The sequence below is a fragment of the Squalius cephalus genome (genome assembly GCF_949319135.1).
Source record: "Squalius cephalus genome assembly, chromosome: 13".
In the NCBI taxonomy this organism is placed as follows: domain Eukaryota; kingdom Metazoa; phylum Chordata; class Actinopteri; order Cypriniformes; family Leuciscidae; genus Squalius; species Squalius cephalus.
Genome location: NC_137134.1, coordinates 22,485,027 through 22,629,205, shown reverse-complemented (window position 1 = coordinate 22,629,205; position 144,179 = coordinate 22,485,027). Strand labels below are relative to the sequence as shown.

The following is a 144,179-nucleotide window of genomic DNA, read 5'->3' as shown; positions in this document are numbered from 1 at the left end:
CTGGAGTCAGTCGCTCTTTAGACACCAACAATGGTGAGGCATATTGTAGATAAAAGCCCTATTCAGATGGGATTAGTTTTATATGGAGAGGTGGGGTAAAGTAATTATTACCAGAGTTTCTTAGTGATATTAGTACCGTCCGAATGTGCCATCTCATCTCAGTAATTATTACAGACGATGTCCATAAAGATTATGGCAATTTTTACCTTCAGTAAAAAGGACAAGAAAAATTACCTCAGGTAATGCTAATAGACCAGCTGTAAATATGTACGTAAATATTTCCGTAGTTTTTCGCGTATGGAGGCTCTTGAAGAAGCATTCAGTTGCGTTCTGTGGCAAAACTCAAGTGATTTCCGCATATACCATTCAGATCAAAAAGAAGGTCGAAAGCACTTGTTAGAGGCACAAAACTTCTTTTAGCTGTAGGTAAGTGCCTATTACCAATAGAATCCAATCAGAATTTAATTAATTTAATTAATAAATTGTTCGACCGGACCTAAATGTTATATATATATATATATATATATATATACATATATATGCGTGTGTGTCAGATAATCTAATGTATACGTTCCCATTAATGAATAATGGGGTGATTGTCTTTGTCTTTTAATTGAGTTGAATTTCTGTAATGTGTGGCTGAGTAGGGGAAAAAATCAAGATAATAAAAATTCTGAACAAACAGTAAAATGTGGATGTTTTTTATCTTTAAAATAAAATAATTTATTAAATTATCAAAAGATATCATTTTTCTTAGTCTTTCCTAAGTCCCATAACATTGTTTGGATGCAATGACACATGTTAGGCTGAAAAAGTGTACGTTGATTGACATAACAAAGGCCAAGCTTATGATAGACGCACATTTAAGCTCCAGGGAAGAGCAAATCCTCGCCTACTCTTGGTCAACACCCAAATTCTGTTATTTTGTCACAAATAACAAGTACAACTGCATTCCACTAAATCAGATATATTTTCATTTTAACAGAATTATGAAGTTTTTAAAATATAATTCTTGGAGTGGGCTGACTTTGTCACTCTCTGCACGTACTGATGAGCAAGACACGTTCTCTAGACTTAAAATGCCCATCATACTCATGCATATTTCAGCTTGTAGGTGTCTGTACATAAATAGGAAAGTATTGATTGTTACTATTTTGCAAAAGTAACTTCGATTCTATAGTGAAAATTTACCAAGAATTAAGCTACTGTACTCCTTGCCTGGAAAATACATTAAAGTGGTTAGGACTAAAGGAATATTTGGTACAGTTGGTCCTGTGAAATGAAAATGCACTTAAATGAATTGTAAAGAAAATTCTAAATCATGATGAGCTTGACTATGACCTCTGCTCCACAATTTATGTTGACGCAAATGTTTTCTGTCTTAAGAAACCATTTAAAGTGTTTGGGACACTCCCTGTATAATACAGTTTTGGGGCTCTTAATACAATCCAATAATTGTTTTATTTCAGTGGATTAGCAAAACAATCTGTAAATTATCTGGTTGTGCAAGGTTTTGGATTAACAGATGAGTTAGTTACCTCCCTTTGGGCACTAAGGCTCAACCCCTGGTTGACCCACCTGCACAGGTGAATATAAAGTTAAGGTTCAACAGCTTCCAGACACCAAATTTCAGTCCAGGAGCATCCTAAACATCTCTACACTGAGACAACATGGACCCAAGAGCCTCCCTCTCTATTCTGCTGATTCTCTTTGGCATCTCCCAGATGTCTCCTGTCAGGGTAAGACTTTGTCTAGTCTCTCAATGCACTCAGATGATGAACTTTCCTAACAAGAGTAATATTTAACTTTTCTTTTTTTCATAATCAGAAGCCTGACCATCACAATGGGTTCTCACCCATACCTGGAAATGTGGACATCACAACAAAGATTTTGGAGTCCAACAATGGTCAGGCATCTTGTAGATTCCTGTTAAGCCAACAATGGGTTTCATAAAATAGGGAAATATATCTAAAATGGGGTTGAATTTACACATTCTGAGAAATTTCATAAAAACATTTTTTATTTAAATACAGCATCATCTGAACACCTGATTGAAGGAGATATGGTGTTTCCCAAAACCAAAAATGCTCTCTACTGCTACAGTAACAACTGTTTCTGGAAGAAAAACTCTAGCAACCTAGTGGAGGTCCCTTACATAGTGAGCAGTGAATACTGTAAGTGAATCATCTTCATTAATTTAGCATATGTATGTGTGTAAATCGTATTTAAAAACCTGTGGTACTTTTTCTTTGCAGCCTCTAGTGACATCTCAGTTATTCAGAAAGCCATGTCCACCTTTCACAACAAAACCTGCATCCGCTTTGTGCGCAGATCATCTCAAACCGACTACATCAGTATTGAGAACAAAGATGGGTGAGGATACTCATACAATACAAATGAAAACATTTAACTGGCCTTAGCAGAAACTCTCTTACAATGAGTAAGATTTTTAACACAGATTGATAATATAAAATTCTCTTTTTCTCTTAGTTGCTACTCTTATCTTGGTAGAATTGGTGGCAAACAGGTGGTCTCCCTCAAAAGAACTGGTTGTGTGTATCATGGCATCGTACAACATGAGCTCAATCATGCTCTGGGCTTCTATCACGAGCAAACCAGGAGCGATCGTGACAAGTATGTCAGAATCAACTGGGAGTACATCCCTACCGATAAGGCCTCCAACTTCCAAATACAGAACACTAACAACCAAAACACCACATATGACTACGGCTCCATCATGCACTATGGAAAAACGGCCTTCACTAACCAGACCGGGAAGGAAACCATCACTCCCATTCCTAATGCGATGGTGGAAATCGGACAGAGGCAGGATATGTCTAACAACGACATCCTGAGGATCAACAAGCTATACGGATGTGTTGTTTGATCATTTAATATGGTTTATCCATACACAGATGAATAATGTAATGAGGTGATGGTCTTTGTCTTTTGATGGTTTTAAATTGTCAAAATGTTTGATCTTATGTGGGAAAATAAAGCTAATTACGAGGTGATATTTTGTCTTGTGGTGGAGTTCAATTTCTGAAATGTGTGATTGTGTCAGAAAAAATCAAATTAATCTAACTGATCAAAATTTAGTTTTTAAATGTATTATTTCATAAATGAATTTCCTTCCACTTACATGATCTTTGCATGAGCCCTGGTGCTGGTTACCATGGAAACAAAGAGCTCTCCTTTAACAGATGGGATGTCATCATAATACACAGCTTCTCCTGTAGCCTGTTGAAGGGCGGCCTGGTGTACATTGGGGCGTCCCACTGGGTCACTAGAAGACTGAGTCTCTGGTACAAGCTGTAATTTAATTGTAATATAATGAGAAAGTTTTTGTTATCAGACAGACTTGATATGACAACTCAAGCTTGACTCGGGTCTGCTCACCTGAAAAGAGTGGTTTCCTTGTGGTACCTCATTTTTGAAGGGTTTTAGAGCACTGAGATACTCCAATGGCAAATCATTCGCAGAAACCTCCTTTAGGGAAAAAATGACCATGAATTAAGTAAATTGTCCCACTTTTAACGTAATAATTAGCATCATCATACCCTTTGTTGGAGTTCCAGCAGGACTTGCATGTAAAACTTGAAAAAGAAGCTGAGTACTAGAGCCTTGCGATACTCCTCCCGTCCACCAGGGGCAGTAGGGGGCACAGAGATTTCTTCTTCTAAGAGCTGTGTTCCCTCTACCAGAAGTTTCTCATCCCATTTTCTGCCAAACAAAAAACAATGTTTATTGACTGGAATGTATACAATGCAGCTAAGATGTCAGATTTTGCAAAGTTGGCTTTTCTTTTCAGCCAATGTATTTGTCAATACCGTGGATAGTCTGTTCTTACATATACAAGATTTACGGATACAAATTATGTAGGCCTTGCGATAGCTGTACCTTCCCATCAGCTCTTTACAGGTATGTCTGGCTTTTACCAGAGTGGGCCCCACACCTCCATAAAAAATATCCAGATGCTCCACCACATTTGAGTCATGACTGAACGATACCCTCATGCCAGCATTCACTATGGAGAAGGCGAACTCTCTGCGCTGTGCCTGGCGAAATGTTGAAACAAACTCCCACTGAAAAATACAGGGATTAGTATTTAGCTTTTCAAAATGGCAAGTGAATTCGTAGCATATTTGTGGTTTAAAAAAAATGAGAATAGATGGAAAAGCAAAGACTAATAGTCTTTTAGGGCCAAGTCTATTTGTTGAAACTTGACATAGTTTTGTAATATTAAGTAGGCTTAGCTTCCTCCATTTTGAAGTATATACCGGTGTCGAGTGGGAAATATCAATAGCCAGCAGAATCTCATCTGGTCGTAGAGCTGTTTTACCAAAATCTGTGAAAAACTCCTCACTTAGACAAATCTCTCGAGTACCATCTATATTTAAGAACAAAGGAAGAAAAATGTAATTCTTATTTAAAAAAAAAAAAATACATAGTTACTTTCCATGTTTAATATATTGGCAACTGAGAAATAATTCAAAAAGCCAGTTATACAAAATTATGTAAATGCCACATTTACAAATAAAGTCCAAATACACTGACATTACCTTTGGAAACGATGCGTAACGTACACTCCGCTGCTGCGAGAATGCTGCTCAGGTCATATTTGGGGTTGGCGCTCAGGATATTTCCACCGATGGTCTTGAAATTCCAACATAAACAAAACTGTAACATGTAGAAAACTGTTCTTCCTAATTCCACATGGTGATTTGTTTTTGTTACTCACAGCCATGTTGCGTATTTGTTGGCCGGCCAAGCACTGTAGAGTCTGAACAAGGGCCTGGTAAACCCTGCTCTTTTCTGGGCCGAGTTCCTCAATTCCACGCAGGAGGACGTCCTTCAAAACAGACAAACTGCATCCTGCCCCTACAGTTATGCCTAAGTAAAAAAAAGTGTTGTTGAATTTGCTTTGGTCTTTAATATTCACTAAATAACCATTGTTTGAATGTGATTTACTATTGTTTTGCCATTTGATAGCACGAAGTTCTGGAATGCTTCCACCATAGATCACCAAAGGATTGATGGTTCCCTTCAGATTCATCTTTGGCCCTGTGAGAGAACAAAATCAGATGGACGGATAGATAGATAGATAGATAGATAGATAGATAGATAGATAGATAGATAGATAGATAGATAGATAGATAGATAGATACAGTGCTATGCATAAGTTTAGACACCCATGCTAAAGTTGACTAAAAAGAGGAATAAAAAATCATCTTTTGGTAATTGAACTTAGTGCCTTAATTAAAAAAAATTGGAAAAATCCAACCTTTAAGGACACCAATTTTCTTTGTGAATGAATAATGTATCGTAAATAAATAAATGTTCTTCCTTAAAATACAGGGTGCATGAGGCTGGACACCCCTATGTTAAATTCCCATAGAGGCAGGCAGATTTTTATTTTTAAAGGCCAGTTACTTCATGGATCCAGGATACTATGCATCCTGATAAAGTTCCCTTGGCCTCTGGAATTAAAATAGCCCCACATCATCACATAGCCTTCACCATACTTAGAGATTGGCATGGAGTACTTTCCATAAGATCATCTCTCAATGCAAATCAAACCAGCTATTAGGCTAACTGAAATAAAACCATGGCAATCTCTAGGTATGGTGAAGGCTATGTGATGATGTGGGGCTATTTTAATTCCAAAGGCCAAGGGAATTTTATCAGGATGCATAGTATCCTGAATCCATGAAGTAACTGGCCTTTAAAAATAAAAATCTGCCTGCTTCTATGGGAATTTAACATAGGGGTGTCCAGACTTATGCACCCTGTATTTTAAGGAAGAACATTTATTTATTTACAACACATTATTCATTCACAAAGAAAATTGGTGTCCTTAAAGGTTGTATTTTTCCTAATTTTTTTAATTAAGGCATTAAGTTCAATTTCCAAAAGATGATTTTTTATTCCTCTTTTTAGTCAACTTTAGCATGGGTGTCTAAACTTATGCATAGCACTGTAGATTGAACTTCCTCTTTAAACCAACCTATGGTTGTGTTCCCAACCAACAGAAGTGCGTTGGGGTATTCAGTTTTCAATCTAATTAAATCTTTCAGATCTGCTGGGGAAATCCACCTGACCTTTTCGCCCTGAAAACAAAGTTGTTCCGCTTTTTTCTTTCCCATAATCTGATAGAAAGAAGGGATATAACAAAAATTAGTGGCCTGAAATATCCATGTTCTTATTAGCTACCACAAGAACACAAACGGCTTGCTTACCAGTAACTCTGGGGGAAAGATCAGATCCTGAGTTGGGTCGAGGGGTAAGACATCATCCATGCTGAAAAGATTTCCAGATATCTACCAAAAATACCAGTAGTAGAGGAGTTACTATAATTTTGTGTACTACTCTGCTAAAAAAGTAAAGGGTATTCTGTTGTGCTGTTCCACTAATAAAAAGTCACATTTGCAATTGTAAGAATTTCTGTTTCTCATATTGTCTTACATCAGATTCATTGTTGTGGGAATTGCTGCTTTCCATGCAACATTTTCCATTTCCGTCACCATTTTGGCAACATATTGGAGTCTGGAAACATATGGATCACATTATGAACACATGTTAGTTTCCTTCAGTCAAAGTCAATAGTTTTACAAATTGTTACATGTACTGATTGTCACTTCTTTTTTGAAATTTTTATGTTGTATTAAAAGCCATTACATCACAAAATGTTTTGAATCCATCAATTATCGGTCGATATCCAGTGCAACGACACAGATTCCCTTAGAAGAGAGAAAACGCAATGTTAAATGTGTTTAAATTCTTAGTTTTCAAAATTGTGAGTATACGTATTTTTGTTACCTCCCAGTGCCTCTCGAATGTCCTCCATGTTGGGATGCGGGTTGTTTCTAAGTAATGTGTACATGGACATCACCATCCCAGGAGTACAGAACCCACACTGAGACCCATGAGCCTTTGCTATACGCTCCTGAACATAAAACCCCAATGTCTACATGGTTTGTTCTGGACAACCTATTCAAAGAACCTACTTTGAAAGCTGATATGTAGTTTGTCTTTTAGGTAGAATCAGGTACCTGAACAGGATGTAGTTTAGTCTTAGTACTTCCAATGCCCTCGACGGTCACCACCGCCGCACCGTACAGAGCACAAATCGGCTGCAGACACGCGTTTACTGACCAGTGTCTGAAGAACGGATTAAGGATTATGAAACTATTTATGAAATTACGAAACTAAGGATTATGAATTTTTCATTTAAAAACCACTTTATGGTGTAAATCAAGTTTTACGTTCTTTCTAATTGAAACATTGATTTAGTCGAAAGCTGCTAACAAACATTCATTTCGTTTGTTTGTTTGTTTCATATAAAGGTTTTATACTGCTAGTTTTGATATATGAGTAAAAGATACAGCACAGTGTCCTGGACAGAGTCATATCTGGACAGCATCACAGTACAGGCTCCACATCCCCCTCCACCACAGCCATACTTTGTGCCCGTCAGACCCACTGGACACAAAAACATCAAAACAAGCAAATGCAGCCTTGGTGAGTAATCTTTAATAAATATCCTTGGCTAAGTATCTACACCGTTATTTGGAGAATGTTTGTCATATGGCAATTACCATACCTTTCCGTCGCAGGTAAGCCAATAACATCTCTTCTGGATCAGCATTCTTCTCTACTATCTTTACATAAAAATAACAAAAAACATGTAACGACTCAAATATCTTCAATTGATAACTATAAGCCAAACACAGTTTGGTATGTGCCATGTCATGTGACAGGATTTGATTTCTTGGACTATCACACACACCAATGAATTAATATCACCACCAATCTTATTTTACTTGTTTTGAGTTGAATTCTGAGAGAAATGTGGAAACTGGAAACATTAGAATATAGATGAACAACAATCATAGTTATAGTTAGAACAGGGATGGGCAACTTCGGTCCTGGAGGGCCACTGTCCTACAGAGTTTAGCTCCAACCCTGAAAAAATCACCGGCCTGTAACCTTCTAGTAATCCTGATGACCAGCTTGTTCAGGTGTGTTTGATTAGGGTTGGAGCTAAACTCTGTAGGACATTGGCCCTCCAGGACCGAAGCTGCCCATCCCTGAGTTAGAAAGTGTATGTGTGTGAGAAGGGCAAACACATGATGGACTGACTGTGTGTAGCGTAGAAAATCATTTTCATGGCATCATACATAAAGATAAAAGATTTAAAGATTTCTTTTTAGGCTGCTGGCTGACTGTCATGTGCCACGATTCAGGCATACACGTTTAGTCACGCCATTTAGTGCTGGTTATATGTTCAAGCTTGGTTATGTACTTTGAATATGAGAAGACTAAACATAAAATGTATATTCATGAATATTCATCACAGTATAAGTAATAATAATACCAGCATCACAGCTTTCCTTCTTTTGTGATAGTACTTGCACAGCTTGTGACAGCAACTTGAAATTGAAAACACTTTTATTTATGAACTAACACAATATATAAGCCATATATTACATATTAACAATAGTATGAGCCAAAAACTATTAAGAAAATGAAACGTCCACCACATTTTTGCACAAGTTAAATGCCTGTGCCTTACATTTTCAGATCTGCAAACATTTAAAATAACTATCTGTAATTGAATCATACCTTCTTTCCATTAACATAGAAGACAAGCTCACTGTTCACAGATAGAGATGACATGATGAGTTGAGAAGGATCGCAGTGCTCTGTCTCCGGAGATGCTCCTGGTTTACTGACCATCAGTTGAATGAGCGACTGACTGACTGACATCACATGTTAAAGGCTTTGCCCTGCCTTTCATGGTTAAATTCAGGAATGCGTGAAGAAGACGTGCATGCAGGTTTTTCCTCCATTTTTATATCTTTATTTATTGCTTTGGAAATTCTTTGATTCGTTCAAAAAGAAGAAACACTATTAGAGAACAAAAACGATTAGATGCAAAGAGTTCACAAAAAAAATTCACATTTCAGAAATACGACGCCATTAGAAAGTAAAGACCATCATCACATCACACTATCTATACAGACACATGAACTGTTTTAAGTAATGTTTATCAGCCTCATCTTCAGTATCCATAAAGCTATTGATCCTCAGGATGTTGATATTGGACAGTCTGTCCGATTTCCACAGTCTCATCAGGAATGAGTGATGTAAAAAAAAAGAAAAACTTGCATCACAATAGGTGTAATTGTGATTGTCAAAACATTTGGTAACTTTAGTGACAACCTGTTACAATGTTTACATGGTACAATTACTGGTAGGCTACTGTTTCTTTGTATTATTGCTTAACACAATTTTCACGATTCAATTCAATTCTTGGGATTTGATTTCAATCTTGATAAAAAAAAAATTCTCATTTGGATAAATATTAGGTAGGCTACAGTAGATAGCCTACATGTTAATTTTTCTCAAGAAAAAATATATCTCACATAATGCTGTAAACATACAGAGAGCCCTATCAGCTGGTATTATTAAAGGTTAAAAATAACAAATTAAATATAATGCGGTTTTCATTATAATAACAATTATTTAATGACAAGTAAAAATATAATAAATATGTAATATAGTGCACATATTTAGCAAAACAGGCAACTCCTCTCTTTAGCTATTTTTTTCTAGTCAACTAACCTGCTATGGTCATTAAATTGCTTTCCTGAGGTAAATGTAACGTTCTATGCGTTTTATTGACCTCTTTCTGTGGTTGAAAAACACTGATTGATCAATATTTTTTATGAGGCATATTATATACCTTTTGGTAAGTTGTAACTTAGGCTACTGTATCTTTAAATAAAAAGTAACAGATTATCGGTTTACTTGAACTGAGGCGCTATAACGATCTGTCACGTCACATTTACAAGCGCCAAAACGGTATTTATTGTCTGAATTTCGCAATAAAATGGACAGAACCTGAGAGCTGAGAGCGGAGTGTTTTGGTTGTTGGTGTTTTGTTTCTGGAAGTTGTAGGCCATATCAGGAGAGATGTTCTCAAAGTTGATTCTGACATACTGGTCACGATCGCTCCTGGTTTGCTCGTGGTAAAAGCCCAGGGCATGATTGAGCTCATGTTGTACGATGCCATTGTAAATACAGCCGTCCCTTTTGAGGGAGACCACCTGTTTGCCACCAGTTCTACCTAGAGCAGAGAAGCACCTGAGAGGAGAGAGGAAATAAATGGGTTAAATATTGATCTGTTAAATGTTTCTTATAGTATGATTGTTCTAACCCATCTTTGTTGCCAATAACAATGTAGGCCTAGTCGGTCTGAGATGATCTGTCCACAGAGCAGATGCAGGTTTTGGCTGATCTATTGTGGCCTTATTGTTAGACTTGTAACCCGAATGTTGTGGGTTCGATTCTCAATACTTGCAGGAAACAACTGAGGAACCAATGAGCAAGGCACCTAACCCCAATCACTCCCTGGGCGCTGCAGCCGCAGTGAATGGCTGCCCACTGCTCTGGGTGTGTGTGTCCAGTCCACCACGGTTTACAGTGTGTGTGTTCACTACTCCTAATGTGTGTGCACTAACTTCGATGGGTTAAATGCAGAAGACAAATTCTGAGTATGGTTTGACATACTTGGCCTTCACATCACTTCACTTCACTTACTCGGATAATTATCAACGGAATAAATGGACATGAAACTCTTTTTTGATTTAGGTATATAATACACTATGTAGCCTACTATATCAAAGTATATGTGTGAAAATCTTTTATATTTATCTTAAAATATAAATGTCAAGAAAATTACAATAATACAAAAATATGCAAATCAAAGCTTAGCGTGCTGACCCAATTGAACTGAATGCTTTTTATGGTTTACCCTTAGCGATAAAGAAAAAAATAATCACACCCCCTCATTACAATGGTATGACCCGCATTGGGCTTACAAATCACTGTCAGCTGGGAGGGGGTATGTTTTTATGAACTTTCACATATATAGTAAGGCGAGTATATCTTTTACTCTACGAACATTTTTATGATATTTAAGTTTTATAAGTTACAAAACAATAGTTGTAAACGCCTAACTAGCATTATTTTATCAATAAACACCTCTCTAACCCCCCGCACTCCCGTGTAACGGACGGGTCCATTGTTTCCCCCCTCGTTCTTCTTCTGCGCAGGCGCATCAGGCTCTTGCCATCAGGGAGGGTTTTGTGTGTTGAGTTTGGACCTGCTATTGTCTTGCTTTGTTCTTTGGTTCAAAAAGCCGTTTTTTATCTGAATTCATTTCGGTAAGCCCACCATGTATTTTATATACGTATAATAAGCGTATACAGTTTAAACTTGAGGTGTTGTATATCCGTGTTTTAAAAGGATGGACATTTTTTGGGGTAACGTTTATGATCAGCTGTTTAGACCATGATGGCGGAGCTCGCGACATGATATCAATTTAACATAAACGATAATACCTTTAATAGTTCCCGTTGTTTAATGTTAATTCAGTCAAATATTGGCATTGCGCTCGTTTGGGTCTGAAATACTTGTAAATAGTGATTATAAGTGGCTCTTAAAAAATGTTTTGAGTGGTTAGGCCTCATTTTAGCCGGTTAGCTTTAGCGCGTGCCCGGCGCGTGAGTTGCAGTTCAGACCCCAAAAAATAATAATACATAAACGCTATTTAATACATTTATGCAGCAACATATGCAAGTAGTAATTAAACAAGTTTTGGATTTTATCTGAGCAATAATAAACCCTGTATAATTTGCCCACGAGACAACGTGATTGATGCCAAACTTAATAGTTACACGTTGGATTAATTACTACAGGTTTCACTGGAACTAATTAAACCAGTTTATTATTAAAGGTTTAAATCGCTTAAAGTATTAAGGGTATTGTTAAGCGTATTTTCTATTGGAATTTTATTTTTGGCTTTGGAAATGTCCTGCCACATCTACATGCGGTTTCTTTGTGCTTTTCAATGAAATGTTATTAAATTATGTTATTCTTTTCATAGGTGTCTTTTATGAATAATCAAAAGCAGCAAAAGCCAACGCTTACCGGCCAGCGTTTTAAAACTAGGAAAAGAGGTAAGTAGCCTAACATCAGGGCTTCTCAAACTGGGGTCCAGGGGGCTGTGATGGAGTACTAAGCAGTCCGTAGAAAAATTCAGAGAAAAACGGTGTGTACATTTTTCTAACAAGATACTAACAAGATATTTTAATGAGATTTAACTAACTAATTACTGTTCAGTAAAATAAATAATTTTATTAAAGGTATTTAGTAGGGTCTGTTCACATGACGCCGCTTTCAACTGAACATAAGCCGTTCACTTACATGACAGTTTTTAATTGGCTTGAATTTAAAATTTCATGATGCGGGTTCCTGCTTATGAGGATGATCATATTTGGGGCTTTGTGGTATCTAAAGACTTTTTTTTGCACTTTGTACTTCTAGGAACTTAGTTATAGGAACTAGCCACCAGGGTGGTTCCCTGAGAACTAAATATTCCCCTTTGGCCATTTTCCTGGTTGCATTCGCACCGCCAGTAGGAACTCTGAAGTTGTGCTTGTTAATTTTATTTTGATGGTGAGGTAGACATTTATTTTGATGGCTTATTTTGAGCCTGAGCACACATCACTCCCATTCTCCATTTTAGCAATCCTGTCTAAAACATTATTCGATGAAACATAGAAAGATAACATAGTTATACAAACAAAACAGAAACACAGTTATACAAAGAAAATAGACTATAGGTTATATGAAAAAGTATTAGTGTTTGCCGCGTGGTTGAACAGAAATATATTAGGCCTATGTTTCACTTGGTCCCCTTAAAGTTGCGTTGGATTTTCTCCTTATCGTAAAGGTCGAGAGGTCCATCTATTAAGTTTGTAGAGTTCGTTCATGGAGTAAAGATAGACTATAATCTGTGTGTTTACACGATTTTTTTTTCAAAAATGGTTGGTACTGGTGTTTCGTGTGTGTTCAGCCAATCAGCGTACACTTATGCCGCTGGTAGTTCCTATTGTGCAGGGTTAGATCCTACTCTGAAGTAGGAGCTATGGGTGGGACAAAATATCGATAGGGCAGTATACCGTTGTCCTTCTCCGTCTGATACAAGAATCAATATGCTGGCACCAAATATCGATATTTTAATTAATAAAATAACTCTCTAAATAGATTTCTTCATGGCTCCTCAATGTGGCTCTTAACCAATTAATTAGGGAATGTGAACATTGTTAAATGGCCTAAGAAAAAGATTTTTAACAGAATGGTGAACAACAGTGTGAGTAAAATAAGTCCAAAGTCTGGAAAACCTGCACTTAACCTTTTCACAGGCATTTTGTTTTCATAGACCGATATCGTGATGTATCATTAAAGGATTGTCTAGCAATAGATTATCGCAGAATTGCTGTATCGTGATATTATCAGTATTGTGAGCCATGTCTCGTGAGGTACCCTGTAATTCCCACCCCTAGTAGGAGCTAATTTTGTTCCCCCAAAAGGCATTCCTATAGCTAAAATCATTCCCAGTTCCTGCGGTGTGAATGCGCCAAAAGGTCGGTACTTCCGCCATTAGTTCTAGGAACTATGAAAAGGTTCCTCTGGTGCGAAAGCCCCTCAAGAGATTGAAAACCCTTAGCCTCAGGAACTTCCTTGTAAAAAAAAAGTGCCGCCCATTTTAAAACACTCATTTCCCCACAGATGAAAAGGAGAGATTTGACCCTACTCAGTTTCAAGAAAGTATTGTTCAAGGCTTGAACCAAACTGGCACTGATTTGGAAGCGGTTGCAAAGTTCCTTGATGCCTCTGGCGCCAAGCTCGATTACCGCCGGTATGCTGAGACACTCTTCGACATCCTGGTGGCTGGAGGAATGCTGGGTAAGCAACTGTTTATGGCTATTTCAGTGGGCTGGAATTGAAATAAACCATCTTAATTCAATCTTGTATTTGTATATATTAATTTTTTTTCAGCCCCAGGAGGGACTCTGTCTGATGACTTGACCCGTACTGAGTTCTGCCTCTTCACGGCAAGTGAAGACCTGGAGACCATGCAGGCGTACGCTCAGGTATTTACCATATAAACTGCTTGACTGGCAAATAGTCTCACGTTTCAGAGTTTGTTCTGATTTAGTGTCACTGTGATGGATATAAATTGTACTTTTCGGCTTCCTCTTTACATGTTTCAACACATTCACCTTGTGCTATAGGTTTTTAACAAGCTGATCAGGCGTTACAAGTACCTGGAGAAAGGGTTTGAAGAGGAGATCAAGAAGGTAAGCAAAATTGTTGAAATAAGGATTATCACGTATTTGTTAGTCAAACAAAGACCGCATCATTATTCATCTGGAAAGTCCCATAATGTCTTTTTTTGTTTTGTCTTTTTTTTTTTTTTTTTCACAGCTGCTGCTGTTTTTAAAAGGGTTCACCGAGTCAGAGAGGAATAAATTGGCCATGCTTGCCGGAATCCTGCTGGCCAATGGCAATATATCAGCCTCCATCCTGAGCAGCCTCTTTAATGAGAACTTGGTCAAGGAAGGTAACGACAGACTTGTTTAACAGCAGTACTTTCTGAGTGAAGAATATGTAAACTAACTCATCGTCTGGATTTTATTGTAGGGGTGTCTGCCGCCTTCGCTGTGAAACTCTTCAAGTCCTGGATCAACGAAAAAGACATCAACTCAGTTGCTGCTAGCCTGCGTAAAGTTGGCATGGACAACAGGCTAATGGTAAATATCGTACTGCAGACTCAACTCAGGGAAAATCTGATATATAAATAATTGGAGTTATATAATATATATAAAAGCAACAGCGTTTCTTTTGGATTTTCACATTGAAAAACACAAATATAGTTATTGTTTAGTTTAATTTGTTAGTTAGGCCTTAATTGCATTCGGTTTTCTGTAATTGATATCTGGCAACAGCACATTGTTTTTCTGCTCGGGCGAGCAATTCCTAGTAGATGAAGGGCTCATAAGCTTTGTTGCACCTCAAATACCAAGGAAATTGATAATTGTTAATATTCAGAAGCAAATTTACCATACTCATTCTCTCATATGGCTGGGGTATTGCAGAGCGCAGTTTGAGGTGTGCGCCGCTGTTTTGGAGTCTTTGGTAATTTACACATAGAAGCATGGATTGACAGAAGGGGGATAATTACGTTGTCACAGATTTAATATGTATTTGTTATAAATAAAATATTGTTAAAGTTGGTATATTTTAAGAGAATATCTGATGCCCGTGGCAAAGTTTTGGACCTGAACTCTCTTAAGTGGACCTGTGAAGACCTAGTTTTTTTTCTTACCTATCATCCTCTTGCCCAAAACAGGAGCTGTTCCCTGCCAACAAGCGTAGCTGCGAACACTTCTCAAAATATTTCACCGATGCCGGGCTGAAGGAGCTCTCGGACTTTGCTCGCAACCAGCAGTCCATTGGAGCGCGCAAAGAGCTTCAGAAAGAACTGCAAGAGCTGATGTCCCGCGGCGAGACCCTCAAAGACGTGAGTTTGTCTTGTCAACAGCTGTGCTACTTTCCCACTTTCAATTTAAAGATTTAAAAATTCTTAAATAGGCATCCAAATATTACGATTTATTTAAAATATTAAAGATTTTGATTAACGTTATCATCCATATTTTGGCTATGCAGGTTTATTGTTGCCGTAATCAGCTAATGTGTTTTTGTTCCCCAGATCATTGCCTACGTTCGTGAGGAGATGAAGAAAACGAGCATCTCTGAGCAGACAATGATCGGTATCGTGTGGACCAGTGTCATGAGCGCCGTCGAGTGGAATAAAAAGGAGGAGCTCGTCACAGAGCAAGCCATCAAACACTTGAAGGTATCTACATCGCTCATGGAAGCGGCATTACTTCCTTTTATTGAATTTTACCAGTAGTAATATTTTCTGCTAACTTGTTTTGCAGCAATACAGCCCACTGCTGAAGGCCTTCACCTCCCAAGGCCTGTCTGAGCTCACCCTCCTGCTGAAGATCCAGGAGTACTGCTACGACAATATCCACTTCATGAAGGCCTTCCAGAAGATCGTGGTGCTTCTTTACAAAGGTGTGTCTTCTGTACTTGATCCTTTCAAAACTATGCACTTAAGCCAAAGGCTTGCGACACTATGGAAATTTTGTACAAAAATGTTACTTGGCTAGTGGAATACAGAGGTTATATCTGTTTTTTGAAGCTTTTTTTCTTGTTTTGACTGCCTGTAGCTGATGTTTTGAGCGAGGAGGTTATTCTGAAGTGGTATGCAGAAGCCCATGTGGCCAAAGGAAAGAGTGTCTTCCTGGAGCAGATGAAGAAGTTTGTAGAATGGCTGAAAAATGCTGAGGAGGGTAAGCAGTTTTTTTTTTTTTTTTTTTTTTTTTTTTTCTGTTTTAAATGGCTCATGATATTAATTTTTTGCCTGTTGTCTTTATTACCAGAATCTGAATCGGAGGAAGAGGAGGCAGACTAAAACACAATGTCAGCAGAATGTTTTGTTACAGAAGTGCTCGTCTTTCTAATTTTATTTCTTTTTGGCTTTTTTTTTTTTTTTTGATTCTACCTCCTGTTTTTCAAACCATAACATTTAGATGTCATTTAAGGGCTTTATAACAAATGGTTAATTTTAACAGTTTTTTCTAATATAAAGGTTTACACTTAAAATAGCACAAAAGTTGTGGTCAACCTTTGTAATTATTTACTCACTCAAGGAACTTTTAAGTGTCAATACACTTTGGACATCTTAAATTATTGTTAAAATGATTCCTTTATGAATTGACATTCCATTGATTTTGATCAGGCTGCCTTGTTTGCTTTTAAGACGCCCTTTTCTATATGGTATTGATGCCTTCATGCCCCGTCATGATCAGTGTCCACAAAGGGAAGAACAGTCAGCTTGTCTCATTGTGATGTTATTGCCAAAGGGTTAAGTCCTTCTCCCATAACATCCATCAGCGTTCTGTTCCCTGCCTATGAAACTGTACAGCGCTGAAAACAAATTGCTGATCACCCCGTAAAGACCCTTAAATGACTCCCAACCACTTCTATGATGTATCTCCATCTTATTTGTCACCAGTTTCTTTAAACTGAATAACTAATTGACTTTTTTTAAGAAATAAAGACCTAGAAGTATATGCTTTGTGTGTGGTTCATGCCTATTCTTAACATGCTGGTTTTTGAATAATTGCAAAATCAGATTTAAGTCCACCATTTTAAAGGGGTGTGCAATATGTCTTTCACCAGAGGGCACCGCAAAACCCAGGAAGAACCACATTCAGAACATGTTTTTCAAAAAATAATTTATTGGTTTTGAAAGTCACAAGAACAGACTTTTCTTGTACAAAAATATTTGATCATTAAATAGCAGCTTGTTTGATGTTTGGCATGTGCAAAGGACCACTTTTTGAAGACAATTCAAGTATTAGAATGACAGGCTAGTTTTTAAACTGTTTTAGAAGTAGGCCATATTGATATAATGCACTTTGACCTTTATTTTGGTGGGGGAAAATACAATTACAAATGACTTACAAAAGCCATGTCACAGTATTTCCAGTATAGTATGTGATACTTTCATAGCACTTTTTTTTTTTTTTTGGTTGTACATCTTTAGTAAAAGGAAAAAAAAACTCATTTTCACAAAGTGAATGCAAGAAAAAAGTCATGCACAGTCTCCAAAAATACAGGAAAACCTTACAAGTGGAAGTTTTGATTTGTGCAAGAAACACGGGTAAACATTTTGGATTAGAAATGGTGATTCTCTACATCTTGATGCTTTTACAAAAGAAAAACTCACCCTTAAATATTAAAATAGCAGGTGCAGATTCTGGAAATAAACTAAATTGTAATCACAGTAAATGTTAGGCTCAAATTTGTGATTCCTCTTCTATTAATGTAAACTATACAACAAAAGTTTCAGCACATGTGAGAATTCAGTGGTGTACTTGTCTAGCGCATGCTACAAGCCAGAAGCTTGTTGACCTTTCCCCCAAACCAGGGGAAGGCAAGTTCGGTCCTAGAGAGCCGTTGTCCTTCAGATTTTAGCTCCAACCCTAATCAAACACACCTGAACAAGCTAATCAATGTCTTCAGGATTACTAAGGCTACAGGCAAGTGAGGGTTTTTTTTTCAGGGTTGGAGCTAAACTGCAGGACAGCAGCTTTCTAGACCCAAACTTGCCTACCCCTGCCCCAAAACCATTGTTAAATTAAACTGCCCCTTAAGTCTTGCACACTTCGACAAGCAAAAGAGCTGCAGTTAACAATAGCCAATGAGAATTGAGGAACCAGAGGAATTAGCTACTCATGTCTCATAAATATTTTGGTTCCATTTGGTGCAAATGAATTCTCATATAGCTATTTGCATGTTTGTAGGAGATACAATTGTGGAGAATGTTTGTGTATTTGATAAGGGCCTCATTAATAAAATGTTGTGTAGAAACTGTCCTTCATTTGATCTTCCTATCATTTCTCCAATGTGCGTACATGTGATTCAGAGAACTATCCTCTCTTCCAGATGTGAAATAAATAAATCGATAAATCGCAAATGATCTTGAAATTAGTGATCTTGAGTTAGATTTCCAAATACCTGCAGTGCTCCAACTCCGAAGAACAAGTCTGTATGTCTGCTTAGACCCTGACGTGGCACTAAGCAATTTTCAAAGTTAAAGACTTTTAATAAACTAATAATGAACATTGGCATGGATTTTAGCATACACACTCTAAGATCAAATATTTGCATACGCACATTTTATAAATGAGGCATCAAGTGCACACTATTACATTGACAACAGTCTTGATTTGAAATGCAATCTTGTAGCATGCCCAAAGTCCTGTTTGCACCTGGTATTAAGATGCGTTATGGTCGATCGGATCACAAATTGTTTTATTAACAAAGTTCGGGAGATGCACGTTCAGATAATTAACCTGATTAACACGAGAGGGGCGCATTCAGCCAATCAACCCAAATAACGCTAAGAGGTATATATACAGCAGACTTATCTCTGCTCGTTGACAGTTTATCAGCATCCCTCCACCGCCCCATCTCCTCACTTCTAGTCGTAACTATTCTTATCACAACCGGGTGGGGGGTACTCTGGGTTCGGGCCACAATTCAGAGCTCGGAGCCCTCCCCCCAGAGAGCACGCCAAATACGCATAACCCATACTAAATTATATGTAAGTGTGAACTCATGAAGTGGATGACGCTAAATACAGGTGTAAATGGTATTTAGCACTTCACACTTCAGAGGTAGTCGAAAACGCATTCGACCGGATTGCTTTCATAGTATAGATGCTCATGTTGTCGATTCCGTTCGAACAGCCACAAAAAACCTCCTGCTCTCCGCCTACTGACCTAATTCATAAACATTATGGTAAGCACGCTAGCCAGACAGGATTTAAACTTTGTAGGCTGAAGACCCAAGCTTGGTTTGAAGACAAAAAACAAACCCAGCACAATGTTCTCTCACCATTCCTGATTTCTAACATACACTCATAGCGTTCGATGTGGTCTTGTGGCTGTCAGTGCAGAAACGAAAGCTGATGCTCTCCGTGTGTTTTTCCGGCGTCTCCGGCGCGTTCAAGCTTATTTTGTCCATTAGATCGAAAGATCTGAAAAAGCCAATACATTTACCCGCCCATGGACCTTACGATCGAAGAAAGCAGGACAGAAGTGGTTGAAAGGGGACAAAAAAGAGGTGTAAACAGGTACGTGTCTCCCTCGTCTACATGTGATAACATTGACCAAGACCAGGTGACCATAATACCAGGTGTAAACAGGGCCCAACATGTATATGCTTGTGATTTGGACTTGTGGTAACATGGCCTTCTCTCACGCAATGTCAATGGAATCCACAAGACCGAATTTGGTGTTATATGATTTATAAGCACAAGCTTCTCTTTTGTGTTTGCAGTGTGACCTTGTTGTACCCATTTCCCTGAGCATGCACTGGTGCGCGCTTCTACATGACTAGTCTATGCGGCGTTATGTCTAGTCAAGTCTATGCGGCGTTACGTCACCAAACTGTGGACTCAAAGAAAGACAGCAAGGACTGCGGGTAGCATTTGAGACAAGACTATATCATATTTGGGGTCAGGGTCATGACCCAAGGCTCGTGTTAGGGATCATGTACCTTGTTCCCAAGACATGGAAGATTATGTTCTCATTATGAAATACTTCCACCTTTAGAATTCAGTCATGCCACTTGAACTTTCTAATAAATATTTAGAATGCTTTGCCCAACCCAAGTTCTCGTGCTGAGGTTAGATTCTTATGTGCAGTCTCCTGAGAGCCATGTTGGGATTGGGGTCCCAGCTTAGATGTGGAGACAAGAGGGAGGGGATGAGATTTTGCCTGCCGTTGTACTGACAGCGACTACTGCAAACCGCAAGGTTTCAGTTACCATCATGTGACGTGCAAGAGGCAGACACAAGACTGTTTTTTAAGGCAAGGGATGGTGTAGCTTACTATATCTGATACTGAAATAGCCTCCCACCAGGTGCAACATTACATATATTCTCCGGTTACATTAACCAATACACAGTTGATAAGGTGGCCACACATGCAGAAGCAACACATTTATAGGAAATGCAGAAAAAGTGCAGATTCTTCAAGAATCTTTTAAAGAAGATCTCTCTTCTTGTCGCTCATTTTGTCTGTCCTCAGAGATAAAAAAAAAAAAAAAAACATACAGCAGAAAGTCTTGTCTCTGTGCAAGGCGATGTCTCTATACATGTAAACATTCAGAAGTTGAGAGCTTGTATATAGCAGCAGTCAGTCAGAGAACTTCTGCTGTCACGCAGTTGTTTGCTTTTCCCCGTCTCTAAGCTGCAGAAGTAGATGATAATTGAAAGGTGTTAGAATTCACACATGCACAATTTTTATCATATCAGTTTACAATTCTGTGTGAAATACACAGGCATGCGTTATTGCTGTTAAACAGCTAAAAGGACAATTCGAGGAAAGGTAGTTGCATTACTACTGGCAGGTAACATGAAATCCAATAAAGTTTGGTATGCAAATATATTCCCAAATACGCCACAATTTCTGGACATTTTCAGGCAAGCCCAACCTTTAAAGACTCAACAGGTAGAAGTTGATAGTTTCGCCACCTTCAAGGACTCACCATTTTCCTTTGGTTACTCAGGCAAAAGGTGCAGATGGGTCGTACTGGTGGGGTTTTGAGGTTGGTGTTGCTTTGTAAGATGTTTTGATATTTTAGACACGGTTGCCCGTCCCTGCAGTCCTCCCCTAGCAGAAGCACGTTGGCCAGGTGTGAAATGTAGCTTGATGCCAATCGCAGAGTCTCGATTTTCGACAACTTCCTGTCGGCCGGCTCCGTGGGGATGAGGGTCCGTAGAGCCGTGAAGGCGGTGTTGACGCTGTGTGTACGGTCTCGCTCCCGAGCATTAGCTGCCTGCCGTTGTTTACTGACCCCTGAGAGTCTACGGCCTCCTCTGTGTCTCCCCGCCTCCCTGTGGCCCCGTGTTGGGCTCCCCGTGGATTTCTCCGAACTGTCGCTGCCGCTGTCGAGCTCATCAGGGTCGGAGGGTAAGCTCTGGGTATCGTGTGCAGGATGTTCATGAGTTAGCCCTCGTTCGCCTGCAGTGGACTTCATGGCGTGCAGAGACAGACTGGTTGTTGTGGGTAGTCCATGGCATAGATGCTGGCTGCCCATGGTGCTTTAAGCTGAGTGAAAATAGCAGCCGGGGGGCAGCTGCGTCTGATCCGGTGTCCAGAGATCTTCCGTGGCCCCGTGGCACTTCAGCATGCCATTTCTTGAATGACTGATCCCTTTCTGGATTTGTCCGCTACCATGTGGCTGTGGAAAAGGATGGACAGGTGGAGCTGAGGGGCACCTGTCATGGCCCAAAGAAGGAGGACGTTTGAAGATATATAAATAAATGCACACACTAACACACATACAGGGATTTGGGTGTTTGTTACTCCTTTGGGCTGTAATATTTGGGTACCGGGTCCTCTGGGTGATCTTGATGATTTGCTGTACTTTCTCTGAGAAGACCCACCTCTGTTTTTGTCCCTTCATTCTAGTCCATTCATCTCTCGCTCCTGATATTGTTTGCTTAAAATATCATGTTCTCTATGGCTTAAACATGTATTTGCATGCTATATAATATGTATGCAATAGCTAAGCAACCTTGTTGTTTGACCCAGTGCTAAATTTAGCCCAGAAAAGTTTACAGACAGAGACTGTTGTCGTTGCCTGTAAAATTCGTATCACATGGGCTATGGGTCACTTCAGGTCCAAAAGGAGAGACACAGTTGGGACTTTACTGCACATAGGGGGCAGTGTTTCAAATCTGACAGAATGTTATTCAAAAAACCTGTTTGGCATGCTAACAATGAGAAAGACTGTGAAGAAAGTTATTGGAGAGCTTTTTACTTAAATCAAGTTTTGTGTTACTATCAATGTAGCTGCAATCATTTGCTTACTTGTAGGTGTAATGAACATTGGTGTTCTGAAAGTTTACAAAAAAAAAAAACCTACTTTGCCAGAAGTTTTGACTTCCACACCAACAACACCACAGGAAACATTTAAGTGATATTGAAACCATTTAACTAAGGGGCTGTTTACACAACTTTTCAACTAAAAACTGAAAACTCTTTATGCGCTTTGGCCGTTCATTTACATGACAACTGCGTTTTGGGGGATTGAAAACGCAAACTTTTGAAAACAGTGCAAGTTTTTGAAAATGATACCGTTATCATCTCTGTGTAAACTGCAAAAACGTGAATTTGTGAAAACGGTGACATCATGCACATGCGTATTACGTCATGTGTTCAGTTTATAGGGGCGTAGTGTTTTTTACAAAGTGACATCGCCAACTACTGGCCTGCCATGCATAATGCAGCGTGTTTAGTAGGGCTGCACAATTAATCGCAATGAAACCGCATGTGATTTGGCAAAGGCTGCGATTATTTTATGCGCAGCTTGTCAATGCAGTGCGGCTGATCGGTAGTAAATGCTGCTCCACCTGAACGCCAGAGGATGTCTCACACAGACACGCCAAATATGCCCCACCGCATAAGAACAACAACACACATCATTCCAGGAAATCCCTATTTCTAGAAGGATGCTCAACTGTCATTATGAAGTGAGTTGGGAGTAAAAGCATGTTATTAAATGTCTTTTGTTGGACAAGAGGTTCATAAATGCTTCTCATGTTTGGAAAGATGTTTGACACGTGTTGCTTTTTTCAAATGCCTGTGATAAGTGACTAAAACTCAGTGCTTTCAGATAGAGCAGCGTTTACCGAGCCGTACATCAATGACAAGCAGGGCATAACAAATAATCACAGCCTTTGTGATAAGCCAAATCGGTTTAAGTGCGATTAATCGTGCAGCCCTAGTGTTTAGTCGTTTTCGCAGATCCGTGTGAACTTCTTTTTTACTCGTTGTCTGTACACGAAAAATGCAAAGGAAAAACTTTTCCATTATAGTACAGACCCTTTCCAAAAAATTAGAATATCATGGAAAAATTCCATTCAAAACGTTAAACTTCCATAGATTATAGATTCAGGGCCCATAACTTAAAGGATTTCAAGTATTTAGTTGTTTATTTGTACATAATTTGGGCTTCCAGCTAATAAAACCCATGAAAACAGGATTTAAATTTTTTTGAATATTACAGTAATTACACAGTTATACCATGGTCATTGAACCAGGTTTTGGTTCTTTTGGCAGTGTGGGCAGGTGCAAATCCTGCTGGAAAATGAAGTCAGCATCTCCATAAAGCTTGTCTGCTGAAGGAAGCATGAAGTGCTCTGAAAATGTCCTGGTAGACGACTGCGTTGAGTGGACAGCACAGTGGACCAACACCAGCCGATGACATGGCTCCCCAAACCAACACAGACTGTGGAAACTTCACACTGGACTTCAAGCATCTTGGATTGTGTGCCTCTCCATTCTTCCTCCAGACTCTGGGACCTTGGTTTCCAAATGAAATGCAAAATTTGCTCTCATCAGAAAAGAGGACTTTGGTCCACTGTGCTTTATTAAATCCAGAGTCAACGCAGCCGTCTACCAGGACATTTTCAGAGCACTTCATGCTTCCTTCATTTTCCAGCAGGATTTGCACCTGCCCACACTGCCAAAAGAACCAAAACCTGGTTCAATGACCATGGTATCACTGTGTAATTACTGTGTGATTTCATGTAATATTCAAATTTTTTGAAATCCTGTTTCCGTGGGTTTTATGAGCTGGAAGCCCAAATTATGTACAAATAAACAACTAAATACTTGAAATTGTTTAAGTTGTGGGCCCTGAATCTATAATCTATGGAAGTTTAACGTTTTGAATGGAATTATGGAAATAAATAAACTTTTCCATGATATTCTAATTTTTTGGAAAGGGTCTGTACATCAGTGTCGCATAAATGTACCCTAAAAGTCTTTTAACCAGTAGCTGCAGTTAGTGTTAGCTTGTAGCTCACAGAATTAGCACTGTATAAGTGTGCTCTCTCTTGTATGCTGTCATCCTATTTCTCTTTAATGCCCTGTCTGACTGAACAGCCCAGGTGTGTCCATGTCTCTTGCAAGCGCATACTGTGTTCCATCTAAAAATATCAGTTAGAGTTCACCATATAATGCATTGCTGCTTTTTTGTATGCTAGTTTAGGCAGTGTTTTAATTTTTGGTTTATCTATTAAGTTTAGTTACACTCTGTTATGAAAAACATTTACTTGATCATTTTTTATCTTTAGTCATATTCTATGGTTTAGTTCAGTTGTTCCTGTCCTGCAGAGTTTAGCTCCAATTTGCCTCAACACACCTGCCTGGAAGTTTCTGACATGCCCAGTAAGACTATAATTAGCTGGTTCAGGTGTGTTTAATTGGGGTTGGAGCTGAACTCTGCAGGACAGTGACCCTCAAGGAGCAGGATTAGACACCCCTGATTTAGTTAGACTCAGTAGTAGGTGAGTAGACTCATATTTTCATGTAACCACCACTAGATGTCAATAGCACACCACTAGAGATTGTCATTCCACCTTTTAAAGGCAAGAAGCACAAACAGTGTGTACATGTTAATGTTTGAAAATTGACAAGAATATAAGTGAACTAATGGGGCATGAAAACAAAAATAAAATCTAGTGTGCTGTTGCCATATCAGAGATTTGAAGTTCTAATGTGGAAATTGTTTTATGAGCAGTCAAATCATAATGTATCGAACTTGTCGGGCCTTCATTTATATCTAAATTCCCAATGATTTCCCTTTAGCCTTTTGGTAAGTTTGTCCAAATTAGTTAACTGATAAATCTTTTCTCTTATCCATTCACATGACACCTCTTTACTAATTTGTTTAACCCTCTAAGCTCTTCTTGCAGAGCTAACATGCTAACGCAATGCGCGTGCTGCATCCTCAATGAGCCGCCCGTGGCCCAAACATACGCTCCAACTGGTTTGTTGTTTATCCTGACAGCATCGCCTCTAATCTTTAAGAGTGCCTGCTGGGATGCAAAACAAAGATACGCCATTGTAATCCTCTGAGAGTTTGCTTGGCACTTAAATTTGCAGGTGAAAGCTCCTGGTAAGTTGCAGAAACCAGGCATTGGCTTATAGCAGAGGTTTCCTGGATACCCGCCTTCGTGGAAGCAAGTGGAGCATGAAACAATTCATAGTTTTATTGAACAGTTTTGCAGCTCCAAGTTTACATAGACAATATGACATAGTTTACACTCCGGTTCCAGTTGAGCGAAGGTGAGTGCCAATTAGCATTTTAAAGGCCTAACTTCCTGTGGAGCAAGATTATAAAGCTCTGTGCACACATTTTTTTAAGCACCTGTTTTTAAACTCTGTTGGAAAGAGTGTGATTAGATTGCAAAATTAGAACTCTTTCAAAGCCCCAACAAAAACTGCACAGTCTCTGGCATCTCTCTCTCTATAGTTTTGGAGTGATTTTAAATAAAGGTCACCGTACAAAGGATGCCCCGTCCACCTACATAAATTCACACACTTTAACTAATCTATTTTGAAACCATGCCATAAAACATAATCCAAGTGCTAAGGGCAATTGCAAATCATATCTGTGAGATGCTGGTCTACTGCACAGAAGCACCAAGAGACCATTAGCATCTAGTTATGCAGTACATTTTCATGCCCTCGTCGTGCAGTATGCATATTAAATAAGATAGTCTATATTAGATAAAATGCTAAAATCACATTTACACTTTAAAATTTTTAAACCATATTACTTCCCAATTAAGTGAAAAATTGGGTGAATTTTAAATAATTTTACTACTGTGGTTTGAGTTGGTTGACATTTTTGCTGTTTGTGCTAATTGTGCTATGCTAACGTATACAATGTTTAAGCTTTTTCTTATACCCCAATAACCCCTTCCATCATGTTAGTCTTTTGTAAAATCCAGGTCCTTAAAGTTGATATGTAACGGATTAGATCATATCTTCCATATTGTGATGTACATCTGAGTGAAATGTATCATCGAAAAAGAAAAAAATGTGGGACGGGACAATGAAGGTGGAACTGAATTCGAGCTTGCAGTTGAATGTAAGAAAGGGGCATGGTTTAAGCAGACTAAATAATTGGAAAAGTCCGGCATACGTCACCAGCAGTGTTGACAGGTCCACGGTTTTCCCGTGAAATTAGGCTACTTTTACACTGTTGCCGCTGTGGGTAGTTTTTGAAATTTGCAGGTTGTTGCGAGATTTTCACAGGGGAAACCCACTGGAATGTAATTGAGCTCATTTTGATTAGCAATTGGGAGGGTTTTGTTGTGGAAACCTGGCACCCCTGGTCACCAGAGAGAATTCTGGAATTTCACTGGAAGATTGAGTTATGACATTTTGATAAAAAAAATGTGGGTAAAATGTGGGGAAACTTATGCATAGATGAATCATTCACAAGATTACAATTAGAAAACAGAATAAACATCAGACAATATTAACAAAGGATTTAGTGAACTCTGTGATGTTTTATGGTTTTAATTTTGATTGAATCACTCTAAAGTTATAGAGTTCACAACTATGTAACAGAAACAACCCATTAAACCCAACAAAAGACAGAGAGAGAGTGGAAGAGACAGAGTGAGAGACCATATAATAAGGTAAAGAAACATATGAAAGTCCAGCCCAGATGAGAGACACACTTCATGCTTTTATTTCTTCTGCTCGGCAGGAGAACCTTATGAGGGTCACTCTAGTGCCCTTGCTGACCATTAAAGGCAACTAATTGGAGCCCAGGGACAGACAGCTCTGAGAGCAGCAGAAGAAAAGTGTTCCCAGAGAAGATCTCTTCAAGGGAAAAAAGTAAATACTACTGTAGTTTTGGACCACACTCCAGCACCTTCTTACTACTCAAGAGAAAGAAGGAAAAAGGAAGGGGGGAAAGTCTGAGGTGATGGGTTTCTGGATGATATTTGGTTTATTCTTGAGTCATCATGCAAGAGATTTGATCTGGCCAGAAAACTGCTTTTCTTTCTTCTCAGCTTTTCCCTTTTCCTCCTCTAATCTCTCTGCGTGCTGGTCTTCAGAGACTGCATGCTATGGCATTTCAGTTTTAGCCCATTTGGAGACATAAATTTGTACCTAAATGTTACTAATCGGATTCTATAGACTAGCATAGTCACATTTAGCCAGCTAATTAATGCAACAGGAATAATTTACAGTTATTATTGCAAAATATACCCAGACATGGTGATAAAGACCTTGACATAAAGCAGGCGGCTCTTTTGTCACCCTGAATGTTTTTATTTTTGCATTAATGAGCGGCGTACCGTAGGTTGCTTGCTACAGTACATGAATACTTGCCAAATAAATACATCACATAACTAATTGAACTTGTTAGATAAGCTAATCAAACATAATTTACATGAATTCATTTAGCACTCTTTTATCCTAAGTGACTTGAGGAAAACATTGATACAATAACTTGTTTAGATTAGCTTAATGCTTATGCTTATCTGCAATCTAAGATAACATTTAGCTATGAGGTAACATGTCTTCATCCATTTAAGTTCTTTGTCATTTCTTACAATTTTCTTGTTCTTCCAAGCAATGTTGAGGCCGCTTTTACTGCAATCTGTAACCACTTTAAGTCAGAATGTTTGCTACTGCTAATCCGTCAAGTCCATAGAAAACAATTTATTGGTACTCAGTAAAATATCTCACCTCATGGTTCATGTCATGTTCAAACAATAGATCAATAATCCTTCAATATGACCTCTAGACTAGTAAAGTGTGATTGAGAGAGCATATAGCATACATTGGACAATCCCCAAGGTTTAATTATAACACATGGCGTGAGAATCACAGCTTGACAAAAAGATGTTAGAAGGCTGTCATCATCCTCACCATAGTTAACACATCTCAACATGCTAAATAACAACACTGAAGGAGGTAAGAACACAAATATATGGCTTAATCTTCCTCTGTGGACCCATGTGCTTAAAGAGACCTTAAAACACATATTATTAAAGAAATAATGAGAGGTAGTGCGTACTGCAATACGAAGTGAAGCTGATTACCTAAAACCCTCTTGACTAATGTTAAATAACTGTAGCCTCTCGTGTCAAATTTACATTAATAAATGGCTGCAATGGGGGAATTATAAAAGACACCAGTGTTTAATCATTTATAATAATAGCAATATTCTATAGTATATTCTAGTATATTAGCCTAACTATTTACTATTCATTTTCTAAGTAGCCATAGCATAAACAAGAGAACTATGGCTGCTTTTAAAACATATGTGTACTGAGATTATTATTACGTACATGAATTATGCACATGACTGATTAATCGCAAATTAGATGCATTACCCAGAGGATATTTACACGATTGAAGACTTCATAGCTATAAATTTCTTTCTCAAGGTCACATTATAATTAGACATTTCCAAGATCTAAAGGACAGACTGAGAGCAATCTGTTGAACGTTAACTGGAAGAGAATTAAATAAATGCCTTTTTTATTAGGTTAAGAAGACTCCATAAAAAAGTTAATTTAGCCCATGGAGCTCAAATGTAGGCCACTTCAAAATCAAAAGAAAAACAATAACTTTTCATTATATTTCCATTACTGTTATACTTTATATTTTTGGGGGCAAATGACTCAAACATTGTTTTGGTCCAACTTAAACTAACAAGACAATTCTTCCCGCGTCTTCATCTGTGTTGATATGTTTGTGAGACAAACATATGCTGAATAAAAAGACATCGACAGAGACTATTTTTCTCCACGGTTTAGCTCCAAAACCACTAAGATTCAGAGCAAAAGAACAGACTTTGTGCATATGTTTGCTTGCCTTGGCAGACATTCAAATGAACTTTTAACGCACGCGCGCTTCACTCACTGTCTATCTATGGAAGTGTCTGCCGCCGTTTGTCAGTAATTGACTGGCCTTGATGGAGTCTAAAGTATTACGATTAAAATCCAGGTTTCCGTTTTCCCCATAATCCTCGTGTTCCTATTCCCACCCTGTAGAAGTTCACACCACCTGTGGCGATAAGTCTGACAGTGAGATGATGAAATTCTTTGTCATGCCGTCTTAACGGGAGGTACGAGACAGGGAGGAACGCCTCTCTGGGGAAACACACACACTCAGTCAAACACACATGGGCAGACACATTTGTAAGGTGCTTAAAGTTGTGTACTTGTTGCATTATCTCAACGTGCAAGGATTTTTTAATGTCTTTAATTGAAGAGTTATCTGAAAATCCCCTATGACTTTCCGTAATACTTCGCAAAAGTCGAAAGCCCTGTGCAGGACGACAGGCAGATCTTAAAGGGACCATGACCAAAAATGAAAGTTCTGTCATCATTTAGCTACTCTAACAGACCTTAGTCAGGTTGGAGGCCAAAATGAATTTTGCGTGGCTTAAAACGAGTAGTCTTTACAATGGCATGTGCTGTATTTTTTGGTCATCAGGTAATTTTCACAACTTTCAAAACAGTTTTGTGGCGTTTTTGTCTACTGATAGCACACGGACATATCAGAGATGTCTATTTGATGTCTGCATTTACATCTGCAAGATGAGCATTTTTGTTCATCTGCAATACATCTCCTCTCAGATGTCATATAGGCATCTAGAAGATGTTTGTAAGATGTTTATGGTTTAGAATGTATGTAAAACTGCTCTTTCTTAGATGTTTATCAGATGTATTACACAGCAGATGTTTTCCAGATCTTTAACAGACATCTCACAGACGTATCTGTGCTATCGCTATCCATGCAATTACAATGAATGGGGTCTGAGGCAAAAAAAAAAACAACAACAACTGGAATACTAGGAAATATTATTACGATTTAAAATAGCTGTTTTCTATTTTAAAATATAATATGTGATGACAAAGCTACGGAGCTCCTACAGGGACATGGTGGTGGGGAAAAAAATGAGATGGGAGTAAAAAAAAATATGTCAATGCTTTTGCGTTCCCATGAGACGTTCCCTTTGCGTTCATTTGCAAAACCTTTGAGTTCCCTCGCAAAAACTTTGGAGTTCCTTCACAAAGAGTAACTTAAAAGTTTCTCTGGAGAACGCAAAACTTCTGCGAGAGAATGAAAAAAGCTTTGACGTATATTTTTTCCTCCCATTTAATTTTTTTTTTTTTCACCATATGTCCCTTTAGGGTCTCCGTAAAACAAAGCTACATTTTCAGCATCATTACTCCAATCTTCAGTGTCACATGACCCTTCAGAAATCATCCTAAAATGCTGTTTGCTGCTAAAGAAACATTACTTATGTTGAAAACAGTTGTTTTGCTTAAAGGATAATTCCGGTATTTAGCACTTTGAGTCTCTTTTCTGGTTTGTTTTGGATGAACTAGAGTGGTGGACACAGAAATAAATCAACTTTTTGACTCGTTTAGAATCGCCTTTGACCGCTTCAGAGTGGCTGTCTACGGGCATGCACAAACATGTCCTTAAAACAACCCTTAAGGGCCCTACACACCGGGACGAATATCGGCGGGCGTTATTCGCCAGCGTTTTTCAACACGTTTTTTGTGTTAACACCCAAGCGATTTTCGCTGACGATGAGCCGAGTGAACATGCAAATTCATTCCCTGACATTAGATGGCGCTTAATGTAAAACAGAAACCACTCCATAACAATTCTCTTTTATCAAGATTTTTGTAGTCGCTGTCGCGTTTGTCATATAGTTCTTTATGTTCCGACACCAACGAGACCAGCAGCTCTACAATCATCTTGCCTTCCATCTTCCTCGTCTTATTTCTTCCCGGCAGTGTAGACGCTACTTGGTGTATATCTTCTTCGCCGTTACGTATGTGTGCTCGGCAAGACCGTTTTGTGTTTGAGCGCCCCCAAGTTGTGTTTTACTGTAACTTCAGAAGCTCCAGACACGTGAACAAAAGCGCCAATCTCATTGGTCGGATAGTTTTTTGACGCGGCGCGTCAAACCAAAAAAACGAACCCGAGGCGTTTTTTAAAAAATGACGCTTTTACGCGTGACGTTTTTCGCGCCGGTGTGCACACTCACATTGGCGCCCTTTGTTTAGTCACGAGGCGTTAAACGTCGGCGAATATCGCGCGTGAAATTCGTCCCGGTGTGAACAGGACTTTAACGTTCGTTTTCAAAACTGTGCAACTCACCGAGTGGTTAGTGATGTTCGTTGATGTTCCAAAACAAGTACAGTAGTGAAATACAGTTTCTGTCGTGTTTTATTTGGCATTTTGTAAAATCCCATTGATTTCTGTTGGAGGACTCATTGCTCGTTGATATTACTGTGCTAACACTTCAGACTCAAATATCGAGCGGAAGTTTATACGCGCTTGTGAGGTATCTGAAAAAATAGTTCCACTATAGCAAATAATACATTGCGCCAATATATTTGTTTTTAATCATCAATGAACACCACTAACCACTCGGTGAGTTGCACAGTTTTGAAAACGAACGTTAAGGGTTGTTTTAAGGACATGTTTGTGCATGCCCGTAGCCAGCCACTCTGAAGCGGTCAAAGGCGATTCTAAACGAGTCAAAAAGTCGAGACAGGACCCAAGTTCATCCAAAACAAACCAGAAAAGAGACTCAAAGTGCTAAATACCGGAATTATCCTTTAATATTTTTCCGGATTCTTTGATTAATCAAAAGAACAGCATTTATATGTATTTTGTAACATTCTAAATGAGCAATTTAATGCATCCTTGCTATAATAAACATTGTCTTTCCAAAAATACACCCAACTTTTGAATGGTAGTCTGTGCTTTATATAGTTATTCATACTCAATAAATCAAACACTAATCGGCCTCATTGCAACCCTTTCAAACCACAGTTTGAAAGCGTTAAACAACAGCGAGTTGTTTAATGTTTACCGTCCTTTTCTCTCTTTTTGCGCACCTCAGGTAATCGTATACGAACAGCTGGATTATTAGCTATGCATGAGAGGAACTATCTGCGACTGACTCATTAATGGCCGCCATCAATGGCCGTTAATTAGTTTAGATGCTTGTTTGTGTTGTCACCGAGATGTCTGTTTGTATTTGCGGTAAAACTGCAGCCACTGCACGCTCCGCCAGGCGTGACACAAACAGCATGTTTACGTGTTTTTTTTAACATTCCAGTCACATTAAAGGGGACGTCCTCAGAGAAATAGAGTGCAACTGAGTTTCAGGCCACGTAGTCGGAGGAAGGATGGCAGAGGATGCTAAATTGTCTGTGCCTTGGCTTGAATAACAAGAGAGATTGTTTTTCTGTCAAACATAACTTTAAACTGCAATGCATTAAAAAAGACCGTCAGAAATCAAAGGTCATTTAGAGGTGAAGCGTGTCATTTCTGCATCACTAAACGGAATGGCATAAATGTGAGTGGATGTTAGAAAGAAGTCAAAAGAGCCAAAAAATGTTTCGTGAAATACACTCATTTATTTCAGGAATCATTTTCACAAATATAGTAACGTTTGAAAAGCGTGAAAAAACATTATATTATACCTTATACATAAATTAATATTTTCAGATATGATATTTACAAATTGAAAAACGATATTGTAACCCTGTCAGGTTAATAAGTAGTAAAGTATGGGCCCAGTGTCCTCAGTGCAGCAATGACACCTCATGTCAATTCCCTTATCCTCTCTGGACAGGAAGCTGTAAAATAATTAGAAACTCTTAAAAATAAAGGTTATTTATTGGCATATGGTTCCATGAAAAGCTTTAAACATCCATGGAGCCTTTCCATTGCACAAAAGTTTCTTTATAATTTAATTTAATTTATTAAATGACCAAAAATGGTTCACGAAAACTGCCTTTTGGAAACTTTATTATTAAGAGTGTATATATATATATATATATATATATATATATATATATATATATATATATATATATATATATATATATATATATATATATATATATATATTTCTAAAGAAAAAAAAAGTATTTATTTATTTATAATTACCTTTCTAGAGCAAAGAGTTCCCATGTAGCCACTTCTACAAGCACACACATTTGGTCGGACACATCGGCTTCCATACAAACACCTCTGTTCACAGATTGCTGTAAAAAAGTTATATTTTAAGTCGTATATACATTTTTGATGGTTGATTCAGAACATTACATTGCAAATGTAAGTCACATTGTCCATTTTTACGGTTAGTACATGGAAAATGATGGAATATACACATTTGATGGCAGAAATGAAAAACATACAAATGATACCGGAAAGAAAAAACTATATTGAATATGTATTGTAAATATTCCTTGTCTGATTGTAAATAATTCCTTAGTGCATGTTTTTCCTAAAGAAATAAATATTTTTTTACATTTTTATTTATTTGTTTATTTATTAACTCTTTCCCCACCAGCGTTTTTGATCATTTTCACAAACATTTAATGGCCCCAAGAATATTTTGTTATATGAATATCTGAATATCTTTATTCTCTTGAATGTGGGTAAATTTCATAAAAAAGACAACATTTTGATAAAAAAAAATCAAAGACTAGAACGTAGTGTATATATATATATATGTGTATATATATATATATATATATATATATATATATATATATATATGTATATGTATATATATATGTATATATATATATATATTTTTTAAACAATTTCAAAGACTACAACGTGCATAAGCAATACTTTTATCACTTGTTTTTTTTGCCGGTGTTTTCATCCGGAGATTCTTTCCTCTTTAAGAAGATGCGTAATAGCGCCCCCTACCGTAAAATGGAAAAAAAAATGGAAAATGACGAATTAACTAAACTCAATTGTTAATAAACAGTGCATGTTTTTCTAAACAAAAAAAAAAAGTTTTTGTGAAATTAGTTAACATTGCAGAACATAATGAGCCTTTGGTCACTGTAATATTATTTTTGTCAAAAGTAGATGGATGCCAAACACATGAGAACGCCAAAACGTACAACACACCTGGAACGATAATTTAGGGGATTCACTCCCATATTTAAATGCATTTGTCACTCCTTAAACTTTACAATGTGTACGTGGCCAAATACTCCAAAGAGTACCACAATTAAAGTTACTATTCCTTCAATAACGCAGGTCAAGCTCAAGGAAAAGCCATTTCAAATTGTCCCCGATCTACTACCCTCATGAGAACATGACACCCGTCGCGCTTTACACCCTCATGACACCCGTCGCGCTTTACTTTCAGTAGTAAACGTGAATTCCTACTACCCTGCGAAACACAGATGATCTCTCTGTTTATCACCAACAACCGCAGAGCACAGGAACAGAAGAGATGCTATTTAGATCATTTTACAGAGAACTCAAACGAGTCTTTTGAGGTTCACCGTGGTGTGGTTGTGGTGAAACGATTACATTTGGGATGGGAATCACTTACGGATTTGGCAGAGACTCCCCCTCCAGCCGGGACTACAGTGGCAGGTGTTCGGCCCCAAACATTCACCTCCGTTTAAACACTTCTGCAGACAAACAGCTGGCGGAACAGAAACAAATAGAGAAACAAGGCTCAAACCAGCAGCACACATCAAGCGTAGCGCCAGTTCTGGCAGGTCACGTTAGTCAAGCTTGCATCCGCTGTCTCTCAGCTGATCCACGTCTACCTATAGGAATACGACGCCTATCACTGTATCCATATATAAGCTCCTTCAGTATTATCAGCAGCTATCGCGTTTCTCAGGAGCTATTACCCTCCTCCATCCCCAGCTCGTCCTCTCGTCAGTCAGGATTTGGCATTGTGATTCCCCTTGAATCAGAATACATTCTTGAATTATGTTGTACTTTAAAATCTTGAATTAATGATATCTGCAATACATTCATGTTGGTTCTGTTTTGTTTGGTTATCGCTGCTCTCCCTGCTCTTATCCATGCTAGGCTGAATGGATGTGCAAGGAGTTCTTGCCCAGAACAGAACCATACCGGCGATACCGCCAATCCAAACTGTATGCTAACTGTCAATCGTATTTGACGATAGTGGTCCTGACAGAAGTGTGTATTCTATGTTGTATAACTACAATTCTTCTAATTCCTTTTAAATATTACATTACAACTGAGATGTTTATGTTTAAAGACACAGTTAAATCATCTGGGAGAGTGGACCGCGTGCTCAGGGTCACTGGGGTCAGAGGACATTGCTGTGACTGATGGGTCTCATGTGTAAACTGGAATTTTTCACACTTTAACATTTGTTAACATGAGGTAAGGAGGTCGCTTCAAGGTCGTTTTCAGGATTAGGTTTGGTACTCACGTTTATCACATCTCTTTCCCCTCCAGCCTGACGCGCAGTCGCACACATCTGGTCCGACGCATCGCCCTCCGTTCATACACACTGGTTCACACACACCTGTGGAGGAATGGGAATAAGGTAAAGCTTTGGATTTACTCAGACCAACAGGGTAAAGTAAGTGAATCCAGGTTTTGCAGTCAGATAATCCAATCCATAATTTAGAGTTTGATTGGTCAAGATGTGGCTGAAATACTGATTTAAACTCTGACAGCAATAATAAAATACTGAATAAAATAAATAAAAAATAGAAACATTTCCTGTATTAAATAATTAAAAAAATTAATATAATTTTTTTTGATAATATTAATAATAATAGTATAATTAATAATAGTACTTTTTAACGTTTTATTATTAATAAATTATTCATTAGTTGTGATTTTTTAAATGCGTCTTATTATTATAAATACTTTTAAAGTGATGATTATTAATAAAGTAGTGATTATTATTAATAAATGAATAAGTTATGGATTTATTTTGTATTATTTATTATAAAAGATGAGTATAACAATAATAATAATAACAGTTATTGTTATAAATAATACTTTAAAAAAATATATTTAATGCTTTATTATTCAAGTTCTTAACAAGTTATACATTTCTTCAATTCTTTATTTTTATTAATAATACCATAACTATAACATCAATAATATAATTATACATATAAATAATATTTTATGAATCAAACTTAATAAATTAATCATTACTTATTTTTTCTTTTCTTTTTTTACCTAATAAATTAAATTCTTTACCTTATTATTATTATTATTATTATTATTAAAGTTTTCTTTATTCCCTCTGTATTTAAAAACAAAAATGAATTTGCCGTTTACTGTCTGTTGTGTGAAGTGTATTTGGATTTTCTTTTACACTTGACCTCATCATAAGGACATTGCCAACAGTTCTTCAATGTTATTTTAATTTGAATATTCATATAACGTGACCAAATTAATGAATCCAGTCCTGATCCCATGTTTCATAACTCTCACAGTTAAATAACTCACTATCTTTGCTCAGATTCATCTCTTTTCCTCCTCAATGTAAACTCTTCAAGTGATGTCTGATCTTTGCTCCCAGAGCACAATTTTGATCAACAACTCTATGCTTTTCTTCCATATGCTTTGATTTCACTCCCATCATGTTATGTGCTTCACATGGGGGAAGTACACAACTTTAAGCTCATGGTTGGAGCTTGGTTTGAGGTTATACATGTGAAACTGACCCGACACCTGGTCCTAAAAGTCCTTTGTAAACACGTCAGGAAGACGGCACTTACTTTTCTCGCAGCGCATCCCAGAATATCCCTCCACACATGAGCAGATGTTGTTTCGTACACAGTGGCCGCTGTTCTTGCAGGGTGGACTGCACACGGCTGAAAGAAAGAGAAGTGCGTAAGACGTCCAACATTTGATGAGTTAATATCAGACCTGTGTTCTTTGAACAGATGATGGATACATCAAACGGCTGTAAAATGAAATAAACGACAGCAAATCTGACATGACCATGAAAACGCACTCTAAAAGCTTCTACATTCCACCCAGACTTGAAGCAACCCAGACATTAGAGTCATTCCATATTAACAAAAACATCTTTACCAGATGACTGTTTCAAGCCATTAAGCGAATCATTCCTCACCACATGGAGCTGCTATGAAGGAATCGATGTATACACATCAAACATCCTGAATCTAAGGCTATGACATGAGTGAAAGACTTCAATAGAATCCAAATGGTTTTTAGGGCTGGTCCATTTTATCGTTTTAAAGTGCAGTAGTCATGCTTCACCCCTACGCTGTTAAGAAATTGATTTCTGGCTTCTGTAAGCTCTCAAAAATAAGGCAATGCACCAGGAAAATTGATTCAAAAAGAAAAGCCGTTACCGTTTTGACAGTGAGCCCCGTAGAAACCAGGCTGACAGGTGCAGGAGTTCGGCCGTACGCAGGTTCCACCGTTGAGACACACGGGGTCACACAGAGCTAAAGACAAACACATTTATTAAATAAAACATAAATGAAACCCAGGCAGTTGTTTTCTGATCAAATCTCACAATTGTGAGTGTTTGTGAGGTCAAAATCACAGCTCTGCTTTTGAAAAACTACGATTTAGGTCTTCAAAAAGACTAAAACTGACCTACTAATGATTAAAAATGGCAAGTTATTTACTTTCACTTTTAAAAAAAACGTTTTGAAATTCTTATATTGAAATTGCACATGCCATGCTACAATATTGTTTATTCAGAAGCTAGTTCCAGGCTAGGTGTAGAATGTAACAATAAACAATTATAACCTATAATATTTATCAATATGTCAGTGTTCTACTACTATAAAAAATGTGTTCATTGAAATAAAGCTAAAAGGGATAGTCCACCCAAAAATAAAAATGATCCCATAATTTACCCTCAAGCCATAGGTGTGTTTCTTCTTCCAGCGAAACACAATTGGAGTTGTGTTAAAAAATATCCTGGCTCTTCCAAGCTTTATAATGGGAGTGAATGGTAGCGAAGCAATGCGTTTTTGTAAGAAAAAATATCCATATTTATAACATTATAAACTATAATCACTGGCTTCTGGTAATGGCTGGAAGAGCGACCTCTGACCTATGACGTATTGACGAACGCGGAAGCAAAACAAACACTGGTCACGAATTAGAAGTGTAAAACGAGAATTTTTAAAAAGAAGTGTCGGAGGAAATGTTTAGAGGCATCTCTTACATCTACTAAGCTTACACTACTCCAACATCCTACGTCATACGTCGGGTCAGAGGTCACTCTTCCGCCAGAACTAGACTCCTGTACGGATGCCAGTGATTATAGTTTATAAAGTTATAAATATGGATATTTTTCTTACAAAAACGCATCGCTTTGCTTCAGTAGGCCTTCATTAACCCCCTGGAGTCGTATGGATTACTTTTATGATGGATGGATGCACATTTTTGGGCTTCAAAATCTCAGTTACTATTCTCAGTTGATATTTTTTAATATAACTCCGATTGTGTTTGGCAGAAAGAATGAGGGCGAGTAAATTATGGGATAATTTTAATTTTTTGATGAACTAACCCTTTAAGTAAAATAAAATTGAAATATGAGATGAAAGTGTAAGTGTAAACTTTTTAAACATTGCCAATTCATTTATACACCAATAAGCAACGCTTGTGTTGTTCTAAAAACACATACCAACATTATATTGCTTCACCTTTTTTGCTTTGTTAGGAGAGTCTGGGTTGATGTATATTGTTTTTTGTAAAATGTTATTAATGTGAATAAAAACTAAATTTTTTACTCTGAGCTGGCTAGTAATTGATCCTCTCAGGTGGACGAGAGAAAGTTATCATCAGGCTGGAATAATGGCTGGTGTTTTCTCTGAGCCGCCAGAACGGAATGAAAAATGAACAGATAGAGGTTCTACAACAGCTAAATGCCACCAGGAAGCAGCACACACACATATGATGGATTTAGTGAGAAGAGATTGGTCCCTCTGGGAGCCAACCACACACACTCTCACCTGTCTCGCACGATGGTCCCGTCCACCCCGCCAGACATTCGCACTCATCCGGTGATGCACACTTCCCTCCGTTTTGACAGTGACGGTTGCACACCACTGAGTAATTGAAACCAAAACACATGTAATGTCTCATGTGACCACTAGGGGTGTAAGAGTTTATGTTTAACTTCCACATGGATATGAAATCCAAGCAAACATGATTTATTGGGACTCACTGGTTTCACATCTGGGCCCTACGAAACCATAGGGACATGAGCAGGTGTCTCGACCCACGCAGGTGCCTCCGTACAGGCAGGGCGAACTGCAGAGAGCTGCAGGAATATTCATACGACCAAATGCACACAAAATACAGTCATATTTCACACAAAGCAAACAGCTAACACATAACTCATCAAGGCTGCACAGATTATTTGGCACAGTTGCCTCTTTATGGAAAGGGAAAAAGGCACATCTTTGCAGATTCATGCTACTTCACACTAGTTCACACTATTAACCCACATAAATGTAAAACGTTCAGTCTTTTTCCTGAACACAAAAGGCGTATACAAATAAAGATGTCTCCTACTAAATTTGTAAATACCACCTGACTGCCAACTAGCAATAAAGATAGCCAATCATGGTTCATAAACAAAAGGTCATCGGCCATAGACGAGCCCTTTGATGTGTCCTGTCCGAACCTTCTGTTTAATAGGAAACACATCAACACAGGAATACGTACTTACCGCTATCACAGGTCTCTCCGTGGTAACCTGACATGCAATCGCATATATCAGGCGCGACACATTTTCCTCCGTTCAGACAGGCTGGATTGCAGATAGCTGTGAGAATCCAATTGCCATACAAGTGTTGGTTTGTGTGATCGTACAATATTCACAATATTGTAAACAAGTGTGTGTTTGTTTGTGACCTATTTCACAGTTTGGGCCACTGTATCCCTTCTTGCAGCGACACGTGTTGGGGGCCGCACACTCCATGTTTCTACCACAGGCATGTCTGCACACGGCTGAGGGCACAAATGGCATGCAAACACAAATAACACATGGTCAGATTCACTCCATCAGCACGCAAACACATATTTGCCTCCATCTGCGGCCTGAAGCACAGGAAGCAAGAGTATATACAGATTCTTTATGTACTGTACCTATTTTAAATGTGTGCCTTTCACTTTAAATTAAAGTGAATTGTTGTAAAAGTGAAGGTGACGCCAGTGTTATATTTTTAGATAATGCTTGCTTTTTAAGATTCACCCAAGTTCTTCCTTCGAGCATTCTGAAAACTGCAGGGCTGATTTGAATAGTTGGGTAACTTTCACCGCATGTTTAATGAAAAAGCTAGATCCACTGCCATCTGCTTTGTAGCGCTCAATGCAAGACACCTGCGACTGTTTTGTGCATGTTCACACCATATTCATACCTTGAAAACAGTGCCTGAAAATAATCCATGAATGCATAAGTAATCATTGTTGAGTAAATGCAATATCATGGGGTTACAATAGCAAACATGTTTCTAGTGATTCTTCCACCCTGTGCTCCTAATTTTCTCAGGTTCATGAACCCACGGGATGGAGCTCAAGGAATGTATTTATTCCTCATGCCTAGAGCATGCTCGGGGAATGAGCTTATTGTTTACTGCAGTTACTGTCAGTTGTCAGTCTAAAACTCGACATGCTGCATACTTTTCTGTAGTTTAGACCTCAGACGGCATGCCCACAGTTTGTTCACTGACCTATTGCATATAAAACTGGCAATTACTATATAAATATTGGTAGTTCAGATCAGACTAGCTACCTTATTTACCCCTAGTAGTATCTTTAAGGGTACATACTACTATAAGGTACTAATTAGGGGTGTGCACGAATTTTCGAATATTCGATCTGTAATTATTATTCGAAAAATAAAATACTATTAGAATTTTACAACATTGCTTTGCTGGCCATAAATGCAGTGAATCCATGATAAATCCGAAGCACTAACTCGCAGTTATAATTAAATGCACTGGGTGGCGCTGTGGAGCGTGTTAACAAGTTGTGTGCATTTCATGACATAATGTTGTCGTCTGCCTCGCGAAGTTTGGAATTACCTGAAAATGATCTTACTAAATGATCTTACAAAATGGAATTACTTTTGATCAAATTAATTAATTAATCTGAGTTATAATATCATCACCACAATGAGAAATCACATGAAATCCAAACAGCAGTCGAATGAGGAAAGGCAGCTGTCCATCACTGCATTCACAACTTTCATGGAGCTCACGCAGCTGGACCCCGCGTGATCCGAGATGATAACTTATCTAATAGCAAAATGATTTTGAGACATATACTTCCTTTAAGTTTCGTTGAGGGAGACAAGTTTAAGAACAGAAAACGCAAAGTGTGCTTTGTGTCTCTGAAACGTCAGCACAGCGCGTTTTCTCACTCGAGCATAAATTGCTGGCACCGGGGCCCCTGCATGTGGATATTATTGTTTTTCTCAACATAAACGTGAAACAATATAAACACAATAATCATATGCTGACTTGAGTGTATGTGTACGTTCTGTACGATATCTGGCGCAGTCTGCTTTATTAGCCGTTTTTTTTTCCGTTCGCGCTGCTAGAGCTTAAATGCTTTTGCTCTTTATATTTTTGTTTACACATAGGCCTACTGTTTTCAACTAAAAGAAAACATATATTGTAAGCTTGTAGTGTATATTGCCTAATCGTAAGCTTGTCCAGAAATGGTGACAAAAACGTAAAAAAAATTAAACTTAAAAAATAACATCTTTTACATTAAACGTCATTTAAATAAACGAATATTCGAATATTCGATTTTTATGAGCCCGAATATTCGAATGCAATATTTTCGAAAAATGCCCATCCCTAGAACTAATATGCGCTTTTTAGGGGTGGATAAGGAATAAATATCTAGGGTACTGCTAAGTGATGTTGTATACTTAAAGATGCAATATTTTCATACACTTCTGACAGTGTAAGTAGGTAATTTTTGCCCAGCCATGTATGTGATGGATAAGTCTCTATTTTTGGGCTCACAGGACAAACTCAAAAAAAGTAATCTATACATCTAAAAGTACCTCTGCACATTCGGCCATCTCCAGTGTACCCCAAAGGACACCGACCACATCTAGGTTGCCCGTCACCTGCAAGCTCACAGTGGACACCTGTGAAGCAAGGGACATCTGCACAGGTGAAGCTTCTCTCCTCTAATAGAACCACATTTCTGCTCTTGCTTTGGTGTTTACGGTTCTGAAGAGTTGGTTGGTTATCCAGAGATTGGGTGTTGCTTTGTTCACCAAGGTAGGTGAAGCTCCCCTGGGGCAGTGGTTGAGTCTCGTATGGGTCTTGGATTCCAGCCCCAATGCCTCCATCTGCAGAGAACTCAGTCTCCGAGAAGGAGAAGGAGAGGGAAGTTAGGGCTGCTGTTAGGGGTTGCTGGTTGTCTGGAGGAGTCAAAGGTCGAGATCGGGTAACTGTGGCCTGACTGGATTGCTGCCTCAGTGCCTCGACATGCCTCGAAGTGTGAGGTAAAGTGACTTTTCCAGGCGTGACTCCCGCAAATCCATGTGCCGAGACTTTAAATGAAGCATCTCGCTCCTCTGGACTTGGAAGAACTTTCAGTTGATTGTGAGAGCCAGAGAGGAGTCTATCCCTGCTGTTGGTTGAGGCAGGTTTGCGTCCTGCCAACTCCCCTTTCCCTGTAACAGGTGGAAAGGTTGGCAGGTGGGGGATGTGAGAGGTGGCCTGATGGTATGGGGTCCTCACTGATGAGGATAGGCGTCTCTGAGGTTGCCTGAATGGAAGGACAGGGAGGTGCAGATGGGGAACACTGTGGGAGACATGGGGTAGGTTGTTCTTGGCTTGGGTCAGTTGCGGTGAGTAGCGGGGTGCTAGATGAGAGGACAAGGACTTATTACGCAAGATGGCAAGCAACTTGTCAAGCATATAAACAGTAAATACTTTTAGTTCAGCTTTTAAAAAATACTTGTCAGCCACAGCAAGGCACGGTAAGGCTCATTACCAAGCAAAAAAAAAAAGAACAAGGACACCAAAATGAAAGGAAGAGATTGACTGTATTCTGCAGTTATCATTGACACAAAATCCTCTGGAGATCTTGAACAGCCCTTTGAAGATTTTTCACAATGAGACCACCAGAAAAGTGCAGTTATGATGAAATAGTGCTCAGTACTAGCTTAAAACCTTTGGTGATGCTGGTATATTTACTCATAAACAACATATAGACGCTTTGGCCGCTCAACAAGATTTATTCTGTCCCCCATCCACAAGCAAGGAACAAAGACGCAATACAACAAAACGCAATGCTAACAATAGAGACACACTGCCGTTTTTGAGTGTGAAGGAATCTGGGCCGCATGTGGCGACAATGAGGGAATTAGCAGAATGAAGCTGTTTCTTTTCTAGTTCCCACTGTGGCTGCTCATGGATTCACTTCTGATAACGGCACTATTAGGAATGATTCCAGCAGTGGCCCATTCACAAGGAAAATGTATTAAAAGTCATTACCCAGCTCTGAAGGCTTTTACCGTCGTGCTGCGATACTGCAACATAGGAACATGTATTTGAGGGATTTTTCTAGCAAAAGAACAGATTAAAAAGTCTAACAACATTTCCATTGAGTGAAATGTAACATTCTGTACTCCTGGGATAAGAAAGGATAAGATGCAGTCTGGTAGTTTTGCTTTTCAAATATAAAAAGAGAATCAAAGACCAAATAACTAAAACTCTTACTCTGTTCAAAAAAAACTTCATTACTGTCTTTCCTCTCCTCATCCCCTCTCTAAATGAGTTTACATATTCTTTTCCTAATTCCTTACTGTCTCTTTTTGTTCCCTATTCCCGTCAGCCAAAAACACATTGTGGGTCAGCAACCACCATGCCGCAGCCTGTGCATGACTGAGCATTAGACGTTTCCAGGTCTTAGTTATCAACCGTATCAAAGCACCTGTCGCGTTCTGAGGATTACGACAGCCTTGCTTCCTATTCGTTATGTTTTTCTCTAATTACTGGAGCTCTGTGCTTTTGGGAGATGAAACAAGGAGGATTAAGAATGGATTGAAGAGGAAAACAGTGACAGATGAATTTTTAAACAAAGCTAAAATGCAATTTAAGACTTCATGATGATGCAACAACTTTGAAAAAGTTATATTGTTTAGTTTTTTGTTGATTAAAGGAGCTATATATATATTATAATTCAACAAAAAAAATAATAATCCAGTGTCTCATTTAGGCTTTCCACTGATTTGAAGAACTGACAGCAATGTTTCAAAAAGTACTTACTGCTATGCTTTGATTGTTTCGTGCATGTACGTCCATTGCCGTGATAACCTGGTGGACATCGTCCGCAGACATAGCCAGTGTAGGGTGGCCGTAGGTCAATGCACTGAACACCTGGAAAACATGGCCTACTTGCACACTTGAATGTCATATTTAGTCCGTTGGGGAAACCTGCAGTGGAGAAACATGACATGGTTGCTTTTTAGGTTTGCCATAAATATTGAATGCATGGACATTAAGTTCTGTCAGCCTTTACTCCTAGTCATTAGCATCTTAGAAGGAGATTGATGTGAATTTAGGTTCTGGATGCTCTGGTGCTTTCACCTTTACTTCAGCTCCTACCAACAATTTCACAGTCTCACGTGGCCTCCATATCCTACAATGGTTACCCAACCGCAACAGATTGGTTAAGGATTAGCTATGCAGGGAAATTGAGGTCTCGCTCATACACTAGGGACGATGTGCTGATGTCAGAAGGTGTGAAGCAATAACCTGACATTTTTACCTCATTTCCTGAGACTAAAAGTTACCCCATAGTTTTATAAACCACTAAACAAACTGGCATCCTTTTTACTCCACCACACAGAGGCTACAAGACTCATCTGAGCACTTTTGGAGCGCAAGGGAAATGATTTTTGCTGCAGTATTTCACATCACCATATTTTATTGAATAAGTACGCCCTCATCTTGCTCACAATCACCCAGATGCATGCGCCTGTTCTGTCGAGCTTCACGTGCCATGTCAAATAAAACAAGAAGCCTGCCCTCTGCCAGCGGAGCAGAGAAAGATGAAAGAGTTAGCAGCTGTCTTCCATTAAAAATAGATTTATCGGCCCTGTGATTACACATATCAAGGGTTATTGCCCGGGATTTTTGTCCCATTTTCGCAAGGTCAGCACAAATCCCTTAGACAACGATGGGATTTATTGGCCGAGGGGGTGACAGCTTGCATCCCCTCTGCTTGCCATCTCATTTTCCTCCATAAGTGTGATGGCAGGCAATTTGCAAGCCGGTAAGACTGTATTAGCAGGAGATGAGGTGCTCCCAAGATGATAGCGTCTTTCCAGAGTGTGCTATTTGTCCCCGTTCCTCAAACTCTGGCCTAAACTACCTTTCAGAAAAGATGACTCATGGGATAGCAAATCTTTGTGGACTTTACAAATCCCCTGTCCTCAATCTCAATCCTTTTGTTTCCTTCCTCGCATTAATTATGACATAGTCAAGAAAGGTAAGTGCAAACGAGGGTTCGACAAGGACACGTATTGTTCAAATTGCTTCGAGTGCTGCCTGGGGACAAACGGCCATTGGGGACACTGTCTAATTTCATTTTCAATTAGTATTTACAAAAGGACAACCAGGGTACCTGAGAATGACAAGAATTAATTTAACCTTTGGGTTTGTAGCACACAGTAACTCAAATGTAAGAGTCTCTTTTGAGATCCTATTAATGAATGTTTCTACATTGGTAATAACCTTTAAAATACAGACAGCAATTCCAAACAATTACACGGGGTCCTTGTCTACATTGACCCTCTGAGTTTGTAAAATTAAAATGGTCTTTGCATAGAGTGAGAGAAACGTTGTGCTAAATCAGTCAATTATAGACAATCCACACCTTTCCATAAAAAAGGACAATCCCAAATGAGATCTCTTGAATGTCACTATTGTTTCTTTTAGACTGCAATTGGGATTAAGAAGGAAACAAATTATTAATAAATTCTGGTTCACATATTTTTCTCTTTGAGAATTTCAATCTCAAATGTTTAAGATCTCAACATTATCAAACTATTCTCATTTGCAAAGATACCAAAGTCTGCAATCAAAAATCTCAGTATTTCTCATGAAATTCTGAAAATCTTAAAATGATGCTATACATGTTAATTGTATAGTCCTAAAGTCTTACTGTATGCAAATACTGCCTCATCTGTCTCTTTTTCATTGTTCAAAACAATTTTTTGAAGAAAGATGATTGTGTGGTAATAAAATAAAAACAAAAAGCTGCAAAGATGTCTTTGCAAAGCTGGTTAGAGAACAAATATTCCCTTGGGAACCCCGTCCAGTCTCTGTGGTTGATGTCTCATCTTTCTATCTTTCTATTTTACTCCCAGAGGACGTAACCCGAGGGAGTGAAAAGGAGAAGAGAGGGAAGATGAGGAGAGCGAACAGAGCCATAAAGCCAATTTACATTCCCCATACTGATGTCCTCCAGGAGCCTGTTGTGCCGGTCCCAGCAAATATCGTAAGGCCCCTGAGCTATTTGCAACAAAGTGCTATAAACATAGGTCTTCTGTGTAACACTTGTGCACTCTATTTCTCACGTCTTTGTCTTTGACAGGTCTGTATGAGGAAAAGACCAAAATTCCAATCGTAAATCTCACTCCCAATCGTGTTCAGGTAAAACATATCTTATAATGATGCAAAACACCAGGTTTAACATAAATAATTTAACTGTTTTTTGCCTAAGTCAGATGACTTCTGTTTACATCTGGTTCTTTTTATTTTTATGCTGAGAAAAAGACCCCAGTAATCTCAGTTTTGTCTCCTTTAGAGTTTATGTAACCAACAAGAATTTGATGAGAAATGTCAGAGTTTATATTTAAATATTATACTCTTGAGTGCAGACTGCAGTGTCTTGGCAAATGTGATGGAAATTTGAGACATTTTTTAGATCTCTTTCCAAATACTCAAGAAAATAATATTACTAAGGTGTTTTTGCTCAGGAGATCTCTTTAATATCTAAGTTGTTTCTTTCAGACAGCAATGAGGGGTTCAAACAGAGATGTTAGTTTATGTTTGTGTTTTTTTCCCCTCCTCCATGTCTCCTCAAGGGTATTAGATTAAGAAAAATTTGCTGAGAAATGTTGGAGTTCATACTAAGGCCATATTAATTGCAGACTCTGGTATCATGTCAAAATGTGAGCACAATTTGAGACATTAGATCTTTTCCAAAACTCTCAGGAGATCTCTTTAACATCTCAGTTATGTAAGGTAAAGAACAATGAGATTGGATGGAGAGCAAATGGAGACAACTGTTTACATCTCGTGTTGCAGATTTTCTCCTGAGAAAAGACACAAGTAATAAGTGTCTCCTCTAAAATGTAAAAAAATTAGAGATTTAAGACTTAACCGAAAATCTAATTTGCATCTCATTGCAGAAGAAACAAATTATTCAGTATATTGAAGAGATCTCATTTGTGATTTCACTTTCCTACAGGATTATGCAACTGATTTGACTACGTGCCTCTTGACTATTACTCTTCGAAATAGTGAGTGAGAGACGTCCTTTACCTAACCTTGTTCCGTCGAGTCTCACGGAGAGCGTGAATGCCCGGCATGGCTAATTAGAATCGCTAATTTCAGGCATTATACCAAGACGAGAGGGTAAGAGGTGTGAGCACAAAGGCATGCCAGCAGGGCTTGTCTTGCTTTGTGCTAAGCAGCTGGAGGAAAGTCATTTCCTGGGAACATCACAAACACACAAAAAAACCCAGCACAGGAAATGACTCTAGGGGGAATGAACGGACATCACGCTGTGTCAGGGAAAGACAAAGAATTGTTTTCTGCAATGTCATGACACCAGCAGTGGGCGTTTTGGCTCCAAACGAAACCCTCACGGTTTTGTTTCCTGGCCATCTGTGGACATGTAGAGCCAGAACAATGGAAACAACTACTTGCCAGTTCTCTGACTCGCGCTGGTGGCAGCTTTGGTGACCGAGGTCTTGCTTGGAGCTCCGTTGGACTCTGTTAAGAGATGAGTGGAGGTCGTTTTAGGAAGGGGGGCGGCCATTTTGCTGATGGGCCGCACCATGGGAGCCACGGATGAGGATACAGCCTGAGAGGTGATGGGACGAGATGTGACCAATCTTGCTGGTGCTGATGAAAAAGAGAGAGTGAGACTGATTCAAAATGAACTCGACAGCTTTTGCTACTGATTCCACAAGCGTATAGAATAAAGGACAGAGAGTGGGGTAAGATGTTTCTCCCATTGTAATCTCGCAAACTGTGGACAATTTTGTACAACTGGAACCATGATGTACACTGTAAACCCTCAAAATAATTAATTGGTTTGAGTAGGGCCAACTCAAATTATACAAATTAGTTCCATTGAATGAACTTTTATGAGTATTTAGAACTTTCTTTTTCATTTGAGTTCACAAACTGACACATTTTAAGTAAGTTGAATTGTTTTATTGTTTTGAGTTCTATGAACCTGTTTCTTTTAATTTAGACAAACTTAAATTTAACTGGAACTGGGCTGGGATTTCTATTTTCCAGCATGCTCTGCCATGACACTCAAAAGGGAGAGTAAATGTTAAAATTAATGTTAAGTGGGAGATTTAGAAGTGTTTAATGTTTTGTTATGCTAGTTTAGAAGAGTTTCTGTTATGTTTGGTTTTTGGGGGGTTACCATCAAGGTGACGAGTGGAGCATGAGCTTGGTTTGAGAAGTGTATGTTAAATGTTTTATATTGCTGTACTCATTCAGCAAGTGCTATGCTATGCTGATGCTATCAAAGCATTAAGTCACCAATAAGCAAATACACATTTATTGAATTAGCTAGTTACACTGAAAAAAAAAAAGATTCGTTGAATTTACTCAATTTGATAGTTTTTGAAAATTTACTCAATTTGAATTTACTCAATTTGAAAAAAAATGATAGTTGAATTTACTAAACATTTTTATCGTAAGTGGTTGCACACAATTGATTTTAGCTACATTTAAACAAATGCATTAAGTTCAACTTAATGCATTTGTTTAAATGTAGCTAAAATCAATTGTATGCAACCACTTACGATAAAAATGTTTAGTAAATTCAACTATCATTTTTTTCAGTGTGAAGCTAGGCAAGTTTCCACTACTAAAAATATATAAATTGAGATTACATGATAATTTTTAATTGTATGAATTAGCTTACTAAAATATTTCAAGTTAAGAGCAATAAAAATGTATGATTACAAAATAAAAATCTGCAAGTTCTGCTTACTTAAACATTACATTTCTTAAAAAATTTGATGTTACTGATTACTTCCAATTATTTGAGTTTTGCCAATTTATTCGGGTTTACAGTGTACTACTGCCTGGGGTTGCAAAAAAAAAGATGAAAAAAAAAAAAAAGACGAAGTCTTTTTACTAGACGAAGAAAAAGTGAGGTGTGGAAGCTTGTTTCTGCCCCTGAATAAAAATTAAAAAAGGGTAATTGCAACTTTTTATCTCGCAAATCTGACATTTTACTTGCATTTGCTAGTTTACATTTTGCGATTCAGTTTTTTTTTTTTTTTTTTTTTTTCAGAATTGCGAGTTATAAAGTCAAAATTGTGAGATATAAACTCGGAATTCTGAGAAAAAAGTATTTTTTCCCTCTAAATTGGACTTTATATCTCGCAATTGTGAGTTTATAACACGCAACTCTGACTTTATAACTCGCAATTCTGAGAAAAACAAGCTTCCATACTGAGGTTATTGTGCATATTGTTGTTCAGGAAAATAGAAAAGTTTCTTCACCTTTGAAAAGACTGCAAACACATGGGTATGAAAAATTACAACTCAATTAACAAGTTTTTGTTTTCTAATACAATATGTTCTGCGTATACAGTATCTGATGGATGACCACAGTCCTTGTGGTTTGAGTTTCACTTTGGTTTCCACTGGAGAATGAAAAAAAAAGTTTGATTGAAGATCTTTTTGGCTCTATTTTCCCCATTTTCCAAGACTGAGACCTTGTGTAAGTTGAATATATTGTGCCGTATCCGGCTTGATACAACAACCACCTAGCAATTTCTACTGCTCTGAAGTGTTCTTTAAGGAAGAGTTTCAGTTTTGAGACTGTCATCTCTTCTACTTGTCAGAGAAGCCGCACACACCTAAGACGTTAGAAATGCACTCCATCCCTCTCTCTCCACATGGAAACTACAGAGGAGATGTTTTACCAATTATCTCTGGACAAGAGCAGAGTCTGGCACAGTGTCCGTGTGTGCACAGGGTGGATAACTATCTTTTGCCATCTGGATTGTATTGCTCTCCCACCCGCAGTTCTGCTGGTGATAATCAAAGCGGGTCGGCAGATCCAGCTCTCTCTGTTCTGCTGTGTTTCTGTATGCTGCAATCACACAGATTGTGTTTGTAATAGTGGCCCGGGCCTGGATGAAGAAGTCATCAAATCGCTTTCCCTCTGATGGGGGAAAACGTGAACACAGGGCTCCTGTGAACGAGGGTTCATCGCTTGCAGATTACAGTCAAAAGACATTTGCAGAGCATTTTGTCAAAGCGCATGGAGGAAGATGGAAACCAGCTTGAGCAGCAGCGCAGAGACAAACACAACATATCTTTTCGTAAAACAGATCCAAACAATCACTGAGGCCCTACGTTTACGAGAGACTCAATAACAGTAGATGTCCGAGTTGATATGTTTGTATTCATGTTTAACACATCACATTTTAAATAAACATTTTTATTTAAATACTTTAAAAATGTCAAGTGGTATTGTGTATCCCCTTTTAGAGGACAATACCCTCATGCCAGGCAGTCATTGTGAAAAAAACTTTTATTCTTAAATACAAATCAGATATTGTAGAAGAAAAAAAGCTTCATTAAAAGACAAATTCTTGGTTTTTCAAATGAAAGTATGTGTAAAACACATATATAGTATGAAATCATTCACTCCATATATGATACATCATTTTTATTTTATGTTGCACACATTCTAATCACTATCTAACATATAACATATAACACATTTTAATTATGCTTTTTTTCTTTTACAATATCTGATTTGTATTGTGAATGTCGTAATAGCCATTTTAGTGATTACAAATGTTTAGTCTTAACTAAAAATGTTTTAAATAAATTATATTTAAAGATTATATTTTATATTATATTTATAATTAATAATTAATAATTACATTTTTTAAAAATTAGTTAATAAAAATATAGAAAAAATATACAGATTTTTGTCAAGACAAAATATGTACCTGTTATTTTATTGCAATACACTATTCTGACTTCTGTTTGGTAATTCTGTGAGCATATTATACAGGGAAGCACTCAAGCTGAGACTTTGATGCTTTGAATTGAAAAGCCCTGTGTTCCCTAAAGCAAACCCTGGGTAGAACTGCAGGATTGTGCTGCTTTGGCCTCTGTGGGTGAACGTAAAACAAGAAAAGAAATCTATTTTTCCCCCTTTTTGTATGTGCAACAAAGCTGGGGTCATATTTTGTTTGGCACTGTTTAACTTGGTTCTTGCTCTTTTTTTCAGAGGCAGACTTAAGAGGCAGAAATTTAGGTTTCTTACTTTTGCAGGAGATCCCATCTCCCTCCAGGCCCCAAGGGCAGGGGCCACACCTGAAAGAGCCGAATCCGTTCATACATCTGACTCCAGGAAAACATGGCCCTCTCACACACTCATTCACATCATCTTGACATGTGACACCTATGGACAGAAAACAAATATTATTATTATAATTATTATTAGCAATAAATGCATCTGTACAGAGTCCCAAAAGGGAAATTTGGTTCTCTCGCAAATGTTTTGCGTTCCCCCAAGAAAATTTGTGTTCCCTTGCAAAACATTTGCGAGCGAACGCAAGGTTTCTCGGGGGGGTCTCAAAACATTTGCGATAGAAAGTAAAGGCTTTGAAATATATTTTGTCCTCCTATCTCAAAAATTTTCCACCACCGTGTCCCTTTAGGGACTCCCTACGTCTGTGTATTAGTGTTGTGGGTTTTGCAGCGACTCTTTCTGCAAATTACATCTTTACTCCAGTAGGTGGCGACAAGTGACTTTAAGAGTTATTCATTCAACAGATTAGTTCAAAACACTGATTAATTCACAAAACGAAACTTTAAGGCGTGGTCACAATCGCGAAATTCCGGGCAAAATCTGCGTGCAGAAATCATTAGCCCTCATGAAAAATTTGCGTGGATTCATATTGGACTACTAAATCATTCACAATCTGTTCAAAAAACTGACTATGTGTCCGAAATAAAAACCTTCCCTATTATATGCGAAAAACATTATGCCAAAAGAGTAGTATGTCAAAATACATAGTATTCGGAAAAACTGTGGGCAAAAAGCACCCTGATGACCTACTAATTCAGGCGAGTTTCTGAAGTGTGCATTCGATGGACACCTTACTATCCCATGAGGCCATGGGAGAGGATTTATGAATGGAGGTGAAGCAACACAACTGACTCTGGTAGGTCAAGTGACAATAACAACAAGGCGGATGTAGTATGTCCGAATTTCATTCATACCACACACATTCATACTATATAGGGCGTACTCTTTTAACAGTCACAATTAATACAAACACAATGATTCGCTCAAGAAAGAAACACTAACGTGTGTTGCTCAGAAACGTGTCAATTTCTGCTTTGACTTTGGAACTGTTTTCATTGGCGGGGCACAAATACACATGTAACTGACAATACTGCATTTAAAACACAGGTTATTTAATATTATCTTTTTTTTTAACCTGCTATAGTTAATTGTTTTTCAATTATGATATAGTGACTGCATAGCAATTGCCAAGCAACCACCATAATTGTGACGTCAAGTTTGCGTCAATCATATTCATCATAAACTGCAACTAACTTGTTGGCTAATATATCTTGATTCATATGCATGTAGATATGTTTCTTTGTCACTGTGAAGAACAATAGCATTTAGAGTCAATGGTACACTTCAGACCTTTTTATCCGATAACTGTTATTCAAAGTTAAGCTTTATGTGTCCAAACACACTTCTCAGATACAGAAGTTTGGTGCTAACCAAATATAAAGCACATTTGAAATTCAAATGAAAAAAATAGTGGCGAAGCATTGTTTCTAGAGAATGACAATCATTTCCTCCACTTCTATCCTCTACTAAAACATCAGGAGTCCATACCAAACACTGCTTTCAGCAAAGATAAAACATTTCTGGAACGATTCATCACGGTGTTTTGGCCTGTTTACTACTCCCAGTAGCAGAATAGCATACAGATACTCTTTCCTCTGTGTGGGTTCAGTAGCTGCTGGGCATTCGTCCATTTTTTCATTTGTATTTGTGTTGTTTGTGGCTTCTCTTAGAAGTGTGTTTGAAGGGGATCTTTAATAATGTCCAAACCATCTGCAAAGGCCCAAAGCGTTACGAGCAGCAGCAAAACACAAACTTTCATCCAATCAGCAATGTCGGTTCATCTCACGCATGCATTGCCATTAGTGGAAATGGACAAACTCTTCTGACCTGGTTCGATATACGCTGTGCGTCCTTTTAAAAACACCAAGGTAAAAAAAGCTTTTCATTTCAACTTCAATCAACAGCAGTCATTGCATTCAGCCAGGAAACACTAATTCACACATCACCAGTGAAGAGATTTCAACCACCAACCTCAGAATAGACAGTGTGTGAAAACATCAACAGTTCAGCAGCGTTTGTCTGAAATTCCTTGGCAAGAGCGCTTGTTGGTTTTGAGCCTTTTGTTTTCACCCACATATGTTCGGCTGCTTTCAAGCTTGGAGAAACTAAATGAGCTCGCCAGTCATAACTTGGGATGGGGTTTTTTTTTTTTTTTTGTGCAAAATACGACACTGTAATTGGATCACAAATGAAACTGAGCCAAGAGTTTGTGATATTTTGATGACCTGCTTCGTAATCAATACGAAAAAAAGCACACACTAAAAATACAAAGCATTGACCCAAAGATGAGGTATAACTCTTAATTGTTCCATGTGGGTAAGGTAAGGCTATATATATATATATATATATATATATATATATATATATTCTCTATTGAATAAAGCAAACCAGCGTCTCGCTCGTAAAGTTTTGATGGATGTGGATTGTAATCAAGGTAAAGACACCTAAATTTACCTTGAAAAAAGCTTGCAGAAAATACAGTTTTGTGAGAATTGTCCTTGAATCTGATAGTTTTCTGGTTGAATCTCCTGAAATGGCCATTTATGTAAATTTAAGGAAGGAAAATCTAACATAATGGAACATAATTTGTGATATACCTGTGAGTCCAGTAGGACACTGGCATTCGAACCCGTCGACCAGATCTACACAGACTCCGACTCCACACGGACTGGAGCCGCATTCGTTCTGCTCATCCTGGCACAGGTCACCATGGAAACCCGCCTGGCACACGCACAGGTACTCGCCGCTGCCCGCTGGATACTTGATGTTAGTCACACACGTCCCTCCATTCATGCAGCCACATGGCCGTACTATCACCTGTAACCGTGGAAATGTGGACAGAACCGTAAGGTAACGCAAATAGAAATAAAACTAAGTAAACTTTGTGTTTCAAAAACTTATAATTATTAAATTATATATATATATAGTATAATAGTACAGTATAATTTCATTTATATGTACACATACAGATACATTTTTGAAAAAAAAAAACATATACTATTATATATACCCCTATAATATAGTATCTTAATTTTATAACTTATAAAATTACAATTCAGTATATAATATATACACTTAATATTAAACATATTGAGGTATATATATAGTAGCTTGCTAGCTTTTTGCAGCAGTGTTGCTAATTGCATACTCTCTCTCTCTCTCTCTCTCTCTCTCTCTCTCTCCTGCATCTCTCAAACTCAGACAGTATTTAATAAGCGCTAGCAGGCAGGAAGCAGATGCTTGTTAGCCGTCTAGGCCCCTCAAAGGATATGGAGAGGAGGACGTTTGTCTTTCGTTGCACCGGCTTGCTGTGACACAGGACTCGAGAGAATCCCGGTAGCTGAATTCTGCTGTCCTTATGCCGTGATAAGATATTTGACATACTGGGAACTCTAAATACCAACTCATATTAAGGTAGTATGATGATACTTAATGATTACTATATTCATATAGTATAGAATATACATGAGACTCCAAGGATCTTCAGAGAATACTGTATTACCATGGTACATATGCAAAAATGCAGCATTTTAGTTGTCCAACGTCATCTAAGCAAATCACCCGTCGTTTACACGTCGACTGGGCCATAATCCAGTCCTGTTTCAATTAGTAGTTTAATCTTTCTATGAATAAAGGACCTACAGTATCTTTGAATGAGATCATATGCAATACTAGCTTGGCATTTACATTTATTAATTTAGCAGACGCTTTTATCCAAAGCGACGAACAAATTGATTCACTAAAATGAATCAGATTTCCCAATGCTACACATGAGGGAGGAAACAGTTTAGGAGAGCATATTCCATTATTGCCTCAACTCACACAATAAAATATGACAAAAACACAGTGATGTAACACTTTGTAATTCTACAACTCTGCTCATTAGAAAAAGTAGCTTGTTCCTGAAAATGCAACACTGTTATACTACTAAAATGTAGTCATGTTAGTATTGTCGCTGCTTTTATTTATATACTTTTTAATTCACTTATATATATTGATATAGAATACATTTTATTTTATTTTATTTTATTTTTGATTCAGTTCTCCACTTCAACTTAATGATCTGTTAGAAACAAAATAACAGTTTACAGGTTTGGAACAACATAATTTTTTTATGAGAACTGTTCCTTTCAGACATCCCAGAAGAGGTTTGGATCATTATTACAAAACTAACATTATTATTTACAAAACTAAAGTTTTCGTCATGTTTCATAGAAATTCATTTCTGTCCTAAACATAAAAATCAGTCAGGCATCAATCTCTCAATGTCTCTCACCTCCGCAGTAAATCTGCTCCGGGCATCACACTCATCAGACACAGTAAATTGAAAACTGTGCATTTCCTCCTCGTGCACTTTCCAGATGAGGAGCCCGGCTGGGGAAATTGAGGCCCCTGGGGGCCCCGTCTCTAGCTGGAAGAGTAGGGCCGAGCCCTCTGGGTCAGTGGCTGTGAATTGGTACACAAAATTCTCCCCTAAAAAGGTCTGCAGGCCGTCCCGTGGCTTGTGGAAGGTCGGCGGACGATTAGCTGCGGAAATGAAAGGGGAATTTCAAGAAAGAATACTGTGAAGGAATCGCAGACTCCCAGAGCTGATCTTCAGTTGCCAGATGATATTTTATACGGGACCAATAACGCTAACTATAAAGACGACTGTATAGACTTCCACGGCAACATATGATAAAGTTCTGTTTATTATAAGCATGCGCTGCAGTTTTGTCGACTGCCGCTTTAAAAGCTTGAGCTCTATCAAGCAGGATGGATTCTGATTGGCTGTCAGTGTTTTTGTCATTCCCCAGCTGAAAAACAAAATGTTCTGAATGTGATTTCAACGATATCATTCCTTTGTCGTTATCGTTATAGTTCTGGCGTGGATTTCCTATTCTAAGAATTAGAATGATTATATATATATATATATATATATATATATATATATATATATATATAAATATATATATAAAAAATCATTCAAATTCTATATATATATACAGTGAGGAAAATAAGTATTTGAACACCCTGCTATTTTGCAAGTTCTCCCACTTGGAAATCATGGAGGGGTCTGAAATTGTCATCGTAGGTGCATGTCCACTGTGAGAGACATAATCTAAAAAATCCAGAAATCACAATATATGATTTTTTAACTATTTATTTGTATGATACAGCTGCAAATAAGTATTTGAACACCTGTCTATCAGCTAGAATTCTGACCCTCAAAGACCTGTTAGTCTGCTTTTAAAATGTCCACCTCCACTCCATTTAATATCCTAAATTAGATGCACCTGTTTGAGGTCGTTAGCTGCATAAAGACACCTGTCCACCCCATACAATCAGTAAGAATCCAACTACTAACATGGCCAAGACCAAAGAGCTGTCCAAAGACACTAGAGACAAAATTGTACACCTCCACAAGGCTGGAAAGGGCTACGGGGAAATTGCCAAGCAGCTTGGTGAAAAAAGGTCCACTGTTGGAGCAATCATTAGAAAATGGAAGAAGCTAAACATGACTGTCAATCTCCCTCGGACTGGGGCTCCATGCAAGATCTCACCTCGTGGGGTCTCAATGATCCTAAGAAAGGTGAGAAATCAGCCCAGAACTACACGGGAGGAGCTGGTCAATGACCTGAAAAGAGCTGGGACCACCGTTTCCAAGGTTACTGTTGGTAATACACTAAGACGTCATGGTTTGAAATCATGCATGGCACGGAAGGTTCCCCTGCTTAAACCAGCACATGTCAAGGCCCGTCTTAAGTTTGCCAATGACCATTTGGATGATCCAGAGGAGTCATGGGTAGGGTTGGGTACCGAAACTCGGTTCCAATAGGGAACCGGTTCCGACGTAAACGGTAGTAACCAGACCGAATAAGAACGAAACTTTCGGTGCCTGATTTCGGTGCCTGACGTTTTTTACCGCCCCCTATAAAACATCTCGCGGCACGAATGATCCAATAATAAAACATCTCCAGTTAACCAGCAGAGCGTTCATTTAGTTCGTTTGTTAAATAAGAGATCTAGCGCTGAAATGTGTTTTTTAAATCAAGTGATCAAAGTGCTCGTTGCCGCTGCGATCAGTGGCGCTGATACAGTGTTTTCTCTTGGCTCGCGCACACACTTGGCTTCACTCTGACACGCGCTTCAATACGTTGCGGAGATCGATCTATTTATAAGGCGCCGTCTATATGATTATGTGCGCGGAGAGTTTGTGTGTGCGTGCTCGCGTCTCAGATGAGTATGTGCGCGGAGAGTTTGTGTGTGTGTGTGTGTGTGTGTGTGTGTGTGTGTGTGTGTGTGTGTGTGTGTGTGTGCTCGCGTCTCAGATGAGTATGTGCGCGGAGAGTTCCGCGCGTCTCGTGTGTGTAGAGTTTGCGTGTGTGTGCGTGAGCGACTTTAGAAGTTGTGCATTTCATATGTATTAGTTTGAGCATTCAGCAGTATACATGTATGTGTGACTACCTAGTGTACGTGTATGCAAGGGTATCATATGTGCGTGAATGAAGTTTGATTTAAGCCCTAGACGTCGCCTCATATCTATTCGTTCTGGTGAAATCTCAAAATATAATGGACACAAAGTGTCCCTGCTTGATATACAACCACTGATGAGCATAATCGGTTTAAAAAAAAAAAAAAAAAAAAAAAAAAAAAACTACGAATGCGGATTAGAACCCAAAACCTCTGACACGCTTGACTAAAGTTCAAGTTCAGCTGCCAGTGTTCCTCTTCGGGTAAGTCTAGTATTTTAATGCCAACTGCAAATCTTGAATATCAAGTATGAAGTATATCAATATCAAGTATATTTATATGGCTATACTGTGTGTTAAATATTTCTGCTCAGTGTCAGATATTTCTCTGTTTTGTAAAAGTCATAATATGAGAAAACAAAATTTTGATCTTAACTCAAGTGTTTTGTGCTACATCAGTAGCTTTTTAAAGGGCACAATTTTTCATTTAATCAGAAATCAGAAAATCTTTTTCAGAAAAACACACACACACACACACACACACACACACACACACACACACACAGACACACACACACACACACACAGACACACACAGACACACAGACACACACAGACAGACAGAGGTATTATTTTTTTGATAAAGTGTGTGCGGTTTAGTTTTCTTAAGTACCGTTTCAAGAACCGTTTAAGCACCGGAACCGTTTGAAAAATACCGAGTAGGTACTGGTATCGGATAAAACCCAACCAATACCCAACCCTAGTCATGGGAGAAAGTCATGTGGTCAGATGAGACCAAAATATAACTTTTTGGTCATAATTCCACTAAACGTGTTTGGAGGAAGAAGAATGATGAGTACCATCCCAAGAACACCATCCCTACTGTGAAGCATGGGGGTGGTAGCATCATGCTTTGGGGGTGTTTTTCTGCACATGGGACAGGGCGACTGCACTGTATTAAGGAGAGGATGACCGGGGCCATGTATTGCGAGATTTTGGGGAACAACCTCCTTCCCTCAGTTAGAGCATTGAAGATGGGTCGAGGCTAGGTCTTCCAACATGACAATGACCCGAAGCACACAGCCAGGATAACCAAGGAGTGGCTCTGTAAGAAGCATATCAAGGTTCTGGCGTGGCCTAGCCAGTCTCCAGACCTAAACCCAATAGAGAATCTTTGGAGGGAGCTCAAACTCCGTGTTTCTCAGCGACAGCCCAGAAACCTGACTGATCTAGAGAAGATCTGTGTGGAGGAGTGGGCCAAAATCCCTCCTGCAGTGTGTGCAAACCTGGTGAAAAACTACAGGAAACGTTTGACCTCTGTAATTGCAAACAAAGGCTACTGTACCAAATATTAACATTGATTTTCTCAGGTGTTCAAATACTTATTTGCAGCTGTATCATACAAATAAATAGTTAAAAAATCATACATTGTGATTTCTGGATTTTTTAGATTATGTCTCTCACAGTGGACATGCACCTACGATGACAATTTCAGACCCCTCCATGATTTCTAAGTGGGAGAACTTGCAAAATAGCAGGGTGTTCAAATACTTATTTTCCTCACTGTGTGTATATATATATATAATATATATATATATATAGAGAGAATTTGAACAATATATATATATTTTATAAATATTATTAATTAATAAAAACATTTTATTATATATGTTATTTCGACAGCAAAATGATAAATGTCTCACATGGAACAAACAGGCACAAAATGAAAATCTGTTTTTGTAATATCTGGCATGATGACATTTGTGGGATAAAATCTGATTTAAAGCATCATGCGTTCGTTTCCGACGGTTATTTCCCACTTCTTGTTTCTTGAGAAACTTGACAAAAATCGCAACGTGGAGCAAAAATATCCATCTTAAGTGACATGCAATTATCTACAACAGAACCACAGAAAATAAACCAACCCTGATCTTGGAATATGAAAGCATTCTCTGCAACAATATGTCACTCATATTCAAAATCTCATTCTCGAGCAGCATGATGTATATGAGTTTGCGTGTTTCTGGCTGGGAAATGTCAACTAACAACAAAATGGATCCATAAATCTGTTCTGACATCATAAGGTAAACAAACCCAATGCATAATAACATGATAAAATTCAGCTAAACATACCGTTGCCATTTTATAAATGCAAACATTCAAACCAAGTAAAAAAAAAAAAAACATGCTAATTGTTTCAAAATGGTCTGATGTCAATTTTTCTAATTTCCTCAGTTATGCAACAGTACAAATGCTCATTTGAATCACTTAACATTTAAAATTTCTTGATGATCATCTCGTCTAAATTTAATTTGTCTCCGTGAATGAATGGACTCTCAATTTAGCCACAGAATGGTGAAAAAAAGGCATGGCAGAAGCACAAGGGAAATAACTATCAGGAAGATAAGTGGGTGTGAGGTGAATGGGTAATGTTCCTTCAAGCTGAGTGTGTGGTGTGTGTGTGTGGAGTCTTCAGATAGCATCAGTCCGGACCTCATTTGCAGTGCAGGCAAACAGATGGATGTTTACTGGCGGTTCTCGCTGTACACAGGAGTGTGGATAAAGAAGAGGTTTTGCTGAAATTAAAGGCAACATGATTCCTAAAGAACTTGACATTTGGTGTGTTTGTGTGTCAAATGTTGTTGCTTGTGTGTGTAATTGTTTTGCTATTTGTTTTTCTTCAGTTTTTGTAAAAACCTAATAAAACCTCTAAGATTTACATTCACTCTTAAATATGACTTGTGTGGTCTTCTTCAAAATGGCTCATGAATCTTAATCAAAATGCTATAAAACAGTTCTGGCTCTAATATCTGATTGGATGAGATATGTTTTAGAACACTGTTTATGCTCATCAGATGAATTTTATATGAGTTAAAATAATAAACTATTGTGTATTACGATTATTAAGAATAATACTAATGAATAAAAAATATTACCATAATTATTAATCAGAATTTTGATATTTACATATGTAGTAATTATTGATAATTATATAATAAAAAATAATAATAATTAGGATTAGAAGAGTGTGCGCTATATAATAAAAATAATACGTATTATTATTAAAATAAAATGATTAAATAATAATAATAATTAATGATAATATATTTATTGATAATTATCAATTATTTGTAATTAATTAAAGATAATGGCTATTAATACTAAATTATTAATATAAATAAATACATAATTTTAATTTATATTTGAAAATTATTATTATTAAAAGAGAGATTGTGCCATATAATAATAACAATTATTATTATTAAAACAAAATTATAAACAATAATTATAATATAAACAAATATTAAAATCTCAAATATTAAAAGTATAATGTAAAATAATTAAATATAACATAAAATAATATAATTTAGGACAATATAATATTACTTTTATGTAATAAATATTTTTATAATATTTATAATGATAATATATTATATGTATATAAATATAATAATACTAATATATTTATAATAATAATAATAATAATAAATTATTATTATTATTATTATTATTATCAGTATTAGTAGTAGTATGAGAAGAAGAGAGAGTTTATGCTATATAATAACAACAATAACCACAATCCATATTACTATAATAATTATTAATAAAAAAATATATTAGGAAATATATTTAATGTATATTATAACATTTTATATTATTATTTTTATAATAATAATAATAATAATAATAACAATTAGCAATAATTATTAATATAAATAAATATTAAATGTCTTATATTAAAAGTATAATGTAATACAATTTATTATAACAACATCATATTTAATATTATGATTTTAATAAAAATAAAAATAATATTTTGTTATTAATCATAAATTATTAAATATATTAAACATACACATTTGTGAAAACACATTATTTTGCAAAATTGTTTTATAAAATCAATAAGATACATGAGGATGTGTGTCAGAGTGTTTTTACCACAGTAAAAGCTGGTTCATGTTTACACCACTTTGCATCATGCTCAACAACACCTCTTAACTGGTAAATCCACTACAGTTCTCTTAGCCATACTAACGTCCAATACTTCATCAACATCCTATAAACATCCTCCAGTGTTGCAAATGTCAAGTCTACTGAGACGAAAACAGTATTTAAAAGAACCTAATGAAATATTACACAAAGTCTTCTCAGTGTGATAATAAAACCAAAACTAAAGTTTATGACCTAATGCTTTACTTCATTTTTTGCAACGCTGTAAAATCCGGAAATGTAATGTCAGCAAATTGAAATTCACAGCTAGCATATTCCAGCTGACTCGCCACATAACATCTCTGTTTAGCTGCTGTAATAAAGTCTTTTAGTAAAGCGGTGAGCTTTTAACTTCAAACATACCCAAAGTAATAGCAAGACAGCGCATCCTTTCAGATCTCCCCTACTTCCTTTTATAGTTCGATAATGAACGATACAGTAAGTGCCTCACACAATATTCAGTTAAATACATGTTGTAAAGGTCACATTCAGCCACAGCTCGTATTTTAGATCTTTTTGAATGGATTTGTCTTTATTTAGCACTAAATTAGATTTCAATTGGACTGTGCTGTAGAAGGTTGTTGGGTCGCGTCCAATGGCTGTTTAGACTTGTAACTTTATTTATAGCTTAGTGGTGTGCTGTGTGATTGTAACAAGTACAGATAATGTTCAATAATGTGAGCTATTGCCGTAAGATCTCGGTTTGACTTCAAATCGACTGTGTTTACCTTGATTAATGGACCAGGTGTATTTGGAGGCCGTGGAGTTACACAGGAGACACGGAACAGAAGGGCTGGAGTCTCCCTCGGCAAAACACATCCCATCTATATTACACGTCCTCTCCTGAGAGAGAGAGAGAGAGAGAAAGAGGGAAGAACTGTTATTATTGTTCATGAAAACTAATTAAAGAAGGTCTTTAAGAGATACAAACAAACAAACAGCTAAATTAATAATGCTAAAATAAATACTTAACTGGGAAAATAATAAGATGAACTAAATTACATTAAACTAACCTAAAAAACTGAATCTAAAATAATAATAAACTGTGAAAAATAATAATTAAATTAAAATAATAATAAACTGTGACACTGTAATAAATTGAAAGTAAACTAAATTACATGAAACTAAAATAAAATAAAAATATAATAATAATACAATATAATATAATAAAAATAGGAAAACTGAAAACTAAGCTACTAAACTACATTTTCATGGCTATATCAAAAATGTCCACAAAATAATTTTAGTTTTAGTTTTTGATACAGGCAGTTTACAAAACTTGAAACATTTACAACTTTTCTGTACATGTGCAGTTTTCAAATTAAACTTATTCTATTTCAGTAAGTTGCCAAGACAACATTTCTAAAGTTTCTATTAGTTTTTTATAAATAATATCTAATATTTATATTTTATTTTATGTCAGCTTTAATTCAATTAATGAAAACGTTATAAGCATTAAAAGTGAAAATGTGCTAGACACTGATACTAAACTAAACTAAAACACAACTAGAACAGAAAAAATAAAACTAACAATGATAGTGAAAACTAAACTGAATAAAATTCAAAATAAAATAATGAATACATTCTAAAATTCAAAACTATTATTATAACCCTAGAAATTAAATAAATAATAATAAAAAAAACACTAAAACCTAAATCAAAACTAAATAAAATGAAAAAATTATAGCGTGAAAAAATGTAACAAAATCAATTTGAAAAAAATAAATAAATAATAATAATACAAAAAAATTCAACTATAATAACCCTGCACACATTTTTATCCAAAGTGACCTTTTTGCCTTCAGTTTGTGCTTTTCCTGGGATCATTGTTGCCAAGTCCATGGTTTTCCAGCGGAATTGGGCTACTTTTAAATTGTTGCCGCAGGAACATTTTTTTTCCCCCGTGGGTTGATTTCCACCACTGTACATAAGATTTCGGTGCTCAAACACCCCCAAAACACCCCAAGACGTACAAATTCAATGGATAATTTGGCCTAACGACGCTTTTGACTGGCCATTGGGCTACTTTTGTTGCACAGACCTGGCAACCCTTCTTGGGATTCGAACTTACAACCTTGTTGTTGTTAGTGTTCAAATTTAGCCATTAAGAAAGAAAGAAAGAAAGAAAGAAAGAAAGAAAGAAAGAAAGAAAGAAAGAAAGAAAGAAAGAAAGAAAGAGGATTCCAGCTGTATCCACCATGTGTGGAGATGTGTTGCTACTGCTCACGGTTACTGCGGCTCAAACCCACTTCCCCTGTCAAACCTTTGAGATAAAGCTCAGCCGTCTTTGCTATAAACCACCAAAGCATATAGCCTGGCACCGATAGCATCTCTATATTTCAAGTTTTTAATATCCAGTGGGACGTGTAAGTCGCAACACCCGGAGGACATGCGCGGCAAATCAGAGAAGATAAACACAGACCAAAACGGATCCACCTAGATAACTGATCTCTCACGGTGAGATTACATGCTATGTGGCAGTCGGAAACCCAGAGAAAGAAAGCAAGAACGAGCGAGTATATCAGGTGCTCAAGGGATTGGTTTCTCCGTCTTTGGTCTCGATGTCGTGAATAATATCTGTTTTCCACATCCACGCTCCGGGGTTTTCCAACACACACCCTTGTGGCCTATCGCTGCTGTCCTGTTGCAGTTAAGACAGTACACAGGCTATGACAGACTTTTTTGCCTTTTGAGTTGTTAAACTCGCATCCTCAGCGACTTCTTTTCCAGTGGAAAATCCAGGCCATTAGTTGAGGAAGTCATTTCGCGCAGAGTGAATATAAAGTTCAGGATGATGGACAGATGGATAAATGAACAGAAGGGCCACAAGGGAAGTTGTGCAGGAACAATCATGGATGGTTTTAACACAGTACTAGAAACAATCTTCATTCTAAAGCAATTCAGAATCTGTTTAGAGGATTTTAAACCAAACAGGGGTTTCTGAATTACAGTATTGAAATATCTCTTCTTTATATTCTTCTCCACACATTTTTGTAATTAATTCAGATCAAACTATACAAACTATTTATACACTTAAAGATAAATATTATTAATAAATTATATTATGTTTTATTATTAAAATGTATGAAATCTCCTATTAATATTATTAATTTTATATATCCAAGTGCTGTCAAATCGATTATTCACGATTAATTGCATCAAAAAGCTTGTAAAAAAATTAAATTATAATAATTATATATATATATATATATATATATATATGTAATATATATATATATATAATATATATAATATATATATATATATATACAATATATATATATATGTATATATATATATATATATATATATAATATTATATATATTAGTAATATTATTTAAAATTATATATATATATATATATATATATATATATATATATTAGGGCTGTCAAACGATTAATCGCGATTAATCGCATCCAAAATAAAAGTTTGTGTTTACATAATATATGTGTGTGTGTATGGAGTATAATTATTTTCTATATATAAATACACACACATGCATATATATTTAAGAAAAATGTGTTATTTATATATAAAATATTTATATATAATATAAATTATATATAATATAAATATATATACACAGTATATGCAAATATTTCTTAAATATATACATGCATGTGTGTGTATTTATATATAGAAAATAATTATACTCCATACACACACATATATTATGTAAAAACAAACTTTTATTTTGGATGCGATTAATCACGATTAATCGTTTGAGAGCCCTGAAATATATATATATATATATATATATATATATATATATATATATATATATATATATATAAAACAAACTTTTTGATGTGATTAATCGTGATTAATCGTAATTAATCGTAATTAATCGATTTGAAAGCACTTGGATATATAAAATTCATAGTAATAATAATAATAGTTAGTAATATTATTTAAAATTATATAACACATCGAATAAATTACAAATTAGTTATGAGTTAATTACGAAGAAGGATTATTAAGAAATGTATTCTTATATTTTATGAACATCTCCTATACATTTGTACCATTTCAATATTAAACCGTCAGCAGTGATGCCACTATTTGTTTGCAAACTGTATGGTGAATGTGATTTGTCTTCTTTTTTCCCTTTTTTTGTAAAAATTAATTTCCATACTAAATTGTGATTAGTCTGTTATTTCATGCATCTATTCAAGCTTTTACAATCACCTTTAAATGGTAAAGACGCAGTAAATTTCTCATAAACCGCCAACATCATGTTCGAAAACTGCAGAATGGCTCTGATGTTTATGACAAACCTAAGTCTAAAACCTAAACTAACATTTCCTTCAGACAATGCAAATATAGTTAAAAATCTATTTAACCCATAACTTTTTGGAAAAAAATGATTTGTACATGCATGTATGTGTATTTTTTTCACATTTTCTATGCTAATTGTTGATGAAAAAAGAGGAATGGACGACTATTTAATCTATTGGTCTATTTAAGACTATCATTACCTTCAGCTTGCAACGTCCAGAGGGAATCACACACAACTGGCAAATACCGTCATAAAGGGTTAAAAATTTCCCCTTGCTGTACTGACGACCATCATTGGTCACCTGAAGAAGAAAAAAGAGAGGTTTAAATACATATGATAAATAGACAAATACATACATTGTGAGTGGATGTGGTATTAATAATACCACATTCACTCAAGGTCAAAAAAGTAAGTCAAATTATTTAATTTAATTTTTAAGGTGTGCAGTCAACCAGCCATTACGTATCGCAAAATAAAGAAATTTTGTGATCAAACTAATTCCACATTATGCTGTTTATTACATGGCTTCTTATCAAATTTGTTACTTGGTCTGACCAAGTTACTTGGTAAATTTGACATGAATATTGATTTGAGTCATTAAACGAAATATTTTAAATATCTTTAAAAAAAAACAGGTAAATATGTGTGTTGCCATTGTAAGCAAAATAAACTTTTTCATTAAGATAATGCAAACTGCATACTGAGAAATATTTATGATCTGCAAACTTTCTAAGTTCATCCGCCACTGGCAAGTGATGCAAAAAAATCGTGTCTTCTTGTAACACTTCAGAGCATCTTTAGCAGCACTAGTTTGAGTAAATCCAAAAGCGAGGTTAATTTTTCAACCCCTCAGTGAGTGTTTAATCCCACAAGCCTTTGAGATTAATGCGGGCAGGAGTTTAGGTGGATTTCGAGATGTATTACCTCACAGATTCGTCTTTGCTCCGACCTTCAGAGACACCCTGTGGCTCTTTGAACATTGCAATTTATGTTAATGATCCTCATCACGGCTATCCATTTTTTACATCAGTAAACACACTCATTAACACACACACACATAGATCAAGGCCCACTTTGGGACCGAGCGATGAGGTCAATGATCACACAACCTGAATTGAGTTTACAAACTTTTTAATGTTTATGTTCGCCATATACTTAAAGATAAAGTCAGACTGGTTTCCTATATGGGCCGTCAAAGCATAAAAATGATTAAAATGATTGTGTTGCCTTTATGGCTGTCATTCAGAACGGAAGAGCTCTCCTCCATCTCATGGTTTGATGATTTCGACAGATATAATATTTTAAAGCGCCCAGGTACGCATCATTTAGCTTGGCCTCAAACAGCGCGTGCGACCGGCATAAATTCAGCCTGATTTTAAGCGTTAAAACCCATAACTGTGAAGGAGACTTCATGTGTAATTACATTTTCGCCAATACAGAGAAGCTAGCGCTTCATCTTTCAATCACAATGGAAAGTTTAGAAAATGATGGTCTGCTTTTATCAGACCGATGACATTTTGATTCATTCAGTCACTGCAAAAAATGGCAGTGGAAAATCAATCTCACGAACCCTTGGATATTTCCCTGTCCCTGAGATTGATGGACAGGTACCTTAATCTCCCATCTGGCATAGGGCTGCTCGCTGGCCGTGAAGTCCACCGTGTCGACGGCCATGTTGCCGAGTCGAGGGACGGCGCAGTCCACCGCTTTGGAGCTCAGGAAGGACGCTTTGGTTGTCCCTTCCTCTTCAGGGATCCAAACTCCATTTGTGTGCTAAAAAACATCAACAAAAAAAGAATTGATTTGTGGCAATAGTGTGGCAAAAATGTACTCTAAAATGTGAACTGGATGTAATGTTTTCAGACACTTAAAGCGTAACTCTCGCCAAAATGCAACCTAGGGTATTTTTGTTAATCTACCCGAGGCTAACTTTCGTTTAAAATCATAATTAGGATGGAAACGCCACTTTTAAGTTTGACCGTATTTTCGTTTTCGGTCAAATTGCCTTTTGAATGGGAGTGCTTGGGGCACGACTATGATAGCATTAAAATCGCTATTTTTATAACACTAAGAAGGCTCGACACAACATGAAACTTTGCTCGAAGTATCACCAGGGGCTCTACACATGAACTCGAGCATTGAGAACATTGTTTGTGTACACAGAGTTTACTAAAAAGAAATATTTTGAACTGTAGCTGTTGTTGTTTCCGTCCGCCGCCATTTTGTCAGTCAAAAATAGTCGATCTCTGAATGCAACGTAACAGGGAGGAGAGTAAAGACGGAAAGTTCCATAAATAAATTCACGGATAATTTGTTGTTTTGTCGTTAGTGAAAATCAATATTGACCTTGTATTTGAAAAAGGATCCTCATATAAGAATCAGTTCGTTCGCATTCGGAGGTCGACTATTTTGACTGACAAAATGGCGGCGGACAGAAACAACAACAGCTACAGTGAGTAGTTCAAAATCTTTAATTTTTAAGTGACTTTTTTTCTTTGAATTCAACCAACTTTTATCAGAAGATACGCTAAAACTTTAGGATATGCATGTCCTTCAGTTGTTTGAGATAAAACTCAATATTCACCTCTGACCCTTCATTGTTTGAGAGAAACAGAAACAGCTAGAATAATGAATGCCAAATCAATTTGCTCAAATGGGATGACCCCACACAGGAGGTGGAATGCCTCCTGGGAAAAGACAGCGAGAAAAGGGGTGGTTCAGAAATATGTGAGCGGTGGACTTTAAATGAGAGAAAAGCATAAAGGGAGCATATTCAGAATTGCATGGTGGATACTTTTTTCCCCCCATTACATCTACATTTTTTGAGGTATAAAAATAATATAATTATTAACCTCAAATGCATTTAATATGCTCCTCTGGCTTATTCAAAACCCACTAAGAAGTCGTTATTGAAGTCAAAGTAGACATGGCCTTTTTATAGATTCAGAAGTACTAACCTGTTCAAGGTTAAGAATGATTTCGAGTTATTGGGGTCTCAGATTATGAGGGTCAAACCCAGCCCTGCAGGGCAGCGTTTTGACATCATTAAATTAACTTCGAGTGTAAAGCTTTTAAGTAAAACAGACAATTTAATAAAAGGGCAACCAGCCGATAATCACAGCACATAATGTGTGCTTTTGCATGTTGTTTACCAGTCTTACCGCATGTGTTTTCTTTGTATGTGCTCTGCTGTGTTGACTGATCACTGTATTTATTGCTTTCTTTATCTCATCAGATATCCCCCTATGTCGTTCCCCTCATTCTTCTAATTAAATATACAAACAGATGGCAAGCATGTATTAAAAAAAGCCATGCTAGCCTAAGATTCATAAAAACTCTTTGATGAAATATTAAAGAAGACAGGCTTAGAAGAGTCGAACGCGATCTTAGCCATTATAATAAACTAAATAAAATGCAATTAAACTAAGTGCAAATAGCCCACCTTGTTGGCAGAGGCTATTTACACTAACTCTGCACATTGGCGTCTGGTTGGGCTAGACAAAAGTATGGGATGCTGGTTTGTCAAAAGTAGCAATAGTGAGGCGTGTGTTTTGACGCAAAAAGCTTTGACGCAAATTGACCCGAGTTTGAATCCGACTTTTGCCAAAATCGCTCTACTCCCTTTTCCCATCACATATGAAACCGAAAAGGCATTTATTTTCAATAAAAATTAAGAAAATATTGTGGAATGTTTATTAAGTGGAAATAAAGTGTATTACGTGTGTTTAATAATAATGTTTTTTTTTTTCGGTTAGTGGTAGGAAGGGCTTTATTATGGAAGCTTGTTTCCGCCACAGAATAAAACATTTTAAAAGATAATTGTGACTTTTTATCTCACAATTGCGAGTTTACATCTCGCAATTCTGACTTTATTTCTAAGAATTGCGAGATATAAAGTCAGAATTGCGTGTTATAAAGTCAGAATTGCGAGATATAAAGTCAGAATTGCGTGATATAAAGTCAGAATTCTGACTTTTTTTCTCACAATTGCGACTTTATATCACGCAATTCTGACTTTATAACACGCAATTGCGAGTTTATATCTCGCAATTCTGACATCTTTTCTCCAATTCTAAGGAAAAAAAAGACGGACTTTTTTTTTTTTTTTTTACCACAGAATAGTTTATATCTCACAATTCTGACTTTATAACACGCAATTGCGACTTTATTTCTCAGAATTGCGACTTTATATCTCACAATTGCGACTTTATTTCTCAGAATTGCTACTTTATTTCTCACAATTCTGACTTCATATCTCGCAATTCTGAGAAAAAAAGTCACAATTCTGACATGATATATCGCAATTGTGAGGAAAAAAGTCAGAATTGTGAGATTAAATGTCGCAATTATTATTATTTATTTATTATTCAGTGACGGAAACAAGCTTCCATACTTTATTGTCCCATATATACTGTACATAATAATTTGCCTAATAAGCACAAATGAAATCATTCATGTCTCACCTTTAATCTGATCACGAGACACGCAAGGCCAGGTGAGTCGATGAAACCCAGCCCGAAAACCCTCACGCTGTCACAGTCGAACTCACGTACATCACACAAACCACCGTTCTCAAGATCGGTGACTTCTATTGGCTGACCTGAGGAAACCAAAGAAACAGAGAATTTACAGTAATCTGAACAAATATGATATTGTTAGGGGTTTGTTTAAATAACCTTAAGAAGTGCATTAGTATTAGTTCCTTTTATAATATTTTCTGATTGTAAGTCTCTAGGGGCGTGGCCTGTCTGAGGGGCGTGGCCTGTGGATGGGTATTGACATTGTAGTTTTACCACTCAAGAATACCGTCACGCATGAATACACACTTGCTTGGAAGCAAGCAATTTTGGGAGAAAACTGAAGAAGTATGCACTTTTCAGGGTTTCAAGGTCCCAACCAATGATCCTTTGTCATTCATCTCAACAACCTTGTACAAAACAAGTACAGAAAAAGTCTTTCAGTTGAATGAGACTGCAAAAGTCTGCAGTCTACTCATTGTTGATTCATTGAAAAGGCACTATTGGAGTCTCGTTAAACCCAGAAACTCTATTGTAAATTAATGTGAAGTCTTTAAAAATGCACTCTGCCGAAAACATCCCATCCTTTGCGAAAACCACCAGTAAATAAAGTTTACGGGACTCAAATGGAAAAATGCAACACTGGCAATTTGAAAGACGCCAAAACGAAAGTCATTTCCAAGTACATTGCCACTAACAAACACACAAACCAAACAATCCAGGCTTCAAGCTATACAAAATATTCAGCCTGCTGGATTCTGACCTTGCCAGCCTGCATTTGCCATTAAACAGAGAACGGATACATGCTGAAAATATTACAGTATAATTAGAGCTGTGGAGTATAATGTTCTCTATAACTGAGGTTCTTGAATAATGCAAACGAGTAAATACGAGCTTGTTTGGGCGTCTCTCAGGCCTTATAAAACACAACAACATTTAATATAGTTTCAGCGACAGGCTGAAATGACTGTACCGAGGCAGCATTACGCTTGCTTAATGCCATTATCGCTCCCATCTTGGCTCATTTTAAATCAGTGTTTTTATTACCAGAGCATAACCTTACGTTCGGATCTCCGCAGGGTGGAAGTTTATTTAAATCACATATCTGAGACACAAACGAAAATGGATGTTCTGGGACGGTATGCAAAACTAAGCCATAAGTGGTGAATATCTAAAAAAAAAAAGGAGATGGAAAACAATAAGAGATATGAGATATGAGAGAAAATGGTCCTCAGAGGAGAACAATTAAGCACAGAAGTGAGTGCTAATGAATTTTCGCCTCATCAAAGAACTTCCTCCAGATGGTCTCATTTTGTGTAATTTTACACTTGGTAAAAAAAATTTGCTATAAAATAATTACAAAAACAAATCGCCCCCTAGCACTGTTTAGGAAAGATATACTACCATCAGAGACATTCAAGTTCATTTTAAATTATTTTTGAAGACAAATTTGTGACATTAGTACCACATCTGAAGAAGAAAATTTGATATTAAATGTTTTGTTTGCTTAAAAATAATAAAATCATATAAAATTATTTCATGTGATGCATTTTCCTAAACATTTTTGCATGCATATTTAGCTTGTCATGTAATTTCTATAATATAAATAAAAAATAAATAATTACTAATATATATATATATATATATATATATATATATATATATATATATATATATATATATATAATTTATATATATAGTGTATAGTGTAATGTTGTTGACTCTTGGATGCTAATGACAAAAAAAAGACTTGTTTCAAGAATGCTACTTGTGACATCTGAATTAAACAATTAGCATGTTATGTAAATTAAAAATCAATTAGCAAGCAATTAAAATGTTATTAGCAATTGAACCAAGGATCATTATGGCTTTACCACAAAAACTAGGACCTTAAAAAAAGCTTAATCCTCAATTCAGGAGGGCCACAGATATGCCTTCCTTATTGCCTCGGAGATCAACAATTTCCAGCTCAGCAGGTCAGTGAGGTGATTTTCAGACTTTCCCATGATTCACTCTGTTCCCGAGCTCCTAAAATGCAGTTCTGAACCAGACAAGCCTCGAGCATTGACGCAGTGTGCGCACACACATACACACACTCACACACTGTCCCTGACCGGCCAGGAAGGGAGCGTGAGAGATATTCAGGAGTTTTTAATCTCTGCCACAAGGGCGAACACTTGTGCTTTATGTTTGAAGAGAAATGATAAATGAGGAGCGATCGGATGACTCACTAAACCTGCCTGTAAAAAAAAAAAAAAAAAAAAAAAATGAGTCCGAGATGAATCCAAGCGGAGTTCTTTCTGCAGAATGTGACCCCTGCCTCACTGCTGAATATCACAACTGAATGAAGGTAAAAGTGAGGTTTTCCAGATTGTTCCACTATTGAATGAAACCCAGATATGCAAAGGTATTGAATTTGGTCTGATTGCCTTTTCTATAGACTTGATTTTCACTCTACCTGGAATTATGGGAAATAAAGAGTAGTAGCGCCTTATTCTGAAATGATTCCTGGACACCTTTCATTGAGGCAGTAATAGCATAAAATGTGCCAGTCAGAAGACTAAGGAGAATATGTGTGGTAAAATGAAATCTAACACTTTATTTCTTCTTATTTCTAGGTGAATCTAATGACCTCAAAGCCTGCAAATGTACTCAGGATGCACCGTTCTTACATTACAGGAATCATTCAGGCAAAAATGAAAACTGTGTCATTATTTACTCACCCTCATGTCATCCCAAACCCATATGGTGTTATTTTGTTGTTCTTAAAAGATTCAAGGTCTCATTATACAGAAAAGAGCTTCAAAATGCCCCTTATTCTGGTCTACATGCAGAAAACAAAAACAGCATATGGGTTTGGAACATCATGAGTTCATAAATAATGAATGAAATTTCATTTTTGGGCGCACTGTCCCTTTAAAAGGGTCATGGAGCGGAATTAGTCCTGTTATACCATTCACATTTCCATTCATTCCTTTTCTAACAATATTCTATTTTGGGGCTTTTTGATGTTTGTAGTATAGTAGAGAAAAGATAAAAAATGAGAGGGGGAATGGGGTCGGTTAACGTCATTTGCCAGATTTGATGTAGCACATGCGCTACTAGGCTAACTTAAGAACACTAGAAAAAAAGAATGTTGCACAGTACACTGTATACTAAAAAATATAGTAAGTGAAACAGTGGCGTGCAGTTATCATCTTAAAATAAAAATGGTTATTGATTCAACTTTAGGCTTTCCAGTCAAATAATGAGAGATGAAAAAATAGCTGTAGTTATTACTTTCAGTTCCTTCATCAATCTGGAATTGTGGAATAAAGTGTGCTCTGTTGTACACTTTGATTAATGTAGTATGGAGAGAACTAGCATACAATACACAGTAAACATACACTATATACTACATACAGGAGAAAAAATAGCATGCTAACACAACTATTCGCGAATCATGAGGCCAAAAGTTAGTACAAACAAAGTGAAGACATGCAAAAATCCACATTTGACTGGATGAAGTGCAAATAAAGTCAACCAAAAACACTTAGGCATAAATGTGTCATTGGCTTCAGAAAAAAAAAAAAAAATGAATGGGGTTCCCAGATGTAGAAGAGGCATCAGCCGATGATCAGTTGGGCAATTAAGCAGATTTATCTAGCCGTCCTCCCTGTGCTACCTTGCACGTTGATCCTAGCATGGTTGCCATAAATCAGAGTTCGCTCTCGGAGAGGTTGAAAAACGTCAAGTCTGTGATAAACAGCCCTCTCTAGCGCTCCTAATCTGCTCGCTAATTTGTGTTAAAACTGCCATTTCGTCACCAAGTCAGCCCCAGGGAGCATGCGAAAAACGTTGAGGAAGATAGCGGCTTAGCGAAGATCCCAATGCTAATCAGCGAGCGGGCATGGGCGTCTGGCACAGTGCCAGGCGTTAGCATACCGGCATAACTATATCTCATTGATATGAAGGTTGGCTGGGAAAGCTAATGGCACTTCTGAGCCTCGTCGCTATTGCCAGAAACAATCAGTCGATAAACACGCTCAACGACTCTGCCGTTCCGAAAGGAGTTCCATACATCATTTCAAATCATTCATAAAATCAATAAAAAACACCCTTGCACAAATGCAAGCCATCTGCAGTTTCTTTGAAGACATGCTTGAGGGAGTAGGAAATTATTCTTCGCAGAGTGTAAAGAAAAGGAATAAAGAACAACAGCATCCAAAGCAAATATAATTAAAAGGAACTGAAAGCGTACAACAAACAACAAGATACTAAAAATACTTGATGAAAAGAGCTGGCACAGAAAAAAAATGTATCTAATGCCACAGAAATGCTCTGGCACTTTGACCACCATCTGGTAATGGCAGCTGTAGTGAACACTGTACTTGAGCCAAAGTACAGGATTTTAATCACAGACATTTGGACAAAAGAGCAGTACAATTCTGACCCATAAAGATACAACATCACATCACACTAGACAGTCATCCACTTACAAAACAATGCCTGTAAATGCAATAATAAATTGCTGAACTTGTCACGTCAACTGCCTTTTGTGCAGTACACAACTTTCAAGCTCTAGTGTTATCTATAGAGGCAAAAAAAAAATAAAAAAATAAAAAAATTCATAATTTCCTTTGAAATTCAGTGTATTGCATTTCACCCGCTTTTCCTTCAGGAACAGGAACTGATGTCACTTTTTAAACAGGAAGTGATAATGCAAGGATTTGGAAAAGGAAACCTCTCCGGAAACTCCAGAAGAAGTTCTTCTGAGAAAAAGAGTCTCCTCCAGAGTTTCAACAATCTATGCTAAGATCAACCAAGATTCTAAAAGATATCAGTATGAACTCAAACGTTCTCATCAAAATATTCCTAGACCAAATTATGTAAGATTTACTACAGTTGACTTTGATTTTATGTCTTTGCACTCTGTTGTCAACTGTTGTCTCATTTGTGTCTCAACTATAAGGAACTTTAGGAAAAACACCTTAAAGTTGATACTTAAACATAACCTTAACATAACCTCACCTGTGAATGAACAACCTCTGATCAATAAAACTCCTCTTGGACCACAATTCCTTTGTAGAAAACAAATGAGATGAGACTCCATAATGTCCATTGATCGTGAGAATAAATATAGACTTTCCCCAGGCCTCCTGAACAAAACCTCAACAACTTTTATCTACAAATGTGGTCCCTACTCAAACTCCACAATCCCCTGCAGGTTGTAATGTTGTAATACCCCATATGGCTGCTTATTGATGGATATTTTGCATACATTAAACCCAAAGTGTTTCTGATAATCGGGGATCCCTAGGGGACCACATTTGAAGCAACAGACGGATGTCAAAACAATCACTTACTGATGGTGAGACTGCAGTCGTAAAAGCTGTAGCCTGGATAACACTGACATCCCCACTCTTCACATTGCCCGTTCCCATTACAGAAGTTCGGACAACGTAGGGCCGTTGCAATATCCGCCAATGGTCTGGAAGCTCCTTGAGAACGATGGGTCCGGTTCTCCAGCCACTTTTTCTCACATTCGTTCTCTAGGAAGGGCACGAGTGCGTCCTCCCAGGCCAAATCATCTTTCAACTGAAGATCCAGGATGCAGAGATCCACAGCTTCTTCCAGGCGTCGACCCAGCAGACTCTTGCATGCCGTGCCCACAGTTGAGTTCGCCAAAGCCAACTGGCAGACCTCCAAAGCTTTGGCAGAAGTGAGGCCACTAGGTGTCGGCCAGGAAGGGTAGGCAGCTGGACGACTGGAGGAGCGGTGGTCATCTGGAAAGAAGTAGGCGAAACTTTCGAGGTCGGTCTGGCTTAGGGCCTGGACAGTGTAAATGGGTAGAAAGTCAAAGGTTTCTCTCTTAGGCCTTCCACCCGAACTTAGTAAGGGCATCTTAAATTCATTCAAGTGAGGGGCGTCAACTTTAAATAATAAGTCCAATTCTAACTCCTCTACAGAAGGAGAGTTGTCTGCCTGACCTTGGGACACCTGAGACTCCAGTTTAGCACCTTTCATCTCGGCTAACTCTAACACCTCAGCCAACGTCTCCCGCTTCCGGACATTACGGGCAGAGATAGGTTTAATGGCGTACTCGGCAGTGGCATCTTTGAAGGGGAACAGGGATGTATAATCTGTGTCGTCGTGAGATAGGCAGCGAGAGACTTGAGGTTGGTTTAATAGGCCTTTGGAGGTGTGCATTGAATGGAGGGAAAGGCTGTATCCCTTTTGACAAGCACAGAAATTCCACTTTATCTCCTCATCCACGGCAGGTGGCGTGCTGTCAAACAGGCTCTCCCCAGGCGCGATCCTGACACGGAGAAATAAAACAAAAATATGACTGTCTCAAATCAGCCTTTGAATTTAGCCCTCAAGCACTGCGACAAGAGAGGATTTAGAGTTCGAGAAAGGTTAGCCCATTAGATTAGAGACTTTCCTCTACTTTAATTATATTTGACATTAAAACGAGCAAATCAAGGTTAAATGGTGATGCAAACTCTAATCTGCAACCGAACTGCTCTCCACGTCTCCTAAATACTCCTACTTGAACGGCATATTTTACAGAAGCTTTGAGCTTGGAAACTTACATATATCTGCATATATTTTTGTCTTTTAGGTCTTTTAGTTCTTACCAGAATATTTCAGACCAGGACCGGAGTTTCACCTTAAAGCAAGTCTAGTTCTGGAGGGCCAGTGACCTGCTGAGTTTAGCTCTAACTCTAAACAAACAAGCTAATTAAGGTTTCAGAATTACTTGCAGAATTACAGGTGGGTTAAATTGAGATTGGTACTAAAGTCTGCAGGACACCGGCCCTCCAGGACTGGAGTTGAAGAGTCCCGCCTTAGAGGACCTTAGTAGCCCAGTTCACGACGGCTCTGGTTCTGACTAGATTTATTACCTGTCTTAAACTCAAGAGATCAATTAAGTACTACATATTGTTTCTTGTGAAAATAGAGACTATACATTTGTTGTAAAAGCATCACTCACCTCCAGCCCTGAATGAATTCCACTAGGTCTTTGTCACGGTGGCTTGTGCCTGCAGGATGATGGAGGTCGTTGTGGCTGTTCCGGTCAAATAACCCACACAGGCCTCTGGTGGCGTTAAAGTCCTGACTTGGAGCCCTGACGGACAGACTCATTCCCCAATCACTGACGTCTGCTCGCACAAACGCCCCTGAGGCAAAGACGATCTGCAGGGGTCAAACAAAAATCCTTTAAATTCATACATATTTAACCCTAAACATTAAACCGAAATCATCTTCAAAATCAGGCCATGCTGACCCTTAAATATGTAAGGCTAGTGTTTAGGTTGTGTCAAGTACTGTATTTTATTCAAATATCATGCATTTTTCAAAAAAAAAAAACAAAAAAAAACAAAGAGAAAAAGAAAGCTGGAACCCAAATCTTCAAAGAGAAAAAAGTATTATATTTATTATTGATATATTTTGAATGGTCTATTTTTATATTTTATAAAAATTATGATTATGATTGATTCATTTATTGTTAATTTATTTATGCAAATATATATTTATATTTCACTGTCTGTCCATGCATATACTAGATTTAAAATCCAACATCATTACATAATCTAATCTAGAGTTTACCCCAACTTCAATCATAAACTAAATGCACATGTTAGTAAAAGATCCCATTTCCCTGCCAGCTGGTTGCGAGGAAATTAGTGGTGATTTGTCAAGAGTCTACATCAGAATATTACAAATCTAGATAAATGTAGCCCTCACAAAACACTTGCTCATGCAAACTGTGTCACAATGCAACAATGACAACATCTGCTGCACTGACTGAACTTCAAAATCCTTTTGCAGGGAAAAGGCCTCTTTTCAAAACAGATGAGATCTGTGTTTACTTCTCAGACAGTTTCGCCAAGAAATTGAAAATCTGCCTGTCCTGAACATGAACTGTATACATTTCACAGTGAGCATGACTGAGATTTCCTGAGTTTGCATGTCAATGAGGGATCATACGCTCTATCGTGCATTGAGTCAAATCTAAAATATTTAATGCTGCGAGTTGCAATAGTTTTGGTTCAGAAGTGAAACACAATCTTTCTTTGATTCGATTGTTTTGTCTGAATTTTCACTGCAGCATGAGTTTATATTTCTTATTTTTAAAACCTATCCATATCAATTCAACATTATCAGTTACCACAGCACTGGAATGTAACCGTACCGTGACTTTCTTCCCTTGATGCGTCTCGTGGATCTTAATCTGATTGGTCACGGATGGTCCCAAGGCCTTGACGGACAAGTGCGGGCGTGTTTCCTGCAGCTGCCCGTTGCACATGTCAAAGGTCACAACCTCGTTGCCCTCTCGAGCAGCCATGCCGCAGGTACACGCCATAGCGTAATGCCGGCTTCCACAATCCCACTGCCTTGTGTGGACTTCGAACACACGTTTTGTGCTTTTATAAAGCAAAAACGTGCCAGTTTCCTGGTTCTCATAGCGCCTGGGTGGAACAACAACTGATTAGTACTTACATTCAATTTCTTACTGTAGCTTGATTGTTGAAGTAAATATTGGGGATGTCAAACAAAAGGTACATCCAGCTGCATCCAGTATTGCTCCAAAGTTTGATAGTCATCATTCTTTTCTGTGTTCTGTTTTACTGTGCTAAAAAGTCTCGGTGATTAAAACAGATGACATTCAGAAACCTCAGTGTGCACTTAAAAAAAACTTTAAAGACAAGACAGTAGCTGAAACGAACATCTCAGAGGACTATTTGAACTTAATGGCAAAGTGGAGGAGAAGCAGGGAGAAAGAGTCTTTTTAAAAAGAACTGTAAGATAAAAAAGAGAGCAAGAAATCGAGGGAGCGAAACAGAGACAGTAATTTTCACAGGACAGTTTTAGTATCATTTACTTTAATGGTGACCGTGATACTTTGCTGTTATTGCTCTGTATGTTCGGCATCACTGTAAACACACATTGCTCAATACATCTAGCTATAGTGTGCGCTTAAATCCATTGTCCAATCGGGCCATATGCGCCTCTCTACTGGAGGAAATTGTGGCACAGGGCCGGTGTCTGTCAAGGACATATTCACTAATGAGGACAGTTCCCGTACACTTTCATAAAGATCCCTCCTTCTGGGCCAAATTCAAAGAGTACAAGTGCTAAATCTGTGCCTCACAAATCTGAAATCCAAAGTGACCTTTCCATTCCTGCCTCATTACCTGAAAATGTAGCATTTGAGCATCTGTCATGTAAAAGTCACACAGCTTACTGTATGTTGAAATAATCACAGGCTATCTAGAACAATTTAGAAAGTCTAGCGCAAATGTCAAAGAAAGAAATAAAAAGCCTTGGGTAACTTCAGTGTGTTTCTTGGGAATCGAACCCATGACCTTGGCATTGTTTGTTGTCTAAAAACTCATAAATATTTTACCTGCCATCAAATTTGAAGAAGTGAGGGTCGGTCAGGGAGTAACAGGTCGCTATTGGAACATCTTGAACTGTGATACACTTTCATAAAGATCCCTCTTTCCAAGCCAAATTCAAAGAGTGCAAGTGATACACACAAATCTGAAATCCAAAGTGACCTTTACATTCCTGCCTCATTACTTGAAAATGTACCATTTGAGCATCTGTCTTGTAAAAGTCACATGACTTGTGTAAAAATAATCATAGGCAATGTAGAATAATTGAAAACATCCAGCGCAAAAGCCAGTGAAGAAATAAAAAGCCTTCAGTAAATTCATTGTGTTTCTTGGGAATCGAACCCACGACCCTGGCGTTGTCAGCGCAATGCTTTACCAGTTGAGCTACAAGAAAAAAGGGAACTCATTGTCTAAAAACTCATAAATATTTTACCTGCCATCAAAAGTAATGATATGAGGGTCAGTGAGGGAGTAACAGGACGCTGTTGGAACATCTTGAACTGTGATCTGCATGCAGAACAAAGGAGGAAAAATGTTAATGATGCATTCATACTGGCAGCTTTTTGCAGTACAAATTCATCTACTGCTTACATAGAAAAATGACACTTGACTTTTACAAAAAGCAGCACAACCAACTTTAACTGAGTGTTGTTATGCTCTCAAAACATTCGCAATTTAGACTATGCCGGCTCGTGCTTAATTATAACGCAGAAGACCACAGTCTCTTCCCATTATTAAAGGGCACTGAGCGGCTTTCATGTTTACAGACAACACAGATGGTGGTCTGGGGCCGGTGGTGACACATTATTTAAGTAGACTGGCGGTCTATGTGTGTTTACGTTTCTTTCCTTCTGAATTACTGCATTCTTGTCTGTCCTTTCGGTGTCTGTCTGGCTTATTAGAGGCTTTTTCTTTCTTTCAGCAGGGGTCAATTACGAGAGCTGTAAGGCCGCACAGTATACTTCAAATCTGGAGGGTTACAAAAAAACTAACCATGGCTGGGCACTACACTACTACTACTACTTCTACACTGCAAAAATATATCATTTTTTACTCAGTATTTTTGTCTTGTTTCCTAGTACAAATATCTAAACTAATTTTTCACTTTGTGTCTTTTGTAAATCCTGACAGTAGTTTTTTAATGCCAAAAGATGGCCCTAAGTCTTGTTTTCGAAAGGAATTGTTCGAAAATAATAGCCTGGTTAAAACCAGACCATTCTCAGTAACTGAGTTATGGTCTGGCAAAGCTCCTTTAATAACTCATTTCCAAAGGGGCGTCACCAACGGACGTCGCTCAAATGCCTCTGGGTGCAGTTGGATAGACCTAAAACCAATCAGAGCGATCGGCATCGTGTAAAGCTGTGTCCCAATTCGCCTAAGTTACACTACGCCATAAAAGTATGTACTCTTTTTGTGAAGAAAAGGTATTTACTTTTGAATGTGTAGCAAAAAAGTAGGCAAGCTTTGGGACATACTACTTCGTCATCTTTATCGGACGGATCTGTCGCGTGCATCCTGTCACTTAAACTGCCCTGTCAATCATCGTGTCTTAAAATCCTCTATTAAATCTAATTTAATTTCCTACCGTTTCGGAGAGAAATGTAGTAGCACGTTCATCTGCCAGTGGGTCTTTCATGGAGACTGTCCTCATGTGTTTGCAATTTGAATATAATAATGCATTTAAAAGTTGAACGGACGTCGCTCAAATGCCTCTGGGTGCAATTGGATAGACCTAAAACCAATCAGAGCGATCGTCATTGTGTAAAGCCCGCCTCAACGTTTCTGATTGGTGCCGCGATTTCTAGGCCATGGAAATGGGCTTGAATGAGCTCTTTGCCAGACTACTTCTCGAGCAAATCTGAATTTGCCGGAAGTTGTCTGGGTTTTCCCAGGCTACGAAAATAAGCAAGTTTGTGCTTAAAACAAGACCACAGAAAATTGCCAATGGGGTCAGAAAAAAATAATCTTAATTATTTTTGATTAATTTGATCAATTTTGGTACAGAAAACAAAACTTAATATCTTCTTCTACTGTAAATGAATCTTGATTTAAGAATGTTTAGATGTTTGTATTGGAGAATGACACAAAACACTGAGGAAGGAAGTAATCGTTTTTTTTTTTTTTTTTTTTTGGGAGGTGAAAAGAAGCATCAAAATACTGGAGGTCATCATGGGTCAAGTTGTAAAAGAGCAAGAAAAGTATATGACAAGTCCCCTCAAAAAACATTACCAATGTAAATATATTGTAATCTCAAGCGCTTCATTGTCCTGAAGGGCATTCCAAAGAGAACTTTGTATTTGTCTTATTAAATTAAAGATATTAAGTACAAAACCACTCAAGCAACTAATATTACATTGTGAGATGCATGCTAAGGTTTCGCTAACCTTCAGTGCAGGAGGGTTGTAACCTCTCCAGAGGCGATGGCTGCCTTCGGTGGGCTGAGTGGAAAGGAAGCTGGCCCGGTTCCCGTCCCGGGTGAAATCAGTAACAGCGCTGAGAGTCACGGTACCCTGAGCACAGACGTTGTTTCGACAGGGCTGAGACATCAGCTCGACCGAGCAGGATGATAAGGCCACGTTTGAAACCTCTATGACTACATTGTCTGAGACATTCAGACAGATTATCAGTAGATACATCCTCAAATGAAAGGGAAAACTCAAAGATAAAATGTTCTTGGGAGAAAAAAGTATAATTCATGCGCATGGAGTCACTTTCAAAGCCTTTTACCTTCATACAGCTTAAACCATGACAAGACATGTTATTTTAATTTTAACTACATACTAATAATAATACATGCTAATATGCACACACCTGATTCATGTACGCTGAGAGCAAGAGACACTTTGCAAGGGCGGTTGTGCTCGAACCCATGGCAGGGAATGGGGACTGTGCTGTGTACGGTCAAAACGTGCTTTTTAGCGTCCTCGCGGATGTGGAGGACATCTGGAACAAACTGCAGAAAAAGTGTTGGACGGTTGGCCGAATCCAGTGTAAATCAAACATGATCACACAGCTCTGTTAGGCATGGATAGTTATGCAACATAATATTTGCAATGTTTCAATGAGTATTTAGCCAGTAATTATAGCTTGTGCATGATGCATGATCCATCATAATTATAAAGAATTAGATATAACCATATTTACCTTAATTCCCGCGAAAAACCCAGCGCTTTCTTTAGACGCCGACTGCGAGCTGGAGGAGTTTAACAGGAAGGTGGACACACTGCAGGAGAACTGTCAATCAAACCAGACTGTCACGAAGGTCATGCGCTGTAGCGTTACCAATATGGAAATCAATAATGATTCACTTTTATTGGATTTTTATTATTAAATCATTTTAATAATGGAATGAATAATTCAAATAATTCAAATGAATCAATGCATATATCTGCGAATGTAGCATAGCTGATATGGCATTAAATATATGTATAAAATAAAAATGATAAAAATTAATAATAATATGTAATGGCATTTATATTTATATTCATTTATTTTAATGCCAATTTGTAGCAAAAAATAAAAAATAAATGTTCTATTTATTAATACATTTTATAGAAATTATATATAAATATATTAGGGCTGTCAAACGATTAATCGCGATTAATCGCATCCAAAATAAAAGTTTGTTTTTACATAATATATGTGTGTGTATGGTGTATAATTATTTTCTATATATAAATACACACACATGCATGTATATATTTAAGAAATATTTGTTATTTATATATAAAATATTTATATATAATATAAATTATATATAATATAAATATATATACACAGTATATACATGCAAATATTTCTTAAATATATACATGCATGTATGTGTATTTATATATAGAAAATAATTATACACCGTACACACACATATATTATGTAAAAACAAACTTTTATTTTGGATGCGATTAATCGCGATTAATCGTTTGACAGCCCTAAAATATATATAAATTAAATATTATATATAAGTATTAAATATATATCTTATTAAGTATTTTCTATATATAAAATACTAAAAATAATACAAAAGATTAATAAAATGTAATGGCATATATATTCTTTTATTTTAATGTTAGCAAGGCTGTATTTGAAGTTAAAAAATAAATATCTATATCTATATCTATATCTATCTCTATCTATCTATCTATCTATCTATCTATCTATCTATCTATCTATCTATCTATCTATCTATCTATCTATCTATCTATCTATCTATCTATCTATCTATATCTATATATATATATATATATATATATATATAAATTCATTTAAATTTAAAAGGAACCATTATTTACAAAAAAACAAATAACAATAACAAAGTGGGGTCAAAATCTAAGATATTTTTGTTTCATAATGCATCAATGTATTTGATGCCATTAACATTTACATGCAATTTCATGCCATATATGGCACTGAAACGAACTGTTTGTTTGAATGTCCTTTTGTGTATGAATGAAGGATTTTCAGGTCTGTTTTGCCTGTATATGGGTATTATGGAGAGCTCAAGGTGTGTGTGTGTGTGTGTGTTTGACTAAACCCAGCTGTGACACATGTTTAAGAGAACCTCACAACCCAAACCAGAATGATGGTGTTTCTCGAACGGGGGCCTCTGTGATTTTTTTTTCTCTCACGTTTTTTTTTTTTATGACCACAGGTAGCGAAGCACATTTCAAACTCTGTCTTCAAACCTCCTTCGAACTTCACGTCAGAACAAACAAATCAGAATGAAATCAAAACGAACTTCTAGACAACGTTCCGCCTCAGTGTTATTTATGATTTGTATACACGTGGCCTAAATCTGACCTTTACTCTTTCATGACCCGATCTCACTTCCGCTGGAACACTTTCTGAACTCATACGAGAGGTCAAAGGGCATTATGACTAAAGACGGCCCTCACAAAAGACCCTTTCCTTTCTTGGTCTGGTGAGAAGCGAGTTTAACGGCTGTCTGGAGCGCATTACGTTACAGGGAAAAAAAATCAAAAGAAGACAATGATGGCGTTTTAAGACTATGGTGAACCAGACGTGCCCTAAATTCTGAATCTTACACAATTCACACATATTTCTACCACTGCTGAAAAATTTGTACATACAAAAAAACAAAAAAAAAAACACGTTTGTTTGATTTTAGTTCAGTTTACATATAAAACCTTGTTCTAGGTTTTCAGTACCTATGTTTCCATCCAAAGTTGCAAATTTAATTTATGTGTAAAATTGGAATATCGCAGAAAACATTTGCAAATTTCCATCCCATGCGTTTAAGAGAACAAAATCGTCATTTCCTGGGAAATTTGCACAAAACATCTGTAATAAAATGAAAGTTGCTGCAATCAAGGAAGCCAGTGTGGCTGTTTTCCCTACATAAATGACTTGAATCTCAAAGCGTGAAGATGAAACAAAACCAATGCTGTCATGTTCTCTTGCATATGGATGCTGGTGTTTGGGAACTCAATCATGCGAGACGCTTCTGGGAGGGAATTAAACCAAATCATTCTGATGACTTTGGCTCAGGCATTTCAGAATGATTAAACCAACATTTGATATGCTGTGCGATATTATTGGTCCGCTGGTTAGTCCAGTTATCCAATCACATGCATTGTTGAGGCAAAGTCACATGAGATTTTAGTTGTGAAACAAGGCATTTGCTCTGTAAATGTGTTTCCATCATAGTTTATACGCATGCCTTCTTATCAGATAAAAAAAATATTTGCCTCGTTCGAATATATTTTTTATGCGCATTTTTAGAATTAATGTGCATCTTGGTGTTTCCAAGCAGAGGTATTTTTATCCAATATTCCCAAATGCTCATAAAAATAGGATGAAAACAGCTAATGTCTAACGAATTTTTACAAATTGTGCATTAAAAATGTATACGCTTGCATTTACTATATGTGTGTCAAAAATGTCTTGAGACTGAATAATTCACCGATCGTTAGCAAACATGACGTTTATTAGAGCAATTCGTTTGTGGCTGTAATGCTGCCTAGGGAACATGAGATGTTATTCCAGTTTTTCTTTTTTAAATTCACAACATGAATGGAAACATAACTATTGTCGAAACTTAAAATGAAAAGGCAGTTTGAAGCAACAAAACCACAGCCAATCAGAACATATATTACGTTTAATATGCATACATGGATTTTGGACCAATGAGATTTGAATGTGGGCGGGGCTACCCAGCCTACAATATCTTTGTGTAACACTGGATTATTTTAGAGCACTTTACACTGAACACTGTTGCCCTTTTTAACTTTCTAGATATATACTAAGCAAATTTGACTTTCCAAACTAGTTTGTACATTAAAAATAGTTTCTTTTACCGTTTCTCCCAGTCTAAAGTGAACTCCGTCCATCTCAACCAGTGAGTACAGTCGAGTCGTTGTGTCTCGTCTGATCTCCACCTTCATGGTGTTGGAGGAGTATCTCGCCCACACCACCTGATACCCCACCGGCCACATGGACGTCACCCCAGTGAAGGAGCATCGGAGGTGGACGCTGCTGCCGACCAGCTCTGGGGCCACCAGGGGTTTTGAAGGTAGCGAGGGGACGTTTGCTTCACAGAGGAGAACAACAAGGTCATGAGATGAAATATAAATACAGATATGTAATAAATCATAATAAAATTGCTAACATTGAAAACAACTTACCCTTACATAGACCGTTAACTTCGGTTTCACCAGGTGGACAGGATTTAGGTGTGTATTGTGAAGCAACTAAAAAAAAAAAAAAAGCATTATTTAGTTATAACACTTCCTGTTTATACTTTCAAAATATACTTGCCTTGTCTTGTCTTTTGACATATAGGAGGTCTTTGTACCATCAAAACATCCTGCAAGTTCCTCCTCATTATAAACAAAGCATTTCTTTAACCCAAACAATTTCCTTCTTCTTGTAGCCATCATGGAACTGTCATAAATCCGTGAAATATCGCTACATGAATCCAGTAATCTGATTTGCTGATTCGTCAGTCACCAGAAATCGATCCCAAACTAAAAATGACCTGAATACTCTTGCACACGGTTGATGATACAGTCATTTATTTGGATCTAAGAGATGTTTGAGAAAGTGAGAAAGGACACATGGCCAGAGAAAGAGAAATATTGATCATCCATACTAGAAATGAGATGGTAGTTTCTCTCTGGGCTGTTGCACAAGGAAACATCTTGTACTCTTCTACTGGTGCAAGCATCGCTGCATGTTTTAAAGTCTATTACAGGTAAAATATGTCACTAAGACCGATTCAAATCAATAAGCAAACTACATTTAATTCTCACATTTAATTTCAAACATCAAATACGTGGTTTCACTTTGAAATCTAAAGAAGAAGAAAAAATATTATATTTTGCACAATCACCATGAATGCATTTTTAGGATCATTACTATTTTTCCAATTTTGACATTGTTTTCATGACTATATAACATATTTTCACCCCACATATTCATTGCAAAATGTTTTATTCTCATTGAAATGAGAGAAAAATGACTACATGATTGTATTTGTTGTAATGCCATAGTACTTTTAATTTATGATGATTTAGATAAAAAAAAAAAAAAAAAAGTGAAAAGAAATAATCAATATTAATTCAAATATTATTGAAAAAAAAAAAAAAAAAAAAACTGAAAAATAACCATGGGAAATAATGTTAATTAAAAAAGTAAACTAAAAAAAAGTAAAGAAAATTTCCTGGGAAATTTGTCATGAAAATAATTTCTTGATATTAAAATAATATTTAGTCTTAACACTTCCTATTTATTTTTACTTCCATTAGTATAAATAAATAAATAAAAAACATAAATAAAATAAAATAAACTACAAAATATAAAATATAAATTGTTTTTATTAAATAAATTAGATTTTCTTTTTCATTAAATACAACAAACAATTCCTGTTTATACTTTTAAATCTTATAAATAAATAAAAAAAATTAGAAAAAGATAATAAAACAATTATTTATTTGTTTGTTTGTTTGCTTTATTAAAAATGACAATACATCAATCAAATTTATTTTTTCTTTAGATTTTTGGGATGAAATGTGACCTGGACATGATTTCACAATAGTCACCATAGATAAAATAAAGTTATTCATTTTAGGTATTAGTTTTGAAATAGTGTTAGTAAAGTATTGAAAAACGAGTCACATAACTGTGTACCTTCTGCACAGTATCCCATGCAACCTTGTGTCGGCTGCAGGAAGTACAGCAGGAACTTGCCACAGTTCCGGACCGAGATTGGGATGCGGAAAAGGCAGCAGTCTTTGGTGCTTCCGTGAAAGAACTGCCATGTGGCACAGGCCGAGAGCTGCTTGACCTCTCCGGGCCTCGGAAGAGAGCTGTCCTTCAGAGACAACCACACCGGAGCCTGCGTACCACAGCGGTTCATCTACAAAAAGAGACGGAGATCAAAAAACTGCAGTTTGGAAACTGGTCAGAACTGATCTGAGACTCCTCACCTCAACGCAGCGGGTCGGCATCTCCGCAGGTTTGTTGTTTATGGAAAATCGGTACCATCCGGGCGGCAGAGAATGGTCACAGACCAGATCCTGTATCGCTGTGTTCTGAAGTTCAGTAGAGTCGAAGTCAACGCTTCGATATGCGTTCCTCAAGGTCCTGTATCCGCCGGGATAGCATTCTGGAGCTGGGAGAACCAAGGACACCATCAAACAAAGGCCTGTTTCCCTGAATTACAACCTTTTATATTCATAAAAGAGTTTAAAACAACCTTTCGGCAAAGACAAAGGTCAGCGCTCAGAAGACAGCGAAGGAGAAGGTCAAAAACTGTGTCATTCCAGTGGCTTGAAAACGTCACTCAGGTTCATTAAAACCCAAATGGGGGTTAACGTGACCTCCTCAGCGGCAGACGTTTAACCAGAGTAAAAATAACACACCTTTATCTGACCCCCTTTCCCTTGCTCATAACTTTACGCGGCAAAGGTCGGAGAAATCGGCGACGTGTGTCCGGGTCTCACGGCAAAACGGAAGGGCAAAAATAGACGTGTGACTTTCAGGCTAAAACCTTTTTAATCCCTTGCCATTTCTTCAGACAGCACATCTGTAACACCTTAACCCTTCTTCTTCCGGTATCTCAGAGCCGAAGCGGATCGGATGTCACCATCTCTGCTAATTACGCAAGGGAGGGAGAGCGACAACCACTGTCTCAGTTTTTGTATAAGGATGCCTGAGGTCACCATAACACTGGTAATCCTCTAATGCTCCTCCTGAACATGCTAATAGAAAGTTTGGACTGGCTGTCTTGTCATATCTGCTATTGTGTATAATGGAAGTTGAGACAGGGAAGATAGCAGCTGTTATAGACAAAACAGACTAGTGGGAAAATGTAGACTTTAGACAGTACAAAGGACTTTCACTTGGTTATAATGTCAGCAAAGTAACAAAACAAAGTTGTCAGAAAAGCACAGCAAAACAAAAGAAAGAAAAGAAACAAAAAAATGTCAGTGAAGCGAAACAAAAAACAAAGAAAAAAACAAAGCAACAAAACAAAAAGATAAAAGCAAAGCAACAAAACAAAAAAATAAATAAAAGCAAAGCAACATCAAAACAAATTATATATATATATATGTTTGGACAAAATATACCATCAGGAAAATTTTAACTTAGGAATAATAATTAAAAAAAATAAAATAAAATAAAATAAAATAAATACAATAAAATAAACACCAAATCACAATGGCTGGGCACCATTACACCTTAAAAATAGGTAACTAGCAATTACTATTGAACATAAAGTATCATATTCATACCATATAATATAAAAGGAGAAACTATTGTAGTATCATTTGCTGTGATTCCAGAGTTTACAATGTTTTTTTGTGGTCTTAAAAATGTAATTTATATATAAGAAAATAATAAACATACACTGTTGAAGGGGAGCAATAAAAAAAAAAAAAAAACTATTTTCATTTTAAAATATGAAGTTCTAGTTTAACTTGCATCTTCTCTCAGCATGGCGCCTCAAAGACAGACTTTGTTCAAAGGAACACATTTCCACCAGCCATTTGAAAGTCTTCATAAAGAATAAGGGCAGATGACCTTTGACCGGCGTGGAAAAGAGCAGAAAATCTCTCCACTAATCCTGTCTGCTTTACTGAGGGAAGACGAGGCCCGGTCTAGAGGGCTTTCTGCCCCACTGGAGCGCTGATGAGATCATGTCTCGGCTGGTTTAGAGTCCATAATGCCCTGCTCTTTCCAGCCTAATTCAAGGATCATTACTCTGCAATTACGTCCTAAGCTTTACTCTTAGAGGTGTAATGGGGCTGGAAGAAGATAAATATATTTTAGTGTTCATTTTATAAATTGTTAATAATGGTTTGGTGGGGAGATACTTGGATGATTTGAGAGGACGTTTCTTAAGGGGAGGTAATGGAGTTTCAAGGTGGCCGACTAAAAGATACAGATACCGATGAAAGTAAAAGCAACTACTGGGTGCTCACTTTACTTTCCAAGCAAACATACGTCATTCACCGATTCAGAAAGACATATGCTGGAAATCTTCACTGTACTAAAAATATGTTGAAAATAGACAAATAAAATATAAAGTGACCACAACAAAGTACAATCACAAACGTGAAATAAAATAAAAGTATTATACAACAGCAAATTGACAACACATCCTTAAAATAACTAAAAGTGACCAGCGACATCACAACTCTAAAATAATAAAAATAAATAAAATTAAATAAAATAAAAATAGTGACCGCAGCAGTGACATCACAAACATGTAATAAAATTAAAAAAAATATCATGCACCAGAAAATAAAATGAAACTATTTAATTGCGACAAAAGCAAAATGTAAACTGTAAAATAAAATAAAAATAAGATAAAATAAAAAATAATGACCACAGCAAAGTGTCAACACAAACATTATCTAAAAATTTAAAATATTATAGATTCGTATAAATAAAATTAGAATAAAAACTGCAATGCAAGAAAAAAAAAAGATTTTCATTCTATCATTTATTCAGCCTTAAATATATCACACCGAAAACTCAGAGAAGAGGTTCTGTGTATGTCTGAACAGAAAAGGTTATGTCAGTAGCTCATAATTAACCTATTTAAGACAGCAAGCCACATTTGGTATCTGTCTGGTCTTGCAAGGGTGACAACCACAGTCAGATCTTGCTACGTAAGGTCAAAGGTTCCACAAACACTCGTGTTTTCAGCCTTCAAAGAAAAGCTGGGACAAGCGCTGCTGGGTAAACACCTCAGACGGCCCAGTTAATTTGTTGACTTAAGGACTGGGTGGATTTCAGACACTTACACAACTTTTGTGACAAAAACAGTTTTTCCTCCCATTTCATATTATTTCCATCAAAGTTTTGTGTTCGTAAAAAATTTGAGACGTATAATTTTTGTGAGTTTCTCGCGGAAAACAAAACTTTTGAGTTTTGTGAACAAACACAAAGAATGCAAAACTTTTGCGAGCGAAATATCAGTTTTACGCTCGCTATATACGTTTCGAGAGAACGCAAACGTTTTGCCAGCAAATGTAACGTTTATTTAGGGAATGCAAAAATTTTGCTAGCGAAATATAGTTTTTCTTCCCATCTCATATTATTTCCATCACCGGTTTTGCGCTTGCTAGCATACGTTTCCAGAGAACGCAAACGTTTTGAGAGCAAACGTAAAGTTTCTCAGAGTGAACGCAAAATTTGTGTGACCAAAATACAGTTTTCCCTCCCATTTCATATTATTTCCATCACAGTTTTGCGTTCAGTCGAAAAGTTTCAAAACGTTTTGAGAGATTGTAAAAGTTTTGTGAGCAAACACAAAGAATGCAAAACTTTTGCGAGCGAAATATCAGTTTTACGCTCGCTATATACGTTTTCGAGAGAACGCAAACGTTTTGCCAGCAAATGTGACGTTTCTTTAGGGAATGCAAAACTTTTGCGAGCGAAATATAGTTTTTCTGCCCATCTCATATTATTTCCATCACCGGTTTTGCGCTTGCTAGCATACGTTTCCAGAGAACGCAAACGTTTTGAGAGCAAACGTAAAGTTTCTCGGAGGGAACGCAAAATTTGTGTGACCAAAATACAGTTTCTTTAGGGAACGCAAAACTTTTGCTAGCGAAATATAGTTTTTCTTCCCATCTCATATTATTTCCATCACCGGTTTTGCGCTTGCTAGCATATGTTTCCAGAGAACGCAAACGCTTTGAGAGGAAAACGTAAAGTTTCTCGGAGGGAACGCAAAATTTGTGTGACCAAAATACAGTTTTCCCTCCCATTTCATATTATTTCCATCAGTTTTGCGTTCACTCGAAAAGTTTCAAAACGTTTAGAGAGATTGTAAAATTTTTGTGAACAAACACAAAGAATGCAAAACTTTTGCGAGCGAAATATCAGTTTTACGCTCACTATATACGTTTCGAGAGAACGCAAACGTTTTGCCAGCAAACGTAACGTTTCTTTAGGGAACGCAAAACTTTTGCTAGCGAAATATAGTTTTTCTTCCCATCTCATATTATTTCCATCACCGGTTTTGCGCTTGCTAGCATATGTTTCCAGAGAACGCAAACGCTTTGAGAGGAAAACGTAAAGTTTCTCGGAGGGAACGCAAAATTTGTGTGACCAAAATACAGTTTTCCCTCCCATTTCATATTATTTCCATCAGTTTTGCGTTCACTCGAAAAGTTTCGAAACGTTTAGAGAGATTGTAAAATTTTTGTGAACAAACACAAAGAATGCAAAACTTTTGCGAGCGAAATATCAGTTTTACGCTCACTATATACGTTTCGAGAGAACGCAAACGTTTTGCCAGCAAACGTAACGTTTCTTTAGGGAACTAAAACTTTTGCTAGCGAAATATAGTTTTTCTTCCCATCTCATATTATTTCCATCACCGGTTTTGCGCTTGCTAGCATACGTTTCCAGAGAACGCAAACGTTTTGAGAGCAAACGTAAAGTTTCTCAGAGGGAACGCAAAATTTGTGTGACCAAAATACAGTTTTCCCTCCTATTTCATATTATTTCCATCACAGTTTTGCGTTCACTCAAAAAGTTTCGAAACGTGTTGAGAGATTGTAAAAGTTTTGTGAGCAAACACAAAGAATGCAAAACTTTTGCGAGCAAAATATCAGTTTTACGCTCGCTATATACGTTTCGAGAGAACGCAAGCGTTTTGCCAGCAAATGTAACGTTTCTTTAGGGAATGCAAAACTTTTGCGAGCGAAATATAGTTTTTCTTCCCATCTCATATTATTTCCATCACCGGTTTTGCACTTACTAAGCACACGTTTCGAGAGAACGCAAAAGTTTTGAGAGCAAACGTAAAGTTTTTGGGGAATGCAAAACTTTTACGAACAAATGCAAAAGCTTTTAAATATCATTTTCCCCTTCCCATCTCATATTTTTTACATCAACAGGTCACCTTAGGGACTAAAGTTACATAAAGATATAAAGTCATGATTTAATCTGCCAAACACTATATAGCCAACTCAAGACTCAAGACTCAACTCCTATAGAGCAAAAAATTCAATAAGAAGGGTCCTGCTGAACCCAACAAGCCGCAAAGAATCTTTATTTTAAGCATGTAGTGTTTAAGGATTGTTAAACCTGGAGAACTTTCACACAAGTTCAGTCAGTGTGTGTGTGTGTGTGTGTGTGTGTGTGTGTGTGTGTGTGTGAAAGGGGTGCAGGGCTGGTAAATGTGAGTTATCTGTTGTGACAGTCTGCCTCTCGGCTGAATGAAGAGCTGATTACACAGCAGGAGAGGAACAGCTCCAGATATTCACACTCTCCAGCCCCAGAGAGAGAAATTCTTATTCAAAAAATGGTTTGGCAAGTCTGGGTCTGTTACGTTTATGAAATACCAGTGACCACAGCAAACTGTCCTTGATATTAAAGCGAAAGTTTTTCACAGTTGCGCACAAACTCGTCCATTTCCTCCTCTCGCTCAGCCAGGACTTCACCCAAACCCTGAGGATTCAGAAACTTCTCTTTTTCACTCCATTGTGTTGATTGAGGCTTATGAGGGATGAGATCACATGACCCAAACGCACAGCTGTCAGACATTTAATAAAGACTGAAAAGTCAACGCTGATGATTCACAGGAAAAACATCACGGAGAAGGACTCGTTCACGGTCTGACGAGTGGACACCGTTGGGAGGACATTGTGTAAGAGATGATACCAAGAATTGAGACATTTAGTCAAATGTCTTGTGTACAGATTTGTTTATCCTCAAAACTCCAGACAAAATGAAGATGAAATAAGTACTGTTGTTCAGCACAAAATAATTAACATACAATCCTGTCAAAACCTTATAATGACATTTCTTACAATAATGTTGGTTCCAGTGACGTGTAATTAAAAAACCAAACCATTCCTGATATAGATGAACTGCTGAAATTTTTTACAATTTTGGCTGAATAATAATAAAAGAAAAATGGCACAAAATTTGAATCCTTATCTTCCCTCAAATCACACTTGTCAAAAAAATGTACCTCAACACGCAAGGCCCTGATACACTTCAAGCGAAACAAACAAACTGGTGTGACGTCATTTAGAACAAAATCAGACCGAAACGAATTTCGTCTGGAGTTTGTTTCGGGAGTTCGAAACTATGGAAGCTTGTTTCCGCCCACAGAATAAAAAATAAAAAAGGTAATTGCGAATTTTTATCTCACAATTATGACTTTTTTTCTCACAATTGCGAGTTTATATCTCGCAATTCTGACTTTTGATCAGAATTGCGTGATATAAAGTTGCAATTGCGAGTCATAAAGTCAGAATTGCGTGATATAAAGTCGCAATTGTGTGTTATAAAGTCAGAATTGTGAGAAATAAACTCGCAATTCTGACTTTTTTTCTCAGAATTACATGTACATATCTTGCAATTGTGAGTATATATCTCGCAACTGTGACTTTATAGCATGCAATTGTGACTTTATATCATGCAATTCTGACTTTATAACACGGAATTACGACTTTATATCTCGCAATTCTGAGAAATAAAATCAGAATTGCGAGATGTAAACTCTCAACTGTGAGGCTCTGCATTCTTTGACACGGAAAAGTTCTCCGGTTCATTTCTTCTGTTCAGCATGAACACTGGAGAGCTGCTTTATAGTAGAAACTGAAGTTTAATTGAAATAAAATTGAAAGAAATTAATTTTAATTTCATGTTTTACATTGTAAAGCTGCTTGACTTAAAGCAAGTGCTATACATAAACGTGACATGACTTGACTGGAGTGCCGCACTGCAGATGTTGTGCAAACATCCACATCGCTATGATCTGATGCTTTCTTTACCTCTGGTTTCTCAACTCTATATAATATTTTCTGTGTGTTCATTTTGTTATTGAGAAGAAAGCGCATATTTATATATTTTCATCAAAACCAATTCTAACAAGACAGTGTGTGGACAGCGTCGGGATGTTCGCTAAAAAGGTATTTTTATACTTCTTTTTTGCTAGTGAAGAACAAAAAAGAACTTCGCTGTGAGCATATCAGTGCCCCTGGTGGTCTGAGAAGGTATGGGATCTGGACAGAGATTTATTAACAATGTTATTAGAAAATGTTAATTAGAAAATATAGCTTTATGAGACTGAGGGTCTCTTGGTCTCTAGATCTATAAATACAAATTAAATACTTGTAATTACAATTTAAATAATTACAAATTAAATTGATATGCACATGATAATGGAGAAAAGGACAGTAAAGATATCACAATCTCACTAATCAGTTTGACCCCGCAATCTTGAGGCTCACATTCCCACAATTACTGCATCCCTGAGGCTTAATACTCACCTACTGACTGCTCTAATGACTGCTTAAAACATCTGCACAGACAGAGAGAGAGAGAGAGAGAGAGAGAGAGAGAGAGAGAGAGAGAGAGAGAGAGAGAGAGAGAGAGAGAGAGAGAGACCGTCGCTTTCTCCACAGAGCACGTTAATGCTATTTAAACTGCGCAGACAGACTCTCCATTTGGTGCGCAAATGGATGTCAGTGCGCAGAGTTAAGGCAAAGTTTCGATCAGATTTCAAACAGATGCTCAATCCCTCTGGAGAACCGGGATATTGCGCACTAATGAAAACAATGTCTTTGGATTGAAAGCACATTTATCTCAACACCATGTTCCTGACGCAGCCAGACAAAAATCTTGTGCAACAATGCTTTAAACATGTTAGGAAGTAAAATTAAAATAGCCTGCATATTAACATAAAACTAAACAACAACAACTATAATGATATCATATAAATTAACAAATTAACAAATGCAGTTAAAAATAAACAAAAAAGCTTTGAGGTTAGTCGAATAAAATTAGTATAAAAAACAGTTACATAGTTAATAACAAAACAAAAAATAAATAATAAAAAGCTCCATTTAACCCATTTCAGAGGTTACTTATAAATAAAATACTGTAAATAGCTACAATAATACAGTATAAACAAATCAATGCAAAAAATAAATAAACATAAATAGTTAAATAATAAATATAGTAGCATTTTGACATAAAATAATTGAAATTATAATAACAATACAAAAACATTTGGAGTTATATTTTTGTGCACAATGTTTGGGAATCTTTTTAAATGGGAATATGGTAAGTTCTTGAATAAACGAGCAAGCATTGCATTTCAACATTCAAAGCTTAAAAGTTGCACGTGCAACCGCTAAAACTCTAAATACAGTCACGTTATTTCCATCGATAGCGCAATTTGCTGCGCCACACAGAAACAATCATCTTAAACGTGCGCACATGCAAGGCATCGTATTGAATCAAAGCGTGTTTTTGACTTACCCAGCTGCGCAAGTAACCTCAGAGGAAGTAAACACAAGCACCAGATGCAGATGGATGACTTTAAAAATCCTTTTAAAACTTCCATGTCTGCGTCTCACAGTTGCGCGTTTTTCCACGGGGTTCCCATCGGAAAGTTTTGTCCAGTTTGAACACAGCTCCTGATGTTGGCATGTATTCCTCCCAAGACTAAGGAAGTTTCCTTGCGCACAACATATTGTCCTTAATTTATGGGCAGTAAGAGGAGTCTTGGACCATTTTTCCCTTGTGTGTGTGCGTGTAAACAGTCAGCTGTCTTGAAGGAGTGAAGGGGGCACTTCTAGTCAAAAACCCTCAATTAACCGAGAGTAGGAGGACACTTACAGGGTCTCTCTAGTGAAACAAACTTACAAAAAGCAATGAAAACCTCAGAGAAAGGTAATTTAATGAAGCTAAAATGGAGAAAAGATGATTATTTCCACATTAAATTGGGCGAAATAGCTTTTCCATGGGGCATGTTCTGCACAAGGATTCACACTGTTTAATACGCTTCCCATTAGAAGAGAAAAGGGTTTTTTACAGAAGAACTTTTTAAAGGTCCACAAAGAATTTGCTAATATCTAGTTTAATGCTTTTGACCTGATGGGTTACAACAGAAAAAAACAATGCTGAATGCAAATAATATACCACAATACGCTGAAAAAATGGTGCAAACACAATTTTCACTCAGAAATTGTTAAACTTCACAAATAATTACAAAGAAACAATAAGTAATTTTTTTATTTTATTAAAGGGATAGTTCACTTTGAAATTAAATTTTGGTATGTTTTAGCTTACCTCAAGGGCATCCAAGATGTAAGTGTCTTTGTTTCCGCAGTAGTTTCAATTTTGATATTTTTAGGTCAAACCGTTCTTGTCTGTCAGTCATATAATGCAGGTCTATGGTCACTATCTCAAAGAGCATGCACAGAGAAATCCAAATTAAACAGTTCCCCATCGTAAGTACACATTGATGGCCTAAGACACGAAACGAGCGGTTTGTGTGAGAAAACGAACAGTATTTATATCGTTTTTACCTCTACACAACCACGTCCAAGTGATCTGAGGGCGCGTGCGCTTCCTGGTGTGTGACGTGTGCGCGTGTTCTGGCTTAGTCTGCGCAAGCGCCAGAAAGTGTACAAGAGGTAAAAACGATATAAATACTGTTCGTTTTCTCACACAAACCGCTCGTTTCGTGTCTTAGGCCATCAATGTGTACTTACGATGGGAAATTGTTTAATTTGGACTTCTCTGTGCATGCTCTTTGAGATAGTGACCATAGACCTGCATTATATGACTGACAGACAAGAACGGTTTGACCTAAAAATATCAAAATTGAAACTACTGCGGAAACAAAGACACCTACATCTTGGATGCCCTTGAGGTAAGCTAAAACATACCAAAATTTTATTTCAAAGTGAACTATCCCTTTAAAGGCAGAACTTTTGAATTGAAAGTCTTAAATAGTATTTTCTTATCTTACAGTGTAAATCTGCATAGTTATAGCAAAATAAATAGTTTATTTCAGTAATAGTATAAAATCACTTTTATTTATTGTTTTAAAAGTTAATATTTATTGTATTGTATACAATATATGCTATCCTACACATACTTCTGCTGCTGATTCAACAAAAAGATCAAATTGCATTTTTATATTCAGCATGTAATCTTAGCATATTGTTGGGCCTATGCTTGAATATGAATATGAAAACTTTGTTGAATAGAAGTTAATATTGTACAATAAACTTAAAATAATATTTTGCTCAAAAAAGTGCTCACAAAGTCCAAATCCATCCTTCATCATGATCCCATTCCTCTCCTCTTTCCACATGTAAAGTACAGTTAGTCAGTCTCAAACAAACCACAATACAAATGTCCTGAATACAAAAACAAGTGTAACCAAACACCAGCATGAAACCACATCCATAGAAAATAATGGGATTACAAAACAACACCAGACAAAGAACAAGAACAAGCACAGGACCATTTGTACTACAGCTAAAAAGCTACATGACAACCAATTAGGGCAGAAAACAGCAAACAAAAATTATAAATAAATTATGTATGACAGCCTTCATAATAAGAGTCCTCAAACCATAAAACATTAATCTGCTGCTAAGTAGGCCTGTCTTTCTCCCACTGTCCTGTTACCCCAATGTAGCAAGAAAAAAGTTATAGAAATCATTAAAATGTGTAAATTTAGTACTTGAGAAAGTATTTTGATTATTAGCACAGCTGAAAATGTGCTGCTTAAACAGGTGTGAAAAAAAAAGAATGGACTAACATAAAACAATGGGCAGTAAATGCTTATTATGGACAGATAAATCTATATTTGAGGTGTCAAGCTGTTGTGGGAATTTTGTTTTTGAATGCTAACATGTACAATAGCTTCATACTGTAGATGTTTGATACCTAAAACCAATGCACTGAACCATAGAATAACTAAAAGACGATCTGAATAAACCATTTTTACAGTTAAAGGGTTCTTGAAGCTTACATGCGGCAAATAACCAGTGAGAAACCTTTATTTAAAATGTTTTAGATGTTAGTCCTTGACATTTTACCACACTTTCAGTGTGAGTTAGTATCTGAGAATATCTGGCACTTTTCAATATCAGCTGATTATCTTGGAAGCATCCAGCTTTTGGTCTCAAAGCTTCAGGCCACCACCTTGCCTCTTTGAGTTATTCCCCAAACAAATTCATGACTGGCCAAATGTGTCTATCCATCTCAATCCCTTGGCACAGAGCGACTCGGATGCCACCTGGAAGAGGGTAAGATGGTTGCGCTGCCTGAGGCTGAAGTTTTAGCCCTTATATCCGCTTCTAATGCCTACAGTGTGGCTGAGAGCAGAAGTCGAGGTCCCTGTCATGAACTGGCTTTAGTGAAGGTCTTTGGGTCTCATTCCCCCTCAAGCTGTTGGATTAAAGTTCAAACCACATGCCAAGGAGGAGCCTTTAGACTTGGGCTGAAAAAAAAAAAAAAACTTCACAATTGATGTGCATCTCTGAGAAGAGATTTTCCTTTGAGCTGCAGCTTTGAATAGAAGATCCCCAGAAGTTGTGATCAAGGACAAGTGGTATGTTCTGAAATCTTTTACCATCATGAGAGAAATAGAAATGTTTTCACAGATCATCTGCCTGGGATGGAAAAAGCTTCTAAACTTTACTTGAGAGGAGCCTTTGGCGGTCCATTTTTTTCTCAGCAACTGAGTCACTACCAGACAACTACCCTTTGACGCTTCATAAAGTCCATTAAGAGATCGTAAAACTGATACGAATTGAATGGTGAAGTCCAAATTTTCTTAAGAGACATGATTGCTTTATATGATGAACAGATTTAATTTAGGCTTTTACTTACATATGAACATTCCTCAGCACTGTAAACCCTAACACTCAAAATAATTAATTGGTTTGAGTAGGACAAACTTAAATTAAACTAAGTGGTTCAGTCAAATTGAGTATTTAGCACTTTCTTTTTCTTTCAAGTTCACATAACTGGTATATTTCAAGTAAACTGAACTGTTTCATTGTATTGAGCTTTATGAAATTATTTATTTTAATTTAGACAAACTTAAATGTACTGAAATGGCTGGGATGTCTTCTTCCCAGCATGCTTTGCCGATGGCACTCGAAAGGGAGAGTAAATGCCAAAATTAAGTGTAATATATAATATATATAATATGTAATATGTAATATATATATATATATATATATATTAGGGCTGTTAAATGATTAATCGCGATTAATCGTATCCAAAATAAAAGTTTGTTTTTACATAATACATGTGTGTGTACGGTGTATAATTATTTTCTATATATAAATACGCACACATGCATGTATATATTTAAGAAATATTTGCATGTATATACTGTGTATATATATTTATATTATATATAATTTATATTACATATAAATATTTTATATATAAATAACACATTTTCTTAAATATATATATGCATGCGTGTGTATTTATATATAGAAAATAATTATACTCCGTACACAGACATAAATTATGTAAACACAAACTTTTATTTTGGATGCGATTAATCGTGATTAATCGTTTGACAGCCCTAATATATATATATATATATATATATATATATATATATATATATATATATATATATATATATATATATATATATATATATTTATTTATTTATTTTTTTTGCAAGATTAATGTTAGTGATTAATGTTTTGTTATGCTAATTTAGAATAATTTCTGTTAATGTTGGTTTTAGGATAGTTACCATCATGGTGACAAGTGGTGCATGCTTGATTTGAGAGCAAATAAAACCTTTATATTACTGCACTCATACAGCAAGTGTGACTGTATAACATACTGTTGTTAACATGTTAGCAAACTAGCTTGTTAAAGCTAGCTAAGTTTATGTCAATAAAAGTGTTCACACTGAGATCACATGAAAGTTTTAAGTTAAATGTATGAATTAGTTTACTCAAACATTTAAAGTTAAGAACAATCTGCTAGTTCTGCTTACTTAAACTTTGAATTTCTTAACTTAAAAAATTTGAGGCAACTGATTGCATTACATTTTTTTGAGTTTTGCCAATTTATTCGGGTTTACACATCAGTTATCGTACTCATTCATGTTCACTTGACGTGTGAGAACCAATGAGATTCATTCTCGTGTTACGCAGCACGTTTGAGCTTCCGCAAGAACTAATGAGGCTTGTTCTTGCGCATCAAGCAAATACGGTTGAGCTTCTATGTTCGCTGATCATGTGAATAAAAGCTCAAATTCAGTCTGTTCATCATATAAAGTGATCGAATCTCTTCAGATAATTCGGACTAAACCGCTTGATTCATATGGATTAGACTTATTTATTTCAGTTAATTTTTCATCTCTAATGAACTTCTTAATAGTGCTCTTGAGTATCTGTTTTTTAATGATAATGATATTTTCTAAATATGTGACAATGAAGACCCTACTCACCTTATAAAATGAATTATCTAAAGGCATTCAATCAGAAAATGAACTACAAACTTCTTCAGCTTAAATGTGAAAAACATAAGTAGGACTTTTCAACAACAAGGTACTTTATTATAAAAAATGACAAACCCTTCTGGAATTATGCATGTCCTGAGATGCTAAATCAGGATCTTTCATGTTTTAAAAGATCATGCTGTCGCATAAAGGTGGCAGTTTAGGAAACCTGTCACTCTGAAAGCCCTCTTAGACCTTGAAATACAACTTCAAAGGTCTCTTATTAAAATGCTCATCCCTCCCATGCACAGTTTTTCCTTGGGAAGCAACTGACTGTCTGTGATAGCAGCATGAATTTCAGGTTTCTTTATTCTCAAAGCATAAAGGTATTGAAATTTGATTTAAAAAAGATGAAATTGAAATGACATTGACATACAATTAATTATTCTCTCAGTGCTATGAGAGACACTTTTCTGTCAGTTTAAGTTCAGATCTACAGAGGCCTATTTAATGCTAACTTCTCGAAAGCTATTTTAGGCAAAAACTATTCTTATCAATGTCTTTCATGCTGAGCTTTTGACTGAGATTGTCTCGCTATCACAAACACACACGTGTCCCCCCCCCCCCCCCCCCCCCCCCCCTCTGAAACTGGCTTTTGTCAGTATGTTGTGTTGACAAGGCTCCAGTCTTGCTTTCTTTGCTCTAGCGCTCATAAACAAACTTCACAGGGGGTTGAGTGTCAAATCAGCAGGTAACAAGCCAAGCCGTCTCAATTCTCTACGACACACTGCCTCGTTTAAGCGAGTGTTGGTCATTTATGAAATGTTGATGCGTACATTCAAGCCCAAATCCGTCAAAACTTTTGTAGGGTCCTGTTTAATCGACATGCCGTTAACTTCAACAAAACTGAGAGGGAAATGATTCACTTAAACTCTTGCTGTGCTGATATAGCACACATAGGTTATAGTGAAATCTTATTTGGACTGAGCTTTCTTTACCTTTTGCACCATTTGAAAATTTTAGGATTTTCTTTTTCAAGTTCTATTTAATTCATTCTGATTGTTAACCAAGTCATATTTTACCACTTCAGGCCTAAGGTACCAGGGCCATCAGGGGCATTTAAACGACGCCGTTTTCTACTAAAAACGGAAAACTTTTTATGCGTGTGGCCATTCACTTACATGACAACAGTGTTTTGTGGGCCTTAATAATAATAACAACAATATGTGTACCTCGAATCCACCCGCAATCTAACCATCCCCCCAAAAAAATCCCATCTGAGGCTGGATTTTACCACCAGCTCTCCAAACAGTGGGGTAAACAAGGAAAAATCTTTACGACCGTCTGTTAAAAAGCTCTTTAAAGCTGTGACTGTAAATGTTTTCAGGCCAAACCCGCAAAGACATCAGTGTCTGAGTATTATCAAGCTCAGGAAGGACTCTGATAGCTCGTCCTCTCCTAGAGCTTTCCCCTGACCGCTTCAAGCTACTTCACAAGAGAGAAAACATCATCCGGATGCTTTGATCCTAACCCTCTCCCAGGGAATCACAGACTACGGCGCTGAAACCTGTTCCAGATGTCACCCGTGATGTTTACGATGAGAAAACGCAAACTAAAACCACGTCAAAGGAGGAGCTGACTTCTCGCTACTGTTTGTCAGTCATTCGATGACTTGATGCTAATCCACTATTTAAATGGATATTCATACACTAATGGCCTCCATTTACTTTATTAATAAATATATATTTCTGTCATGACAACTCTCTGAGTGTTTGGCATGGTAATGGATATGATAATGTTGATTGGTCTTGGCAGAATAGATCTGTTATACTGCTGCTGTTGTTATTTCTGTTGCAGAGCAAGTACGGGACTTGCTACTGCCAAAACATACACAGACACACTGCTGTGAGCAAGACATGCTATAGCTATAGCATATGGCGTACATGAATTACCCGTAGCTATCTATACAGGTAGAGCTGGGGAAGGTGGAGGGTTTCATGCGCTGCAACTGCTAGCAAATGCTGACCAAGTATCAAGCTCATTGGCTACTGAGAAAGCAGGTACCAATCAGCTGTGCCCTATAGAGAATAATGCAATTGCAAGCAGATTGAGTTAAGGACCTGTCAGTCTACGTCATCTAGAGCTCCATGACAGATCTTTGTATTTCAAATTAAATCAAAATCAAATACTTTTCTCAAACTTATTATTTTTTGTAGTTACCAAGGCTGCATGAAAAATAACATTAACCAATAATATCACAAGCCACTTTTGATGAACCAATCAAATCGGAAGCATAAAATCAAATTCCGCCCTGCATTATATTTTCACTTAACACTGTTTCTGAGTATCACAGTTGATGTGTGTAATGTTTTTGCTTAAAATTCTCGATTTAATATGCAGAGAAAACTGAAAGTGAATTAATTTACATTGACCCCCTCTGTGGCAGTATCAAAACATTGCTTTGGTCTTAACCAATAGCGTGCATTTTGGGCGGGGCTATCGGTTTGGCCAACCAATGACAGAGAAGGGGGTGCAGAAATTACACATTTAATTTGTCATTAAATCTTTTTGGTGCAAAACATTCTTACAATTATTTAACACATTTTCTTCTGGTGTCCTATTTCAAAGCCAAATAAATTTTGAACAGGTAACATGTACCCTAGCCTAGAGCAATAGGCGTAGAACTCTGTTTTACAGAGCCAGCCTCTAATGTTGCAGTACTGATGTCCTCAATCTCAGAGGTGTCTGAGAAACACTATAATGAGGGTGTAAAGGGGTTTTACGGGCCCACATCATTCACAGAGCGAACAGCAGGACGTTTTGAGATTCGTTACTGTAGACCGCAGGAGTTCTTCTCCACACTGGTGTCCACCATATGTGATTTATTGTTAATTAAACATCATTACAGATGAGGCTGGACCCTTTTTATGAAACCATGTGCTCAAAAGTTAATTAATCATCCTCCTCTATCAAAAGGTTAAATGTATACTCATTAATGTTAAATAGCGTTTATATGATTTAAGATCCATTACAAAAGTGTGGTACCATGGTACAGCGATTTCATCAGAGAACCAAAGACACCCTGTGTCTCAATGCCCATACTATCCATCCTAAACAGTATGCGAGATTAAAATAAGTGTGTCCCAAAGCATATAAGAGTATGCCAGAAGTCCCCGGATGGTCTATTATTTCTGATGGATTTTCGAAGTGTGGATCCGTGCTCACTATAACAGCTAATATTCCCCACAACACACTGCGCTTTGGAGAAAGAACTACAAACATGAGTAAAAAGTGTTAAAAAACTACAAAACATGGCAGATATGCGTGACTGACGGTGAGAGGTTTAGATAAAGGTTTAAGTGACTAATCAAAGTTTAACGTGATACAAAAATATTTATTTAATGTTGTCCGTGTTATATTTCATCTGCAATAACAATGTGGACTTTTATAAAGATCCGTTTGGCCATTAACATTTAAAAATATCATTATGAATATGAGGAGAGTTCTTTGCATGAAAGACCCGCGACTGCAGATCAATGTGCTTCTGCATTTCTCTCCGATACGGTAGGAAATGAAATAAAATGAAATGTGGAGGATTTTATCTTTGACAAGATGATTGACAGGTCAGTTTACTGTGACAGGATGCGTGTAAATAAGCGACAGAGAGCAACTGTGAAAGACGCTTGTATGACGTGATAGTAGGCTATGTCCCAAAGCTTTTCTACTCTACTGCTACACACTCAAAAGTATGAGTTTCTCTTTTCACAAAAAGAGTACACACTTTTAGGACGTAGTAGCCTATAAGTAAGCGAAATGAGACGCAGCATTGGTTTGAAATCGCTGGTGTTTCTAACGTCAAAAACTACCTTGTAACCAGAGCCATGTAACCAATCATGTTAACGTGTGATCGTCAAAGAGTATGGCAAGCCGTTTTAACTTTTATTCATTTCCAGGATATGAATTCTGTATCAATAATTACATTTTCAATAGTTAAAATGATAATTATTGATATCTGGAATTGGATTTCTACTAGTAACAATAGCAATTTTTGATATCAGGACTTACATTTCCACAAGTAACAATGTTAATTCTTGATATCAACTAGGGCTGGATGATTAATCGAAAAGTAATCGAAACCGAAATTCAGAGGCTATAACCGACGTAATTTTACCAAGTCGGTTATTTCGTTTTTTTAATCCTATTAATATTTCCGCCTACTGTGTGTGTACTTTACTTTCCCCTTAAAACATATTACCGCGTGTGTAGTCACTTGACTCCGCCCCGTCCCTGAACGCGCGTCTATTTCGCTTCAAACGCTCGCTTACGCGCGTCCTATTCGCTTTGGACGCGCGAATGGATTCAAAATGTTTTAAGCGTAGAACTAGACGCGATAGACGCGAATTTGACGCTCTATTCGCGTTTGTTGTGAACGCAGCATAATGAACAGGCTGCGATGTCAAGATTGCAATGCTGTGTGTGTGTGTGGGAGAGAGAGAGGGGCACGGGCGCGATCGAACAGTGGAAACATAAAAATATCATTCGTCATTATAACATCAACGTCAATTTGTTCATACAGGACATCATTAAAACTGCAAAGTGTTTAGCCTACAATATTTGTGTAAAACATTGTGCTTTTGTCAAACTGTAAACTCTTGTCAAACTGAAACCTACAACTGTCACCCAACCAAAATCACACACACACACACACACACACACACACACACTGTTTTTAATCAAATTATCAAAAAGCAAAAATGATCTCATCTTTTGGACATTCATCATATTGCATTGGTTTTCATTTCTTGTCCTAAAACAGAGCACTAATATTTTTTATTTTTAAGTTACACATTCTACATTGATTAAAAAATAAAATCAAATGTGTTTTTAATGGTAGTATTATTTTATACAGAAATAAATTATTTATAATTCAGATGAGAAGTTAAAGTTAATTTAAATTTTAAGGAAACAAATATATTGATCTGAAATATTGCAAATTAATTTTAAATTCATTCAGGTTACCAAACATATCTCAAGGCCTTTAGAATAAAGGGTGGCAGTCTTTCATTATCAGCTGTTGTTGTGGATATACTGGAGAAGTATTTGTTCTCCATTTGAGTGAGATGTTTTTATGTGGCTAATTGAGGAAAGTGCTTCCATATATTTTATTATTAGTAGTATTAGTTCAAGAATAAAATAAAGATATCGGATTGATATCGGTATCGGCAAATAGCCAAAGCGGCATCGGTATCGTATCGGAAGTGAAAAAGTGGTATCGGGACATCTCTAACTCTTTCATTAGAAAAAATAACCGTGAACGTATTTACAGTATAAGCCTTGCCAGTGACATAGGATTTTTTTTTTTAAATAATCGTTTAATAATCGTAATCGAGGTAACTTGTTTGATTAATTGCGATTATGATTTTAGCCAAAATCGTCCAGCCCTAATATCAACAATTCAATTTTCACTAGTTAAAATGCTAATTCTTGATATCAACAACTGAATTTCAACTAGTAAATACTATATCTCTTGATATCTGTAATTGTATTTCACTATTGAAATGTCACAATAGGCTGCCATTCAAATTTTCTTACTAGTTGAAATTCCAATTTCACATTCGAGATGGTGGTGTCCGTTCCAGAGACGGTGGTGTCCGTGCCAGAGACGTTGGTGTCTGTACCGATGTCGTTGGTGTCCGTTCCGGAGACATTGTGTCAGTTCCGGAGACGGTGGTGTCCGTTTTGGAGATGGTGTTGTCCTCGCCGGATACGTTGGTGTCCGTGCTGGAGACGGTGGTGTCCGTGCAATTGTCCGTGCCAGAGACGGTGGTATCCTTTCCGGAGTCGTTGGTGTCCGTTACGGCGACCGTGGTGTCCATGCCGGAGACGTTGGTGTCCATGTCGGAGACGGTGGTGTCCGTGCCGGAGATGGTGGTATCCGTGCCGGAGTCATTGGTGTCCGTCCCGGAGACGTTGGTGTCCGTGCCGGAGATGTTGGTGTCTGTGTCGGAGACTTTGGTGCCCAATCCAGAGACGGTGGTATCCATGCCAGAGATGGTGGTGTCCGTGCCGGACACCAAACGGCGGTGTCCGTGCACTTATCCGTGCCGGAGACGGTAGTGTCCGTGCCTCGGCAACGGTGGTGTCCGTTCCGGAAACGCTGGTGTCCGTTCCGGAGACGGTGGTGTTCGTGCCGTGCCGGAGACATTGGCCGGAGACAAGAATTAGCATTGTTACTAGTGGAAGTTTAATTCCTGATATCAAGAATTATCATTTTAACTAGTGAAAATTGAATTGTTGATATCAAGAATTCATATCCTGCGAATTATTAAAAGTAAAAACGGCTTGTCTATAGCCATTCCCAGGATATACATTGTTGAATTGTTGAATAATAATTTTTACTAGTTGAAATTCAATTCTTGATATCAACAATTGTATTTCTGCGAGTGATGACGTCATTGTTGATATTAAGAATTAACATTTTTACTAGTTGAAATGTAATTCCTGATATCAAAAATTGCCATTGTTACAAGTAGAAATCGAATTCCTGATATCAAGAATTATCATTTTAACTAGTGAAAACTGAATTGTTGAAATCAAGAATTAATATCCTGGAAATGAATAAAAGTTAAACCGGCTTGCCATACTAGGAGTGCATCTCTGAGCTGCTGTGAGTGTGGGGGCGGGGCTCATTTGCATATTCATAGAACCACATATACTAAATGAGGCAAGGGTGTAGAGTTTTTCAAGCGATTTTAAGGCATCAAGAAAAAATAAATAAGGAAAAAACGTTTAAATATGTCATTTTGATGTTCAAAGATGAGTTTTAAGGGATGAAGTTATTGACCACAGGGGGACTTTAAGTAACTTCTGATCTTAGAGCTGTTTTGGTCACTGTAGTGGGTGAATCAGCGTCATCAGAAATATCCTGTCGCTTCACTAAGAAAACAGATCAAACAGACGTGGAGGTAGACGGTTTGAAGGCAAGTTCAGACGTGACGCTGCATGTAAGATATGGACTGGTGCAGAGAAACAGAATGAGAAATAGGGAAGCTGATGCAGGGGTCAGCAGGGGTCTGTCTGGTTGTTGGTTTGTTGAAAGTCAATGAAATTTTCGCTGCGGGGGTTACAGCATCTTGATAAGGAGAGCTTCAGACTGTTGTTTACTGATACAATGTAGCAAATAGGCCTAGTAATTAAAACTAATTCAGAAGCCTGAATGCACAAGCACTTATTTATTTTGCTGCTGATCGGGGTGGATAATTTGTAATTATGTCATTTTTCAAAGCAGTTAAAAAAAAAGTAAAAGAAAATTGCAAGCAAAAATAGAACAAGTCAGACTGCCAAATGAAAGTACAAAAATCCGGTATAACATATCTAAAAAATGCTTAGAACAAGATTTATTTACTTAATAAGAAAATGATGACAGAATTTTCATTTTTGAATGAACTCTCCCTTTAATTGTCATCACCTTCATTCAAACAACCTTATAAATACATTAATACAAATATTACTTCTCATAAAACCATGATTATACTACACAGAATAATACAACACGCGATGTCACAAGCTCAAGGTTGAGAACCTTTGCTTTAACCAGCCTACATGAAATATCTTTCTTTTGCTAGGCTATTTTTAAATCGATTTGGTCTGAACTGACCTGTGCAGATTTAGTTTATTGATTTGTGTCATGCTGTCAAAGTCTGGCAGGCTCATAAAATGCCATGTCTGCGCACACCTATGAACACAGACACACACAATATTCCCTTCAAAACTGTAAAAACAAATGAATGACAGAACTGCACAACACTGTTCATCTCTGGACCAGGTGCTTTCGCAGATAAGACCTGAGGAGGTGTGAGAACATGAAGGCCTAGATAAAAAAATAAATAAAACTATGATTTCTCAATCAAAGGTTCTGCAATGAGATTACTTATTAAAATAAAATCAGGACATGTCAGTATTGATAGATATTCTAACAGCCTAAAAAAAGAGAGATGATGAAAATGGCATCATGCACATTATATTGAAAATACAAAGGCAATTAAACGAGATGTACATTATGAGAAATAGTCACAATGCTTGATACATTTTTTTTAATTTTAGAGTACCAGAAACATTCCTCCCCCAAGTAACTACGTCCTAATTAGTTATGTCCTCAAACAGAAGGTGAAGTATCCCTGTTCTAATTTAATCAAAGCCTGTTTCTAAACAGTAATTACAGTGATTAAGAAAATGAACTGTGTTTGAGGGGAAAAGGAAGAGGTTTTCTTCACTACTCTCGGCTGATTACAAGCCACTTTGAGAGCTGACTGGCAGCCAAATGTTTCACAGTTATTCCTGCACTGTAATTACTCAGAGTTAGCGCTCAGCTTCAAACCTAATGCTTTTGAACTGCAGCCTCAAAATGGTGGGAATAATCACAGAGGTGAGCGTAATGACTTCTATTGGTCATATAGAAATTGTTAAATAATAGATTAAGGATCAGTATTGCCACCCCTGCTGGTGGCAGTCGTACCTACGCCATCTGACTGCAAAGAACATATTTCTCAATTGAAGGCCATTCAAAACTACACATTTTGGTAACAGTTTAGAATAACGTCATTAAAGTCGTCATGAAATCAAAATTGACCCTATTTACTTTGTTAGAGCACATCACTAGAGCACTACCATTACTACATATATATATAATGTTAATAAATGTTTGTCGTGGTAATCTTTAATCAAAATCTTAAAATTTGCTTAATAGATAACTATGCAAGAAACATTGCAGGACACATTAGTAGTACTAGATTAACACGTCAGCTACTACTATTAAAGGTAGGGTAGACGATTTGTTCCAGAAACATTTTTTGTTATGCTGGTTGAAACTCTCTTTACATCCTGATAGCAATCACTTAAGTTAAGTGTATCTAAATGTATTTATATGTGTATATATCATCAGTGGAAGGCGCAGAACCATAATGTTCATCCAATCATTGCATTCGGTTCGAAAATTCGGTTTCAAAGCTTTGAGAATTGAGAACTGAAAATACTATCTCAACAGCCATTTATGCAAGGCGCGATTACCAATTACATTATCCACAAATTATATTATATTTATAAAATCTTTATGACATATGCCATAATGGCTATAGTGGATGAATAGCCACTTACATTAAAGACATTAAACATTAAAGACATAAACGTATAAAAAACATTAAAGCTTTTACATTATGGCCCATAACAAGTTTCTATCCTGGCAGCTTCAAAGATTTGCAATAGCCTAGATATGCATTTTGTGGCCTATTTTATCTCCAAACAATGACACTGCCCAAATTAGTGCTTTTAACATCCATTCATAATTGTCTAAAACACTCAAAACAACATCGGAGATCATAAGTTTAACTGTAGGCTATACACTCAATTTCAAAATATTAAGAAGGAAAAAGTCTGCCTAGAGATTGAGCACTCTCTGGATAACGGAGCTATTTTTCATGCAAAGTAATTAATAAGCTATCGTTTGTTATTAATTTATCATTATTACTTGTAGAGCATTCAACGCTTTATGAATAGGCCTAATGTCTTTATTCATTAGAACGTTGATCTATCTCTCAGGATTTCATTTGCATAAAAAAATATTATTGTTTTCATTGTATTAATATTATTACCTGCATAGTCCCCAACAGTTTGTGAATTTGTTGGATATTGGGATGTTTTAACAGATCGGATACCAGACACAAGATCGTTTTTCTTCTTTTTCTTCTTGTCATCTTCATTTATTAAATCTCTTATGGTATAAAAAAGATGTCAGACATATTTTAGTATAACTCTTATAATCAATAGCACAGCGAGTGAGAGAGAAAAATAATATATTTGATTCATTCATTCATGAACGAATAAATGCTACATTACAGAAATATGAAACAAATAACACAGAAGACAGTCAGACTATGAGTGTAAAAAATAAAGACAGTAGTTATAGATATTTTCAGTCTATTTGTATTCATAAAGGACCAAATTAAACAAATAAAACAAATAATAATAATATAGGCTAGGTTAATCAAAACACTATGCCCTCGTTGCTTAAATAAAATTTAAATACTCTATAGAAAGAAGGAAAGAAACCAATTCCATGCATATGGTGTAAAGTTAAACAGTCTTAAAAAAACCTTTAGGACTTTAGGTTACTAATTAATGCACCTTATTTTTAAACAGTAAAAACTCACTTGTGCTGCAGACAGGTCTCTGCATATCATCATTTTTAAGGACCTTTGGTGAATAAATTGTGCTTCTAATCTCCTGCGTTCTAAGTAGCCTATAGTTTTTGTGTTCCCGTGTACACTGGCTGGTGTGTAACTGGGATTTAGTTTGACAGGAACTTTCAGTGCCCCCTGCTGCCTTTAAATACTCACAAAAGTTTTTGAAGAACTCCTGGGGACTTGAGTCGGACAACTCTTTCACTGGATTACCGGCTAGATTCATGCAGGTGACACAACGCGTAGATAAAACATACAAGACGTCTGGATTAGTGGATTCATATCATCATTTTGTTATCAAAGTACTTGAAATCTGCAGCGAAGAACTTTGAAACCCTACTGAAATGAGCTATAACCTACCTGCAGATATTAGCCGCTAATAAAATAATCTTCTTTGACTGTTTGACACACTAAAAAGTTCACAGAAATATGAAACTTCAGATAAACACTTAGGAAAACTTTGAATTTGTCATTTTAGCAATGATTATGCTAGATGAGCTATTTCACTTTAAAAATAAATAAAGTAATTGCCATTAAAGGTGCTCTATGTAACTTTTTTACTCTACTAAAGCATAAAAATACCATAATATGTTTGTAGATATTTAGTAAACATGCTAAGTTCACATTCTCGTTTCTCTGCAAATCACTTTACAGCCAGTTATTTTACTTAATATTTTTAAATAAATCTCAAATTATTTTTAACATACAATTTCATTCATATAAAAAATGTAGGACAAGCTGCAGTTTATAACACATAAATTTGACACCACTATAAAATTAAGAGTCTCATCTCATAGTTGAGTCTCTCTGTTTGCGTCCTCTCCAGTAGGTTTACACCATTTTGTTTGCAGCTCATCAACATAAATGTACACTCCATTTCATTCTGTTACGCTACAGGAAAAGTTCCGATAGTAGCTATTGCATTTCATGGACTTTTACATGTACATGAAAATTGTATATCAATCCATGCCTCTAATCCAAATAACAAAAGGCTCAATGGAAAAGTGGTGAAAACAACAGATAAAGACATTTCAAGTGCCAGACAACAAACATTTTTTGTTTTTTCCCTCGCTGCATTTATATATAGTCATTGAATAGGTATCTAGTGAAGCACATGACCAAGGAATCAATGAAATAGTCTTTAACTATAACTTCAAACACAAAAAACAGGAGAAACACAAACACACATACATCGAAGATACAGGACCAAGGACTGACTCAAACCGAGGGCTTAAATACACAGAGCAAAAAAAAAGGAGCTAACGAGATAATTAACAGGACTACAGGTGAACGGGATCAGTCAATGAAACACACTGGAAAACGGGGTCAAACAGAAACTGAACACAATGAAAACTGAAACAAAACAGAACATACTCATGACATTACTCTCCTCTCCCGGAAGGTAATGGGCAGGTGACCAGGGCGGTACCGGCAAGCTAGGAAGCCTCCAAGGTGACACCAGGAGCCAGGGAGGAGCTGGTAGTTCAGGGAGCCAGGGAGGCACCGGCAGTGCAGGGAGCCAGGGAAGAGCAGCCATGGCCTTGACGAGGGAGCTTGGCTTGGCCACTGTGGCCATGACGAGGTAGCTTGACTCGGCCACTGTGGCTGGGGATGGATAGCAAACAAGAAAATTTCTTGGGAGGAGCTACGGAAGCGTGTGCACACACACACACACACACACACACACACACACACACACACACACACACACACACACACACACACACACACACTATGGCTGTAGCCAGCAAGGACAGTGTTGCACACTCTGGGTACAGTTATGAGGCTTGATCAGCCTTCTGGTCGAGCTCTGGGACTGGAGCGGGCTCCGGGTTGGAAGACTGGAGGGATGCGTGTGTGGCCCAGACACACACATTAGTGACAAACAAGGAAATGACCATCTCTTCGACCACGCAAGGGCAGATAGGAAGAGCAGGCTCCAGAAATTCTCTCTCTGGAACAGACTCAGGGTTTTCACTCTCTGGAACAGACTGTGAACTTTGCTCAGGGGCTTGAGTTGACACCGGACTGTGTTCAGGGGCTGGAGCCAACACTGGACTGTGTTCATGGGCTGGAGCCAACACTGGACTGTGTTCATGGACTGGAGCCAACACTGGACTGTGTTCATGGACTGGAGCCAACACTGGACTGTTTTCATGGACTGGAGCCAACACTGGACTGTGTTCAGGGGCTGGAGCCAACACTGGACTGTGTTCATGGGCTGGAGCCAACACTGGACTGTGTTCATGGATTGGAGCCAACACTGGACTGTGTTCATGGGCTGGAGCCAACACTGGACTGTGTTCATGGGCTGGAGCCAACACTGGACTGTGTTCATGGGCTGGAGCCAACACTGGACTGTGTTCATGGATTGGAGCCAACACTGGACTGTGTTCATGGGCTGGAGCCAACACTGGACTGTGTTCATGGGCTGGAGCCAACACTGGACTGTGTTCATGGATTGGAGCCAACACTGGACTGTGTTCATGGACTGGAGCCAACACTGGACTGTGCTTAGGGGCTGGACATGCAGAGGACCGTTTTTTCTTCCTCAGCCTCTTCCTTTGGGCTGGGGTTAATGTGGATCTTTGACTGAGCTCAGAGGCTTGAAAAGATTTTTGACTGGTATCACTAATTGGAGTGGGCTCTGGAACTGCTTTCTCTGGATTGGGCTCAGGGATTTAACTCACTGGAGAGTACTCTGGGATTTTACTCACTGGAATGGACTCGGGAATTTCACTTTCTGGAGCAGACTTTGGAAATGTTCTCACTGGAACGGACTCGGGAATTTCACTCACTGGAACGGACTCTGGGATTTTACTCACTGGAATGGACTCGGGAATTTCACTTTCTGGAGCAGACTTTGGAAATGTTCTCACTGGAACGGACTCGGGAATTTCACTCACTGGAACGGACTCTGGGATTTTTCTCAACAACAAAATCTGAATTATTCACCCAGAGAACATAGTTAATATATTCCAACAATAATGAACTGCATCTACCGGGAGACAGGAACTGATACAGTTCATCATCCAGTCCTCCGGTCCTGTATTGTCACAGACTGGTTGGCTGTAGTGAAGCACATGGCAAAGGAATCAATGAAATAAGTTTTTAATTATGACTTCAAACTCAATTAACATGAGAATAACACAGAAAAAACAGACATACATCAATGATAAAGGACCAAAAACTAACTCACACTGAGGGCTTAAATACACAGAGCAATCAAAAGAGCTAATGAGATAATTAACAGGACAACAGGATCAGTCAATGAAACTCACTGAAAAACAGGGTCAAATAGGCAAACAGAAACTGAACACAATGAAAACTAAATCAAAACAGAACATACTTGTGACATATTGTCACTGGTTGTGACGGATAGACTAAACAAACCAATAACACGAAGATGATGAAGAAGGATTAACAGGCTTTAATTTAAAGGTATTTCCACAACGATAATCCAGACACAACTAGATGAGACCCGACAAAGACACACCAACTGAACTGAATTTAAGTAGGGGAGATAATGACATGCATGCACCTTAACACAATGACGAAATCAAATCAGTGACCATGATGACAAACAAGGCAGGGAGAAATGGTGAACGAAAACAAACAAACCGGGCAGGGAGTAACAGTGAACGAAAACAAACAGTCTTTGGTGGTGTGACACATATACAGTATATATATATATATATATATATATATATATATATATATATATATATATATATATATATGCCTTCATTTTACTTCTTACTTCAGGCATATGGTAAAAATTTATGGAAACTAAAAACTCTAAAAAGGTTTTTTACACCTAGTTAACAAATTGAATTTTTCAGTGTGAGTAACATTACTTATATATATAAGTCCATTTTAATTGAACATGTAGCCTATAGTTATTTCAGTAACACTTTGCAATAAGGTTCATATTACTTAACTACATTAGTTAGCATGAACTAATAATAAACTGCACTTATACAGCATTTATTAATCTCTGTAAATGTTAATTTCAACATTTACTAATACTTTATTAAAATATTGTAAACATTAGTTAATGCACTGTGAACTAACATGAACAAACAATGAACAGCTTTATTTTTATTAACTAACGTTGACGAAGATTAACAAATACAGAAACAAATGTATTGCTCATGGTTAGTTCATGTTAATCAATACATTAACTGATGTTAACTAAGGAACATTATTGTAATGTGAAGTGTTACTGTTATATCAAGACAGTACAGCAAATGAAAAATAAACCATAGAGATACATTCGCAAACAATTTATAAAGTACAAATACACAGTGAATCCAGACAATGTTGTCAAAAGAGCAGACGTCACCCTAGAAATGACCCACCGAGTTGTAACCTATTAATCTATGTGAATGTAGATCACCCTGATGAGTTCAGACAGGCCGCTGCAGTTCAACCTCTGAACCGTAGACGACGGATAACTCTGATAGTTGTTTTAGTTTATCCCGCTTCTCCTGATACTCCAGACATCTTGCTCTACAATCCCAACAGCTTACAGCAGCAATGACAACAACGCTGAGGGATGCGAGCAGAACTAAAGCTGAAAACTAATAAAACACACAAAAATGTATATAAATTAGTTGTATATGTAAATAAATATTAAACTATAAAGCTTTATAAAAACATTATATAATTATTATTTATATAAAACCAGTACACTCACCCTTGAGTAGAAAATGATTTTTTCGGTCAGTTCTAGCAGGTCTGTTGCGTTCACTCCAGTGGGTTTGCACCATTTTATCTGGAGTTCTTCATCCAAGACGTAATCTCCTTCCCAGTGTACCATGCCACAAGCGACATATTCCCCCTCAAACAACAACAGAAACATCCACAATGAAGGTGGAATCAGACAAAGTAAAAAGAGCCCAGCACAATGAGAAGATGACCGTCTGCAAGGCCTTTGAATGAACATCATCACAGCCAGAGCCAGAAGAGCTGGTGCAAGAAAGATGACGCTGATCAGTATCATGTTAAACCCAGGAGAACATGGGCAGGAAAATTCCCGATCCATCAACTTCTGCAGTCCAATTAACGCAAAGCAAAAATGCAATGCACTGAAAGATGTGCTTCTTTCTAGTTTTTCTGGATTGTTCGAAAACCACCCGAGAAACACCATTTTTCATGAACAATGTGAAACAACCCACTTTAAAGATCACTGGCTTACTTTAGACCCACTGAAGAACTGAGACCTTTTAAACAGAACAGATCATTAATATTTGTTCATCAAACTCTGTGTGACAGCAGAACTCATATCCTACAGCAATTTAGGATCTTTATTATTAACTGTTTGCAAGGTCATTTATCTTACTATGAGACAAAGGACAATGCAAAAGGACAGTAGAAACTAATTATGTGAATAGGACTCAACTCCTTTCTTTTAGTAATTCAGATATGCTCCATTGAACCAAATTCTATCAAATTCATCAGAAGTAAATGAAATCTTGTTTGGCCAACAAAATGAAAACAAACAGCAAGCATTGTCCCATATCATGGCACATGACAATGCCATACAGCAAATATTTACACTAAATCTAGAGGACATTAGATGAAGTGTTCCTGGCTTCTCATATTGAACAACTGCAAAGGTTGCATAAACATAAGATATAAAACTGAATAAAAAAAAATAAAAAAAAATAACAGTTTTACTATTAAAAAAGTATATATATATATATATATATATATATACATATATATGAAAACGCTCAGCAACTGGTTGTTTCCGCAGGTAAGCACGACTGTTTCATGTTTTTACCTCAATGTGAAATACTATTCTCTGGTTTACTTGAAAAGATTTGCAGTTACTAAAATGCTGTTTGAAAACGCTGTGTAAATACGTACTAAATCACATTATGCATTATTACTGTAATGAAATAATAAATTAACTACAAGGCAAACAGAATATTCATTTGTACAGGTTGTGGGTCAGGGGAAACATTTCATGGTCCACTAGCTCAAAATAAAAGTATCTCATTCACGAAAGACACGCAGCACCCCCAGTGGTGACCAGGGGAAGTTCAACAATAGCATACTAATAATATTTGGTTACTTTACATATTAGCTGGCTGTATTTAAGTGTGAATATTTTGTATTTAAAGCAGAATATGACAGCAGATATATTCTCAGACAAAACTTACTGAAAAGAAACAAGAACAACAACAGAAATCAGTCTACTTTCTTTATTTGTGAACTTGTGTCTTACACAACATATTCACAAATGCCATATATATTTTTATATATCATGTGGTTGACAGGAGAGACAAGTGCTTGTTGTAACACTGGGCTTTTGTCACACTGTCAATAAGGTTTTGACTCAAAAGTCCAATTACACAGGACAAGGGTTTTCAAAGTTTTTAAAAAGATTTACAAGTTATTTTTCATAATAGCCATCAGCCATATCACCCTGTAGCCCAAGACTGGTTGCCCACTCAAGCTAAGCAGGGTTGAGCCTGGTCAGTACCTGGATGGGAGACCTCCTGAGAAAACCAGGTTGCTGCTGGAAGAGGTGTTAGTGAGGCCAGCAGGGGGCGCTCACCCTGTGGTCTGTTTGGGTCCTAATGCCTCAGTAAAGTGATGTGGACACTATACTGTCAAAGAGCACCATCCTTCGGATGAGACATTAAACCAAGGTCCTAACTTTCTGTGGTCATTAAAAATCCCAGGATGTCCTTCGAAAAAGAGTAGGGGTGTAACCCCGGCATCCTGGCCAAATTTGCCCCTTGGCCTCAGTCCATCATGGCCTCCTAATCATCCCCATATACACTGATTGGCTTCGTGACTCTGTCTCCTCTCCACCAGTAAGCTGGTGTGTGGTGGGCGTTCTGGCGCAATATGGCTGCCGTCGCATCATCCAGGGTGGATGCAGCACATTGGTGGTGTTTGAGGAGATTCCCCCCTTCCATGTAAAGCGCTTTGAGTACCTAGAAAAGTGCTATATAAATGTAACAATTATAATCAACGGGTCCAGGCAAGTTTTCACCTGGCATTTGTTTTACATTTTTATTTAAAAAAATAGATGCAGTATACCGTATGTGAGAGTAGACAGTGTTAGTAGTCGTTCACAGAGAACAGGGTTTCTGTAGTGTGAAAAAAATTAAATAAATCAATATAGTACATAAGTTGGTGAATAATTTAGTAATAGTTCACTTCAGAATGAAAATTTCCTGATAATTTACTCCCACGTCATCCAAGAAGTTCATGTCTTTCTTTCTTCAGTAGAAAAGAAATTCTAGCGAAAGGATCTATTATTTTCTATAAAATAAAATAAAATAATAAAATACTATATATACATATATATATATATATATATATATATATATATATATATATACAGTGAGGAAAATAAGTATTTGAACACAAGCATTTGTGGTTAAAAAGTATATATATATATATATTAGGGGTGTAACGGTATGCAAAAATCACGGTTCGGTACGTACCTCGGTTTTAAAGTCACGGTTCGGTTTATTTTCGGTACAGTAAGGGAAAGAAATGCAAACATTAAACTGCAGGTTGTTTATTACTATAAACTTTTTTTTAACAATTTGTTTACACTTTTTTAAACACTTTTTAATAAAATATAATAAAATATATATAAAATAAAAAAAAGAATAAGAAATAAAATAATGCTGCAAAGTTCTCCACTAAATAAAATACTCTCAGTCTCAAACCAATATCACATAATAAATTTAATGAAAAATATAAATAAATAACTATGATTACAGTGCAGCATTACCAATCCCAGCTTGTAGGCCTGCTCATATTTAAAAATTAAGGCTGGGAATCGATTAAAAAAAATGAACTAATTAATTGCACAATTTGCTGTAATTAATTGCAATTCCTCCAAGCTTGTAATCATCAATAATTAAACTTAGAATCACCTAATTAAATGAAACACCGGGGAAAAAAAAGGAACAGAAAATAGCCCTATATTAAAATAATATTAAACATAAATATATCAATGTATTATTATTTTTCAGTAATCAATCAACATAATCAATTTAAGATTTTTTTTTTACATATTTTTTTCTAATTATCAAAATAAAATATAGTCCTACAAAGCTATTATTACCAGAGCATGTGATCAGAGCTTAAGTGTACCATTGTTGCCAGCATGACTATACCAGCTCAGCAAACAGAAGTCTACTACTGAGAAATTTCACATTATTTGAGCGGACTTTGCTTTTCCAGTGCGTGATCGGTACATGATTGGAGTGTTTGGGCCGTTAACGACAGAGCAGAATGCGCAGTGAAAACACGGAGTCGAACATTGAACATTGAACATTGACAGAGCCCGTCTACGGAGAGCCTTGGCACTTCCGCCCCCATTGTATCGATCTTGGTTGCAGTTCCATTAGAATTCCACTGGAGGTGATCGCGGGCGAGTGCAGAATGAATGGGAGTCAATGGGGCTAGACGGCTAAATTCGTCTCTTTCACCGGATTGCCGTTGAGAAATCTCAGAATTTATTGTAGGTTTTGCAAGTTCAACATGGGTTATAGGTCGAAAGTTGAATGAACGAGTACTTATGTCCTTTCGATTTCATACAGGTTGAGTTGTTGTATTAATAGAAAGCAAGTTAATATAAAGATTTTTAATTAAGTATTTTTTCAAAATTAAGTTTAAATAGTATTTTCATGTCGTGACCATGGGGGCTTGAACATAGCCATGCGCACTTACTAGACCGTCTCATTCTAGCACTTATGATTAGGAGGAATCTAGCCTACAAGCCTCAGAGGGACTGGACAAGGAAGTACGCAGCTTCACTAGGATGCAGCCTTCTGTATGAGAAGCACCCTAAAAGTGTGGCGCTCATCGCAACAGTCAAAGATGTCAGTCTAGCGCATGTTTACATAAAAAAAAAACAATGAACTGCAATGCAGTGGAAGGCAAAAAGATGTTCTGTGTGAACAGCCACTTCTTGTGTTACTGTACACTCTTAAAATAAAAGATCTTTATTTTCAACGCATTCTCATCCTAGGGCGTCATATACTGACACTTTTGACATTTCGTCAACATCCGACGCACATGGCACCCTTTAGCGTCAATATGAGACACAGATTATGGGTAGGTTTAGGTCTAGGGTAGGGTAGGGTTAGGGTTAGACCGCTAGGAGGCGCCTTCTGGCCCATATTTATCTGCGTCTCATATTGACGCTAAAGGATGCCATGTGCGTCGGATGTTGACGAAATGTCAAAAGCGTCAGTATATGACGGCTTGGGATGAGAACGGGCTGTTATTTTGCATATAGTGGAAAATTTCCATTGCACAAAAAGTTCCTTATAGTGGAAAAAAGGTTCTTTAGGCTATTAAAATGTTCTCCACACTAAGAAAAAATGGTTCTTGTAAGAACTGTTTACAGAGAGGTTCTTTAGAAAACCCAAAATGATTCACTGCAGCAAAAAAATATGTGGAATCATTATAAGAGTGACTAGCTTCTCATATCCTGCTAAATGTAAAATGTATTTCACAAATTACTTTGATTTTCTTCTGTGAAATACAAAAGAAGATAGTTTGTGTATCTGTGTTTTTGATGTTGTTGTTTCGGATCTTCTTCTTTTGTGTTCACCAAGAAAGTAAGTCATTATTTTTTTATTAATATATATTACACTATTTTCTGTACAACATTGTGGTCAACTTTTGTTGTGTTTATTTGTGATGTACAAATGAAAACTCTATCTTAAAGATTTTTTTAAGTAAATACCTCCACATAGCTCCTTTAAGTCGAGCGCACTATTTAATATCTCCCGTATACAGGCGTTGCCAAGCAACGTAGCCACAGCGACCCGACCGCAGCAGTTGATCAGTGAGTTTGAGCCAGCGCAATCATTTAGAACTGTCATCAGGCAAATTGACAGGACGCCTTTCCTAGGTGTACATTATCACTTTTTAATGGACACCCTGCAGCCAATCAGAATCGAGTATTCACCCAGACCATGGTATAATTCTTGATAACAGACCGCTGCGAAGTATAACAGACCGTTGCCATGAAAAACAGCGCGTTGCTATGGACGCGGAACGGACTATTTTCTTTGGCGGAAGCAATACAATCGTTTTTAAATCAATAAACTCCTTTTTAAATCAATAATTCGTGTCAAATTATTTATTTATTTTGTAGGTAGCCATGTAATAAGTGGGATAATGTATAGAGAGGCGGTCGTTATAGCAAATAACAACCCCTTCAGGCTGATTCAAGACCCCTCTGCTTCGCGTCGGGGTCCTGTTCAGCCTGTCGGGGTTGTTATTCGCTATAACGACCGCCTCTCTATACATTATCCCTTACATAGTTAACTTGTGGTCAGAGTCAATTGTTTAATTGTAATGAAACATGCCAAATTGTACAGACATATTTTTTAGCATACAAAGTGTAGATTTAAAAATCTCGCTTTCCCCTGTTGTTTGATTTCATGGAAACAGACACCAGTTATTCTGTCAAGAGATCTATTTATTTATTTATTTTATATAAGACAGGAAGAGACAATGGACCAAACGAAGGTCAGTCATCTTCTCTGCCCTAGACAAAGACTTTCAATTCTTTGAAATATTCTTTCATATTTCAATTCAATATGCTGAACAGAAAAACCGCATTACCAGAGAAACATGTGGTATCCATTAACATAGGAATGTATCCCCTTATGCCATCATATACATTTCAGTCTCTAACTTCAGCACACTCAAAGTCACCCAAAGTCTCCCCCACATTTGATTCACAAAATACAATGATTACAAATTATTATGAATGTATAAAAACGTATAAAACAGATACATAATACTACTGATTATGAATATTAATAAAAAGTAATAATAATACAAAAAAAATATTAAATGATGCGATTTGAGTCTTCACAAAGAAATTATGAACATAAAAAAAAAAAAACAACAACAGAGGACAATGAAATATTAATAACTGACTATGTTGCAGACAAACTTTCATAAAACATGCTGGTAAGATATTTTTTCTCAGTAAGAGGTTCAGACAATATTTGTCATTATTCTCTAGTGATTAAAGATGAAGTGCAAAGTAAATTATTTAACTATGAATTGGTCACATAGGCAACAGAAGAGACAACAAAGAGAGAGCATGTTTCAATTAACAGACATGTCATTTTATAACTAGTAAATCTCATAAGCTTGATGAAGTCATTCAAATCATTTGATATTTAGAAGGATAAATATTGATTAATAACTTGACTAACAACCACTCAAAGGATATACATTGAAGCGGCAGTGGATTCAAGAATCCATCCCGTCACCAAAAGGTTCTTTGGGGAACCAACAATTGTTCTTCTTTGGGTGTGTTCACACTTGTATTTTGGTTCAAATGGTTTGTTTGGTCCGGATCAACAAAAAAAAAAAAATTAGTCCTGGTCCTCTTAGCATTCACATTGGCATTTTAACACCGAACCTTAAGGCATGGGTATATGTTCACAATCTGATTGGTCAGCTTTTATTGCGTATATTTAAATTTTCGCGACAGAACTTACGGAACATCCAAAACAATGCTTTGTGCTGGGCTAAATGTGCTCGTTGTATGTGCGTAGCCTTCATATCATGAAATATTGACCAGCTGAGAACTCGAGAAGAGCTTGTAAAATGTGTAAAGGAATCAAAACAGCATCAGGAATCCCTCTGTCACACACAAATGAAGATCTGGCATGAGGAGACACGTTTCTGATGCCTGTACCGAACTGTGACAGGAAACATCGCGATTATGACGAGAAAAAAACATTAGGCTTGAGAGTCTTTTTAGGGTCGCATCTTGTGACATTATGTCCCTTTTTTGGTTTATGTAGATGTTTTTGGTGTTCATACCATTCAAACCGCACCAAAGTTCGCTTGGAAACGGATTGAGACCCATCTTTTAAGGGTTCTCGGTCCGCTTGTTTGGTGCGCATGAGGGTTCAGATGGCAGCGTTCACAAAATGAACCGCACAAACAGAGCAATCACGCCAGGGTTCGTTTGAATCGAACCAAACATACCCAGTGTGAACACACCTTAAGGCATTGCTGCGAAAACACCTTTTAACATTTATTTTTACATCCCTCCAAAATTCAGCTATTTATTCATTTTTAGAAAAAGCAAGAAGTGGGTGTGTAGTGATGGAGGCGGTGGGGCTGAGCTCCACATCATGGTGTCTGTGTCCTCCATCGCGTCTCATTTTTCGTCCGCAGAACAACAACAGTCGACTTGGGCACCAGTCACATTTCCCACTTATGCAGCTGTCATAAATACCCACAGTGGCAAGCGACAAGACACTGAAGAAAGTGATCAAGACAAAACCTGCATACTGAAAGAACAGAAAAAAAACATTACTTGAATTTGTATTCGTCCAATATAATTTGTCATTTTCCCTTTCTGACATATTGTGAGGTCAAGAAAGGATTAATTTAATATTTCCTTTATGATATTACAATAACAGAACAAGCTCATACAGTATAGGATATTTACCTGAGATTGATGAATATATTTGCGAGTTAATTCTCGTAGCTCCATCTCCTTTCCCATCCCTTCAGGGGGTTTACACCACCGCGTTTCTAGCTTATCATCAGAAACATAATCTCCGTTCCAGTCTGTCATGGCACAAGCAACATATTCACCAAGAAGTAACAAGAAGAAGATCCACATTACAGGTGGAATCAGACACCATATGATGGCTTTAGGATAGCTCCGAGGAGTATCATCTTCCACTCGTTCAGGGCACTGAAACCATCCGTATTTCAGAGGCCTTAGAATGTGGAACATTATGACAAAGAGAAAAAAAGCAGGCCCAATGAAGAAGAACACTGTTACCACTTCATTCTGATCATTTCTACATGGGCATTTGAATTCATGAACCAGTCCAAACAAAGCTGCAATCAACAAAATGGTCAATATAGCATAGCCTAAAACAGTACAACGTTTCAAGAGCGGGTCACTTTGTTTCTCTTGAAATGACATCTTCTGAGGGAAGTTTGATGATGCTTTTGATTGCTTCTTTCGCTTTTAGTCCAGTTCAAAAGCTCTTTGTAGTCTCAACAGATTCCCTTTAATGAAGAAGATGAGAATTATTATTCATAGCAGGAGAATGAAGCATATGGTTTTGAACATATCAATAGAACATTTCACTCTTAAAAATATAACCTTTCCATTGCACTAAAGGTTCTTTATGTTGGAAAAAGTTCTTTACACTAAGAAAAAATTATTATTTGACTGGTTAGGTTCTTTACCAAAAATGTTTCTATGGCACTGCTATGAAAACCCCTTTTAGAACTTTAGAATCTGTGTACAGTGTACAGAACAAAAATGAACAAGGTGAGTCTACAGTTGTATATCCTTGTTTTTAAAGCATCTGCATAGTTTGATGGACTTTAAAATGATTAATACTGCTGTTTTCTCTTCTCATCTCTTATTTTTGCACTCTCTTCACTTCTGCTGCTTTCAAGGTTGCCAGGTCTGTGTAACAAAACTAGCCCAATGGCCAATCAAAAATAGCCCAAAAGTAGCCGAATGACCTTAACATAACATCTATCACAGTTTTAGCATTAGTAGGATATAAAATATTTCAATACAATCACTTCAGTCAAATATTATTTATGCAATATGTCAAACCATTAACCCAACTTATTTGGGACTTATCTTGAAGTATTTGATGGTATTTTTGAATTTTAATGTAATTGTTCAATTGTTTGTTTAAACAAAATGTCAATTTTCAGTTAGTGGTACCCCAGAGAGCATAAGAAAAAGGTATAAAAGCATTTTCAAGACAAGTCAATTCCTGTGTCACATCACACAAAAAGACTAAATGACATTATGAATTTGACTTTTCCTGAATCACATAATAAAATCTCGAATAACAACCTACCTGCAACTAGTGTGAATTCACTTCGATGTATGCAACTTTCGGAGTCTGCTGCACAGTGCTCTTTACTGAATGTTTTCCACACTCTTTTCTCTTTGGAGAAAACACATTCTTTTCAAATTGCTCCTCCTTTACGCAGCAGACAGATGTCTCAGATTACACAAGCCCGCATGCGTACAAGTGTTTTGCAGCATTGGCACAAGCCTGATGTTGGATTGATTCTATGCCACTTTTCATGCAGGCATAAAAACTTCTTTACATCCATCTTGTTAATTTCTTTAACGAAACATATGACAATTTTTTTTCAATGACTAAGACGGGACAAAGACGAGGCGACAATAACTCTGTGGCTTAATCAACATGCAATATCGTTGACGAAAAAAACAAGACAAAAATATAGTGAAAAAATAAATAAAAACGAACCAAAAATTTCTTTATTTTGGTCAACATTTATTTTTGTTGTAATCCGCTGTTCATTCATTAGATGGCATGAGCGTCAGTTGTTGTTCCTTTTTTTCAAGTTCAGATCGCGATATAGTACTAGGCTAGGCTAGATTTTTTTGCGGGGGAGTCGCGACACAGCATGTTTACATGATACTTGGCTTCAGAGGTTAAATTGGGCCGGAGCGCACCGAAGCGCAGCTCCGCCTCCTCAGGTCCACAACACACCCTGCCGGAGTTCAGCTCCGTCTCCTTCAGCACCAAATATTGTTATTCCATTTGAATTATTTTTCGTCTCCTGGCAAATATATGGCATATGAGACTGAATAATTTAGAAAGTCTACACAGAGACAGCCAGGCTACATTGAATTATCAGACGTCATAATGCATTAATCTCTGCGTTCTCTGGTTCAGCATCCCACCCACAGCCATCAAGAGAAAACTGTCACAATTGTAAGCGTAAAGTTTTTTTTTTTGGGCCGAATCCATAGGCGTCGATGAGAAAAGCCCATGAGAACCGTCCGCTGCCCTGCTGAAAATGTGAAGCAGAAACGCTTAATGTCAGATAATGTCCATAATAATTTGTCTTTTGGTTCGATTTTTTTACCGTTTTCAGTGGTTATGAGGAGCAATATGAGAGAGAAATTTGGTAATCATTGTTTAGGGACCATTCGGTATTTATGGAATGGACCACCGGAGAAAAACAGGGGAGGGTCATGTCTTTTTATTCTTTGTTGAGGGGTGGTCATCCAACTTTTTTAAACACTGTGAAATTATACCTTTATTACAGTGTAATAATACATTGTGTTATTATACCTTTATTACAATGTAATAATAAATGTGTAATTATACCTTTATTACAGTGTAATATACACGGTGCAATTATACCGTTCTTACAGCGTAATAATACATTGTGTAATTACACCTTTATTACATTATAATAATGCACTGTGTAATTATACCTTTATTACAGTGTAATAATATATTGTAAAATTACACCTTTATTACAGTGTAATAATGTGTAATTATACCTTTATTACGGTGCAATAATATACTGTGTAACTATACCTTTATTACAATGTAATAATAAATGTGTAATTATACCTTTATTACAGTGTAATAATACATTGTGAAATTATACCTTTATTACAGTGCAATAATACATTGTGTTATTAAACCTTTATTACAATTTAATAATAAATGTGTAATTATACCGTTATTACAGTGTAATTGTACATTTATCATAGTGTAATAATACATTGCGAAATTATACCTTTGTTACAGTATAATAAATTGTGAAATTATACCTTTATTACAGTGTAATAATACATTGTGAAATTATACTTTTATTACAGTGTAATACATGTAATAATACATTGTGGGAATTATATAATTTTATTACAGTATAATAATACATTGTGAAATTATACCTTTATTACAGTGTAATATGCACTGTGTAATTATACCTTTATTACAGTGTAATAATACATTGTATTATTATACCTTTATTACAATGTAATAATAAATGTGTAATTATACCGTTATTACAGTGTAATTGTACATTTATTACAGTGTAATAATACATTGTGTAATTATACCTTTATATCAATGTAATAACAAATGTGTAATTATACCCTTATTACAGTGTAATACAAAATTTGTAATTGTACCTGTATTACAATGTAATAAACCAAGGCAGCCAGCTATGAGATCAATCTTGACCATAAAACATTTAATTCAGCCTCCCAAAACACTTTTGGAAAAAAATAAAATTATCAAAGATTAGAATTGTGACAGTTTTATCTTGATGGCTGTGGGTGGGGTGCTGAACCAGAGAACACAGAGATTAATGCATTATGATGTCTGATAATTCCATGTTGCCTGGTTGTCTCTGTGTAGTCTTGTTAATTATGCAGTCTCATATGCCATGTATTTGCCAGGAGATGAAAAATAATTCAAGTGGAATAACAATATTTGGTGCTGAAGGAGATGGAGCTGAGCTGCAGCACGGTGTGTTGTGGACCTGAGGAGGCGGAGCTGTGCTCTGGCCCAATTCAACCTCTGATTACAATGTAATTATACCTTTATTGCAGAGTAATAATACATTATGTAATTATACCTTTAATAAAATGATACCTTTATTACAGTGTAATTATACCTTTATTAAAGTGTGATATTACCTTTATTACAGTATTACAATTATACATTGATCACCACATTTCTCAACCCATTAAGTCATTTTATGGTGTGATTATGAATGATGACCATTATGCGTAAATAAGGGCTCCCCCTCCCTACAAAAGCCAGTTTAACCACTGCCTTGCATACTTAAAAATTTTGGTCATTCTTACTTCATTATGAAAGCCACAGGACTAGGGCGAAAGAGAACACCTGATATTTAGCTCCATTTTCTGTATATTGAAGCGGATAAAAAGCAAATGTCTGATTCTAACAGAAGGGAAGGGACATGGATTCAAAATTGCAGTTTAATTATTTTGTAAGTATAATACCACATAGATATGATTGTTTGTTGTTGTCATTTTCTGTCATTTAAGTCTGACTAATTGACATATATGGCTCCTTATTGTTACAGAGCGGGCTCCCGCACCGCCTCCTCTCCACCACCAGAGGCAGCCTTCACCGGAATACTAGTTCTCTCGGGAACTCCAATCCCCATAATGCTTCATACCTGGGACTGATTGCGCACACACCTGCACCTCATTCAGACTCTCTATTTAAACCACACTCAAATAGAAGATCAGTGTGAAGTATTGCATTGCCACGGCCTGTAATTTCTGAGCGTTTACCCTATTCTTCTGATCTAGTTGCCGACCTCGGACTGTTATCTCACTTCTGCCTGCTTGCTGCCTGTCTTGACTTGGATTGCCTTTGGATTATTGTCTCTTGCTGCCTGCCCCGATCCTCTGCCTGTTACCTGACTACTCTCTCTGTGTTGACCTCTGATTTCCCTGTTTGCTGTTCTCTGACCCTTGCCTGTTTGACATTCCCTCAATAAAGCTGCAAATGGATCCTTCTCAATCTCCTGTATCATTACACTTATAGCTGAAATTAAGTTATTTCATAATGCATTAACTTTACACAGTAATCTTATTGCAAAAATGTCAAGCTTTCTTTGACAAAAATTAGACTAAAATGCAGAGACTTTTAGTTGTCTAAAACTTGACTGAAACAAATTGTTTAAGGGTGACTAAATATGATAATTATCAAGGACATTTGAATTGGGACTAAGACTAAGAATTGAAAATAGCTGTCAAAATTAACCATCAATGCTACAATACATTTAGGAAATCATTATAATTAATGCATTAACTAATATTTAACAATGAGCAATATATTTGTTACAATTATAATATGCTTTTTATTATTCTTTGTTAGAGTCAATTAATAAACGCACAACTGCTCATTGTCAGTTCATGGTATCTCAGGTCCATTAATTAATTTTAACAGATACAAGTAGCAGACATTACGAAATACAATGTTACTCTCTCAATCTTTACGCTGAGGAGAAAATCCAATGCAAATTTTATGGGATCAAGCAAAACATGATTATGTATCTATTTCTGCTCAGCTAGCGACATTGGGCATCAACCACATGGCAAAACCTACAATTTTTCATATTCTAATTTTTTATATTTAGTTTTTTTGTCTAACAGTTCATTCGAATAACATATAAGACAAAACTGTTGTAACGCTTAAGTTCAATAAAGATGAAGATGAGGAATATACCACAAGGTTTATTAGAATAATCCAAACAGCCAACATGCGAAACAGCGTGCAGACACAAACAATACCGGACAAGGAGTGCAGGTGAAGGAGCAACTTAAAGGCCCACTGAAGTGCCTTGGAACGCGCAGCTTTGTATGACGCGTTGACATAATTTCCACTGAAACAGGAAGCTAAGGCGGGACATATTGAGCCCCTTTTCAAATAGCTAATAGCGTTTAGTTTACCTCACAGACTGCACATCGTACTTGACAGCACCATGAAAGCGAATCTGAGCACTGATGATATGTTGGATTCAATAGTTGATGTGTGAATAAATTCTAGCCATTTCATTCTTAACCAACGTACATTTGGAGACAGAATAAAACTCTAGCGTTTGAGCAACCGAACACGCACATCTCCAACCCATATTGCTCCGTGACGTGTCAACAAAACATGTCCGGTTCGTGAACCATATAGCCTAGTTGTATATCTCTCCGTTTAAAACATCTGCGTAGTTTGATGGACTTCAAAATGTCCATTAACACAGTTTTCTGTTTTATTTTTTATTTCTCTCTCCATCACTGCTGCTTTCACCAACATCATCACATCCTTCCTCCAACATTCCCTTCATAACTTCCTTCCTTCATTTTATAATTATGTTAGCTTGAAATATTTGAAGTGATTTAAATAGCTTGTAATGTAATTGTTAGTTTAAACAAATGTAAACTTTTCAAACTGTTCCTCCTTACTTTTTATCAACAGATGTCTCAGGTTACACAAGCCCTCATGCACACCAGTGTATTACAGCAGCATTGGCACAAGACTGGTGTTGGATTGATTCTATTCCACTTTCATTGGGTATGAAAATTTTACATCCATCAATGCCTACAATACATACATTTATAGGATATCTCAGTGGAACAGACATTATAATATTTTTAGTGACACAAGGTCCCATTTGTTAATGTCAGTTGATGAATTAACTAACATAAACTGCTAAAGATTATTAAATATTGTAACAAATGTATTATGCATTGTTAGTGTTGAGTAATACATTTAAGTTACTTATGACATCTGTGCAGCACACAGTGATTTTTGATGATGTTTTGGCAGCTTCTTTCTCTAATGTGGAAATGCATCCATGAGATGCATGTGAAATTATGGTGGACAGAACTGCTTCAATGAAAATAATAATAATAATGTCAAGTTTTTCTTAGTCTTGATTTCTCACAATTTGTTTACATTTTCTGGGCGAGTTGGAGTGAATTGTGGCACTAAATTCGTTCACACCGTTCACACGTCGCATCTAAAAACATGTGGAAAATGCCTACCACGCCACTTTCTCCTTTACAAAGCACTCCAGTGGTGTCTACCATTGCTAAACATGGAGAAGAGAAAAGAAAAAGAAAAAAACGACTGTGTTTGGGAATTCTTCCATCTTTGCTGAGATTTCAATGTTTGTGATTGGTTGGTTCTTGTCACATGACCTGCTGTGCACTTGCGAAATTCTAAAAATGTGAGATTTTTTCATCTCGCTGCGGCGTAATCGTGCCTGGAAAAAAATTGAGCATGCAATTAAGACTAGAATAAAACATTTAAGAGAAAAAAGGGGGCAAAAGCATTACATTGGTTTTATAACAGCTGTGTATGTTTGTCTTTCTTGGTGAAACCATCTGATTTAGAAAGCCAGGTTTAATCAGGTATTAATTGAGGTAAAGATGCCTTTTAAATAGTTAATTAACTCTTAAGTTGTTAAACTTCTTATCCTTTTAAGACAAAATCAACATTCATTCCTTTTGCTTTGACGTCCCTGTGAGTTTCAAATAAGTTAATGTAATGAATGAACCTGCTATTGGTCACTTGTACCAATATTGCACATTATCAAAATAGTCACATTGATATATACCTAAATAAAACGTTTTCTCATTATATACAATGCAAAAATGTGTATTTTGTGTTGGTTATTATGCAGTTATTATACAATTGAAAAGCTGCTCAATCAGCCAAAATACCCCCAACGATGTCTAACTAGTGCAGACGGTGCAGAACTCACAGCAAAAAATTAATGGATAATTGTGAACTCTGAAGACCTGAAATGGACTAGGCAACAAAATAATTGGGACAAGTGAGGGAAAAGGCGAAGTTCACATTTCATCAGTTCATATTTCCTGGGAATTTACCCAGTGACAACAGATGTAAAGCAAATCAGTAATATCAAATGTCCATGCTATATGAATTCTACGATTATTGTAAAAACAAACAAGCACAGAAAGAGAAGAGACATGAACAATACTTTTTAAAGCCCACTATTTTACTTTAACACTACAATTTAGATATTTATTCTTTGTGAGGAGAACAACAAACTGATTTATATTAGAATATTAACAGTCAAGAAGAGAAAGTATGTAAACCTCAAATGAATCTCAACTGGGCTAGAACATGAAACAGATGAACCTGAATCTATATTTAAAAAGTTTTTTTTTTTTCTTTTTTCAGGTATTCAGGTAAGGTATTCAAGTTATTCAGATGAGTCTGTTTTCCTTTATTTTTCAGTGTGGGAAGGGGTTTTGTTCTTGGTAGTATCCGGTCGTGTTCTATCATGGCCAGTTTTGGATCAGCATGTGAATTTTCCAAGTACAGCTCGCTGCATCCTGCGGTGAACATCCAACCCGGCCCACATGCAAGTGTGACGTCACTTTTGGGTGGAGTGACACGTGCCGCCCCGCCCACCTTGAAGTTTATTGGTTTATTCGTTCGGGTCACATGACGCCACTGTAGCTTTGCGCCGTCATCTTTACGACCGACGGTCTCAGTAATGCCTGCAATATGTTGTGCAGTTGGCTGCAACAACAGCCGAAAGTGGAACCCCGAACTGGTATTTTATTCTATACTAAAAGAAAATGATAGAAGAGAGAATCATTTATTTAAAAGACTTGAAGTCTCATGTTGGTTTGTGGTTAATTATATTTCCATTATACTCTCAATGCCCAACATTATACAGACACATATCTACAGATAATGTTTTTACTTCATTTTATTTGTTGGATCTGTTTAAATGTTAAAGCACTTTATCATGGTAAGTAAGTTAGTAAGATTTGGGGTTGTTTTGAATATAACTGTCATGATTCTGCACTCGTGTCCGTGATTTTCTTTAGTCTTGAGGCAGAATCATGACAGACCCATGTTTTGTGTACAAGCACATGGCCATTTGTTTGGGCCATGTGCTTGTGTTGTCTCGTTCTCTGCCCCGCCCCCTTGTTATCCTCGTTTTGTCTTGATTGCTTTACCCATTATCACCTGTGTTCCTGATTAGTTTGCTCCCTATTTAATCCCCTCATGTTTTCTGTCCTGTGTCGGTACATTGTCTAACATTGTCTGTTATCCCCTGTGGTACATTGCTTGTTCTACACTGTGAGTACTTTGTCAGAGACCTGTTATATCAGTATTGTGAGTTTGTTTCCCGTCATTGTCAAGTCAGAGTTTAGTCTTTATTTGTTATCTAGTCTTAGTCAAAGTTACCTGTCTTCAGTCCTGTTTTGCCCCCTCGTGGGTTTTGTTTTCTGTTTTTGTGTATTAATAAACCTTGAGTGTCTGCACCTCGTCTGCTTCTGGGTTCATCTCCTCCACATCCCATGACAGAATGTACCGACCAACACCGAACCCAGCAGACATTATGTCCTCTTGTGTCAAACATAACCCTGATGATCTGAAGGATTGGTGGCACAGGACCATCGTTGACTCTAAGAGGGGCAAACTCCCGATTCCCTCCCAGGGAGAGCTTTCATTGAGTGAGTATGCTCGGGTTGCGAACGAGAGGAGGTTTTTCCTGCCTGATGTCCTCCTAAACCGCTACCTCATTGCGGGTCTCAATGCTCCTCCACCCCTGGCTGAACGGGAGAAGCTGGTTGGCCATTCGTTCGCTGATATGGTGGATTGTTTATCAAGGAGGGAGTCGCGGGGGTCCATCTTGTCTTCACCACCAGTCAAGCTGCCAGTGATTTCAGAGGGTTGTGTCCTAGGTGTTGTTACCCTGGGGAATCAAGCTGGTTCCTCTTCCACCCCTGAGGCCTCAGTCGTCCCAGAAAGTCTCCTTGGTAAACGAGGGAGACGAGTTTCCTGGGATTCCCCGTCTGAGTCTTCCTCGACCGAGTCAGCGCTGCCCGAGAACGCCATCCCTGCTCCTGTTGCGGTTCCAGCTGAACATCTCCAACTGGTCGCTAGTCCAGCTACAGATTCGGCTTCGCGTTCAAAGAGAAAGAAGAGGAGAAAGGGAGCCTCTCGCTCTTCATCTCTAGCTGTCCCAGGCGCTGTTCCAGAGCCCGCTACTGCAAGCGCTGTTCCAGAGCCCGCTACAGCAAGCGCTGTTCAAGAGCCCGCCACTGCAAGCGCTGTTCCAGAGCCAGCTTCTGCAAGCGCTGTTCCAGAGCCAGCTTCTGCAAGCGCAAGCGCTGTTCCAGAGCCAGCTTCTGCAAGCGCTGTTCCAGAGCCAGCTTCTGCAAGCGCTGTTCCAAAACCAGCTTCTGCAAGCGCTGTTCCAGAGCCAGCTTCTGCAAGCGCTGTTCCAGAGTCTGCAGTCATGAGGGCTGCAGAGCGAGCAGCGGCTGATTCAGCTGCTAAGGCTGTTTTGCGGTCGGTTTCGGCGAGCCACGAGATGCCGATTGTCTTCGCTGCAAGAGCCTTGTCCGAGTATCTGTCCAGTCTAGCCAAGATTCTGGAGATGCCTGTCCCAGCTATTGTGTCCAGTCCTGTCCCAGCTGATGTGTCCAGCCCTGTCCCAGCTGATGTGTCCAGCCCTGTCCCAGCTGATGTGTCCAGCCCTGTCCCAGCTGATGTGTCCAGCCCTGTCCCAGCTGATGTGTCCAGCCCTGTCCCAGCTGATGTGTCCAGCCCTGTCCCAGCAGATGTGTCCAGTCCTGTCCCAGCAGATGTGTCCAGTCCTGTCCCAGCTGACAGGGGGATGTCTGTGTCCAGCCCTGTCCCAACTAATGTGTCCAGCCCTGTCCCAGCTAATGTGTCCAGCCCCGTACCAGCTGTCACCCGACCTCTGTTTGTCTCCCCGGACGCCCCTGTCTCCACTTCACCCCGGACTGTTTCCCCCAAGACTGTTCCTTGTGTGTCCCCATCCAAGTCTACCCGGACCCCTCGCCCTCAACCATCGTCCTGTCCACCCAAGACCCCTAGTCCACCTGTTCACCCTGGACTGCCCCTTAAGAACTGTGTGTTTCCTCCACCTCCTCTGCCTTGTTTGTTGTTTTTGATTTTTCACCCCAACCCTGTTATTGTTTATTCATGTATGCCATTATTGTTATTTGTCATGTTTTGTTGGTTCGTGTCTATGTCTCAGTCCGTCTTGTCCCGCGTTTGATGTTCCCTTGAGGAGCGTCTGGAAGCCGCTCCTTGAGGGAGGGGTTCTGTCATGATTCTGCACTCGTGTCCGTGATTTTCTTTAGTCTTGAGGCAGAATCATGACAGACCCATGTTTTGTGTACAAGCACATGGCCATTTGTTTGGGCCATGTGCTTGTGTTGTCTCGTTCTCTGCCCCGCCCCCTTGTTATCCTCGTTTTGTCTTGATTGCTTTACCCATTATCACCTGTGTTCCTGATTAGTTTGCTCCCTATTTAATCCCCTCATGTTTTCTGTCCTGTGTCGGTACATTGTCTAACATTGTCTGTTATCCCCTGTGGTACATTGCTTGTTCTACACTGTGAGTACTTTGTCAGAGACCTGTTATATCAGTATTGTGAGTTTGTTTCCCGTCATTGTCAAGTCAGAGTTTAGTCTTTATTTGTTATCTAGTCTTAGTCAAAGTTACCTGTCTTCAGTCCTGTTTTGCCCCCTCGTGGGTTTTGTTTTCTGTTTTTGTGTATTAATAAACCTTGAGTGTCTGCACCTCGTCTGCTTCTGGGTTCATCTCCTCCACATCCCATGACAATAACTGTCTGTCTGTCTGTTAGTTAATACCTAAGTCTAATAAATAGTTTTCTGAAGTTAATAAAGATATTGGCTGCTTTCACCAACATCATAACATCCTTCCTCCAACATTCCCTTTTCTTTCATAACTTCTTTCATTAATTTTATAATTATGTTAGCTTGAAATATTTGAAGTGATTTAAATAGCGTGTAATGTAATTGTTAGTTTAAACAAATGTAAACTTTTCAAACTGTTCCTGCTTACTTTTTATCAACAGATGTCTCAGGTTACACAAGCCCTCATGCACACCAGTGTATTACAGCAGCATTGGCACAAGACTGATGTTGGATTGATTCTATTCCACTTTCATTGGTATGAAAATTTTACATCCATCAATGCCTACAATACATACATTTATATGATATCTCAGTGGAACAGACATTATAATATTTTTAGTGACACAAGGTCCCATTTGTTAATGTCAGTTGATGCATTAACTAACATAAACTGCTAAAGATTATTACATATTGTAACAAATGCATTGTTAGTGTTGAGTAATACATTGACATACAAAAAACATGTTTTGGCTTCTTTCTCTAATGTGGAAATGCATCCATGAGATGCATGTGGAATTATGGTTGACAGAACTTCTTCAATGAAAATGATAATAATGTCAAGTTTTTCTTAGTCTTGATTTCTCACAACTTGTTTGCTTTTTCTGGGCGAGTCGGAGTGAACTGCGGCACTAAGTTTGTTCACACCGTGCACGTCGCATCTAAAAACATGTGGAAAACGCTGACCACGCCACTTTCTCCTTCTTTACAAAGCACTCCAGTGGTGTCTACCATTGCTAAACATGAAGAAAAAAAAAAAAAAAACGACTGTGTTTGGGAGTTCATCCATCTTTGCTGAGATTTCAATGTTTGTGATTGGTTGGTTCTTGTCACATGACCTGCTGTGCACTTGCGAAATTCTAAAAATGTGAGATTTTTTTCATCTCGCTGCGGCGTAATCATGCCTAGAAATAAATTTAGCGTGCAATTAAGACTAGAATAAAACATATAAGAGAAAAAGGGGGCAAAAGCATTACATTGGTTTTATAACAGCTGTGTATGTTTGTCTTTCTTGGTGAAACCATCTGATTCAGAAACCATCAGGTATTAATTGAGGTAAAGATGCCTTTTAAATGGTTAATAAACTCTTAACTCAAAAAAAAAAAAAAGGATAAGCATTTTATTGCATTTAACAGGAAACACATTGTCATTTAACTACACACCGCATTTTTCCAATGTATCATGGCCTTGAAAATCTAACTCAGAACTCTGGAGTTTGGTCTCATTTTCTCAGTTTTAGAAGTCACTATGATCCCGTTAAACCTACAACAGCATCATCATCAGAACATGCAAGAATCAAAGAATCATAGGAGGAAGAGACAATGGACCAAACGAAGGTCAGTCATCTTCTCTGCCCTAGACAAAGACTTTCAGTTCTTATATATGCTGAACAGAAAAACTGCATTACCAGAGAAACATGTGGTTCCCATTAACATAGGAATGCATCCCCTTATGCATCATATACATTTCAGTCTCTAACTTCAGCACACTCAAAGTCACCCAAAGTCTCCCCCACATATGATTCACAAAATACAATGATTACAAATGATTATGAATGTATAAAACGTATAAAACAGATACATAATACTACTGATTATGAATATTAATAAAAAGTAATAATAATACTAAAAAAAATATTAAATGATGTGATTTGAGTCTTCACAAAGAAATTATGAACATATAAAAACAAAAAAACAAAAACAAAAACAAGAGAGGACAATGAAATATTAATAACAGACTATGTTGCAGATAAACTTTCATAAAACATGCTGGTAAGATATTTTTTCTCAGTAAGAGGATCAGACAATATTTGTCATTATTCTCTAGTGATTAAAGATGAAGTGCAAAGTAAATTATTTAACTATGAATTGGTCACATAGGCAACAGAAGAGACAACAAAGAGAGAGCATGTTTCAATTAACAGACATGTCATTTTATAACTAGTAAATCTCATAAGCTTGATGAAGTCATTCAAATCATTTGATATTTAGAAGGATAAATATTGATTAATAACTTGACTAACAACCACTCAAAGGATATACATTGAAGCGGCAGTGGATTCAAGAATCCATCCCGTCACCAAAACGTTCTTTGGGGAACCAACAATTGTTCTTCTTTGGGTGTGTTCACACTTGTATTTTGGTTCAAATGGTTCGTTTCGTCCGGATCAATAAAAATTAGCCCTGGTCCTCTTAGCATTCACATTGGCATTTTAACACCAAACCTTAAGGCATGGGTATATGTTCACAATCTGATTGGTCGGCTTTTATTGCGTATGTTTAAATTCTCTCAACAGAACTTTTAGGGTCGCATCTTGTGACATTATGTCCCTTTTTTGGTTTATGTAGATGTTTTTGGTGTGTGTTGCGTTCATACCATTCAAACCGCACCAAAGTTCGTTTGGAAACGGATTGAGACCCATCTGTTAAGTGTTCTCAGTCCGCTTGTTTGGTGCGCATGAGGGTTCAGATGGCAGCGTTCACACTTATTCAAATGAACCGCACTAACAGAGCAATCACGCCAGGGTTCGTTTGAATCGAACCAAACATACCCAGTGTGAACACACCTTAAGGCATTGCTGCGAAAACACCTTTTAACATTTATTTTTACATCCCTCCAAAATTCAGCTGTTTATTCATTTTTAGAAAAAGCAAGAAGTGGATGTGTAGTGATGGAGGCGGTGGGGCTGAGCTCCACATCATGGTGTCTGTGTCCTCCATCGTGTCTCATTTTTCGTCCGCAGAACAACAACAGTCGACTTGGGCACCAGTCACATTTCCCACTTATGCAGCTGTCATAAATACCCACAGCGGCAAGCGACAAGACACTGAAGAAAGTGATCAAGATAAAACCTGCATACTGAAAGAACAGAAAAAAACATTACTTGAATTATATAATTTGTCATTTTCCCTTTCTGACATATTGTGAGGTCAAGAAAGGATTAATTTAATATTTCCTTTATGATATTACAATAACAGAACAAGCTCATACAGTATAGGATATTTACCTGAGATTGATGAATATATTTGCGAGTTAATTCTCGTAGCTCCATCTGCTTTTCTGTCCCTTCAGGGGGTTTACACCACCGCGTATCTAGCTTATCATCAAAATCAAAAACTCCGTTCCAGTCTGTCATGGCACAAGCAACATATTCACCAAGAAGTAACAAGAAGAATATCCACATTACAGGTGGAATCAGACAACATATGAAAGCTTTAGGACAGCTCCGAGGAGTATCATCTTCCACTCGTTCAGGGCACTGAAACCATCCGTATTTCAGAGGCCTTAGAATGTGGAACATTATGACAAAGAGAAAAAAAGCAGGTCCAGTGAAGAAGAACACTGTTATCACTTCATTCTGATCATTTCTACATGGGCATTTGAATTCATGAACCAGTCCAAACAAAGCTGCAATCAACAAAATGGCCAATATAGCATAGCCTAAAACAGTACAACGTTTCAAGAGCGGGTAACTTTGTTTCTCTTGAAGTGACATCTTCTGAGGGAAGTTTGATGATGCTTTTGATTGCTTCTTTCACTTTTAGTCTGGTTCAAAAGCTCTTTGTAGTCTCGACAGATTCCCTTTAATGAAGAAGATGAGAATTATTATTCATAGCAGGAGAATGAAGCATATGGTTTTGAACATATCAATAGAACATTTCACTCTTAAAAATAGAACCTTTCCATTGCACTAAAGGTTCTTTATGTTGGAAAAAGTTCTTTACACTAAGAAAAAATTATTATTTGATTGGTTAGGTTCTTTACCAAAAATGTTTCTATGGCACTGCTATGAAAACCCCCTTTTAGAACTTTAGAATCTGTGTACAGTGTACAGAACCAATATGAATAAGGTGAGTCTGAATGTACAGTTGTATATCCTTGTTTTTAAAGCATCTGCATAGTTTGATGGACTTTAAAATGATTAATACTGCTGTTTTCTCTTCTTATCTCTTATTTTTGCACTCTCTTCACTTCTGCTGCTTTCAAGGTTGCCAGGTCTGTGTAACAAATCTAGCCAAATGGCCAGTCAAAAATAGCCCAAAAGTAGCCGAATGACCTTAACATAACATCTATCACAGTTTTAGCATTAGTAGGATATAAAATATTTCAATACAATCACTTCAGTCAAATATTATTTATGCAATATGTCAAACCATTAACCCAACTTATTTGGGACTTATCTTGAAGTATTTGATGGTATTTTTGAATTTTAATGTAATTGTTCAATTGTTTGTTTAAACAAAATGTAAATTTTCAGTTAGTGGTACCCCAGAGAGCATAAGAAAAAGGTATAAAAGCATTTTCAAGGCAAGTCACTACCTGTGTCACATCACACAAAAAGACTAAATGACATTATGAATTTGACTTTTCCTGAATCACATAATAAAATCTCGAATAACAACCTACCTGCAACTAGTGTGAATTCACTTCGATGTATGCAACTTTCGGAGTCTGCTGCACAGTGCTCTTTACTGAATGTTTTCCACACTCTTTTCTCTTTGGAGAAAACACACATTCTTTTCAAATTGCTCCTCCTTTACGCAGCAGACAGATGTCTCAGATTACACAAGCCCGCATGCGTACAAGTGTTTTGCAGCATTGGCACAAGCCTGATGTTGGATTGATTCTATGCCACTTTTCATGCAGGCATAAAAACTTCTTTACATCCATCTTGTTAATTTCGTTAACAAAACATATGACAATCTTTTTTTCAATGACTAAGACGAGACAAAGACGAGGCGACAATAACTCAGTGGCTTAATCAACATGCAATATCGTTGACGAAAAAAACAAGACAAAAATATAGTGAAAAAATAAATAAAAACGAACCAAAAATTTCTTTATTTTGGTCAACATTTATTTTTGTTGCAATCCGCTGTTCATTCATTAGATGGCATGAGTGTCAGTTGTTGTTCCTTTTTTTTAAGTTCAGATCGCGATATAGTACTAGGCTAGGCTAGATTTTTTTGCTGGGGAGTCGCGACACAGCATGTTTACATGATACTTGGCTTCAGAGGTTAAATTGGGCCGGAGCGCACCGAAGCGCAGCCCCGCCTCGTCAGGTTCACAACACACCCTGCTGGAGCTCAGCTCCGTCTCCTTCAGCACCAAATATTGTTATTCCACTTGAATTATTTTTTGTCTCCTGGCAAATATATGGCATATGAGACTGAATAATTTAGAAAGTCTACACAGAGACAGCCAGGCTACATTGAATTATCAGACGTCATAATGCATTAATCTCTGCGTTCTCTGGTTCAGCATCCCACCCACAGCCATCAAGAGAAAACTGTCACAATTGTAAGCGTAAAGTTTTTTTTTTTTGGGCCGAATCCATAGGCGTCGATGAGAAAAGCCCATGAGAACCGTCCGCTGCCCTGCTGAAAATGTGAAGCAGAAACGCTTAATGTCAGATAATGTCCATAATAATTTGTCTTTTGGTTCGATTTTTTGACCGTTTTCAGTGGTTATGAGGAGCAATATGAGAGAGAAATTTGGTAATCATTGTTTAGGGACCATTCGGTATTTATGGAATGGACCACCGGAGAAAAACAGGGGAGGGTCATGTCTTTTTATTCTTTGTTGAGGGGTGGTCATCCAACTTTTTTAAACACTGTGAAATTATACCTTTATTACAGTGTAATAATACATTGTGTTATTATACCTTTATTACAATGTAATAATAAATGTGTAATTATACCTTTATTACAGTGTAATATACACGGTGCAATTATACCTTTCTTACAGCGTAATAATACATTGTGTAATTACACCTTTATTACAGTATAATAATGCACTGTGTAATTATACCTTTATTACAGTGTAATAATATATTGTAAAATTACACCTTTATTACAGTGTAATAATGTGTAATTATACCTTTATTACGGTGCAATAATATACTGTGTAACTATACCTTTATTACAATGTAATAATAAATGTGTAATTATACCTTTATTACAGTGTAATAATACATTGTGAAATTATACCTTTATTACAGTGCAATAATACATTGTGTTATTAAACCTTTATTACAATGCAATAATAAATGTGTAATTATACCGTTATTACAGTGTAATTGTACATTTATCATAGTGTAATAATACATTGCGAAATTATACCTTTGTTACAGTATAATAAATTGTGAAATTATACCTTTATTACAGTGTAATACATGTAATAATACATTGTGGAATTATACTTTTATTACAGTATAATAATACATTGTGAAATTATACCTTTATTACAGTGTAATATGCACTGTGTAATTATACCTTTATTACAGTGTAATAATACATTGTGTTATTATACCTTTATTACAATGTAATAATAAATGTGTAATTATACCGTTATTACAGTGTAATTGTACATTTATTACAGTGTAATAATACATTGTGTAATTATACCTTTATATCAATGTAATAACAAATGTGTAATTATACCCTTATTACAGTGTAATAAAACATTTGTAATTGTACCTGTATTACAATGTAATAAACCAAGGCAGCCAGCTATGAGATCAATCTTGACCATAAAACATTTAATTCAGCCTCCCAAAAAACTTTTGGAAAAAAATAAAATTATGAAAGATTAGAATTGTGACAGTTTTCCTTTGATGGCTGTGGGTGGGGTGCTGAACCAGAGAACGCAGAGATTAATGCATTATGATGTCTGATAATTCCATGTAGCCTGGTTGTCTCTGTGTAGTCTTGCTAATTATGCAGTCTCATATGCCATGTATTTGCCAGGAGATGAAAAATAATTCAAGTTGAATAACAATATTTGGTGCTGAAGGAGATGGAGCTGAGCTGCAGCACGGTGTGTTGTGGACCTGAGGAGGCGGAGCTGTGCTCTGGCCCAATTCAACCTCTGATTACAATGTAATTATACCTTTATTACAGAGTAATAATACATTATGTAATTATACCTTTAATAAAATGATACCTTTATTACAGTGTAATTATACCTTTATTAAAGTGTGATATTACCTTTATTACAGTGTAATTATACATTGATCACCACATTTCTCAACACATTAAGTCATTTTATGGTGTGATTATGAATGATGACCATTATGCGTAAATAAGGGCTCCCCCTCCCTACAAAAGCCAGTTTAACCACTGCCTTGCATACTTAAAAATTTTGGTCATTCTTACTTCGTTATGAAAGCCACAGGACTAGGGCGAAAGAGAACACCTGATTCTTACCCTATTCTTCTGATCTAGTTGCCGACCTCGGACTGTTATCTCACTTCTGCCTGCTTGCTGCCTGTCTTGACTTGGATTGCCTTTGGATTATTGTCTCTTGCTGCCTGCCCCGATCCTCTGCCTGTTACCTGACTACTCTCTCTGTGTTGACCTCTGATTTCCCTGTTTGCTGTTCTCTGACCCTTGCCTGTTTGATGTTCCCTCAATAAAGCTGCAAATGGATCCTTCTCAATCTCCTGTATCATTACACTTATAGCTGAAATTAAGTTATTTCATAATGCTTTAACTTTACACAGTAATCTTATTGCAAAAATGTCAAGTTTTCTTTGACAAAAATTAGACTAAAATGCAGAGACTTTTAGTTGTCTAAAACTTGACTGAAACAAATTGTTTAAGGGTGAATAAATAAGATAATTAACAAGGACATTTGAATTGGGACTAAGACTAAGAATTGAAAATAGCTGTCAAAATTAGCCATCAATGCTACAATACATTTAGGAAATCATTATAATTAATGCA

The 144,179-nt window shown here is 37.1% G+C and overlaps 5 protein-coding genes and 2 long non-coding RNA genes across 7 annotated transcripts in view; 2 read left to right on the top strand and 5 right to left on the bottom strand.

Moving 5' to 3' along the window:
• Positions 1–8,736, bottom strand: part of aox5 (aldehyde oxidase 5) — a 60,813-nt gene extending 52,077 nt beyond the window's left edge. Inside the window, exons 1-17 of the mRNA XM_079891283.1 lie at positions 8,626–8,736; positions 7,604–7,661; positions 7,386–7,482; positions 7,053–7,161; positions 6,820–6,946; positions 6,679–6,740; positions 6,466–6,546; positions 6,240–6,320; positions 6,008–6,149; positions 4,972–5,064; positions 4,742–4,893; positions 4,563–4,656; positions 4,281–4,390; positions 3,901–4,085; positions 3,561–3,723; positions 3,400–3,489; positions 3,143–3,312 (exon numbers count right to left, since the gene is read on the bottom strand). Coding sequence (XP_079747409.1) covers positions 3,143–3,312; positions 3,400–3,489; positions 3,561–3,723; positions 3,901–4,085; positions 4,281–4,390; positions 4,563–4,656; positions 4,742–4,893; positions 4,972–5,064; positions 6,008–6,149; positions 6,240–6,320; positions 6,466–6,546; positions 6,679–6,740; positions 6,820–6,946; positions 7,053–7,161; positions 7,386–7,482; positions 7,604–7,661; positions 8,626–8,679 — 1,868 coding nt within the window. The 5' untranslated portion in view covers positions 8,680–8,736. The remainder of the gene's footprint in view (positions 1–3,142; positions 3,313–3,399; positions 3,490–3,560; positions 3,724–3,900; positions 4,086–4,280; positions 4,391–4,562; positions 4,657–4,741; positions 4,894–4,971; positions 5,065–6,007; positions 6,150–6,239; positions 6,321–6,465; positions 6,547–6,678; positions 6,741–6,819; positions 6,947–7,052; positions 7,162–7,385; positions 7,483–7,603; positions 7,662–8,625) is intronic.
• Positions 1,671–2,887, top strand: he1.3 (hatching enzyme 1, tandem duplicate 3; the record flags this gene model as incomplete). Its single annotated transcript, XM_079891627.1, has 5 exons — positions 1,671–1,739; positions 1,828–1,906; positions 2,034–2,174; positions 2,256–2,373; positions 2,491–2,887. 5 exons carry the CDS (start codon positions 1,671–1,673, stop codon positions 2,885–2,887), a joined length of 804 nt encoding a protein of 267 aa, XP_079747753.1.
• Positions 8,737–11,118: 2,382 nt separating the features above from the next.
• Positions 11,119–16,833, top strand: bzw1a (basic leucine zipper and W2 domains 1a). The gene is made up of 12 exons (XM_079891582.1): positions 11,119–11,231; positions 11,954–12,026; positions 13,642–13,818; positions 13,912–14,006; positions 14,148–14,213; positions 14,341–14,476; positions 14,557–14,666; positions 15,266–15,436; positions 15,626–15,772; positions 15,858–15,996; positions 16,152–16,274; positions 16,365–16,833. Exons 2-12 carry the CDS (start codon positions 11,963–11,965, stop codon positions 16,394–16,396), a joined length of 1,260 nt encoding a protein of 419 aa, XP_079747708.1. The 5' UTR covers positions 11,119–11,231; positions 11,954–11,962; the 3' UTR covers positions 16,397–16,833.
• A 379-nt stretch (positions 16,834–17,212) lies between these two features.
• LOC307170469 (transcription factor 15) lies at positions 17,213–22,342 on the bottom strand. Its single transcript, XM_079891583.1, has 2 exons — positions 21,046–22,342; positions 17,213–20,747 (listed from the first exon to the last, which is right to left on the bottom strand). Exons 1-2 carry the CDS (start codon positions 21,595–21,597, stop codon positions 20,715–20,717), a joined length of 585 nt encoding a protein of 194 aa, XP_079747709.1. The 5' UTR covers positions 21,598–22,342; the 3' UTR covers positions 17,213–20,714.
• Positions 22,343–32,752: 10,410 nt separating this feature from the next.
• Positions 32,753–97,461, bottom strand: LOC307169495 (von Willebrand factor D and EGF domain-containing protein). Its single transcript, XM_079890168.1, has 32 exons — positions 97,194–97,461; positions 88,883–89,067; positions 88,584–88,812; positions 87,080–87,145; positions 86,753–86,985; positions 83,583–83,672; positions 83,250–83,391; positions 82,823–83,040; positions 80,872–80,945; positions 79,232–79,508; positions 78,029–78,231; positions 76,398–77,350; positions 70,999–71,135; positions 68,147–68,308; positions 66,735–66,836; positions 62,983–63,097; positions 56,089–56,339; positions 54,410–54,629; positions 51,705–51,842; positions 48,092–48,289; positions 44,420–44,587; positions 42,199–43,011; positions 40,035–40,130; positions 39,850–39,945; positions 39,343–39,438; positions 39,128–39,223; positions 37,508–37,603; positions 36,905–37,000; positions 35,593–35,688; positions 34,726–34,821; positions 33,312–33,409; positions 32,753–32,998 (listed from the first exon to the last, which is right to left on the bottom strand). Exons 1-32 carry the CDS (start codon positions 97,276–97,278, stop codon positions 32,978–32,980), a joined length of 5,946 nt encoding a protein of 1,981 aa, XP_079746294.1. The 5' UTR covers positions 97,279–97,461; the 3' UTR covers positions 32,753–32,977.
• Positions 97,462–122,849: 25,388 nt separating this feature from the next.
• Positions 122,850–126,365, bottom strand: LOC307169095. The gene is made up of 3 exons (XR_013823039.1): positions 126,263–126,365; positions 124,870–125,444; positions 122,850–124,708 (listed from the first exon to the last, which is right to left on the bottom strand). It is a non-coding gene; the product is annotated as an uncharacterized lncRNA (long non-coding RNA).
• Positions 126,366–137,555: 11,190 nt separating this feature from the next.
• Positions 137,556–140,995, bottom strand: LOC307170368. Its single transcript, XR_013823362.1, has 3 exons — positions 140,860–140,995; positions 139,460–140,034; positions 137,556–139,311 (listed from the first exon to the last, which is right to left on the bottom strand). It is a non-coding gene; the product is annotated as an uncharacterized lncRNA (long non-coding RNA).
• Positions 140,996–144,179: the final 3,184 nt, after the last annotated feature.

What these genes read in the sequence shown, in the direction of transcription:
- LOC307169495 (XM_079890168.1), bottom strand. Translation starts at nt 97,278, where the DNA reads ATGGAAGTTTTAAAAGGATTTTTAAAGTCATCCATCTGCATCTGGTGC. An exon ending in TGCCGACCCGCTGCGTTGAG is followed by an intron (nt 88,813 to 88,882) that starts GTGAGGAGTCTC and finishes CTCTTTTTGTAG; the next exon opens with ATGAACCGCTGTGGTACGCA. An exon ending in AGTTAACGGTCTATGTAAGG is followed by an intron (nt 86,986 to 87,079) that starts GTAAGTTGTTTT and finishes TCCTCTGTGAAG; the next exon opens with CAAACGTCCCCTCGCTACCT.
- bzw1a (XM_079891582.1), top strand. Translation starts at nt 11,963, where the DNA reads ATGAATAATCAAAAGCAGCAAAAGCCAACGCTTACCGGCCAGCGTTTT. An exon ending in TTTTAAAACTAGGAAAAGAG is followed by an intron (nt 12,027 to 13,641) that starts GTAAGTAGCCTA and finishes ATTTCCCCACAG; the next exon opens with ATGAAAAGGAGAGATTTGAC. An exon ending in AAGCCATCAAACACTTGAAG is followed by an intron (nt 15,773 to 15,857) that starts GTATCTACATCG and finishes CTTGTTTTGCAG; the next exon opens with CAATACAGCCCACTGCTGAA.
- LOC307170469 (XM_079891583.1), bottom strand. Translation starts at nt 21,597, where the DNA reads ATGGGCAGCCAGCATCTATGCCATGGACTACCCACAACAACCAGTCTG. An exon ending in TGAGTAACCAAAGGAAAATG is followed by an intron (nt 20,748 to 21,045) that starts GTGAGTCCTTGA and finishes CTACTTCTGCAG; the next exon opens with CTTAGAGACGGGGAAAAGCA.